The 144179-nt window shown below is 43.1% G+C and overlaps 4 protein-coding genes across 7 annotated transcripts in view; all 4 read left to right on the top strand.

Annotated features, from left to right (window-relative positions):
* The first annotated feature begins 6633 nt into the window (after positions 1 to 6633).
* Positions 6634 to 18743, top strand: gpr146 (G protein-coupled receptor 146). Its single transcript, XM_014204253.3, has 2 exons — positions 6634 to 6909; positions 17436 to 18743. The coding sequence occupies exon 2, from the start codon at positions 17479 to 17481 to the stop codon at positions 18484 to 18486; it is 1008 nt and encodes a 335-aa protein (XP_014059728.1). The 5' UTR covers positions 6634 to 6909; positions 17436 to 17478; the 3' UTR covers positions 18487 to 18743.
* Positions 18744 to 39122: 20379 nt separating this feature from the next.
* LOC106607359 (G-protein coupled estrogen receptor 1) lies at positions 39123 to 50905 on the top strand. Its single transcript, XM_014204254.3, has 2 exons — positions 39123 to 39353; positions 46670 to 50905. Exon 2 carries the CDS (start codon positions 47101 to 47103, stop codon positions 48205 to 48207), a length of 1107 nt encoding a protein of 368 aa, XP_014059729.1. The 5' UTR covers positions 39123 to 39353; positions 46670 to 47100; the 3' UTR covers positions 48208 to 50905.
* A 9562-nt stretch (positions 50906 to 60467) lies between these two features.
* On the top strand, positions 60468 to 121679 carry LOC100380767 (myoferlin). The gene is made up of 54 exons (XM_045720525.2): positions 60468 to 60899; positions 62433 to 62488; positions 62843 to 62934; positions 69870 to 69978; positions 70565 to 70661; positions 75265 to 75431; positions 75977 to 76105; positions 76638 to 76700; positions 82732 to 82782; positions 83164 to 83194; positions 83324 to 83439; positions 85077 to 85203; positions 85611 to 85714; positions 85835 to 85903; positions 86007 to 86050; positions 86247 to 86329; positions 86552 to 86590; positions 87459 to 87583; positions 88398 to 88511; positions 88973 to 89150; positions 90004 to 90128; positions 90234 to 90343; positions 90716 to 90908; positions 91219 to 91374; positions 92770 to 92901; positions 93045 to 93208; positions 94883 to 94997; positions 95872 to 95974; positions 96268 to 96407; positions 96768 to 96932; positions 99567 to 99654; positions 100073 to 100150; positions 100467 to 100648; positions 102541 to 102699; positions 104089 to 104190; positions 104543 to 104704; positions 106032 to 106194; positions 106381 to 106451; positions 106689 to 106703; positions 106838 to 106936; positions 108095 to 108223; positions 108522 to 108677; positions 108925 to 109016; positions 109286 to 109456; positions 111112 to 111260; positions 111564 to 111703; positions 112209 to 112297; positions 116184 to 116279; positions 116941 to 117082; positions 117430 to 117529; positions 118211 to 118404; positions 119320 to 119429; positions 119644 to 119791; positions 120150 to 121679. The coding sequence occupies exons 1-54, from the start codon at positions 60812 to 60814 to the stop codon at positions 120186 to 120188; spliced, it is 6159 nt and encodes a 2052-aa protein (XP_045576481.1). The 5' UTR covers positions 60468 to 60811; the 3' UTR covers positions 120189 to 121679.
* Positions 121680 to 137650: 15971 nt separating this feature from the next.
* The window catches only part of LOC106607360 (putative E3 ubiquitin-protein ligase UNKL), a 14572-nt gene continuing 8043 nt past the window's right edge, over positions 137651 to 144179 (top strand). For 3 of the 4 annotated variants that reach the window (XM_014204261.3, XM_014204259.3, XM_014204256.3), the window contains exons 1-7: positions 137651 to 137785; positions 138593 to 138802; positions 141683 to 141859; positions 142783 to 142949; positions 143628 to 143763; positions 143859 to 143976; positions 144106 to 144179. The exon at positions 144106 to 144179 is cut by the window's right edge and continues 11 nt beyond it. In XM_014204261.3, the coding sequence (XP_014059736.1) occupies positions 137721 to 137785; positions 138593 to 138802; positions 141683 to 141859; positions 142783 to 142949; positions 143628 to 143763; positions 143859 to 143976; positions 144106 to 144179 (947 nt within the window). In that variant the 5' untranslated portion in view covers positions 137651 to 137720. The remainder of the gene's footprint in view (positions 137786 to 138592; positions 138803 to 141682; positions 141860 to 142782; positions 142950 to 143627; positions 143764 to 143858; positions 143977 to 144105) is intronic. The other variant, XM_014204258.3, reaches the window with a different exon arrangement.

Raw genomic sequence — 144179 nt, 5'->3', positions numbered from 1 at the left:
GAGTGGGGCTGATGCTGAGAGTACTGGCGGATTTTCGTTTGTAAACAGTCATTTGGACTGCTCATGAATTTAAAATAATTATTACTCTGCCATTTTTAAAGTCATGCCACTCTCCGTCCTTGACTTTTCCTAAATAAGTCTATATAACACACTGCCGATGTTACAATCTTAATATCACAAATATGGATTTACCCGGTGACCCTAATTTTCCCGACAGTAGGGCCGGAAAATGCTATTGTGTTATTTGAAATGAAATATAAATTAATATTCTAACGTTACCTTAGCACTTTGTAAACACAACCAAATGATTATTTTTGCGATAGCATATATGAAATGTATTAATTACACTGTTAGAATGTTGCAGTCAAAATGACTGCTCATTAGCTTGAAAAGGGTGTCCCTCGAGGCCCGCTGGTTTTAATGTTAAAAGGAAGGTGAATGCAGGCCATGGCCTTACAGTGCTGCTGGAGCTTCCAGGAATAGGACAGATTTTAGAGCCTGATTAAGGATAAACAGTGATTCACTCTTCAGGGCCCATGGTGGTTCAATCCTTTTCCCTCTCTCTCCCTCCCTCACTCACTCTCCCTCCTCAATGCAAAGGACATGCATAGCTATGCTACATATCCTTCTAACAGACACAGACAGAAACGTAAAACACGGAACAAGTCTGCGCCCACTTAAGTTGGATTTCTTCTTCTTATCATAATTGTGTTATACGAACACTACAAAAAGGCTTTCAATCCTCTATAAAAAAACGTTAGTCCTCCAATTCATCACAGCAACTCCTCCAGAGGTCATAATGCACCAGTGTAGTACACAGTGTGAAGTTAAGGAGAGCTAGACAGTCTCTGATTCATCCCTGTCGGTGTTTGGTCATGGTCAAAATCAGGACGGCTTTCAGAACAGAACGTTCAGTGCTGAATGCATCCTCATTCACAGCAGCCTGCGTGCTTACTGTACAGCCCTCATTCCACCAGTGATGATAAGATGTCGTCCCATTAATTCTCAGTATGACTCACATCTTGGATAAAATCGTAATGGCCATATAAGGGGGCAGAATAATGCTGCTTATCTGAAATACATTATGTTTCCTGTCAATGGAATACCTCTGACATGGCCTAGTTTGACTCATGGGACAGGTTCTTTGTGAGGGAACTGAACTGACAGAAAGGAGATTCAACAGGGAGATTGTTGAGTGAACGTTCAAGACTAAAGCATCTGAAGTAGCAAACACTGTAACTCAAAAACAGTTTCAAAAATGTGCTAAACAACCAAATTGACGTTATGTTTATAAAACCAGAACACAGTACAACTTCCCAAAATTCTATCACTGGGCAAATCCCTATATACAGTATCACCATATCATACAGCATGCAGAGTTCTTAATTAGACTTGACAATTGAGTATTGTACAGATGTAGGATCTTGAGCCAGTTTGCTACAGCAGGAAAATAATCCTGCAGCAAGAGGAACATGTAATTATTATATAGATTATAATTAATGGACATTTGTGTAGGGGTTGATGCATTTTTCCTAAGATAAAATCAAGTCTGAAATTTCTAAGTGGAAATTACAAACTTCAGAAGCCTTTTTAAACCTCAAATACACTACAAGTTTTAAATGTCCTGTATTGCAGGAAGGTTCTCCTGCCACAGGATGATCAAATTAGGATCCTACATCTGTATAATGAAAAAATGATAAGTACCTAAGGGATATGGGATCTATCAAATCTCTAACTCCTATTCTGGGACTTTGAAGATCATATGGGGCTGTTCATTTCCAGCTCGTCTCTGCCCTTTTACAGGGTTTGCCTGTCAGGGAGCTCATGTAGTGTTTGTTTCCCCTGCCTTTCATTCATGGATACACCCATTCATTATTTCTCACCTCTGAGTCACAGCTGCTCCTGCTGGAGCTGCCAGCAAAACATGTATTTATGTCAGATTAAACAAACAATAGTACATCTTTAATCCCCCTCTCAATGATAGGTTGTGATAAGATACCTGTAATGCTATTATCATGGTGTTAATGTTACTGAAATATATCTGCATGAGATTGGGAGGGGAAAGTCTATGCTTGTGCAAGGTCAAGATCAGAAGGTGTTTGGGGGAAATGCAACATGGCCTCTATAATCTTGTCAGATGGCATCCTTTTGACTTCCTTCTTCGTTTACCTGGGAGATAATAAAAATGTAAAGAACTAAAATAGGACAGCACTCCGGTGAATCAACTTAAATTGACATATTTTTATTGCCGTGTGAACGTTTCGTGTATGATCCCTTCTTCAGCGTACAAAGGCAATTGCAATCAATGTCACAACAACAAGATCACATTTTCAGTCAGTGTTGGCCCAATCAAGAGATCCCAGTGAATTCAAATGTGCATCTGTGCTGTGATCCTTAACCTGATAGCAGTGGTGCAAAGAACTTAAGTAAAAAATACTTTAAAGTACCACTTAAGTCGTTTTTTGGGGTATCTGTACTTGTCACATCCTGACCATGGTAAGCTGTTATTTTCTATGGTAGAGTAGGTCAGGGCGTGACAGGGGAGTTTTCTAGTTGAGATTTTCTATGTTGTTATGTTCTAGTTTTGTATTTCTATGTTGGGTTGTTCTAGTTTTTGTATTTCTATGTTGGGCTTTGTTAGAGATGATCTCCAATTAGAGGCAGCTGGTCATCGTTGTCTCTAATTCGAGGTCATATTTAAGTTGGTGTTTGTCCCACCTGGGTTTGTGGGAGATTAATTTTGAGTTGTGTATGTGTTCATCGCTGCGTCACGGTTTGTTTTTTCATTCAGTGTATTGCATAGTTTCACAGTATAAATAAAATGTGGAACAACACACATGCTGCACTTTGGTCCGCTCATTCCTACGACAACCGTGACAGTACTTTACTATTTATATTTTTGCCAACTTTCACTTTTACTTCACCTCATTCATAAAGAAAATAATGTACTTTTTACGCCATACATTTTCCCTGAAACCCAAAAGTACTTGTTACATTTTGACACGAAAATGATCCCATTCACACTCTTATCAAAAGAACATCCCTGGTCATCCCTACTGCCTCTGATCTGGCGGACTCACTAAACACAAATGCTTTGTTTGTAAATTATGTGTGTTGGAGTGTGCCCCTGGTTATCCGTCAATAAAAATTGTGCCGTCTGGTTTGCTTAATATAAGGAATTCTAAATGGTTTATACTTTTACTTAAGTACATTTTAGCAAATCCATGTACTTTTTATACTTTTAGACTTTTACTCAAGTAGTATTTTACTCGGTGACTTTCACTTTTAAGGTATCTTTACTTAACAATGACAATTGAGTACTTTTTCCACCACTGCCTGACAGTGAAAGCTAACAGACACACGTGAGGTTTAAATTCCTGCATTACCTATCCAGCACCTCACTCCCCCAGATAAACTGGACAGCTCACAAATCCACTCCAAATTGGAGACAAAAGCCAATCATCTCATGCTCTGGATACAGACGACCTCCCTTTCCTTACTCCTTCCCTGACTTACGGTTATTACTGCAAATGCATAAACCAATCAGCAGAAGAAATAGTCATTCCAAAACAGCGTAATCCTTAGGAGTTGTAAACTTCTCAGAAGACACCTGGGAGAGACTGTGTTCCAGAGTCAGGAACTGGGTCAGACAGCACGAGACACAAGTCTCTGGCAAGGAGCACGCTAGGCCTGGCTGTCCCAGGGACTTTAAGCACAAGTCAACTCAAAACGAGAGGCCATTTAAGTAGCTTTATGATGGACCTGGAGAACTGAAGGAACTGAAAATAACCTATTTTTGGTTAGAGCTCCCTATGTCTTAAACCTGTCCAGCCACAACCATACATTGTACCCTGTAATTACGTGTTAGAACATCTTGGATTTCAGGAAGCTCGACTTTAAAATGTGTTCTTGTGTTTTTGTTACATAAATCCCACAGTGCCAAACACAAAGGTACACTTGAATCTCTATGAATGGCAAACACAGACAAATCCCAATAATTGCCCCCACAGCACAAGCAAGAAAAGACCATTTGTTTTGTTCCTGGAAAGCACACTGTGTTACATTCCATGTCTGAAATGTGCTGTATAAATAAAGATTCAATTGATTTCATTTAAAACTTTGATATGTTCATCCATATTCATTGGGGATATGTATTGTAAATATGAGTCCACGTGACTGAGCCCACATCACTCAAGCACATCAATCAATAGGATGACGTAAACTCTGCTCTATTTCCCTTTTTAAAAGGTGGAGATCAATACCATAACCTTTCCCTGAGGAGAACATTGTGGTCTGGCACACATATCCTTACTACTATGGTATTCATTTACTCCCCTAGTGCCTCTGCATGGTCTTACAGTAACACATTGAATGGTTCAAGCAAAACACTTACACAAGGGAATCGGCTGCCCGGATCCTCTTGGGGAGAACCATTTTGCTATTTACAATAGCTGCAATAGACCTGCTCGAGTGTAGTTCACTGTTTGAGTAGAGGGTGTGAGGGATAGATAGGGTGTATACCAGGAAGTTTCAAATGAAACAACAGCAGCAGCAAGGCCATCACATGCCTCATACCACTGACGACCCAGAGGGTTCGGCCCAGGCTGTTTTATTGCCGTATCTCTTCTGCCCCTCAGGTGCAGAGCAGGAAATGAAAGTATGGCTCTGTGTTCATAGGAGCCCAGCACTAATAAAGACCTTATGTCATCATGTCATCAGAAGCCTCTGGTGAAATCTCTTCAGAGAAATCTCAAGGAGCCGTTGAGAGAGGGAGTTTTAGCAGGACACACAGACGAATGAAATGTAACATGATGGTGATAGTGGATGTCTTCTCTGTGTGATATGGTCTAACAAAGACCAACCAAAAAACAACATTGGCTTCACTATCAAACTGCATATCCAAAATACCAAAATAAAACATATCTGATGTATTATCCACTTACAAACTACTCCACAATGGTGAGAAGGGCAATCAGTGATTTCTCTCTTAACAAGATGAACTATACCCATCTAAAACACAAGCTTGTAGTATATAATAAGTAGGTTTCCAAACAAATGATCATGCTGGCATATCTGGGTCAGAAATCCATCTCTAGACATTACAACACTGTTATAATCATGATTATAAACTGGGTGGTTCGAGCCCTGAATGCTGATTGGCTGAAAGCCTTACCACGGCTATGACAAAACGTTTCTTTGTACTGCTCTAATTACATTGGTAACCAGTTCATAATAGCAATAAGGCACCTCAGGGTTTGTGGTATATTGCCGGGTTGCATCGTGCATAAGAACAGCCCTTAGCCGTGGTATATTGCCCATATACCACACCCCTTGGACCGTATTGCTTAATTAATGAACAGATGAGTGTTTATAGACAATCTGATTTAAGATGGAACATCATGATCAATAGTATGTTTCACCCTGTCATTTGTATATGAGCTTCAACCTTGCTGTTGTCCAATTAGAACACACACAGAGTTCATTACAAACCCTCTCTCTGTGTGGGTCAGCACATAGATAGAGTATGTGGGTCATAAACAGTAGTGAAGTATTTACAGTTGGCCCCTACTTCTGTAATCCTTCATCTTCTGAGCAAACTCCAGTAGTCTCATTCCAACCACAAACAGTGTGCCTTATAGTGTAATAAATGTTGCTATAACTAACAGAACATCCTTCTTATTCATTTGAGTATATGCTTATTAAGAAAATGCTGTTCATCAGTATCTGTTTGTATTATACGATTTCCCCCTCTCAGTTAAAGTAAGCAGAGACTGCTGTTAGACCTCTGCCTGCCCAGTCCACCAGTCCAGACCAGTGATAGACCAGGATAGATTTGTCTGATTCCGGGATTTCTCCAGTTAGGGTTAAATTAGACCTGCCTCTCTGGGACATGACAGGGGCAACACACAAACCTACCCCAAACCCACAACCCTCTCCTGTCAAACACCAATCACTTCATACCAGACAGTTGACAAACAGACCACAGGGCAGTTCATCCCAGCATATTATTAGCATTTCATGCAGATTTGGTAAATCTATTTATGTAAACACTACCAAATGAAAACACAGAGATGAGGTGTGAAAGATTAGAGTATAAAAATAGCCTTCGCTCCAGTTATCTGATACAGGCACTCCATGTCCAGATAAAATCCTGTTACATCATGCATAATAACAATTTCTGCATATTACTAGCTACATTTCTATTTCCAGAATTAGAGCTGTATCCGTTTGGAGTTGTCCGATTTATATTAGAACCAGGTGATTGTGATATACATTGCATACATGCACTTTGAAGACAGCCAATTTTCACAAGTACAGTGAATAGCGGGCTATTATTGATTGAGAAAGACAAAAACACAGAACACTGATAACCGCAAACTCAAAGTAAAACTGATTTTCCAACCAACTCTTTCTGCATTCAACAGCACACATTACTGGCCTAAAACTGCTGTCAGGCTGCCTCCGTATGACTGGGTGTTTTGCGCACGTAAAAGCGGGGTCTGTTGTTGAGTACCTCCAACTCCCCCTCTGATCTGGTTCGTCCAATGAGTTCGTCGAGGGCGAGTCCGGCCTCATCGACGAAACCGAGGAGAAGGTGGGGGAGGGTCACGTGTGTATACACTGTAGGGTTCACTACCACTCACTTCGTAGTAAGTTGTCAACGTCCTCCCCTTTCGAGAACAAACCTCGTCAGACTAGAAACTGTGGCAGTAGCCTAAGTAACTACGCAAAAAGTCATAGATCTAACTACACCGTTTTTGTATATTTTTTTTCTTCTTCCGAGTAGAAAAGGATACGACGTTTGTTACAAGTCAACACCAAATGTAATTACAGAGAAATGTCAGTGGAAGTACAGCAAAACCCGATGCCTCCGTAGACTTGTCGCCGTGCCAAATCTGTACTTTTCTGGTGAGTTTTCCTAAAATGTTTTATCATTTTTCAGCAGACTGCATATTGAGTTCCACGCAAACACATTTCCTATCTATGTTCAGACGAAAGAATTGACGTTACTGTTTAATTTGGCTGTAGAATAAATAGGTAGGCTATGATAAAATATAGCGTATGTTTGAATGTGGTGGTCAACAATAGCCTCGCAGATGTTATGTCATCTATAGTTTTATCAACTATAGATGTCAGTTCTCCTCGCTTACCTGCTAATGGTCCGTAGCACCCATAGCAAATCGGCGCCGAATAGGTTACAAGCAAATGGATGCAATTTATCCGCGAGTCTAGATTCTGTAACCGATATAATGATACACTGCTTTTAGTTTAGCATGGTGTATTTATTGCATTAGACAGTTCAATAAGTTACGCAAAAGTCATCGTTTAACAGCTTTAAGAAACAGAAACACACAGCTGACTTTTAAATACTTTGTCTAAATTAACACTTTCAACCCATACATACATATGTTTATATAACATTTGATTTGATAGCCAACATTCAATTGACTGATTTGCAGTGATCACAGAACTCAGAAGCATATATGTGCTTTAATGTTTCTGGAAACACTTGCACAAATAGGTTTCGTAATCACTAAATACCCTATTACTAGCAATCTAATTCATACATAGGTAGATTATACTGTGACCATCATCAACAACATTGATTTGAAGGATGATCTAACTTACAAACATATGGACATTTTACATGAACTTACCGTTAAAGTCAGACTGGTCTCATAGACTAGACATAGTAAATGTAAATCTTGGGACACTCACATTAGTACGATAAGCTGCGTGACCAAAAGTATGTGAACACCTGCTCATTGAACATCTCATTCCAAAATCATGGGCATTAGTAGGGAGTTGCTCCCCCCTTTGCTGCTAAAACAGCCTCCACTCTTCTGGCAAGGCTTTCCACTAGATGTTGGAACATTGCTACAGGGACTTGCTTCTTCTATTCAGCCACAAAAGCATTAGTGAAGTCGTGCACTGATGTTGGGCGATTAGGCCTGGCTCGCAGTTGGTGTTCCAATTCATCCCAAAGGTGTTCAATGGGGTTGAGGTCAGGGCTCTGTGCAGGCCAGTCAAGTTCTTTCACACCGATCTTGACAAACCATTTCTGTATGGACCTCACTTTGTGCATGGGGGCATTATTACATTTACATTTTAGTGATTTAGCAGACGCTCTTATCCAGAGCAACTTACAGTAGTGAATGCATACATTTCATACATTTTTTTTTCTTCCGTACTGGTCCCCCGTGGGAATCGAACCCACAACCCTGGCGTTGCAAACACCATGCTCTACCAACTGAGCCACAGGAAAGGGCCTTTCCCAATCTGTTGCCACAAAGTGGGAAGTACAGAATTTGCTTAGAATGTCATTGTATGCTGTAGTGTTAAGATTTCCCTTTACTGGAACTAAGGGACCTAGCCTGAACCATGAAAAACAGCCCCAGACCTTTATTCCTCCATCACCAAACTTTACAGTTGGTGCTATACATTGGGGCAGGTAGCGTTCTCCTGGTATCCACCAAACCCAGATTCATCTGTTGGACTGCTAGATGGTGAAGCATGATTCATCACTCCAGAGAACACGTTTACACTGCTTGAGAGTCCAATGGCGGGGTGCTTTGCACCACTCCAGCCGACGCTTGGCATTGTGCATGGTGATATTAGGCTTGTGTGTGGCTGCTCGGCCATGGAAACCCATTTCATGAAGCTCGAACAGTTATTGTGCTGACGTTGCTTCCAGAGGCAGTTTGGAACTCGGTAGTGAGTATTGCAACCGAGGACAGACGATTTTTGCGTGCTGCACTCTTCAGCACTCTGCGATCCTGTTTTGTGAGCTTGTGTCGTTTACCACTTCGTGGCTGAGCCGTTGTTGCTCCTAGATGTTTCCACTTCACAATAACAGCACTTACAGTTGACTGGGGCAGCTCTAGCAGGGCAGAAATGTAACTTCTTGGAAAGGTGACACCCTATGACGGTGCCACGTTAAAAATCACTAAGCTCTTCAGTAAGGCCGTTCTTCTGTCAATGGAGATTGCATGGCTGTGTGCTCAATTTTATACACCTATCGGCAATTGGTGTGGCTGAAATAGCCGAATCCAGTAATTTGATTGGGTGTCCAAATAATTTTGTGTATATAGTCTATGGTTACATAAGATAGAAGATTACTTAAGGCAAAAAATGAAGAGGGTGGTTGGTCGGGGTGGATGGGTAGGTGTATAACGTGAATGTCTAGCAACCCAAAGGTTCCGTGTCCGAATCTCATCATGGAATACTTTAGCATCTGAGCTAATTCGCAAATTTGTAACTACTTACTACTTTTTAGCTACTTTGCAACTACTTAGCATGTTAGCTAACCCTTCCCCTAACGGTTAGGGGACCTTAACCCTTCCCCTAACCCTAACCCTTTTAGTTAACACTTCCCCTAACCCTTTAACCTTAAATATTTTTGCAAACCCTAACCCTTTAACCTAACTCCTAACCTCTAGTGCTAGCTGACGTTAGCATTAGCCACCTAGCCATTGTTAGCCACAACAAATTGGAATTCGTAACATATCATCCGTTTTGTTAGTTTGTAACATGTTGTACATTTTGCAAAATTCGTTACATATTGTATGAATTGCAATTCGTGACATATCATATGAATTGTGATTTGTAATATAGCATACGAAATGGATGATGACATCCACAAATGTATACATACCATTACGAAACGTAACATATCATACCAAATGGAGTGTCTCAGATTTCTGTACAGAATAATACGAAATGCACTGAGACCAGGTTGTTAAAGTCCACCTGTGACTTAGCATGGTAATAAAGTGTAATTATGGATCTATTGCTTCAAGGGAAATTCCACGTAACAGAATTATGTTCAGACTCAGATTTTTCACTTTAAAATGTATGCCAAACAAAAACCACTGATTTCAAAGTTTAACAAACCAACTATATGCACCAGGACTACTTTGAAAAATGAATACAGACAATTGAACAAAACCAAATTTACTGGAACAGTGGTGCAGGTGCAAAGTTTGTTAAACAGTAAAATCTCCCTCAGTTTTTAATGCGACCACGTTTCCCAAAACACTGTTAAATATCAGCTCTGAATGAAGATTCAAATATGCAGAAATAATGGGTTGTCAGCTATAATATGACACCTTGAGTTTGAAAAAACATGTTTTGGTTATTGAACTACAGTAAGTGATGTGAATTTACACCCTGTAACAGAATTACAGTAACGTAATTACATCATGGGTCCCTGATCTGTACTACATGTACTACAAATTTCAACCAATCCTAGATGTATATGTTTCATAAGTTTGGACATCACAGTAGAGCACAGTAGAGTACAGAGGTACCAATGCCTATAACTGTTAGAACCCTGTATTCACCCATATAGGGCTCCAGATTGTGGTGTGTGGGGCCACGATGCGGCCAGTCGCCCCTACAGACATTGGACATTGGTACTCTTACTGTACTGTGCTGTCCAAACTTGTGAAACATAGACGTCTATGATTAGTTCAGATTTGGTACGGTCCAGACCAACCAAATTTGGTCTTGTTTGGGGGCAGAGTACATTAGAATCCAGCGACGGCCAGCGCGGATGCTGGTTACAGTCAATGGAAAGAGAGGGGGCTCATGGGTAGGTGTCAGTAAGAGCCGGGAGAAGTAACATTAACAGGCAAGAGAGAGAAGAGAGAGGCAGAGAGCTGGAGGGGTTTTCCAGACTGTTTTCACACTCTCGCTTTGACTACCAGACAACAGAAAGAGAAAGAATGAGCTGAACATAACAGTATGCCAGTGGAAGGTAGGACATTGACAGGTGACCCAACTCTGATTTGTGACTACTATGATTTTCCATTGTAGCCAGTTCAATTACACTAATTCTGTTATTGATTTTTCACAATTCTGTTATTGATTTGGTGATAGAATTGAAAGTTTTAATAAATAAAAATGTATATCAGTAAAAACATTCATTGGTAGGTCTACCTTTACTTGTTACATGTGCTAACTTTCATTATCCTCCCACCTCATGAGGGCGAGAAATAAAAATATATCTTAAAGATATGTGGGTTTTTGGTAACAGTGAAAAGACACAAGGCAATGTTTCTTAAACTTACAGAAGTCAAATAATTTCTCCAAAACTAAATATAAATATTGATATTAGTTGTCAGAGGTCTTTACTTAAACATTATTGTGTTTTGATGTATTCTTAATTCCTTTTAAGACTTTTTCTGGTAGATGTTTTCTGACCTCTTTTCATTCTGTTGGACCAGAAATCAAAGTAATTTCTTATGCCTATTTTTTAAGATGGAAATGGTTGAAAAATGTATCTATGCATTCATTTCCTGAAAACATAGACTGTTAGCTTTTATTTGTCACCTAATTTGATATGCTCCTATGAACTTCACATGAGCCATTCTACAAGTAAGTCATGGGAAACTATAGGCCATGTTCAAGAAGACTGACAGGCCATGCCCTCACAGATTACTTGGTTTTAGAAATGTACTTGCACTGCAACCAACTACACACTTTCCATGTTTTTTCAGGGCGTATTTACATGAGAAGTCATTTGGGAAGGGAATTTTGGCTGTGCTTTGGCATCCCTTGATATAGTAGCCTACTGATATGTAACTTCCATATTACTCAATATACTGATATCATCATGTTACTCAATTGGTAACTAATGCATTACATTTTGTTTATGATATAGATACACTTGCTACTCGTTAAAAGTCTCAGTGGTGGTTAATTACAGTGTTAAAACATATATTTTGGAAAATATTCACAGATTCCTATGATTATTTTCTCCCTATTCTGCATTAAAACTGCTATTTTAAAGCCCCCATGCAGTCTTTTTAATTGTATTCTTAAATCATTACTGTATGTCTAATAGATCACTGCGTGTTTTATTTAAAAAAAACCACAACATTTATTTTCCTAAGCCTCCTTTTTCCATTGAAATGCTCAGTCTGATCGTGTGGTCGTGTTGATACACATGTAAATATATTTACATACACAGCTCTGATTGGCTGATATGATCTTCTAGACCAGGGGTGTCAAGCTCATTCCACTGAGGGCCGAGTGTCTGCGGGTAATTTTTTTCTTCTCCTTTTAATCAAGCCCTAGACAACCAGCTGAGAGGAGTTCCAGAGTAATCATTAACCTTAATTCATCAATCAAGTACAAGGGAGGAGCGGAAACACCCAGACACTTGGCCCTCCATGGAATGAGTTTGACACGTGTGATCTTGACTCTAGAGCCCTTAAACTCAACTCTGGACCTCGAAGCCAGTTCCACTGCTTTTTTTCTTAATTGTTCCCCTCTAATCAGGCACTGATTTAGACCTGGGACACCAGATGGGTGTAATACATTCTCAGGTAGAACAGAAAACCAGCAGGCTCTGGACCTCGTAGGGTAAGAGTTAAATACCCCTGCAGTAGAGCCTTCCCGCTTACCCCTTCGAAGTAGGAGGATACATATGCAAATAAAATATGACTGGTCATTGGTCAGAATAATCAGATCCAATTGTGATGTCATGCAGTGGGCCAAAAACGCCATCCCACCTGAATAGACTGAACTTGTAATAATACTGTATTATTTTGTCAAGCCATTTATGAAGAAGAACTCTGGAATGCCAATATAGAACAGAAGTTCATTAGTTTACATGAATTCATGCTTCCTTAGTAGCAGCATTCCCCTATATGAGAGCTAGGGGAAGCACTCGGGTGGGTTTTTCCAAGTGTGTAGCTGACATGTTTCCACTGGATTACATAAGAGACATATCACAGTTTCCCATATGTCATCAACGTTGTCTTCCTTCAACCACTTCACCGAGTGCCGTCCGAACAGCTGAAATAGTGTTTACAGGAATTCAAGACGTCAGAGGTCACTCTTTTAGACTGAGGTTGACTACTGTTCTTTATCTCGTCTAGTCTCTTGTCTAGCATGTGTAGTACACAGACCGGCTGGACTATCAATAGAAAGCACGGAGGTGATGGTGCGGAATAAAGTCAGTAGATTAGAGTGTGTCAGACAAAATGAACAGAACAATTTACCGCAGTGTTGTAAATAAGTCCGTTTTTTTTTTTTGTTGCACTGAAGTAGTAAGAGAAGCCACCTGCCACATGACATGCAAAATCACAATGCATAGCCTTGCTCATCATTTTGCTGTGATTGTGTAACAAAGTCACGCTAGGCCATTAATTATAATGAGTGAAAATGCAACCGGTTTTACACTGTGGAGCGTTATGGTATATAACAAACCCTAAGCCTGCGGCACACCAGAACGGGCGCCTTAACACAAATCACATGCCGCTCCACCCAGTTGTTATGCTACTCTGAGGGAAGCGAAAGCAAGCGAGACTATCAAAGGGAGCTATTCATGAGAGCTGAAGGACTTTCACAGGTGGAATTATTCATGAAACAGTAACGTGTTCGCTCATCGCTCTGAAATGTTAATGTGTCTTCCCTCCTAGCCTCCTAGCCTCTCCTCAAACGAAGTGCAACCAGGACAATCGCTGTGAAACCAGACGCGGTGCCAATGTTATCCTGTTTGGGAGAATAGCTCGATTTTTGAGCAGAGGAAATTGCTTGTATGGTATGAAATGAGCTTGTATGGTATGAAATGAGCTTGTATGAAACGTTGGCCTAATCTAATTGTGGTTAGATTCAGAGTTGATTGAATGCTCTGTTGTTAGTCTGAGCAACATCTGAAAGTAAGTCTCCAAATGTGCAGTAGGATCCTTCCAGAAAGCTGCTCTTGCCCTAGCTATCAAACACGATTACAGACATATATGTGCTCTCGTGATGTCATTCAGGCGATTCTGGGAAATAGCTGTACATTCCAGAGGGGATGTGAGGGGTGTGAGCCTATCCCAGCGTGTCACACTATTCACATCAAAAACCCTGAGATATCAAATCCATCTGTATCCCTGAACACCAAGTCTGGAGGGAGGGGACCTGCCGAAGCAGAGTTTCTCCTTTTCTACTTCTGGTCATATTCAACTAACCACATTGAACCTTTGAAGATGAGTGAAATGAGCAGATTGTCTTGGATCAGGTCAGGTGTAATATCTTGGTGTTCCCATACTAAATGTGTTGTAGTTAACTTCTATGGTTACACCATACAATATTGGACCAGGCTAGTGTAATACCACAGTCATGGTAGGGTTTTGTGACATACTGTTGACCGAAGGCTTCTTACAATTCAACCAGGTGTCCTGTGAATGACATTTTCCCATCTCAACCAGGTGCCCTTTATAGTGAAGGAAGTGTCTATGGAATGCCCTGTTGTGTAGACGTTACTGTCAGTGAAGCGTCAGCGGCGTAGCTCAATATCTTCACACCCTTAGGAATGCGTCTACCATCCCAGTCCAAGTTTTGTCATGGTCTCTTGAGAGAAAAAAGGTTCTGGAAAACCGGTGAATGAAAAGAGCTTTACAGAGAAGCACTGCAGTCCATTCCAACACGAAGACTGTACTGGAATACAAAATAAATTAGTTGTGTTTTGAGTTGTGTTTTGATACTACCCACCCCTGCGACCTGTATGCTCTCGTTGGATGGCCCTCGCTTCATATTCGTCGCCAAACCCACTGGCTCCAGGTCATCTATAAGTCTTTGCTAGGTAAAGCCCTGCCTTATCTCAGCTCACTGGTCACCATAGTAGCACCCACCCGTAGCACGCGCTCCAGCAGGTATATTTCACTGGTCACCCCCAAAGCCAATTCCTAGTAGGTGCCAGGCACCGGTTTGAGTGTGTCTACAACTGCAACGCTGCTGGGTTTTTCATGCTCAACAGTTTCCTGTGTGTATCAAGAATGGTCCATCACCCAAAGGACATCCAGCCAACTTGACACAGCTGTGGGAAGCATTGGAGTTGAACTCAGTATTAGGAAGGTGTGCTTAATGTTTTGTACACTCAGTGTATACTGGATTCTTATTCATATACTGTATGTTATGTTAGGAGCTAGTAACACAAGCATTTCGCTGCACCCACTATAGGGACCCACTATAACATCTGCTAAGCTGTGTACATGTCCAATACACTTTGATTTGAGGAGAGACCGACTCTAACTAAGGAGTTGAGAGCTCAAGATACACACCTGTTCTTCCTGTTCAGTACAGCAGGGTGTTATTCCTAAAGGTTACTCACATGCCTTTGTCTTTAGTCTTAGTGAGCCCTCCCCCACCCCTTTAAACTCGAGCAGAAAACGAGTCGCCTGGTGGTTTTAGAGTGGTTTTTACAAGGGGCAGTGGCAGCCCCATTTCACCTGTCTCTGGGAAAGGAAAGCATCTGGGAGTTTTTGAAAGGGTAACCGTACACCGCCCCCCCCCCCTGCTGCACGCCCCTCCATGCGGTGTACTCTCCTTACAGCCAGCTGGAGAGGTGTGGAGGAGCACACAGGAACACTGGTGTGTGTGTGTGTGTGTGTGTGTGTGTGTGTGTGTGTGTGTGTGTGTGTCAAATCTAATTGTATTTTTTTGTATGCGCCGAATACAACAGGTGTAGATTTTACCATGAAATTCTTATTTACAAGCCCTTTCCCAACAACACAGTAAAAAAGTTCGAAAAGATTAGCAAAAAATAATAATAATGGAAATAGTAACACAATAAAATACCAATAACGAGGCTTTATACAAGGAGTACCGGTACCAAGTCAATGTCTGGGGATACGAGGTAATTGAGTTAATATGTACATGTAGGTAGGGGTAAAAGTGTCTAGGTAATCAGGATAGATAATACACAGAGTAGCAGCCGCATATGTGAAAGTGTTTCTGTGTGAGTGTGTGAGTGTGTGAGTGTGTGGCGTCAATATCCGTGTGTTTGTGTGTGTGTGTGTGTGTCCTCAGGCTGAAACTGAGGTTATGTAATTGAAAGAAGGAATGTTCTCTTTACTGGCTGTGGTATCTTCGCAGCCTCTCGCAAACAAAATCATCCGTCTGCTCTGTTTCCAAAACATTGTCTGGAAATGTTATTTTGTAGTAGTCTGACCGGTCACCAGGTAAACGCTACGTAATATGAGCTTGTCAATTTTGCTTCCATACTTTGCAGGAGAGCGGCTTGTGCACCAGTTGATTCATCCAACCTTTTAAAATCATACGTTTTTTTTTTGTCTCGGGCTTTTTCCGAAGCATCAACCCCCACGTCTCTCTTAGGGGAATCTTATTATTGATTCTGTATTTTTCATTTTGAACTGTCCAAGCTTGAATACAATGTTGAGAATTCTCCCCTTGTTCCATTCCCTCCTGACGTGAATCTCTTTTGTTAGCGTATGCTTTCACTTCTTCCTGAGCAGAATTAATATCATCTGAGTTGTCATGTTCCAGTTTAGACTCCGGCAGGCAGAGTTATGTAACTGGTGTTTTAATGAGCAGCCTCTCACTGCGCCCAGCAGCAGGCTTGATCCCGAGTCAGGCCATTGCCCCCTCCATGTGCCCAGGCGTTCTCTCTGACCTTACCCTGAACTCCAACCTCACGCTCAGTCCACTCCACACTGACCCCTCCCTGGGACCGCCCGGCCAGGCGCAGGGGGGCTGCATCACATTTCACCGTCTATAAATCTACCCATCATCCCACAAACTCCTTCGCTCTCTCTCTCATCTCTGTTCCTCTCTTTCGCTCACACACACACAAACACACGCACAGAAATATACACACACACACACACACAAGCCAGTGTAGTAACCTAAACAGAAGGTGCTCATGCTTTGGAAGAGACATGGATTGGAAGAAGTAGAAGCCAAGCGGCCTGCAGAGTCAGGCTATAGTAAAGAGGGAGGTCTTCATCTGGAGGGCAACAAGGGCAACTCTCCAAAGGCAGCCTGGCCCCTGCATGTTATTCTTCCATTAGAACAAGGGATTCACTTGCTCTGGCTGGAGAGGCCCTGGACACTGCAGAAAGAAAGAAAGTTTTTAAGGCTGGAGCTAACCAATGAAACATATTGTGAGGAGTTTTTATTCAGCCAGTGAAATGCAATGAAGTGGAATTAATGGTGTTACCCCAGGCATAATAGCATTGTGTGTGTGTGTGTGTGTGTGTGTGTGTGTGGGGGGGGGGGGGGGGGGGGGGTCTTGCTTGCTTCTCTCCACAGCGTAGCACTTTTAAAGAACCACAAGACTGACTCCAATAACATAGATAGTCCTAGAACATGTCTCAAGGAAACACTTGAAATGAGAAAACCCAATGCCTATTGTTTAGTTTGTGATTTCCCACAGAGAAAAATATATTTCAAACAATCTACTGATCTTCTTCATGAAGGATTATGAGATTTGTTTAAAAGAGAATGGAATCGCATTAACTCTTCATTTTTTATTTATTTTCATTTAAAAAGTAGGAAGGAGAGGGGGAGACAAATGAGGGTGGAGAACATTTTCTCTTCAGTCATCAGTGTTAATACTTGACCACACATCAGCACTTGTTTTATGTAATGAAAAACAAGATCACTTAACTAATGTTGTTCTCCTCTCTCTCTGTCTCCAGCCAAGCCAGTGCACCAGTGCAGCCCTCTCTCAGAGCCCTAGCTATGTGGAGCTGTATGGCTTACAATGAGACGGACTCCAGCTCCGAACACCGGCTCTGCCAGGACTTTGGCCTCATCCTTTCCGTCTTCTCCTTGTTCTACCTCATGGTGTGCTTCCCCATAGGGCTCTGCTACAACTCCCTGCTGGTGGTGGTCAACCTCTCCAACAAGATGTCCATGACCATGCCGGACGTCTACTTCGTCAACATGGCCATCGCTGGCCTGGTCCTCAACCTGGTGGCCCCCGTGGAGCTGCTAGGCCCTAGCTTCACCCGATGGCCTGTGTGGGAGTACAACAATGAGATCTACATCACCCTGCTCATCCTCTTCAACATCTCCTCCCTGGTCATCATGTACTCCACCACGCTGCTCAGCCTGGACTACTACATCGAGCGAGCGCTGCCGCGCACCTACATGTCCAGCGTGTACAACACCAAGCACGTGTGCGGCTTCATCTGGGGCGGCGCCGTGCTCACCAGCTTCTCCTCGCTGCTCTTCTACGTGTGCAACCACGTCTCCACCAAGATCATCGAGTGCTCCAAGATGCAGAACAAGGAGGCTGCGGACGCCATCATGATGTTCATTGGCTACGTGGTTCCGGCCGTGGCCGTGCTGTATGCTTTCGTGCTCATCCTCCGCATTAGGAAGGAGTCCACCCCGCTGGACCAGGACTCATCCCGGCTGGACCCTTCTATCCACCGGCTGCTGCTGGCCTCTGTCTGCATGCAGTTTGTCCTATGGACCCCGTACTACATGACTCTACTGGTACACACTATAGCCGGAGAGCCGGGGAGCTACGGCAGCAACAACAAACAGCGGCTCACAATTTACTTCTTCCTGAGGTGTCTGTCGGAGCTGCTGGCCTTCTCCAGTAGCTTCGCCATGCCTCTCATGTACAGGCAGATGAACAAGAACTTCTCCCACAAGCTGCAGCGGCTGCTAAAGAGGCTAAACTGCAGGGACACACCCTGCCCTCACGAACACTCCTCAGTGCAGCAGGTGGCGACGTGAGACAGGGCCTTACTAACCCCTACCCTCTTACCCAGGCTGCACTTATTATCACAGACCCCACCGAGCCCGCAACACATGGCCTTAGAAAGTCAGCTACAGGTCCACTGCTGCTACTCTGGCTGGAGTCTTGACTTTCAATGAAACTAAGGAATCTTCAGTGACTTTCTAGAACTTGACTTTCTTTGTCCAGTTCTGTGGTGAGAGGACGAACCAATTAGAAACCACTAAGTGCATTAGCAAGCTTGTCACTTGGACACTTGGTTGTTAGATTGGGGGCGCAAAGCCATTGTAATGCGGTGTCTCTTCTCCTAATACACACAGGGTGATTCACCAACACAGGCTGTAGAGAGACTGCGCTGCACACCAAAACTGACAATGAGTTATACTATTGGAGTAACAATTGTTTTTATATCTCATGTGTCAATCAGCATGTTACTACTATGCATGTAGCTGGTAGTAGGTAGGAAGTGGAATGCAACCTGTTTATGACCCTGTCAGACCACCCAGTGCCCCGGAGCCTGAGGCCATGTCTCATTTGAAGAGTTCCTGTCCAGCCTCGGCCACAACACTCTGGAGCGGTCTCAAATGGAACCCTATTCACAACATAGTGCATTACATTTGATCAGAGCCCTATGTGTCCTGTTAAACAGTAGTGCACTATATAGGAAATAGGGTGCCATTACAGACACATCCTCTGTCCTCCACTGTCTTGCACCTAGAGAAAACCTTTGCTTGCTCGTCACCCTCAGCAGTTTACACTACTATACATGTACCTCGTTTAATTTCACAACCCTATGACATTACATAGGATTATGTGAACTACCGAGAGAATTCTCCACATAGCTTCTATTCAGGGTTCAGGCATGGCCAACTTACCTCTTGTGTCCTAGAATGCTATGACTTAACTGGCTGCACACAACACCCAGTCATTGTGTGGGGAACAGTTGCCTTGGCTCAGTTGATGTGATGTCTAAAAGCTGCTTAGAGGCACAGAAGTGACCTGCACAGCTGCTTTGCTATCTTGCTTCCCACTAAAGAGGAAGACTGTTTATATATAAAACATCTCCTATTTATAATTCAGCTAAATGATGAACACGTCAATCACATTTCACTCTTGTCATGTTATGGTGATGTCCGTTATTGCATGTGATTGTGTGATGCTATGAAGTGTTGAAGTCTTTGTTGCTAAATTGAGAAGGTCAGTTTAGTCATCTCCACTTTGAAAGAGACAATACAGTGATGAGCTATAACCCATTGTTTAAACATGTTGCTACTGCTGGGGTATCCAGGCCACCTGATGATAAGTATTGACTTAATTAAAAGATCAGCAAAACCCTTTGAGTTTCATGCTGAGGAACCCTAAAAATGAGTCCACACCCTGTTAATCATTATTTAAGCTCTGGTCAAAGTCTTAATTTATTACAGTTGAAATGCTCTTTCTGAGCAGTAGAGCAACAGAGGGACAGATATATCACATGTTCTGCCCTGCTACTTTCAGAAACAAACAAATTACTTTTGTTTAGACTTATATTGGCTCATTTTCATTCCAGGGTTGTTGAATGATGGTAGAGTTCACTGAAAATGTCATACAATGAAAAGGGTTCTGGCTCTTGCACAGTAAAGTTAGTTATAAGCAGCGTTATGCTACCTTTAGATATGACCAACGACACCAGGAAATAAAGAACGGTTAGGAATAGGAACGGAAATAGGGAACAGTAAATTCTCAGTTAAAGATTCAGAGATCTTAAGCACTTACACATTTCTGACATATCATACGAAATGGATGACATGGTACACAATTGTTTTCTATTTTCAGGGACCAGTTTTGGCTCGAGCACTACTTTCAAAACTACTGGCTGAAATTATACAAAACCTTTGGAGCGTCACTTTAATGTGATTCTTAGTTTTAGAATTACAGATTCCATCGCCCTTTACCTCCCCTTTATGTTGTGTGTCGTTTTATCCCACCAAAATTAGTATATCTTTTTTAAAGAACCAGTACTGTATGTTTATGGGAAACGCTATTCTTTTAAATCCACCTATATAAGCAGAGATAAGAATGTATTTTATTTCATGAGGTTTAGCTACACAGGTCAAGATGAATCCAGTTTCAGATGTGATGCTTTTGTGACTGTGTATATACCAGTATATATGTATAATATGAAATATCTGTATATATTGTATGTTAGAGATTTACTGGAAAAACACTATGTCCTCTCACAAAAACAGTATTTTCTCAAATATATATTTAGATACTGTAGCTTCAGTAATCTTCTCTATCTACAATAAACTAACATGGGAATTAAACACAATGTCTGTTCTTTTAGTTTCTCTTTGTCTTGACGTTCAAAGTGTTCTCTGATATGCTAATGTCAACTGTATCCAGTACCCACAGTACATTGTCATGACGAATCAATGTCAAAATAGTCGCATTGTAGTCCATTTCTGAGGGTATTCTTGTGTCAGTAAACAATGCCTAACTTATTTTTCATTGCTGTTTGAAACCATGGGGATAGTGCCAGCTATAGAGAGCAGAAACCACACTTAGGTGTCATCTTGCAACATACCGTAATGTTTGTTTGCCCATCTGTAGAGCTTGGTAAACCATAGCCATTTATACTGTAAAAAGAGCTTGTTTGCCCGTTCTCCCATTGGCAGCTGGGTCTCTTTTTTTTTTTCCTCAAATAAACACACTAATCACATGGGACAGGCTCAGACAATCCCACCTGGGACCCTGTGACCTGGGGGTGTTTCCCTACTTTGGTCCAAATACAGACCTGTCATGTTTTATATCCATGCGGTTGAAACCCAGCCTCGTCAACAGCAGGATCTACTTAAAACACCCACACATTTTGAGATGAATCAATGCTATTTATATATTCTGATGAATTTAAGCCCCCTTTCGAGAGATGATGTTATTATGGGTTGATATCCCCTCGGACCATTTCCAGGGTTAATGTTGAGCTACCGTTGTGCGCTATGGAGGTAAAAAAATAATCTGTATGACAGCGGGACACATCCATTTCCAACGTTAATCTCTTCATATACTGAGACCTAGAATAGACTTTCTGTCTGCACTGTAAACCCACTAGACTAACTGTGGCTGTGGCACGTCCCTTTAACCACACTGTGTAAAACAGGAACAATCCGGGCATTCTATGAGTTGTTTTGACATCCGTGGGCCTGGCTATACAGCCCAGCGTTGTTGCAATTCTCAACAAGGGCAATATTGTTCTGCTATACGATAAGTGTGGAGCAGCTGATGTGGGAGTCGTGCTGGAGATAAAGGAGTCAGAGAAAGCAGAAGCAGAAAAGAGATTAAATAGCGAGTTGTTTTGTTAGAATGTCCAACTGAGAGGAGTAGAAGGAGTATAAACATGGTTCTAATGTATTCCAGCATGGGGAACAGGTGACAGACATGAGATCTAGCCCTGGAGACTTTGGCAGGGTTTATACTCAACAGACCCCTCACACTAACTCAAACCGTCTCAGTCCACATTTGTAATTACTTTTGAGGGGATGAAATTTGAGCTTTACCAAATGAAAGCGCCATTGCATAAAGGACAACCCTTTAATCTACTTTAAAGGGATTCCCTGCTGGGGGAAAAAAATTACTTAATGATCAGTTGCTACTGCTACAGCTACTGTTGATAGATACTGTAAATGTTCAGGCTTCAGGAAGTCCTGAGTCTGCACAGTCGTGCAACATATACAGTACATTATACACTACTGCTGTGCTTTGAGTCCTCGTAGCTATAGGTCTTGCCAAACAGTGCAGCCATAGTTTAAAAGACAAGGCTTAAAATACTACCGACTGTAATCCTGGAAATGATATGATAATGGAGTGAATTGAAAATGGTTGCTATGGAAGCAGTTCCCTTCTGAGAATAGGAGTTTCTTAAGGTAGACCCACTAGAAAGCAGTATTAAGAAAACAACACACTAACCATCATCGGTTTACGTTTCCCTCGCTGTGATAACATGTTAACCATCTTAGTTTCTGAAATAAATAGACTAGTTTGTGGCTGCATGCCGTCATTTGTAGTTATTTCCATTAATGAACAACGGTCTGTACAATAATATCCATCTGTCAATGTACTATATTCTGTGTGTCAGCTGCAAGTTCCAAATGGGAGAGAGAAGCTGTTTCCAAGAACACAGGAAGTCCTATATAGGTGAAAGGGCATTGAAACATGCTGCCAACTAGCCTGAGGACAGACAGCAGGACATGACCCTGTGCCTGGACACAATCAACTCATTGTCTCCCCTCAGCTCCATTGTCAGAGCTACACCTGTGGAGCAGCCAGCAAACAACAACAACCTGCTATAGCCTGACCAGGAGAGAATGTTGATGTTCTTGATGAAAAGACAGTTGGTGAGGTCACCATGTTTGCCACTGACCCCTTTACCCTCGTATCCTATGGTCTATTTGCTGAGTTACTAAATATACACTGCTCAAAAAAATAAAGGGAACACTTAAACAACACAATGTAACTCCAAGTCAATCACACTTCTGTGAAATCAAACTGTCCACTTAGGAAGCAACACTGATTGATAATACATTTCACATGCTGTTGTGCAAATGGAATAGACAACAGGTGGAAATTATAGGCAATTAGCAAGACACCCCCAATAAAGGAGTGGTTCTGCAGGTGGGGACCACAGACCACTTCTCAGTTCCTATGCTTCCTGGCTGATGTTTTGGTCACTTTTGAATGCTGGCGGTGCTTTCACTCTAGTGGTAGCATGAGACGGAGTCTACAACCCACACAAGTGGCTCAGGTAGTGCAGCTCATCCAGGATGGCACATCAATGCGAGCTGTGGCAAGAAGGTTTGCTGTGTCTGTCAGCGTAGTGTCCAGAGCATGGAGGCGCTACCAGGAGACAGGCCATTACATCAGGAGATGTGGAGGAGGCCGTAAGAGGGCAACAACCCAGCAGCAGGACCGCTACCTCCGCCTTTGTGCAAGGAGGAGCAGGATAAGCACTGCCAGAGCCCTGCAAAATGACCTCCAGCAGGCCACAAATGTGCATGTGTCTGCTCAAACGGTCAGAAACAGACTCCATGAGGGTGGTATGAGGGCCCGACGTCCACAGGTGGGGGTTGTGCTTACAGCCCAACACCGTGCAGGACGTTTGGCATTTGCCAGAGAACACCAAGATTGGCAAATTCGCCACTGGCGCCCTGTGCTCTTCACAGATGAAAGCAGGTTCACACTGAGCACATGACAGATGTGACAGAGTCTGGAGACGCCGTGGAGAATGCTCTGCTGCCTGCAACATCCTCCAGCATGACCGGTTTGGCGGTGGGTCAGTCATGGTGTGGGGTGGCATTTCTTTGGGGGGCCGCACAGCCCTCCATGTGCTCGCCAGAGGTAGCCTGACTGCCATTAGGTACCGAGATGAGATCCTCAGACCCCTTGTGAGACCATATGCTGGTGCGGTTGGCCCTGGGTTCCTCCTAATGCAAGACAATGCTAGACCTCATGTGGCTGGAGTGTGTCAGCAGTTCCTGCAAGAGGAAGGCATTGATGCTATGGACTGGCCCGCCCGTTCCCCAGACCTGAATCCAATTGAGCACATCTGGGACATCATGTCTCGCTCCATCCACCAACGCCACGTTGCACCACAGACTGTCCAGGAGTTGGCGGATGCTTTAGTCCAGGTCTGGGAGGAGATCCCTCAGGAGACCATCCGCCACCTCATCAGGAGCATGCCCAGGCGTTGTAGGGAGGTCATACAGGCACGTGGAGGCCACACACGCTACTGAGCCTCATTTTGACTTGTTTTAAGGACATTACATCAAAGTTGGGTCAGCCTGTAGTGTGGTTTTCCACTTTAATTTTCAGTGTGACTCCAAATCCAGACCTCCATGGGTTGATAAATTGGATTTCCATTGATTATTTTTGTGTGATTTTGTTGTCAGCACATTCAACTATGTAAAGAAAAAGTATTTAATACGATTATTTCTTTCATTCAGATCTAGGATGTGTTGTATCTAGGATGTGGTGTTCCCTTTATTTTTTTGAGCAGTATACATAGCATTTGGCCACAGACTCTCTTAAGTTCATTGGATGAACAACAAGAGAAAAGCATGTATTTAAGCTACATGTTTCAGGCTGCAGAAATGGCACGAATAGCTATTATACCAGCTAACAGAGTTAACATGCTAACATAGTATAATGAGCTGCTATGCTATTAACTGTAACCTGCTGTTAATCAGGTTAAACGGGAGCTTACATGTGCCTTAGAACATGCTAGACCACCTATGTAGCTTGCACATTTGGTTTATCACTTACATCTAGCTGTTTTGGTTGGCTGACACCCAGATCCCTCACAAGATCTTTCAAAACACAGCCAGTCAGGTCAACTCAGGCAATGCCATTGGTTCATGTGATTCCTTCAATAACATGTACCAAAATCAAGTGCAAGACAAGCCTACATTCTGTAACCTCAGGAAAAAGAAAAACAATCAGTGATTAAAAAAATATTATTAGAGAATTTCTGGGTGTTGAGCACACTGAATCAGGCTTGCAGCCTGACATATTTCCAGTCTTGTCAGTTGGCTAGGAATTTGCTTATCTCCTATGACAACAGCACTGTCGGATGGATGAGTGCAATGACCTCATGATCGGAGTGGAGTTGGACTCTGGCTACACTGCTGTCCTGTCCCTGTAACTTCCTCTGACGGCTGATGATAAGCTGTACTACACAACATGGATTTGGGGTGGGGAGGTTAACTTTAGAGACGCTCAGTGAAATCATCCTCTCTGTCCCACCCTATCCTCTCCCCTCCGCTGGGAAGACAACCAGACCAAAGCACATTTTTGAAACACGATCCACCCTCCCTCGCCTGCCAGCCATACTCTATGATCTCTACCCTCTCTCCCTCAGATGGGGACCAGAGAATCAAAAACACAATAACAATGAGAACAGCGTCAGCAGAATATCAAGCAGGGCCCTGGAACCGCTGGAGGATCCTGTCCGTGTACGATGCCCCATCATGAGGCTGTGGTTGTGGGTCTGGAAGACTGTCAGAGCGCCGGCAGCATGCCAGGCAGAAAGGGCCGTTAAGCGAAGGCAGATGAATGTGTTCTTCTTCACACCCTCCTTCTTCTCCCCAGTTTATTGAAGCCCAATAGACCTCCCACCTCCTTTCCCCCAGAACCCACAGACAGAAAACTGGCACAGCACTCCGCTAATAACATTTGAATGCTGTTCACATTGTCTTGTTTGTAACTTGTTGCGGTATGTGTTGTTGTTCTTTCTTTGATGGTGAGCCTTTCTTTTGTGCCGCTGTACCAAGGGGTAGGAGTTGTGGAAGGATAACTCCTTTGACATGTTTTTGCATTAATCACAACAAAACCCTCACCCTCTTTCTTCATCCTATTATCAAACACCCACTCAAACTGAGAATCTGAGCAGTTCATCATAATCCGCCAGGGAATACTATCAGCATACATCAGATCATCTGTCTAATTAGCTTGTTAGACAGCCATTAACAGTGACTCATTTTATCAGTAAACAAGGAACATGCTTACATTATGGCTCAAAGGATGTCCAATGTGACTCACAGATAGTCATTCTTTCAGATAATGTTGGTCTTTCCAAAGCCAACACCAACAACAATGTGGGTGGCACGCATGCACACACACACACACACACACACACACACACACACACACACACACACACACACACACCTCCTCCTACTCCCCCCAACCTACCTTCGCCAGTGTCGGTGGGAGCCAGTGCGGTGTCACCCAAGAAGACTAGTGCACTGTTCAAGGAGGCAGCTGGACCTGCTTTTCAGAGCGCACGTGCACAGTTCACATCAACTGATCCCAGGTCAGTACCCTCTGACCTCTGCCAGGTGGGGATATGAAGTACACTATGATCTCTTCTTAGCCACAGTACACTAGCTTTGCCAGGGAGGCACAGACAAGTCCGTTATACTAGAGACTATAGTCTTAGAAATAATTTTAAAAAAATGTAAAAAAGAAGCTCAGTTGGGGTCTCAACTTACTGTTGAGAGTTAGAATAATAGAATACACTAAGCACAAATTAGAAATGTGGTTGTCATCAGCAGTCACTCAATTAGCCCATGTCAGCTACATTTTCTTTTTCGATTGGTAAGTTAGTCTAGCAGCCAGCTATCTAAACTTGTAGTAAGATGGTCGAATAATCAACCGGGGGGGGGGGATTAAAATCTGCAAACATCCACCCTATTGGCAAAATGAGTAGAATTGCCTGAAAGTAGTTATAACATTTCAAAAATCTTCTCTCCGCCCCATGGCAAAATGTGCAGAATTGCAGAAAAATTGCTTTTAAATGGAAACATTTTCTCTAAGCCCCATGGCAAAATGTGCAGAATAGCTGGAAATTAACTTTACATTTTTTTTCTTCTCTTTGCTGTCAAGATGGTGCCACTAAAATGGTGGGGGTGGTGAGTTCCATTTTGTTGTGGCCCCTCCCCCATCAAAGTTGCCCATCCCTGCCATAGGAGAAACCTTTGAAGAACCCTATTTGCGTCCAGGTAAAACCTGGAACTGAAAAGGGTTCTACCTGGAACCAAAAAGGATGCTCCTATGGGGACAGTCAATGATCCCTTTTGGAACCCTTTTTTCTGAGAGTGTATGGCCACTGTGAATCACATCTGCAGTAAAAAAAAACATTTTGTTGCTATTTTTCATTATATACAAGCTCTCTAGACTCTTGACACAACTATAACCACAAAAAGGATTTCTCGAAACATGCCAAGCCAGTACTGTAGCATTGTTTTTGTTAAGTTCATAAATCATCAATTATTAATACTAGTGTGCCTCCCAGTGGTCATCCATTGATGATGCACCAGTATTTGACTACAGTTTTTCTCAGTTGCTACAAACAATTTTGGGATCTGTGTTGAAACCTACAGAGTGCCAATTAGACTGACATTCAGGGGGTCTCTATTTTTTTTTATTCTACAACAAATCATGAGGTTTTCATCTGATTGTCAAACAAATCACTTTAAAAAGTAGGCTACCTGCAAACGTTCATCCACTCCAAAATAATTCCAACTTCCAAACAGTACACTTTTTGCATATCTTAGACCACCTTCTGCAAAACTTTAAATACAAATGTCATCAGTGAATACAAAATTCACTGCTAAAGACCTAGTCCAGTCTCATTGTGACCTGTTCATCACGTGATTTACTTGGCCTTTCACACATGGCAGGAATTAGTGTGCTGGTTTATAGTATTTGTTTTGTTCACAGAATACTTACGCATTATTTTCCATATTTCCCTCCCTTGGTTACATCATTTTTATCATAAGAGAAAAGTGTGCAACTGACCTTTCACTAAGCTCCTCCCCCCTTGGTTACTGTCGCAACCTCTGACAACATTTTCCCTGGACGCTCAATCCCCTCACAATAATCTCAAACTGTGGTTCTAATCCACAATTACATTTAACACAGACTACCCCTTGCTAATTAGGAAACTCTTGGGTATGATGTGGTGGACTGTCATTACAATTACTTCACGGGGAACCTGGTAAAATGATGTTTTTAGTGTAGCTAGTCACTGAATGGCTCTGAATTCACTGTAAGCATGCAGTCGAAGCTATAACCCCTTGTAGAGCTAAGTAGTGCTCTCAAATCTTATCCTGACGTGGACAGCAGATGGGAGTTGAATTCATGACATTGCTAACTTAGTTAGCTAACATACACTACCTTTCAAAAGTTTGGGGTCACTTAGAAATGTCCTTGTTTTAATAAGAATAGCAATTTTTTGTCAATTAAAATAACATCAAATTGATCAGAAATACAGTGTAGACATTGTTAATGTTGTAAATGACTATAGTAGCTGGAAACGGCAGATTTTTATGGAATATCTACATAGACGTACAGAGGCCCATCATCAGCAACCATCACGCCTGTGTTCCAAGGACACGCTATGTTAGCTAATCCAAGTTCATCATTTTAAAAGGCTAATTGAACATTAGAAAACCCTTTCGCAATTATGTTAGCACAGCTGAAATCTGTTGTTCTGATTAAAGAAGCAACAAAACTGGCCTTCATTAGACTAGTTGCATCAGCATTTGTGGGTTCGATTACAGGCTCAAAATGGCCAGAAACAAATAACTTTCTTCTGAAACTCGTCAGTCTATTCTTGATCTGAGAAATGAAGGCTATTCCATGCGAGAAATTGCCAAGAAACTGAAGATCTCGTACAACGCTGTGTTCTACTCCCTTCACAGAACAGCGCAAACTGTCTCTAACCAGAATAGAAACAGGAGTGAGAGGCCCCGGTGCACAACTGAGCAAGATAATTAGGTACATTAGGGTGTCTAGTTTGAGAAACAAATGCCTCACAAGTCCTCAACTGGTAGCTTCATTAAATACCACCTGCAAAACACCAGTCTCAACGTCAACAGTGAAGAGGCGACTCCGGGATGCGGGCCTTCTAGGCAGAGTTGCAAAGAAAAAAACATATCTCAGACTGACTAATGAAAATAAAAGATTAAGATGGGCAAAAGAACACCGACACTGGACAGAGGAACTCTGCCTAGAAGGCCAGCATCCCAGAGTCGGGATCCCAATTAGCCAACTCCAATGGGGACAGCAAGTCTTACTGGGGTCCGACACATACATTAGAAAAATACATTAGAGACAAAAGACTTTACAATTTACATTCACTTAAAAACATTAACATGTGGTGTGTGTGTGTGTGTGCATCTATCAGTCACACATACTTGTCAGTACATACACACAACAAGTAATTGACATGGTGGAGAGTTGTTGTGCTGTGAGGTGTAGCTTAGTTGTTGGTAAATGAGGCAGAGAGCATAATTTCAGATTCTAAAAAAATACTCTATCAAAAGACTCTGCATTTCAGGAATCACAGTAGCAAGTAGCCTACTCCTGGAGCAGTGTTCAATTATTTAGCCATTTAAGCATGACTTTTTTTTTAAGAAAACTTTGCCATAGCCCTCACTATTTTTCATGCGATTTAAACGTGAGCTTGGAGCTCTGCAATTGGTTAGCCAAAATGCTGGGGCGGGTAAATTGTGGTCATTGCTTCCAGCAATCCGTAAATACTACTGCAGGAAATTCTAAATTACCCCATCAGTGTCACACCACAGTATAGAGAAAGATCCGTCTAATTGTTATGATTCTTTAACAGTACTGCGGACATGCAGAGATGCAGAAAAAGAAGTTGGGTTACTTCTTACTCCTAAATCATCATCTCCAACATTGGAACCTTCCATTATGAGCTTTGCTTTGGTGTGGATTTAGGCCTATCGATTAATATCAGTTGTGTTCCTTGTATTCGCCAAATAGGGCTATCTTCTGTATACAACCCCTACCTTGTCACAACACAACTGATTGGCTGAAATGCATTAAGAAGGAAAGAAATTCCACAAATTAACTTTAAGAAAGGCACAACTTTAAGAAAGGCCTTTCTCAAAGTTAATTTGTGGAATTTCTTTCCTTCTTAATGCATTTCAGCCAATCAGTTGTGTTGTGACAAGGTAGGGGTTGTATACAGAAGATAGCCCTATTTGGGAAAAGACCAAGTCCATATTACGGCAAGAACATTTCCAATAAGCAAAGAGTGGAATAACTACAATGTTGTTGATTTATCCTCAGTTTTCTCCTCACAGCCAATAAACTCTGTAACTGTTTTAAAGTCACCATTGGCCTCATGGTGAAATCCCTGAGCGGTTTCCTTCCTCTCCGGCAACTGAGTTAGGAAGGACACCTGTGTCTTTGTAGTGACTGGGTGTATTGATACACCATCCAAAGTGTAATTAATATTCAATATTCAATGTCTGCTTTTTTATTTTTGCAAATCTACCAATAGGTGACCTTCTTTGTGATGCATTGGAAAACCTCCCTGGTTTTTGTGGTTGAATCTGTGTTTGAAATTCACTGTTTGACTGAGGGACCTTACAGATAATTGTATGTGTAGACAGTGGTGTAAAGTACTTAAGTAAAATTACTTTAAAGTACAAGTTATTTACTTTTTGGGGGTTTCTGTACTTTCCTATTTATATTTTTTACAACTTTTACTTTTGTACTTTTTAGGATGTACTTTTTACTCCATACATTTTCCCAGAGACCCAAAAGTACTTGTTACTTGAAAATGGTCCAATTACTTGAAAATGGTCCAATTCACGCACTTGTCAAGAGAACATCCCTGGTCATACCTACTGCCTCTGATCTGGCAGACTCACTAAACACAAATGCTTTGTTTCTTTTTTTGTAAATTATGTCTGAGTGCTGGAGTGTGCCCCTGGCAATCCGTACATTTTTAAGCTAACCAGACAGCATGATTTTCTTGTTTAATATAAGGAATGTGAAATTAAGTACATCTACTTTTGAAACTTAAGAATATTTAAAACCAAATATACTGCTCAAAAAAATAAAGGGAACACTTAAACAACACAATGTAACTCCAAGTCAATCACACTTCTGTGAAATCAAACTGTCCACATAGGAAGCAACACTGATTGACAATAAATTTCACATGCTGTTGTGCAAATGGAATAGACAACAGGTGGAAATTATAGGCAATTAGCAAGACACCCCCAATAAAGGAGTGGTTCTGCAGGTGGTAATCACAGACCACTTCTCAGTTCCTATGCTTCCTGGCTGATGTTTTGGTCACTTTTGAATGCTGGCGGTGCTTTCATCTAGTGGTAGCATGAGACAGAGTCTACAACCCACACAAGTGGCTCAGGTAGTGCAGCTCATCCAGGATGGCACATCAATGCGAGCTGTGGCAAGAAGGTTTGCTGTGTCTGTCAGCGTAGTGTCCAGAGCATGGAGGCGCTACCAGGAGACAGGGCAGTACATCAGGAGATGTGGAGGAGCAACAACCCAGCAGCAGGACCGCTACCTCCGCCTTTGTGCAAGGAGGAGCAGGAGGAGCACTGCCAGAGCCCTGCAAAATGACCTCCAGCAGGCCACAAATGTGCATGTGTCTGCTCAAACGGTCAGAAACAGACTCCATGAGGGTGGTATGAGGGCCCGACGTCCACAGGTGGGGGTTGTGCTTACAGCCCAACACCGTGCAGGACGTTTGGCATTTGCCAGAGAACACCAAGATTGGCAAATTCGCCACTGGCGCCCTGTGCTCTTCACAGATGAAAGCAGGTTCACACTGAGCACATGTGACAGACGTGACAGAGTCTGGAGACGCCGTGGAGAACGCTCTGCTGCCTGCAACATCCTCCAGCATGACCGGTTTGGCGGTGGGTCAGTCATGGTGTGGGGTGGCATTTCTTTGGGGGGCCGCACAGCCCTCCATGTGCTCGCCAGAGGTAGCCTGACTGCCATTAGGTACCGAGATGAGATCCTCAGACCCCTTGTGAGAGCATATGCTGGTGCGGTTGGCCCTGGGTTCCTCCTAATGCAAGACAATGCTAGACCTCATGTGGCTGGAGTGTGTCAGCAGTTCCTGCAAGAGGAAGGCATTGATGCTATGGACTGGCCCGCCCGTTCCCCAGACCTGAATCCAATTGAGCACATCTGGGACATCATGTCTCGCTCCATCCACCAACGCCACGTTGCACCACAGACTGTCCAGGAGTTGGCGGATGCTTTAGTCCAGGTCTGGGAGGAGATCCCTCAGGAGACCATCCGCCACCTCATCAGGAGCATGCCCAGGCGTTGTAGAGAGGTCATACAGGCACGTGGAGGCCACACACACTACTGAGCCTCATTTTGACTTGTTTTAAGGACATTACATCAAAGTTGGATCAGCCTGTAGTGTGGTTTTCCACTTTAATTTTGAGTGTGACTCCAAATCCAGACCTCCATGGGTTGATACAGTGGATTTCCATTGATTATTTTTGTGTGATTTTGTAGTCAGCACATTCAACTATGTAAAGAAAAAAGGATTTAATAAGATTATTTCTTTCATTCAGATCTAGGATGTGTTGTTTAAGTGTTCCCTTTATTTTTTTGAGCAGTATATTATCATGGACTTGGTTTCCCAAAGCCTTTTGATGGGTTCTGACTTTTAGATATGAAATACTCTTATTCATGTCACTGAGGGAGAGAAGGGAATGTATAACATTTACATTCTGTCAGGATATGTTATTGTTAGCCATCAGGGATCCTATGGGAGAAGAGACATTGTCTGGTACAAGTCAACATGACAGCCGTGAGTTGGGGAAGAGTGAGCAATTTGGGCAGAGGTTAGGTTAGATGAAGTGAGGAAGAACATATATCACTAATCTTCTTGATAGCAACAGAGGTGTATTGGTTGTTCAGATGTGTAACAAGGGGCTCAACATATGAGAAAGGGTTAAATACCAGTGCTTGTGTGAATATGTTCTTTGTCTTATGCAGCTGTATGACCCAGTGGGTGAATAAACTTGGTTTGAACTTTAATAAGCGTGCGTGAGTTTTTTACTCTGTTTAACTAGAACCTAACACTTTAACAGTATTTTATTTCTCTCCATAACCCAGTCACACAGCTGGGAGAGAGCAACACTTATAAAATTGATGATTAATAGTCAATCTTCTGCGGGTGAAAAAAACAACATTTGTAAAATGAAGCACTTTTGATGTACTTTGATGTGTGGTATGAGTCTAGTTTATGTCTAGCCTTCCTGTGTAGTCAATTGTTTTTGAACTCAGAAGTTACTGACCAGCGCCCCCTCCAGTCTGAAGATGGCTGACACTCCTATCCCATCTGACGGAGCCATCTTGCGTCTCCAGCGGCGACGGCGGAATGTGTCAGACGAACGCTCCTTCCTGTGGAACTTCCAGCCAATCAAGGACGAGTATTCCCAGCCTTCGCCGGGATCCCGCCTCTGTAGAGTCAACGGAGAGGAATTCAACTATGTAAAGAAAAAAGTATTTAATAAGATTATTTCATTCATTCAGATCTAGGATGTGTTATTTTAGTGTTCCCTTCATTTTTTTGAGCAGTGTACTTTTGACTTTTACTCAAGTTGTATTTTACTTGGTGACTTTCACTTTTACTTGAGTAATTTTCTATTAAGGTATCTTTACTTTTACTCAAGTATGGTAATTGGGTACTTTTTGCACCAGTGTGTGTGGGTTACAGAGATGATGCAGTCATTCAAAAATCATGTTAAACACTATTATTGCACACAGAGTGAGTCCATGCAACTTAATATGTGACTTGTTAAGCAAATGTTTAGTCCTAAACGTATTTAGGCTTGTCATAACAAAGGTGTTGAATACTCCTCAAATTATATTTCAGAAAATAACATTTCCATTTTGGAGCACTTCACAATTCTCCTTTATGATTGCACTAACAGTCAAAACAACATAAATCAAGCTCATTTTGAAATGTTCATGAAGAAAATTACAGAAAAGGAGTAAGTCCTCTTACAAATGATGCTTTGGTGCAGCACATCAAAAGCAAATAATACATATTTATTTATATAGCTTTTTTCCACAACAATGAGTGCTTCACAACAACCTTGCCTAAACCCCCAAAAAAGCAAGCGGTAGCAATGTGGAAAGGAACATTTTTAAAAAGATGAAAGGAACCTTCTTTAGCTGTACCGGGTTGAAGGTTGGAGTGCATATGACCATCCGGTCCAGATAAGTTGTACATTTAGACAAGAGAGTATTGTAGAGTGTGACAGTTGTTCATTTAGGGAATATTCATGGCATGGATGACCAACAGGGTCATAGTAGATGAGAGTGTGCAAGACCCTCTTGCCAGAGAGTTGTCCACATAGGTTGACAAAGATCTCATATTCTATACTTCAAACCACTTCATCCCTATTGGGACACATGTCCATAATGAGTCTATATCTGGGCATTCTGAGAATGTGGTCAAGCCATCAGAGTCATGCTGTGACATTTTGGCAGCTGGTCTTCTTGTATAGCTTACTGTAGTGTATTTTATTCATCCAGAAGACGCAGCAGATTCTCTTGAGACAACCACTGCTAAATGACTCCACCCTTCTCATGTTCTTGACAACACGGCAACACTCCAAACCATACAACAGAACAGATTTGACAGAGCTCTTCTATTCTAGGTGGATATTTGTTTTGAGGCTGTTCTGCAAAGACATCCAAATGGGACGAGTTGTGTAAATGCACAATGAGAGGATGTTGTTTAGAGATCCTACAGCTGGGAGAAGAGGGTCAATACCTCTGAGTTTGTATGATGTGGTTTTGGTCATGATCCATTCAATGGTAATAAAGTAAAGGATAGTAGAGATGAGTGACCCTGACTTGTCTCACTCCAGACCGCACAGTGAACCACTTAGAGAGGGTACTGCCAAAGAGAATATACATGAAGAGGTCCAGAAACTGCTTCTCCAATAGAAATCCCAATCATGTCTATTGTCGATGTCATAGCGACGTTAGCTAGCTAAGCTCATGCACAGAAACACGTCATTGGGTCTAACGGTGTGCAGAATCCTGCCTGCTCCTGCCTTAGCTTGGTGTCAATGGCTGACTCCATAGATTTTCAGTAAAGCAGAATAAAAAATAATTGATTCCGCATTACTCCTAAACTGGGCTTCAAGTCGCACTCCAGTCTCCTTTTCATTGCATTTATCACCTGATTTACTTCACAAAAGGAACATCTCCAGGTCTTGGCCTTCCCTGTGGCTCAGTTGGTAGAGCATGGTGTGTGCAACACCAGAGTTGTGGGTTCAATTCCCACAGGGGGCCAGTACAAAAAAAATATTTAAAAAAAAAATGCATGAAATGAAATGTATGTATTCACTACTGTAAGTCGCTCTGGATAAGAGCGTCTGCTAAATGACAAAAAAGTACAAATGTAAGGTGGTCCAGATATCCTCATGACATGGCACAGCTGGGGGGTTTGACCTTTCCTCTTTTGTTCTCTATTGCTCCTCTATTGTTCCTTAAGCAAAAGGGAGGCCGATGACGTCAGTGGGAACCATGAGACCAATTCCTTGAATGGCCTACTCCTTGATGTTTGCAGTTATGTAAAAAAAAAAAAAAAAACATATTTCTTTAATTAATAAAATTGTGTATACATTACTGTATACATGGGATATTGTTATTCAACAGGAAAGTAATAAAAATAGCTGGAGTTCATCTTTCAAGTACGAGGTTTCTCAAAAAAATATATAGTTTATAAATCAACAACATAAATAATATGATACGGTGTACGTAGTCAGAAACTGTGATTTCATTGGATTAGTTCCCATGGCTTACCATGGCAGTCCACAATTATATAATGAACTGAACTGTTTTTTATGTTGAGCATGGCATCACATTGTGCATGGCTCCAATCAGGCCTTAATGGTAGAGTGTCCAGACGGAAGCCATTCCTCAGTAAAAGGCACATGACAGCCCGCTTGGAGTTTGCCAAAAAGCACCTAAAGACTCTCAGACCATGAGAAACAAGATTCTCTGGTCTGATGAAACCAAGATTGAACTCTTTGGCCTGAATGCCAAGCGTCACGTATGGAGGAAACCTGGCACTATCCCTACGGTGAAACATGGTGGTGGCAGCATCATGCTGTAGCGGTGGATGTTTTTCAGCGGCAGGGTCTGGGAAACTAGTCAGGATCGAGTCAAAGATGAACGGAGCAAAGTACAGAGAGATCCTTGATGAAACCTGCTCCAGAGCGCTCAAGACCTCAGACTGGGGCGAAGGTTCACCTTCCAACAGGACAACATCCCAAAGCACACAGCCAAGACAACGCAGGAGTGCCTTCGGGACAAGTCTCTGAATGTCCTTGAGTTGCCCAGCCAGAGCCCGGACTTGAACCCGATCGCATATCTCTGGAGAGACCTGAAAATAGCTGTGCAGCAACGCTCCCTATCCAACCTGACAGAGCTTGCGAGGATCCGCAGGGAAGAAAAAAAAGTTATGGGGTCTGAATACTTTCCGAATACACTGTATCCTGGAGACAGGCCTGATCTGGAATAAGTCAATGTCATAATGACCCACTCACTCTACGGGGCATGTTAGCCGCACAGCCATTCAGAGAGGGTTATGAGAGGACATGAAAGCTACAGTATGTTGACTAGAGAGTCTCTATGGTGCATGGATGAGCCGTGCTTCCAGGAAGCTGGCCCTCTTTAGAGTGTGTTACCCTCACCACTGGGCCCCGCGATCCACTGGGCTCTGACAGGCAGTCATGTAGTCTGGCTTCTACAGCACCCTGTATGGAGCACCACTGTAATTCACCAACAGGCATACAGTACACAGAACCAGGTTCTCTCACCCACTGGGTGGGTATTCATACTGTCTGGAACCCATTGAAAGTCATTACATGACTGTGTGATATGAATGCATTATGAATGGGTGTTGGGATGAGTGTTCTCATTATTTGTGAATTATCTCCTAGCTGTTTCGATGTTGTAGCTATATGATTGAAATGTGCTATTCTCCCTGTTAAGGATCCACTCCTTTTTTTCAGTTTGAGCCTAAAAGGACATACTCAAATCTAACTGTCTCTAGCTCAGGACCTGAAGCAAGGATATGCATATTCTTGATACCAATTGAAAGGAAACACTTTGAAGTTTGTGGAAATTTGAAATGAATGTGGGAGAATATAACACATTAGATCTGGTAAAAGATAATACAAAGAAAAAAACTTGCATATCTGTTCAAAATGTGATCAAGACTGCCCAAATGTGCCTAATTGGTTTATGAATACATTTTCAAGTCCATAATTGTGCACTCTCCTCAAACAATAGCATGGTTTTCTTTCACAGTAACAGCTACTGTAAATTAGACAGTGCAGTTAGATTAACAAGAACTTAAGCTTTCTGCCCATGTCAGATATGTCTATGTCCTGGAAATGTTCATGTTACTTACAACCTCATGCTAATCACATTAGCCTACGTTATCTTAACCATCCACAGTAGAGGTGACCGATCCTGTAGAGGTTTTAAGGCTTAAACATCCTTCTTTAACCTGTCTTCTCCCCTTCATCTACACTGATTGAAGTGGAGTTAACAGGTGACATCAATAAGGGATCATAGCTTTCACCTGGATTCACCTGGTCAGTCTATGTCATGGAAAGAGCAGGTGTTCCTAATGTTTTGTACACTCAGTGTATAATTTAGTGTGGAAATAATTTGTTTATGCCAACAGGATCTCTGTGTGTTTGCCTGTGCATCTGTACTGAGATCAGTTACACAATGCATAAAGAAATAAGGCCCCTGTGAAGAAGAGCTTCCTGTTTTGGTGTCAAGGCATCAGTCTGCCTGCCTCAGCTTCATGGTGTGAATGGCGATGTAGAGCAGTTAGTATGGTAGTTACATGAGCAGTTCCGTTCCATCCACCAGATGGCCGTATCTAAACACAGACTGGCTCTGTACACTGTCAGATAGCTCAGCTGTCACAGAGGCACTACACTATCCACCATCAACTGCAATAAGAAGAGGGACACAGTCATAAAATATTTAATAAAGTCTTCAATTGGGTCTACAGTCTGGGACTGGCTGGCTTCAAAGCGATGTTGATGTTATTCTAACCCCTAGAGCCATAGCACCTGCTTACCTTCCCACTTGCTGACACTGAGGACCAACCTCACAGGAAGTGTTCAACTATAAGTCTCATCTAAGCATCATGTGGTGTCCATCCCTCTCTTTCTTTCACTCTCCCCTTTTCTCTCGTCAAAATGTATTCTGCTCGGAGGTTAATTTTCTTCCCTCTTTTTTGCTTTCTCTCTTTACTCCTCCTTTTCTTCTCATCTTGATAACAAAGCTGTGTTGACGAAACCAGAAGCCTCTAAAGGACATCAAATGTAATTATGAGGAGAATGGGGCAAACTCACAACTCACTTTGCTGTTAATACATAGCGGGGTCAACTATTACCTGTAAAATATAAGGAAGCCATGCTTGGCTGTCCTCATTTGGCCTCTTGAAAAAAATATCTGTTTATAGTCATGGGTGTTCACCAATAATTATCTTCTAGTCTACGAGTATTCAATACAAAAACAGTTAGTGACTAAAACGTTTTGTGAGCTCTACATACCCTTTTGGGACTAACAAATCTATTTACAGTGTACCGCCTGGTAAGCTTTCTTATCATCTGTTTTTCCCTTGGAAGCAGGCTGGTAAAAGTGGCATCAGTGGTATTTACTGGAGTTCCACATTTTAAAGCCACTCATGCCAGATTCCCTCCAGTTGGACCCAGTTAGGCTGTCCTATGGCAAATGTTTTTCAGTGCTTTTCGAAACTAGTGAAATATGTTCACTATGCAATGGAAACATTAAACAGATCTGCTGTGAACAGGATGTCAATGCAAACTCCTTTGAGAGGCATAACTACGAGGAATGAGGTATATGTCTATAAAGTATATACAGTATAGTGATGTATGACTATGACCTTATACAAACGATATACTGTATTCTCTGACGGGATGTGTACAGCGCTGTTTTCCTTGCTCAGACTAGATGGACTCTACAGATGAGGCTGTTTTCTCAGGCTACAGTCTATGGACTATGTACATAGAGACCTGGGCCAAGATACATCCGGAGCCTTTAGAAGATCCCATAGCATCCACACACCTCTCTGGGTTAATAATTAGGTCACGGAACCTGAATGCTTTGAGCAATTCAGGGAGGGTTCAGGGAGAGAGGTCTGAGGGAGGAGGGGATAGGAGGAGGAGGGGGTAGATGAGTGAGGGAACAAGCATGGTCACAAACAAAGCAAGTTTCATGAGGGAGGAGGTCTAGTGATCAGCTCCCGCGTTTGCTTGAGCGCTCTCTCCTCCTCTTCTTCTGGCTCCTCTCTCTCTCTCTCCCTCTCTCCCTGGGTTGGGGTGAACAGCAGGTGGCGCAGGCAGTGAGTGCAGCCTCAGCTGGACATGGGGATTAGAAATCGGTGACACTCCACTGACTTCTGCACTGGAGCTTCACACTGGATGGACAACAAGCCCACCACGGAAAAGTAAGTGGTTTTTTCTCTGCTCTCCATCCCTGTGTGATATTGTAGCTGTTTTATAACTACTACAGAGTTGAAGAAAAAATAAATAGTCTTAGATATTAGAAGGAGAAGGTGCAAACTTGAATTGGATGGGAGGTTTCAATAGATCAGGACCAGAGATGAATGGGGTTTTTCCTCTGCTCATTGTCAGATTTAATTTCACTTCAATGGTGTTACAAATTAGACAGTTCAAGTTGTTATTTTCAGATTTAAGATTGTGTAAAAAACGAGGACATTAAAGAGTCCATTCTACAAAAGAAAATGAACATGTGCAGCCTGGTGTGGATAAAATGTCTGTTGCTTTTGGGGTTGATGGACCATTTGTACCTTCGTGCCCAGTGAACAGAAAGTGATTTGTGATGTATAATTTATTTTATCCGCTCTTCATTTTTCCATACTAACCTACATGTCTGAACTGGGAGGTTGACATCCTGTTTCCCTAGAGAGACAGGGAGCTGTCAAGTCTCATGTCTCACTAGCACCATGCATCTCTTCTTCTGTCCACAACAAAAGAACCCCTCCTTAGTATCTAGAGATAGATGCCCCGCTTGATGTCAATAGGGCCATTGGGGGAGCTTTTTGACTGGTGCTTAAGCTTTTTAGCTGGCTTATAAATGGCGTGTTATGACCAAAGCTGTATAATAACGCAAAATGGGGTCACCAGCCTTGCTTATAGACAGTGCAGATGGAGGATAAACAAATTACATATCGAGCCAATTAATACAGATAGAATGCCTCACATCATTCTGCCTCAGGTTATAAGGTTATACTCCTGGTAACAGGAGTTTTCATATATGACTGTACTAAACGACATAAAGGGTCAAATAAAATGTACCAGTATGTTTATCTCTGAATTATACAACTGCCTTTATAAGGGAATTATATTAATCTTAGCTTTCCTAATGTGGGTCCTGTTGATTCCTGATCAGCCATCCATCTTGGTCCATATCAAAATAAAGTCCCCGTGTCTAATCTAATCGGGCTGGCATGTCTTTCTACACTTATCTGCCTCCTAGGACTGCCAGTGCCATTTCATTGGCAATATGTTTCAAAACCATCACAGCAGTTTGAGGCTGCATTGTCAAAAAGTTAGAGGATGTATTGCTCTAAGTGTCAAATCCTTCATTCTGTTTGAACAGACAGTCAAAGTTTGTTTGCCAAAGGATAATGGTAATATACTGCATGGCTGGGTTAGTAAGGCTTCCTGGATGTTTCTCAGATGGCTCAGAGGCTATTCTCCCTGTGAGATGAGATCACTATGTCTCATTTATACAGTTTTTTTTAAAATTTCCTGTGCATACATGCTTCATGGCTGAGATATGGTTGTGAAAGCCGGCACTCAGGGGAGAGGAGGCAGCATTAATATTGCAGAGGTTTTCCTCTGGGTGTAAATGAAAAGTCTGAGGGTCTGAGTGTGAACGCATGCTAAAGGTCAAGGTTCCCTCTGCACTGACGGAAAACAGGCAACGGGAAGTGTCCTGATATTATTTACACTGTAAAGGGGTAGCTGTGAATTTAACAGTAAATTACAGGCAGCAAAGAAGCATGTAAGTTACTGTATTTCATATTGCACACACCACATATCGGTTAAATTGGTACAGCACTCTTACTAATGGGTGGAACAAATATAGCCTCTTAGAAGGCACGCCTCAAAATATTTGAATGAGCCAGAAACAACAATACCATGTTCCTAGTAGTGGTTAAAATGTTTTTGGCCCTCCAAAAAATACGGTACAGGGATGGATGACAGTACCATTCGAAATATAGCAATTCTTTCCCCTCCTACATCACTTTCTCACAATGCACCATCATTTACAATATGCTGCAGTAAAAGGTTTCATGGTATTTTCCCGTTGATAATATCCCAAAATTACCATATAACTTAGTTTTCCTTTACAGTGTAGCTTAGACTACTATTTAGCTAAGAACAACGTGGAGAAATTAAAAATGGGATAATGTGCAAAACAGTCAGGGTTAGATTAACATTGTATTTTTTGTAAATAACAGCTGGTGCACGATATCTAAGGAAGTCTCAAGGTTTTGCTTGCCTGAGGTAGAGTATCTCATGATAAGCTGTAGACCACATTATCTACCTAGAGAGTTTTCATCTGTATTTTTCGTAGCTGTCTACATACCACCACAGACTGAGGCTGGCACTAAGACCGCACTCAATGAGCTGTATTCTGCCATAAGCAAACAGGAAAAAGTGCACCCAGAGGCGGCTCTCCTAGTGGCCGGGGACTTTAATGCAGGGAAACTTAAATCGGTCTTACCAAATTTCTATCAGCATGTTAAATGTGTAACCAGAGGGGAAAAAAACTCGGGACCATCTTTAATCCACACACAGAGACGCATACAAAGCTCTCCCTCGCCCTCCATTTGGCAAATCTGACCATAATTCTATCCTCCTGATTCCTGCTTACAAGAAAGAATTAAAGCAGGAAGCACCAGTGACTCGATCAATAAAAAAGTGATGAAGCAGATGCCAAGCTACAAGACTGTTTTGCTAGCACAGACTGGAGTATGTTCCGGGATTCCTCCGATGGCATTGAGGAGTACACCACAACAGTCATTGGCTTCATCAATAAGTGCATCGATGACGTTGTCCCCACAGTGACCGTACACATACCCCAACCAGAAGCCATGGATTACAGGCAACATTCGCACTGAGCTAAAGGCTAGAGCTGCCACTTTCAAGGAGCGGGACTCTAACCCGGAAGCTTATAAGAAATCCCGCTATGCCCTCTGATGAACCATTAAATAGGCAAAGTCTCAAAACAGAACTAAGATCAAATCGTACAACACTGGCTCTGACGGTCGTCGGATGTGGCAGGGCTTGCAAACCATTAAAGACTACAAAGGGAAGCACAGCCAAGAGCTGCCCATTGACACGAGCCTACCAGAGGAGCTAAACTACTTCTATGCTCACTTCGAGGCAAATAACACTGAAACATGCATGAACGCACCAGCTGTTCCGGCAAACTGTGTGATCACGCTCTCCGCAGCTGGTGTGGGTAAGACCTTGAAACAGGTCAACATTCACAAGGCCGCAGGGCCAGACGGATTACAAGGACGTGTACTCTGAGCATGCACTGACCAACTGGCAAGTGTCTTCCCTGACATTTTCCACCTCTCCCTGTCAGACTCTGTAATACCAACACGTTTTAAGCAGACCACCATAGTCCCTGTGCCCAAGAACACAAGGTAACTTGCCTAAATGACTACCCATAGCACTCACGTCTGTAGCCATGAAATGCTTTGAAAGGCTGGTCATGGCTCACATCAACACCATTATCCCAGAAACCTTAGACCCACTCCAATTTGCATACTGCACCAACAGATCCGCAGATGATGCAATCTCTATTGCACTCCACACTGCCCTTTCCCACCGGGACAAAAGGAACACCTACAGTTGAAGTCGGAAGTTTACATACACTTAGCCAAATACATTTAAACTCAGTTTTTCACAATTCCTGACATTTAATCCTAGTAAAAACTCCCTGTTTTAGATCAGAAAGGATCACCCCTTTATTTTTAAATTGTGAAATGTCAAAATAATAGTAGAGAGAATTATTTATTTCAGCTTTTATTTCTTTCATCACATCCCCAGTGGATCAGAAGTTTACACACACTCAATTAGAATTTGGTAGCATTGCCTTTAAATTGTGTAACTTGGGTCAAACGTTTCGGGTAGCCTTCCACAAGCTTCCTAAAATAAGTTGGGTGAATTTTGACCCATTCATCTTGACAGAGCTGGTGCAACTGAGTCAGGTTTGTAGGCCTCTTTGATCGCACACACTTTTTCAGTTCTGCCCTGAAATTGTCAAATAGGATTGAGGTCAGGGCTTTGTGATGGCCACTCCAATACCTTGACTTTGTTGTCCTTAAGCCATTTTGCCACAACTTCAGAAGTATGCTTAGGGTCATTGTCCATTTGGAAGACCCATTTGCGACCAAGCTTTAACTTCCTGACTGATGTCTTGAGATGTTGCTTCAACACATTCACATAATTTTCTTTCCTCATGATGCCAACTATTTTGTGAAGTGCACCAGTCCCTCCTGCAGCAAAGCACCCACACCAAATGATGCTGCCACCCCCGTGCTTCACGGTTGGGATGATGTTTTTCGGCTTACAAGCCTCCCCCTTTTTCCTCCAAACATAATGGCCAAACAGTTCTATTTTTGTTTCATCAGACCAGTGGACATTTCTCCAAAAAGTACAATCTTTGTCCCCATGTGTAGTTGCAAACCGTAGTCTGGCTTTTTGATGGCGGTTTTGGAGCAGTGGCTTCTTCCTTGCTGAGTGGCCTTTCAGGATATGTCGGTATAGGACTCGTTTTACAGTGGATATAGATACTTTTGTACCTGTTTCCTCCAGCATCTTCACAAGGTCCTTTGCTGTTGTTCCGGGATTGATTTGCACTTTTCGCACCAAAGTACGTTCATCTCTAGGAGAAAGAACGCGTCTCCTTCCTGAGCGGTATGATGGCTGCGTGGTCCCATGGTGTTTATACTTGCGTACTATTGTTTGTACAGATGAACGTGGTACCATCAGGCGTTTGGAAATTGCTCCCAAGGATGAACCAGACTTGTGGAGGTCTACAATCTTTTTTCTGAAAAAAAACCCCAGACTTGTGGAGGCCTACAATCTTCTTTCTTGGCTGATTTCTTTTGATTTTCTCATGATGTCAAGCAAAAAGGAACTGAGTTTGAAGGTAGGCCTGAAAATATATCCACAGGTACACCTCCAATTTACGCAAATTATGTCAATTAGCCTATCAGAAGCTTCTAAAGCAATGACATCATTTTCTGGAATTTTCCAAGCTGTTTAAATGCACAGTCAACTTAGTGTGTGTTAACTTCTGACCCACTGGAATTGTGATACAGTCAATTATAAGTGAAATAATCTGTCTGTAAACAATTGTTGGAAAAAAGACTTGTGTCATGAAACAAAGTAGATGTCCTAACTGACTTGCCAAAACTACAGTTTGTTAACAAGAAATTTGTGGAGTGGTTGAAAAATGAGTTTTAATGACTCCAACCTAAGTGAATGTAAACTTCAATGTTCAATTGTATGTGAGAATGCTATTCATTAACTACAGCTCAGCGTTCAACACCATAGTGCCCTCAAAGCTCATCAATAAGCTAAGGACCCCGGGACTAAACACCTCCCTCTGCAACTGGATCCTGGACTTCCTGACGGGTCGCCCCCAGGCGGTAAGGGTAGGTAACAACACATCCGCAACGCTGATCCTCAACACAGGGGCCCCTCAGTGGTGCGTGCTCAGTCCCCTTCTGTACTCCCTTTTCACTCGTGACTGCACGGCCAGACACGACTCCAACACCATCATTAAGTTTGCCGATGACACAACAGCAGTAGGCCTGATCACCAACAACGACGAGACAACCTATAGGGAGGAGGTCAGAGACCTGGCCATGTGGTGCCAGGAAAATATGGATCAAATGGATCAAGACAAAGGAGATGATTGTGGACTACAGGAAAAAGAGGACCGAGCACGCCCCCATTCTCATCGCCGGGGCTGTAGTGGAGCAGGTTGAGAGCTTCAAGTTCTTTGGTGTCCACATCACCAACGAACTAACATGGTCTAAGCACACCAAGACAGTTGTGAAGAGGGCACGACAAAACCTATTCCCCCTCAGGAGACCGAAAAGATTTGGCATAGGTCCTTATATCCTCAAAAGGTTCTACAGCTGCACCATCGAGAGCATCCTGACTGGTTGCATCACTGCCTGGTATGGCAACTGCTCGTCCTCCGACTGCAAGGCACTACAGAGGGTAATGCGTACGGCCCAGTACATCACTGGGGCAAAGCTTCCTGCCATCCAGGACCTCTATAACAGGCGGTGTCAGAGGAAGGCCCTAAATATTGTCAAAGACTCCAGCTACCCTAGTCATAAACTGTTCTCTCTGCTACTGCACGGCAAGTTGTGCCGGAGCACCAAGTCTAGGTTCAAGACGCTTCTAAACAGCTTCTACCCCCAAGCCATAAGACTCTTGAACATTTAATTAAATGGCTACCCAGACTATTTGCATTTGCCCTCCCTCCCCTCTTTTACACCGCTGCTACTCTCTGTTGTTATTATCTATGCATAGTCACTTTAATAACTCTACCTACATGTACATATTATCTCAATTACCTCGACTAACCGGTGCCCCCGCACATTGACTCTCAAACTCTCAAACACTCAAACTGGACAGTTTTATCTCAATCTCTTCATTCATAAACTCAATCATGGACACTCTTACCTACAGTTGTGGCTGCTTTACGTAATGATTCGTTGTCTCTACCGTCTTGCCTTTTGTGCTGTTGTCTGTGCCCGATAATGTTTGTACCCTGTTTTGTGCTGCTACTGTACCATGTTGTGCTGCTGCCATGTTTTGTTTCTACCATGTTATTGTCATGTTGTGTTGCTACCATGCTGTGTTGTCATGTGTTACTGTCATGCTATGTTGTTGTCTTAGGTCTCTCTTCATGTAGTGTTGTGTTGTCTCTCTTGTCGTGATGTGTGTTTTGTCATATATTTTTATTTAATTTATTTTTATTTTTAATCCCAGCCCCTGTCCCCGCATTAGGCCATTTGCCTTTTGGTAACCCGTCATTGTAAATAAGAATTTGTTCTTAACTGACTTAAATAAAAGGTTAAATGAATAAAACATTGATGGAACATTGATTTATGAAATGTCTTTACTGCGTCACTGTTTAGGAATATAAACATATCATCTCACTGATTAATGATATTTGCTTATCAAGAATATAACAAGGGCTGTCTCTTACGTGATAGAAAGCATGTGCCCCGCTCTAGCCAAAACATCAGATTTAGAATGGTTTTGTTCAATGTTAATTAGCTCGAAATCTATTTTCCCACCATCCCACCAATTAATAAAAATTAAGTCTGGAGCAGGCTGATAGACTGAGCTAGGATTGGCTGAAGATTTCAAAGCAGCAGGTTTTCAATGAATCTGTTTAAGCCTGAGAATGTGCATTTTAATGTCCTTTGGTAACCACCAATGAACTTCGTCTCATCTCGGAATTAGTAGAGACAAACTGTTGAGTTCAACCATCATATATGATTGATTGCTGTGTATACAGTTCGATACCAGTAAATCATTTTACCTGAGATGAAACCTCTGGTCCTTTGGAGTTTGATATGTGCTCAGTCACTAGACAGACAATCAGACATATGTCATTTGACCAAAGGCTGCTGAGCACCTAATCCTTCTTTCATGTAATGACTTTTTTCTTCTGTCTTCTCCACAGCTCAGGTGTCACAGCAATAGCGTCACAGGCTGAGGTTGGGTGAATAAACATGCACATGGACTGGATGAGACAAGCCAGCACTGGAATCAGAACGTGTGAAAAACAAACGGCTCAAAAAAAGAGAAAGAAGCAAAGTCCCTAAGTACATGTTGGTCCTCAGGTGGGACCACATGGATCATGTAAGCCCTAGCAGCCTCTGCCGATAAGAAGGGGTGATATCAAAACATGGAGGTGCTGCTCTGTGTCTGTACCCTCTGTCATCTATTGCTAGGCAAACCTTGATATCAACATGGGGTCAGACAACCCTTAAACTATGTATATATTTATAAGAACTGACTTCTGTCAGCATGCAAATGGAGCATAGATGAGAGAACCTTTTGAGACAGAGAATCGGGCACTGACACGATTGAAGTATGTAGGCTACATGACCTATGATTCAGGACCTTCGAAGCAAAGACACAGGCAGTATGGAAGTGCAGACCACCTCTCTGGTTCAGGTATATGTCAATGGTACGGAGCAACTGAACACCTCATATGACTACAACGTCACGGACGCGTCTGAGAACCCAGACACCTATCAGTTCTACACCATCGGCCTCTTCCTCTCTTGCCTCTACACCATCCTTCTCTTTCCCATCGGATTCATTGGGAATATACTCATCCTGGTGGTCAACCTCAACCACAGGGAGAAGATGACCATCCCGGACCTCTACTTTGTCAACCTGGCGGTCGCAGACCTCATCCTGGTGGCAGACTCCCTCATCGAGGTCTTCAACCTCAATGAGAAGTACTATGAGTACGCTGTTCTGTGTACTTTCATGTCCTTATTCCTGCAGGTCAACATGTACAGCAGCATCTTTTTCCTGACATGGATGAGCTTTGACCGCTACGTGGCTCTGGCCAGTTCCATGAGCAGCAGTCCTCTGAGGACCATGCAGCACGCCAAGCTCAGCTGCAGCCTCATCTGGATGGGCTCCATCCTGGCTACGCTGCTCCCCTTCACCATCGTCCAGACCCAGCACCGTGGCGAGGTGCACTTCTGCTTCGCCAACGTCTTTGAGATCCAGTGGTTAGAGGTGACCATCGGCTTCCTGGTGCCCTTCTCCGTCATCGGCCTGTGCTACTCGCTGATCGTGCGTATCTTGATGCGGGCGCAGAAGCACCGGGGCCTGTGGCCTCGCAGACAGAAGGCCCTGAGGATGATCGGGGTGGTGGTGCTGGTGTTCTTCATCTGCTGGCTGCCTGAGAACATCTTCATCAGCATCCAGCTGCTGCATGGCACGGACGACCCGGCCCAGCGCAGCACCTTCAGCGGCCACCTGTGGCACGACTACCCGCTGACGGGCCACATCGTCAACCTGGCCGCTTTCTCCAACAGCTGCCTCAACCCCATCATCTACAGCTTCCTGGGGGAGACCTTCAGGGACAAGCTAAGACTCTTCATCAAGCAGAAGGCCAGCTGGTCCGTGCTCTACCGCTTCTGCCACCACACCCTAGATTTACACATACCTGTGAGGAGTGAGGTATCGGAGGTGTGATGCTGCAGGATCAGCAACGTTTGTATGAAAGGTTAAGATGTAACAGAAGTCCAGGGGGGAGGAAGAGCTATGTGCTGCTGTGTCTACCCAGCAGGATCCTGGGAATTGTCTTCATGACACCCTCAAGGCTTCCAGAACTCGCTTCTTATAAGTGGTAGAGATACCATGGAGGAAAAACTAGAAACTGACCCTGAGACAGCCATTTTGTCTCCTGTAAGCGCGGGTGGAGAACGCACATGTCATTAGATATAAATAATGAGATCAGGGTATTAAATACACATTTGGAAAATGGAGAAGGCAAATTGATGAAAATACCAGGTTTGGTGTTCTTTCAATGTCTTCTCTTCGCTTATCAAAAGACAAAGTCATTATTCTAATGTAACAAAGCTATACCTGTCATGAAACCGCAACAATCTACTCAGAGAAATGGCGGTGAGGGAACAAATTAAAACAGACACATCAAAGGGACCAGTGACTTGCTTCTCCTTGACCCCAGTGTGGTTATTGTAACACTGTATACTGCTCAGAACTGTTTGGGTAACCCATAAGACTGCTAGACAAACCTGTTGTCGGCTCGTTTTTTTATGTACTGACAATGGCACTGTATTGTAAGTAGATGTCCTTTTCTTTGTTTGCCTGTGCAAGCAATTGTCCACTAACACCACTTTTATTTAAATAAATTAAATAAATGTTTGTTTTTTAGGAAACTGTTGAGAAGCTCTTTGCTGACTTAGTACTGACAACCTTAAGTGTATTACAAAAAGTGGAAGTAGAAGACATGATATGCCTTCCACAAATCAATTCCACAAAATAATTTTTCTACATCTGAAAAAGAATTGTAGGTGGTGACCTGCTGCATGTGTGCAGACGTCAGAAAAAAGCGTATTTACCTTTGATTTTCTCCTATTTTGACAGAATTCATTTGAAATGTTTTAAACAAAAATATTATTCAAATCAAGGTAGATAGCAAAGGAAACATGAATGTTCATTTCCCTCAAGCGTACACAAACAGTTGTGTGCCAGTGCCCTCAGTATTTGGAGAACGCTAAATATATCTAGTCAAGACCGATACTCATTCTAAAGACAGATGTTATCCACAGTATTATGACCCTAGTTGTCAACTCCTGTTTGCCTGAGGCAGAAACAAGGAGGCAGGTGTTGTTCGGAGCAGAGGAGATGGGATTATATGTAAACACATTACTCAGTGAAGACGATGGAGACGCTGCGATCATCTCTTGTGTTTACTCTCAGTCTCCAGCAGTTTCAGTCATTCGAAAACTACAGTGAGCAGGGACAGATTTATTTACCAAATGCTTGTTTATTTACCAAATACTATTTTGGGTAAGGGGTGAGGGTAAGGGTAAACATCCTTTTAAACATCCTTTTCTGTCTTGCTAATCTGTCTGTGAAATAAGGCTGAATAAAGACCAGATCTTCAGTTCTTGTTACAGTGGAGAGCATGTACAGTAGGCTACTGTAAGGAGTCGCACCTGCTCCTGTTTTGCTAGAAGAATCTCCTCAATTACAGGAAGCCGGCAAAAGGACTGCTCCCCTCAACTATTGTTCTCATTCACTATAAACACAGAACTTCTGCGGAAATACACCAATCTCTGTAAATGTATGCCATGATTCTGTTAACCCTTATTCAACTCTAAGACCATTGCCTCAGTCATTACTGTGTATGATATTATTACTGTGCATTACGGTGCATTCTGAGAAAAGTATCCCTTTCCCATGAATGTAAAAGGAACCGATAGAAACACAAACAAATACAATGGATTCCAGTAATTGCAGTTCCCAGCAGTTAGGTTTTTGTGCTATTTGTTTGTGTTTGTGAATTGATCCTAGGTTACTCAAACTGTAATTCATTCTATCTCTAATTTGAATCTGGGGAAATGATGGATTAGTGCATGTGTCAGATATTGTTTGACTAATAGGCCTACTTACTGAAACCACAACAGAAGAGGCACGGTATTATTTTATAGACATCATAAAATATCTTATAAAATCTGCCAACAAGCCCTTTTATGTGCGCCTGAATTCCCACGCGTGAGCCACCCAAAACAAGCAAACTAATTTCAATCAAGATATCAATAATAGCATAGTCTGGGTGTTACTTCCATGGCATTTCCTTTCCACCAACATGTACACATCAATAACCTCGAGATTTGAGATATCAATGTTTGGAACCAGTTCAGCTCATCATTGGAATGTGTGTTTAGTAGTAGAGTAGTGTGAGGGTTCGTAGAGAAATAACTTTGATTCGTAGTTTAGCACTAACAAAACACACGCACAGTGTGTAACTGCCATTGCTAGTCATAGGCAATTTGAGGCTATGTACTTCAGGATTATGCAACAGGCGGGCCACTCAAACAGGATGGCAGTGGCACATTTGGGTGCCACCACTTTGTAACATTTATGGCCTAACCCATGTGCGTTGTTGAAAAATACAATAGCACATTGATTTTATTTTAGAGTGCCTCTCTAAAAAAAAAAGCCAGGGCATCAAAAGCTGGGTTCCTAGTTGGAAGTAGATAGACTATCATGATCAACTTGTTTCTTACCTTGTAATAAATACTAACAATATACACTATCAAATGAGCAATAATGAGTAGTAATTAACAAACTATTCCTAATAATTACAAGGCAACTATATGCTGGCTACTAAGCCACACAAGAGGAGTAGAAAACCCATTGGACAGTGCTATAAGCGTGTTAATTGAGGCTCCAAATCATCTGACATAAATCCAGTTTACAGCCTCTGTGTATATCATTGTCAGCCAGAGCAAGTGCAATAAACAGTTAATGCATCAGGTTGAATCTAACATGGCTAAAAGTGATCTGTCTTTTTATTACTCTCTCATATTACTGTGAATTGCACCCTCTATCCTAAACAGCATGTTGGAATTAATATTCTCAAAGCTATAAACAAAAAGCTACTTCGGTATCATTCCAGAGAGCAAATAGGTTCCCATTGAAAAATGGTTTCAAGGATGATACAGGGCACGCCTGCATCTAGCATGTACTGTAGTCGTATCCTGTGGTTTAATTATTGTTTCTGTGGGTGTTGCTGAGACAACCTCCCTGTGGGTCTGTTACAGTAATGCCAGTGAGAGTTCAGTAAGTTACATTGTGTGTGAATGGGAAAGTGTGCTGCTGGGCTGGATGGTTGTTAGGGCTCCATGGCCAGCCTGTGGCTGTGGTAAGGCTGGGCTGTATTTGTGGACGGAGCTGTGCTGCGGGAGATGGCGGCTTGGCGTAGTCTGGGAAAAGCATGAGCCCAAACCACAAACTGTTTTTCCAGCTGTGATAATCCAGGCAGCCTGGGAAATCAGCTCAGAGCATTGTTTGAATAATTGTTTGTAGGGGGTCTTTTGTGAAAATGTCAAACTTGTTGTGGTACATGATACAAAGATCTGTCCTTTTCACACAAAACACATCATATCCTTTCAGAGTACCTCATCTCTTTTGGGTGAAACAGCATGTTAAATTGCTTGTGCATGAGAACATACAGGAGATACTCTCTGTGTACACTTGTGAACCACATATAGCAGAATGTTCAAAAACACTAGAACGGGGCTGGGTATGTCTGCCTAATCAATGTTTGGATGAGAATTAGAAATAAAATAAAGATCCCTGTGAGAACGACCTGAGGATGCGACTATCAAGGAAGGGGACAGAAGGGACGAAGACAGGAAGATGGGTGAGCGATAACGCAAGGATGACAGACAAGTTCATTAATATACAGAAGCGGCGGCCAGACGGACGGAACCAAAAGCACCCCAGGTCACCCAACCCCTGGGGTGAGGCAGAGCAGGACCCGTCCGGCACACGTGTGGTGTACACAGACACAGACACACAGGGAAATATAGACTGTGAGAAGAGTTTGACAGGGGACTGTGTGCGCAGCTGTCTGTTGAGTAGGGATCAGAGTTGGATGTGACTGACGTCATAGAAAGCAGAAATGGTGTGACTTTTTCCTTTGATTTTATCTACAGCATTTTTTTCTCTTTGAATGAGGTTTGCTTAGACCTTTGAGCATGCTTGGCCAGCATAACTTGACTTTTAAAGATGACCAGAGTAATACACCCTGACATTCTATTGCAAATTGAAGAAAGGGGAAACACATGCACCACAGACAGTGTTGGGAAACTACTCCGAAAATACAGTTTACCAAGCTACTAATTACATCACGCTATAAGAAGTTAAGCTACACTAAAGCAACCTTAAGAAAAATAGATTTTACTTAACTGAAGTTACTTTGAAAACTTAAATTACAAACTGAACTACATAGAGTTCACTACTCCCCAACACTGACCAGTCCAAGGAGTGAGAGAAGGCTGCTGCCATGTCAAAGTAATTAAGACTGGATAGGGCTCATGCATAATTGTATGGCAATGCACGCTGTGGCGCTAGGTAGATGAATAATGGATCTGACTCATAATTGCATTTGTAAATGAAAATGATTCACAGAAAACCGAGAGGTGAAAAAGAAAGATTGCGTTCTGGGTAATAGGAGGGGTCGAAGGAGGATTTTTGCACGTATGCTGAGATACACAAGCGTGCATTCAAGCAAATGATTGGCTGATTTTGAGACAAGTTCAATTTAGACAGCAAGCATACATAAAATGAAGAGGGCACGTGGTGACGAAGTTGATGTACTCGATCTGAAGCTGAGTGAAAGCTTAATGTGTTTTCATCCCTCCTCCCCCTTGCCTAGCAGCACCCCTGCTCTAGTTATTGATTTGACCTGCTACAACAACTGCACACACACCAATACGTGCACACATGCACACACACACACACACACACACACACACACACACACACACACACACACACACACACACACACACACACACACACACACACACACACACACACACACACACACACACACACACACACACACACACACACAGGGGATATAGTAAATATGGTTATGCTATGTCTGAGGTAGATCAGAAGAGTATGTACTGTATGCAGCCACAGATTAGTGAGAAGTGTTGAGCAGGGTGGATATGGGCTTCATCTCCATCCTCAGTTCTATTTGTCTTTATCATGCAAAGTGATGAACCCCTGGATATAGCACAGTCATATTATACTACTCTGCCCTCTAGTGGCATACTAACCAAGCACTATACTCTCTCTCTCTCTCTCTCTCTCTCTCTCTCTTTCTCTCTCTCACTCAAACATGCATGGCATGCACGCACACGCACACGCACACACACACACGCACACACACACACACACACACACACACACACACGCACACCTACAATCGATAGAACATCCTGTGTCACTTTACTTGGACTAAGAAAATACACTTTATGACACCGTCAAGAAGCATTATGACCATCATAATTAAATAATCCAGCAGTGGTGAAAAAAGTACTCAATTGTCGTACGTGAGTAAAATGAAAGATTCCTTAATAAAACATGACTCAAGTAAAAGTCCCCCAGTAAAATACTACTTGAGTAAAAGTAAAAAAATAGTATAGTGGTGGAAAAAGTACAACATTGTCATACTTGAGTAAAAGTACAAAGTAAAAGTAAATGCTATACTTCCCAATCCTCATATTAAGCAAAGCAGACGGCACGATTTTCTATTCTTTTTTTCCCGGACAGACAGGGGCACATTCCAACACTCAGACATAATTTACAATCGCAGTATTTGTGTTTAATGAGTCCGCCAGATCAGAGGCAGAAGGTATGACAAAGCGTTATATTGATATGCGTGAATTGGACCATAACTCTGTCCTGCTAAGCATTCAAAAGGTAATGAGTAGTTTTGGGTGTCAGGGAAAATGTATGGAGTAAAAAGTACATATTGTCTTTAAGAATGTAGTGGAGTAAAAGTAAAAGTTGTCAAAAATATAAATAGTACAGATACCACAAAAAACGACTTACGTAGTACTTTTTTGCCTAAGTACTTTACACCACTGTAAGCCTATCACGGACATGCCCTTATGCCAATCATCAGTCAAAAAGAGGGTGTCTTGTCCTGCTCTTTAAATCTGCTTCTGCATTCATCCCAGTCATCCCATCGAATCCCACCATACCTTCTCCGCTGTGCAATCCGGTTTCCCGAGCTGGTCACGGGTGCACCTCAGCCACGCTCAAGGTATTAAACGATATCATAACCACCATTGATAAAAGACAGTACTGTGCAGCCGTCTTCATCAACCTGGCCAAGGCTTTCGACTCTGTCAATCACCGCATTCTTATCGGCAGACTCAACAGCCTTGGTTTCTCAAATGACTGCCTCGCCTGGTTCACCAACTACTTCTCAGATAGAGTTCAGTGTGTCAAATCGGAGGGCCAGTTGTCCGGACCTCTGGCAGTCTCCATGGGGGTACCACAGGGTTCAATTCTCGGGCCGACTCTTTTCTCTGTATATATCAACGATGTTGCTCTTGCTGCGGGTGATTCCCTGATCCACCTCAACGCAGATGACACCATTCTGTATACATCTGGCCCTTCTTTGAACACTGTGTTAACTAACCTGCAAACGAGCTTCAATGCCATACAACACTCCTTCCGTGACCTCCAACTGCTCTTAAACGCTAGTAAAACTAAATGCATGCTTTTAACCGAGCATCACTACTCTGGACGGTTCTGACTTAGAATATGTGGACAACTACAAATACCTAGGTGTCTGGCTAGATTGTAAACTCTCCTTCCAGACTCATGTTAAACATCTCCAATCCAAAATTAAATCTAGAATCGGCTTCCTATTTCGCAACAAAGCCTCCTTCACTCACGCCGCCAAACATACCCTTGTAAAACTGACTATCCTACCGATCCTCGACTTCGGTGATGTCATTTACAAAATAGCCTCCAACACGACCCACTGGCTCCAGGTCATCTATAAATCTTTGCTAGATAAAGCTCCGCCTTATCTCAGCTCACTGGTCACGATAACAACACCCACCCGTAGCACGCACTCCAGCAGGTATATCTCACTGGTCATCCCCAAAGCCAACACTTCTTTGGCCGCCTTTCCTTCCAGTTTTCTGCAGCCAATGACTGCATCAAATTGCAAAAATCGCTGAAGTTGGATACTTATATCTCCCTCACTAACTTTAAACATCAGCTATCTGAGCAGCTAACCGATCGCTGCAGCTGTACACAGCCCATCTATAAATAGCCCATCCAACCTACCTACCTCATCCCCATATTGTTTTAATTTACTTTTTTCTCTTTTGCACACCAGTAGTTCTACTTGCACATCATAATCTGCACATCTATCACTCCAGTGTTAATTTGCTAAATTGTAATTACTTTGCTACTATGGCCTATTTATTGCCTTACCTCCTCACGCCATTTGCACACACTGTATATAAACCTTTTTTCTGTTGTGTTATTGACTGTACGTTTGTTTATTCCATGTGTAACTCTGTGTTGTTGTTTGTGTCGAACTGCTTTGCTTTCTTGGCCAGGTCGCAGTTGTAAATGATAACTTGTTCTCAACTGGCCTACCTGGTTAAATAAAGGTGAAATAAAATAAAAATCCGAAACAGAGCATTGGGGTAGGTGCATGTCTGACATCAATGTGTGCGCAATTACAAAAAGTATTTAATTGGTTAGGTTTCCCTCTCGAAAATTACAATAGCACGTAGGCCCTACACATACAGTAAGTGGACAAATTGTAGAGCAGATGGTGTTAACAAACTGCAGCATATTCTACGTGTGTTTAGTTTCAATCAAAGCACATAATGCCTAGTTGTGCGTGCTGTTGAGTTGTGGCCGCACGAGAGAAAAACGAGACCATTCGCACAATCATCAGTGGCGTAGCGCAGTTTCGGGGGCCCCCTGCAAGGGAAGAGAGGAACATGTGCAGTTGTATAGGTAATCTCATGATGTTTTACCAGTGGCGATTCTAGCATGTCAATCTTGGTGGGGCAAACTCAACACAACACAACAGTAAACAATACATTAATTGCACTATAACGATCATGATAATTTCATTATAATGACAAACGGTGCCCACAAGCTGTTAAAACCTCCATACATTTGTCTGAACTGCAGAGCTTTATTTTCAGCACCATGGAGTGAATCGTTACCACTGCTACAACTGGCTATCAGCGGAGCCTTGTTTGGCAGCGAAACAGTTCATTCAGCTTCATTTACTGCCTTTAAAAAAACATAGCTGATATGACTGACTTGCTTAAACAAGTGTGGTTTCTACTGAAATCTCATTAGAATTGAAGTGGGTTTTTTTGTCTTACAGTAACGTTTTACTATGCTATTATATTTGGTTCTGATATGTACAATACTATGATTTGTGATCTTGCAGACATTGATTCAGCATTGATCTCACTTTATTAAACACGCACCATTCCCCAGAGTAGCCTGTTCTCTAGGAGTAGAGCAGAGACTGCGTAAAGTAGAAGCTTCGGGGCCTTTAGCTGTCAGGAAGAAGGGTCGAGTAAAAGTCGAATCCGGATTGTGCAGGACAGTCCTGCATTTTGGCCCTTTGTCCCTTTGTCCCGCAACCAAACAATCATGTCCCGCATTTAATCAAAAAATTCTAACACCACTTACTTACAAAAAAAGTTGATTTAATACGTATTCCAGTTAGGCATTCAAATCTGTCTCTTTTGCAGCAGAGAGGAAGAGGCGAAGCAAGATATGTCCAAAAATAAGCCCAACGCGTTTCTTTGTGCTTATTTTGGACCTAAGCTTTTCGCCTGCCTTCCCGCATTTGGGACAACGACTCCCATTGTTAGGACGCATTCATGGGCATCTCGTCATTATATACTGATCTCTGTTTGCAGTCACGTTGCTCTTTAGACAATATATACATAATATAGATGTGGTACTGATGATGTTAAACACTTCTCCAATCCTTGTTGAGATCTGATATTCTGTGCCGCGCTAGGTGATACGGCCAACGTCATATCGTCAAACCAATCACTTTTATAAAATCCTATCGGGTCTAAATTCCAGCTAAACTTGGAGGGGACAGTTAAAAACCTGTTGGGGCTACAGGTTAGCAATGAACCCCGAGTCGGGATTGCTAACAAGGCTGGAAATTCAAAACATCAAAAATCTAATAATTTCAATTTCTCAAACAATCAACTATTTTACACAATTTAAAAGATAAACATCTCCTTAATCTAACCACATTGTTCGATTTTCAAAGAGGCTTTACGGCAAAAGCATAAAGTTAGATTATGTTAGGACAGTACATAGCCACAAAAGTACAAACATCCATTTTCAATTCAAGGTCAGGCGTCACCAAAAGCAGAAACCAGCTAGAATTATGCACTAACCTTTGTCAATCTCCATCAGATGACACTCCTAGGACATTATGTTATACAATACATGCATTTTTTGTTCCATCAAGTTCATATTTATATCCAAAAACAGCATTTTACAGTAGCGTGAAATTCAGATTTTTTTCTTCTCTGAAATGCTTCCGGTGAACATAACAAAATTACTATTCGAAAACATTGGTAAATTATAATATTGTCATTCAAAGAATAATATATTATCATCTCGTAATTGCTACCGAATGGCCAGATCTCAAAATAACTTTACTGGGAAATCACATTTTGCAATAAACGGGGTGCTATGCTAAGAACAATAAGCTATGCTATACAGTTAGCATCATCTAATATCGATAATAACATTGTAAATATCCCCTTACCTTTGATTATCTCCATCAGAAGGCACTGCCAGGAATCCCAGGTCCGGAACAAATGTGGAACAAAAGTTCATAATTTATGTCCAAATAACACCAAGTAGTTAGCGTTCATTATGCTCCCACAAAACGTGGTGGGGGGGGTGTAAATCACGCCGAAAAGCTAAAAAAACCTAGTAAATAATCTATTTACGTTCGTTCAAACATGTCAAACGTTGTTTAGCATTAATCTTTTGGTCCATTTTTAACGTTAAACATCAGTAATATTTTCACACAACCTATCCTATGTCTAGATAAACAATAATGACAAACTCACGCTTCTCAGATTTATGCGCAAGCGCAAAAAAATGAAGTGATGACATGTCAACTTCCTTGCATTCTAATTTGCTCTCTGTTTATCATAGACGCTTCAAACAACTTTATAAAGATCGTTGACATCTGGTGGAAGCCGTAGGTGTTGCGAAATGAATCCTTTCTCACTATGGTATCTGTAAAACAATGACACTAAATAGTACAGTCACAAAATTCACATTTTTTTAAATCTATTTTTCACAGGTTTTTGCCTGCAATATGAGTTTTGTTATACTTACAGACACCATTCAAACTGTTTTAGAAAATTCAGAGTGTTTTCTATCCGAATGTGTTAATAATATGCATATCCTAGCTTCTGAGTTGGTGTAGGCAGTTAAAAATGGGCACATATTTTTTTCAAAATTTCTCAATACTGCCCCCGAGCCCCAACAGGTTAAAAAAGCATGCGTCTGATAAAAAGCTACAAAAGTAAATAAATAGCCGTATTTGAAAATATATATAAGGTTATTAAGCTGAAAATATATCATGTGATTTTGTCACGCTTGTGAGGCTCTTCATGCTCATTAGTTGCTCGTCTAACATTTTGCTGCTACATCACTCAATCCGGTTGTCAACGTCTCCCTTCCTATCTGAGACAAACCACAAATGTTTCCTTGGCCAAGTATTCCCAGATTTTCCCAAAACAGACAAACATTTGCTCTCTCATTTCTGCGTGACCAAATGTTGCGTAACGCAAAGGAGTAGGCTGTAGGAGCGCTTCAGTTAGCTTGTGTGGTGCAGTGGGAGGGTGTTTTTTTGTGTGTGCTTGTGTGTGTGGGATGTGTGTGTGAAGTGAGACGTCCTATCATGAATGCCATTGGCTCCAGCCAGGGTTTCTGGTGGTCCCACCTTTGAAAAAAATCAGTTTTAAAGCTCAGGTCAGGTCACCTGACCTCTGTTTAATTTACAGGTCAAGTGTATTCAGGATTCTCTTAAAGTTGAATATAAACTAAAAACTTGATGACTTGGTTTGAAGTTACTGTGAGATTATTTCGGCATGGAATTTAGAGTATGCTTTTGCATAGGTTTTTGGTTAGAAAAGGTTACTAATAATGGTCTAACCATAGGATGGATTGCAGTCTCTCCTTATCCATAAGGAACCGACATGTAAATATAAGGAGTGTAATAAGTCTTGCCTAGAGGGGTTTGGCCAACCCAGGTCTATGTTTCCCAAATACTGGGGGTTGGAATATGTGACATTTGACATTCTACAAATTATCCCACATTTAAGAAAAATCGAATGAAAATCAATCTTCTGGTGGTTGAGGCTGATTTACAAAACCTTGCCATCATCTTACTCTACATAGGCAAGATATTTTGCAATTATGCCTACCGTTTCTGCCTAGTAGCTTGTGCACACTACTAAAATGAGAAATCAGGATATTTGAGGCAGGGGCATTTCAAAATGGCCTATTCTCATTTTATGACTTAGACTACAGTGAGCTCCAAGAGTATTGGGACTGTGACACTTTCTTGTTGTTGTTTTGTCTCTGTACTCCAGTACACAATGACTATGAAGTTAAAGTGCAGACTGTCAGCTTTAATTTGAGGGTATTTTCATCCATGTCAGATGAACCGTTTAGAAACGACAGCACTTTTTGTACATAGTCCCACATTGATTAAATCAAGCTTGTGACTCTAGGAACTTGTTGGATGTATTTGCTGTTTGTTTTGGTAGTTACAGATTATTTTATTCCCAATAGAAATGTATGGTAAATAATTGATTGTGTCATTTTGGAGTCAAATAAAGGTTAAATAATAAAAAATACAAATCATACCCTCAGGACATGCTAACCTCTCACCGTTATAATATTTGTACATCTGTAACTTTCTCACTCATGATTATTCACGATTCATTCAGGACTATCCGACTATCTGTAAAACGTGTCACTGTCCCAATTCTTTAGGAGCTCACTCACTGTGCATAAATGCTTACAAAAGTGCAAAGCCCTCATTGAAAAAAAAATTGTTTCGTTTTTTTCAAATACACAAGTTGGCATATCAGATTTCAAATTGCCGAATTAAACCAGCAAAATTACTTAGACGTGAAATAATAAAAGTATAGGAATAACAGCAGTATTCTTGCTGTGATAAGGTTGGTCACGGGACTTCGCCGCGGTCACCTTAGGGTACCACACTCAACGTTGTTCAACCCCATCACCTCTGAGTGGCGCTGCCGTGTAGGCTACATTTGAACCACGATAGACTGTAAAAAGCTGTTACAGATGCATGTAAATCACTCAACGTAGGCTATGACGAATTGTAGCCTTTTTGAGTAGCCTATAGTCAAACGATATTTTGACAGCGTCAAGTTTGTTTATAAACTCATAACAATATCACAAGTAGATGTAACAAGTAGGATGGCTAGTAACCGATTCTGACTATAGCCTACACGACGTGATGGAATACTTTTTAGCACACATCCATAATATTTTTTTCCATTCTGACTCATACAGTGGATAGCCAAATAATTCGGGATTTCACTCCTCCTCTAAGGGAGCATTTCCTCTGTTACAATGACCGCTGGTGAAGAGACGCCTTGGTAGGGGAACATGCTGTGATTCATAAGGGAGATATAATACAGACTTCAAAAACTCTGTAATAATGTTGCGCGTCGTAGTGGAATCAGCCAAAGGCATCCCCAAAAAGAAACTCGGAAACCCAGATCCCATAGCAGCGGTAGTGTTCAAAGGTGAGTTATTGTTTTGTTGCCTCTTGCTGTGGCATTTAGCCTACATTTTTCTCTTTGGTTTCAATGCCTTGATTGTTGGCTATTCTTGAGAAGTTCAAAACATCTGGATCAAAGACGTTCTCCAAATGTAGGCTAATATAAATCAAAGATGAAGACATGCAGAGTTGCTTTCAGGTTGTAGCCTACTTTTTAGTTAGGCTACTTTATAGTTCTCTTTATTTTAAAGTCACATTATCCTTTCTGCCCTTTGCTGTCAGTGTTAGGTTAATTGACCAATTTTCTGCATATGATTTATTCTTTGAACCAACAACTGCAAGATTCCACAATAAGATGATCTTCTGATGGATTTTGTAGTCCTCAAACATTTAACATGTTCAATAAACACAAACATGATGATCTTTGTATTCAAAGTGGAGATACTGAGTCATTAACTTGAGCATGTAAGGGCACAAAACTACTATGAATTGCATTGAAGGTACAACAATGGTACTGTGCATTGGTTCTGAGATTCCCAAACCTCATTTTGCCTGCTTTAAGGCAATGAGTCACATTCAATAATGTTGCCTCTATTGTGTTACACAGAGGGAAAACACATTCCCTTATAAGGGGTTGGAATCACCCATTCTCCCCTTCATCAACAGCTCTGCAGCTGGGTCAATGTGCTTCATTTTTGCATGGCTATTTTAGGATAAGAGTCAGTCCAAGATGCACATTCAACTTTTATGGTTCAATATGTTGCCACTGTAAGTTGGCTCACTATGTTACCAGCCCCAGGGATGTTGTAGTTATTACTCATTTTAAAACTACCTGTATATGTTAAACGCCCAGTGCAGTTAAAAATGTGATATACCTGTGTTTTATATATATTTCCATTATGAGGTTGGAAATTGAAATTTAGAAAATTATGATAATGCCCTTTTAGTGTAAGAGCTGTTTGAAAAATGTCAGCCTGTTTTGGTTGGATGGAATGTTGGCGTACCTGGTGACATCACCAGGTTGTAAATTAATTAAGAGACCAATAAGAAACAAACCTCTCTGCCAATAACAGCTAGTTTTCCCCTCCCCACTTAGACCACTCCTAAACAGTCCTAGCAAAATTATTGCTTGAGAACTTTGCATTTTTGCAAAGAAGCTATTTTTGTTTATTTTTGACCATTTAATTAAAAACAATCACAGTAACGTAATTGTTACCCAGAAAGGATTTGATATTGAGATAAAAACGTCTGCATTGGACCCAGAGAAATATATTCTACCCATACATATACTCCCGAGTGGCGCAGCTGTCTAAAGCACTGCATCTCAATGCTTGAGGTGTCACTACAGACACCCTGGTTTGATTCCATGCTGTATAACTACCGGCCGTGATTGTGAGTCCCGTAGGGCGGTGCACAATTGGCCCAGCGTTGTCTGGTGTCGGCCGTCATTGTAAATAACAATTTGTTTTTAACTGACTTGCCTAGTTATATGAAGGGTACATATAAAAACGTAAATTCCATGTTTTAATCATCTTGCCACTTTGTGTAAACGCTACAGGTGAAAAGAAGAAAACTAAAGCAATTGACAGTGAACTCAATCCCGTGTGGAATGAAGTAAGTATAATATTTACATTACAATCCATCCTCTCTCTGGCAGTCTCTGGGAATGTTGAAAAAGGCCTTGAGAGGAATGTATTATGTGGAGGAGGGCCTCGAGAGGAATGTGTTATGTGAAGGAGGGTATGAGAATGAATTAGGGAATGAGGCTAATATTTTGTCTGTTGTGCTTCCTGTTTGTTGATGACTCAACATGGAATAGTTATTATTAGATAGAGGAATGATAACTGTTAACACTTCCCCTTTGATATAAAACATTTGCACCCCCCACCCCCATGTTTCATAGTTTCATAATTTAACTAACATTGGCAAAGTTGCGTTTTTATGAACTAACTCAATTTGTGGTTGCAGGTGCTTGAGTTCAACCTAAAGGGCTCCCCATTGGATGCCTCCTCCTTTTTGGACGTGATTGTGAAAGACTATGAGACTATTGGTAAAGACAAGTACGTACCTGGCATGTATCTACTGTATATGTCTCAAATGTTTTGTGAGAGAACACATCACACACACCTCCTGCTAATCGGACGCTGCTAGTGCTGCTAGGGAGGAGGAGGAACAGTGTTTTACTCAGTTTGATCTCTGTCATTTCTCAGTCAATGTGCCCCTCCATTAGTATGTGAACCTGGTCATTACAATACAGTGTCTGCTAAGCACAGGTTATACAGAGAATGACTTAAAGGGAAAGTTCAAACCCAGAGGCCAGTGCTGAGTTTAAACTGAGTTGTAAAAAACTAGAGTAAGCACTTCTGCGGAGGGAGATCCATAATGTTCATTAAGGTCAAATCTTCAGGTTACTTGCGTAACCCCGGGTTCTCTGATAGTGAGTGAGCTATCTTACATATGGGGCATGCCCTTTGGTGCGAGATCATAAGGAAGCTCCAATCACACAACATCTGTCGTCAACAGACAGGAGGCGTGGCGAATAGTGGGCAACCCCACTTATTATAATGCGCCAAGTCCCGTACTCAAATCAAATCAAATGTTATTTGTCACATACACATGGTTAGCAGATGTTAATGCGAGTGTAGCGAAATGCTGGTAGTGTAGCTCATTATCAGACATATGTTTTCCTCCTTATGCATATTGAGATACCCCAATCATATAATCAGAGAACAGGGGTTACGCAAGTAACCTTAAGATTTGACCTTAAGGAACATTATGGATCTCTGACTGCAGAAGTGCTTACCCTAGTGCTTTTTCAAATGCTTTTTTCGTTATCTCAAGTATGGGTATCTCACATATAGTCAACTCCCATCGTGCTCATGTGCTCTCCGAAGCTAGATAGTCTTGACATAATCATCCCTCAGAGGCCCCAACAGAGCACCGTATATGTCAGCGAGGGCGCAGTGACATCTAGTTCGTAAATCCTCATAAACGTATGAGGGGTAGCCCAACATGCCGCATTGCAGTGTCACCACTTGCTAGTTCGAAAAACAGCGGGCAGTGTGCGTCTTTGCGCATGCGTAGAGATCTATGGATGTTTGTCCATATTTTTCCACCACACTTGAGCCACCACTTCGGGATGGAGTCTCCAGTCCCCATACAGGGGGTTCCCTCTGGACTACAAGTCCGTACCGGACATGAGTCACGTGTAAAGAGTGATGTGCGCTGCTCCACAGAATAATTTTCTGGGCCGGTCTGCACAAACGCAGAGATCAGGTGCCACCTTGGTGGTTGATGTATGCCACTACAGTCATTTGTCCATTCTGACCAGGATGTGACAATTCCGAAGAAAAGGTAGAAAATGCTTTAGTGCAAGCAGCACTGTAAGCAACTCAAGGTCATTTATGTGAGCATGACGTAGTTGTGGGGACTACAATCCATTCAATGCTCTCCCCTCACAGACTGCGCCCCACCCTGTGAGAGATGCGTCTGTTATCGCTACTTTCCTCGCAGACACTACCTCTAGGGAAATACCCTTGGCGAAGATCGAGGGGTCCCGTCAGTGGCGGAGAGACGCTATGCTTGGTGAGGACACCGTTATCCTCCGATGGAGGTGACTAAGGGAACACAGGCGTAAGGCAGACACCCAGTACTGAAGATATTTCATCCTCAACAGTCCCAACAGAACTACTGAGATGGTGGAGGCCATCAACTCCAACATACAGAGACACGTCTTGAGCGTGACCGTATGACCCCATTGGAACATGGAGAGACATGATTCGCCCGAAGCAACATGATTCGCCTGTCTGATAGTGCGGCCTGGAAAGAGATAGAATTCAGAACTATGCCTAGATATTCTATTCTCTATGTGGGCACTAAACAGCTACTTATCTGATTCATCCTGAAATCTACAAGGGCAGCTCTGTCTCTCACTGTCTGCTTCTGTTAATGGGAGCAGAGCAGGTAGTGGTCTATGTACGTGGAGATCCTGTGTCCTCTGCATCACAGGGGAGTTAGGGCCACCTCTACACTCTTGCTGAACGTCCGAGGGGCTAGTGATATCCTGAAGGGAACTGCGAGATACTCAAAACCCTGATAGGCAAACTTGAGAAATCTCCTATGTGCCGGCAGAATGCTTATGTGAAAATCATGCAAATTGACTTTAGTGAACCAATCGCCTCGACAAACAAAGCAAGACAGCACTTTGTGTGTAAGCATAAGGAATGTGAACTTTTTCAGATAGCTGTTGAGGATCTGTCGGTCCAAGATGGGGCGCTGGAGAATGGATGAAAATAAATGTTCCATTTTGCCAGGGAGAGACGTGTCGGTGAGGGAGGCACAGCGTTCAGGGTGGAGGTGGTTTGCGAGAGATTGTTCCACTGCTCCTCCATACCTTGCATGTCCATGGCAGTGAAGTCCCTCGGTGGGACCTTACTGGAATTGGGTTTGTCCCAGTTGTGTTTAGCCTCCACCAAGCATGCTGGGATCAGGGGGACACGCTGTCTCCCAGGGACGGTACGGGATGAGAGTCTCTTCCCATCGAACCAGTCTCTTTCGCCGTTTTCGCACAAATGGATTAGCCTGTACTCCAGGCTGGGAGAGGAGGGCCCTCCACTCAGGGTGCTGGAAGGCCTTGAGGCCTGAGCCTTGGGGTCTTCCGCCCCTTCCTCATCCTCATTGCGGAAGAGTCACACAATACTGTTGTCCTCCTCATCATAAACCCCTATACCTCCTTTCCCTGCTGCTAGCTCGTAGAACAGAGACTGGATATCTGGGGGGAGACCGCCCATAACCTTGGCCCAGCTCGGGGTTGTTGAGTTGCCTCTTCGCTCGAAGGCTGGGAGGAAGAGGAGCCTCGAGGGGGGCTGCTCTGCACACCCTCCATCTGAGGCTGGACTCCGGCAACTCCTTGCAATGTTCGCAGGACTCTGGCTTAGCAAGAGCCGCCTGAACATGCTCCAGTCCCAAGCAGGCAACACAGATAGGATGTGTGTCCTTCACTGACATCATGGACCCACACAGGCATGGGTGAGCCGGTTGGGGAACAGGAGGCCAGCTGGGTACACACTGTGAAGGGGTTTCCCACGGGGGACCAGTACGGGAAAAAAATGTATGAAATGTATGCATTCACTACTGTAAGTCGCTCTGGATAAGAGCGTCTGCTAAATGACTAAAATGTAAAATGTAAATGTAGTAGTATCCATAGCTCCGGATAGTGGAGGATTCAAGGCTATGCGTGTACTGGCCGATGCTTAGCTGTGTAGCAAGTCCTGACATTAGCTAGCTAGCGTTCACCCCGTGGGCTATTAGCCTAGCTTTTGCCAACATGTTGCTAGCTGAAGACAAAGTGTATAGCATACATTTTTTATGAGCTAGCTGATTATCTTTACCTTGCAGCGTGGGCTAACCGAATAGAAAGGGCTAGTTGAATGAGCTATCTCTAAGCGTGTGCTGGCCGGCATTTAGCTGTGAAACTAGTCCTGGTGTTAGCTAGCTAGCATTCACCTTGTGGCCTAATAGCCTAGCTATTGCTAGCACACTGCTAGCTGAAGAAAAAGCGTGTGGTGTAAGTCTTCGGTGAGCTAGCTAGGTTAGCTTTGCCTTACACTGTGGGCTAACCCCTTTTAAAAAAGATTGCCGTTTTGAAACTACAGTAAAAGTGCAGTAACTGCAGTCGACTGTGGTATTTCAGACGCAGTAATTGCAGAATAACTGCAGTGTACTGCAGTTGAACTGCAGTTATACTGCACTGTAACTGCATTTACACTGCAAAATGACTGTAGTAAAAAAAAACAGTGTTATTTTGTACGCAGTATTTGCAACATACTGCAGTTATACTGCACTCCGCATACTGCAGTTATACTGCAGTGTATTGCATTTATACTGTACTCTGACTGCAATCTTTTTTTGTAAGGGACCAAATCTCAAAATTCTCTTTTCTCCCATCCACTGTGGTTGGAATTAGCAGCACGAAGCAGGTACTGCTAAGTGGGCGAGTGGGGCAAAAGTTAGCCATGTGGCGCTAGTTTTGACTGGAGACTGAGAAATACCCAACTTTTCCTTTTGGTAAAAGTACTTAACACTCTATACGAGAAGCAGTATCCTATCCTCAGTGGCGAGTTCACAATTAAGTAGGAAAACAATGAGACAAGTCGTGCTGAGGAAAGTGTAGAGAGAGTTTGTGTTCTCCGTAAGGAAGAAAATGATAATGAGCTAGAGGGCAGGACGTGGTGCCTTATAATAGGTTGTGTGATTGGAGTGTCCTTGTGATCCCGTCCCGAAGGGCTTACCCCATACGTGAGATACAGAAACAAGTATTTGAAAGAGAACTTAGTTGATCTACAATTACATTAAAAAGCTCAAGTTTTTCCATTGCAATGGGCCACATAATGTTTACAGGAACTCCTCTTGCCATGACAACATGTGTTGAGGAAAATTGTGTTACCGCAGAGCTTCAATGATTACCACATTGGTAAGTGAAAAGTGAGGGGTGATTTGAAGTAGCACAATCCCTTACAGCTCCTCTACCACACCCTGTACCTACCTCCGTGTTCAGACTCGCTGTGCTATGTGAGGAGGATTTGTCTCTCTCTATGATGAAACCGTTTTCTCTCTCCAAAAGGCTACTGTTTCACCATAAGCACAAATCACTTCAAACTCAATAGATTCAAAATGGCCTCTCATGTGTCTACTCCATATCAAGAGAAACAGGTATCAAAATGCTTTTTACTTAACATATTAGTACTTTTAGATTGATGAAACGTATCTAAGCTGTATTGATGCTTCATTGTTCTTCCATTTCCATTGTGACTTTTTTAAGTCACGTAATGAGCAGCCTCTATTTAGCAACATGCTTTTCACCACTTCTCAGCAGGAACTCTAATCTAGATGTCTAGAGAGAGGGAGAGAGAGAGAGAGAGCAGGCTATGGTAATGAGAGTCACTCACGTCTTTGATTTTCTATAACGTCTGGGGGGGGCACTGGCAGAGTCCAGCCTCAAACACAAGCAAAGTTACAGAGCGTGCACAGGCTTGTCACTGGCAGATGGGGGATTGATCTTGAGTATGTTTGGGAATCCTTGGCAGATGTGTGTGTATATGGGTGAGGTTGACTCATTCAGTATAAACACACACTCAATAAGGGGGGGAGGGTTGTTTTGGATATAAGGACATCTCCTAGTGACCACTATATACAATCATTTGTCCTGTTGAGGCATTTTGAATCCTCCATATCCAACGTCAGAATTCTAAAAAGCCCCAAATTATATACAAACATGGATACATACAGTATGTTTTTTTCTGCTAGACACTAGACAGTTAACTATAGCCTGCTCTTGCCAACTCCATTACTTATTGTCAATCCAAACATGGCATGACATTGAGTGACAAGGAGTTGACATGATAGCACAAATAGACTGGCAGTTAGCAGCAGGGCCTTTGATATCAGCAAAATAAAGAACTCCATATTATGCTGTATTATTTTACTTTATGGTGTGGAACTGCTTTAGACTCATAAAAGAGGAACTAGCCACTACCCAGTGCATAAATATAGCCAGCTAGTGTGCTGACAGGTAGTGTGTGTTTCATATCATTAGTAACCGTCAACTCATTTCCTCAGGGGGAAAATATTCAACAATGGGTATTTTGCATGTGTCTGCTCGCCTTTGAAAAGTCAAGTGTCAACTAACTGAGTGAAGAAAAAATGTGAAATGTGTAAAATTCCAAGAGGAATAAAAACAAAAGACTCAAAGAGCATTCCTCTCTCAGCTTCAGAGTAGCCTGCTTTCAATGCCAAGGTGAGATCTCTACCGCTGACCCTGTAGTTCAACTTCCTTTCCAGGACGTGTTTATCTCTCTGTGTGTGATGATAAATTACTTCAACACTGAGGTGACATAGCCAAGAGGGGAGAGGCATGACAACATCCCACCTTCCCCCCTCTCTCTCCTCCCCCACCCTCTTCTCTCCTCTCTTCCTCTCTCTCCCCTTCTCCCGTCTCTCTTCTTCTCTTCTCTCCTCTCTTCTTCTCTCTCTATCCCCCCTCTCTCTCCCTCCCTCTCTTTCAATTCACTTAAATTCTCTCTCTCTCTCTCTCTCTCTCTCTCTCTCTCTCTCTCTCTCTTTCTCCTGTCTCTCTCCTCCCCTCAGCCTGACACACAAGGCCAGACTACAGGCATGCCTGTGGTAGATGCTAATTGCTCCCAGCGGTTAGTCTTTCCTCGTCCTCCCTTTCATGATTCTTTGCCCTCGTCTGTGGGATCGAGTGTTGTTCCTCACTACAGAGCACAGATTACATTTTTTCCCAGTGTTCTCCGGGGAAGGCTCTAATGATTGCCAAAATAAGCTAAGCTAGGCTGATGTTTGTCATTGTGACAGCTTATTAAGATCACTCCGTTACAGGAAAGTCGTCTTCTCGCTACCACCCTACCACTTTGTTTTTCTTGAGTCCCTCCTGTCCAGTACAAGCGAAGTGCCTCAATGGTATCAACAATATGTTGACATATACACACTTCTTTAAATTGTGGCTGCATGGCACAGTGGTGGCTATGTATACATAACAGGAATAACTGATATTAAGCAATGCAACGTGATTCTTAATCATGGTTGATTGCGTAATAAAGAACCCTTGGTACCTTCCTAGTTAGTCCTCAGTTGCTCCATAAGGGACTTTCATCAGATCTGTGTGGCAAATATAACTGCTCTATAGGACTTGTTGCTAGGTTTGTCAATTCTGAAAGAAGTACAAATGAGAACTGGATACTGCCTGTGATTAGTCAAAAAAACGAATATATTCATACATATAAAATGACATACATCATTGTACACAAACAACAGAGGAAATCTACACCTCTTTATGCAGTAGACCAGCAAGCATAATACATACATTTGTTTAAGTGATCTGGGTATGATATTACTATGTTACTGTATGCGTTTCCACAAGAAAGGTTCATATCACATAAATACAGTAGGTGCTCATGACTTTTTACCTGTATTCCAGATTTATTGGCTCAGCTAAGATCTCTCTCCTAGACCTGGTTCATGGTCACACCAAGTCCCTCCCAGCAAAGAACCTGTCCCTGGTCAATGAGAAGAAACAGGACACTGGGGTGAGTTTCTCTATGGCTAAGCTTATGGCTTAACGGCTAAGGTGTTGGGTTGACAATCGCTGGACCCGGGTTTGAGTCCTGGTCAGAACAAACACACAAATTCCCTACATTTGTGTAAGAAGTGGGATGGCACCCATAAGGTCATCGGAAAGGCGTGTACACATGAAGGACTTGGAATAAAGAAGCTTGGGGAGATGTTCTCCTGAAGGGAGGGGCTAGTTTAGCGATTATTTCGCTACACTACAAGCATTTCACTACACTCGCATTAACATCTGCTAACCATGTGTATGTGACCAATAACATTTGATTTGATTTGATTGGAGTAGAGACCTCAACCCAACACCTAGGGGCCTCGTCAAGAGGTTCGGGTCTCTTGGCGTAACTGCTAAGGTGTTGGGTTGACAGTTGCTGGACCCAGGCCTGAGTCCCAGTCAGAACTACCCCCTGTATATAATATCTAGGTTAAAACTTCTTGATCATTGGCCATATCATGTCAATGTAAAAAAAATGTAAGTTAAAGTTGTCAATACATTGAGACATTGTCTTGAAGCAGCATGTTGACATTTAATCCCATCTGTTTTTTTAGGCGACCATTAATTTGATGATAGGGTATGAGCCGCCAGCTAACACAACTCCTAACCCTAACAATCAAACTGATGAAGACCAGTCGTATGGGGACACAGGTCAGTTTAGCATAACAAATATGTGGCACGCCATCATTTGTTTTGGTTAAGCAAAATGGTGTCCTTCTCTCATGAGAGCAGTTCCGATGTCTTTGTATTGCTGATAATGTAAGTAAACTCTTATACATGCTGTTTGGGAAAGTATGCAGCCATCTCAGTGGTATGTTTGGGTTTGGTATTGCAGTGGTAGCCTGGTTCCCAGATTTGTTTGTGTGTTAGCCAACTCCTCTGTTGTTCAATGTCATGTAACGAGCAGTTGACTAAAGTACAAACAGATCTGGTAGCCAGAGTTGTGTTCATTAGGGCACACAGGTAGTCCCTACTTGTTTCAGATTTTTTTTTCACCATTTGGTCTCTAATGAATGCAAACCAGGTAACCAGGCTAGTGAGGTGATGTTGTGGTTTTAGGCTTTGGTTGGTAGTATTGGAGTGGTACTGGCTTGTCTGTGTTCATTACACTAGTGAAAGGCTGCTCGCTGTTTATGGAAATGGAGGATGCAAATTGAAAAGACAAACACTCACAGCCTTTTGCAGACTCTGCCACAAGGAAACAGAATCAATAGAACGTATTCTGTAGTACGTTCCATCTGTGGCTCGCTTTTGGAGTCAGGTCTGGGAATGGTTGTTATGTCATAATATCAGGTTACAGATGGACCTGCAAAATGTTCTGTTTGGTGATCTGAAAAACCACGATCAGTCAATGGGAAATATAATTTAACTCCTGGGTAAAGTGTTTATTTTTGGGGCAATATTGGAAGAAATGTTACAAATAGGGAGGTTCAGGACTCATAAGACATCTGTAACGGCTGTCTTCTGTAGAAATGGACCAAGGCGCAGCAGGTATGTGAATACTCATCTTTAATTAAAATAAAGAAGTAAAGCATCCACTTAACAATGCAAACAAAGTGACAACAGCTACAGTTCTGCAGGCTAGGAACGCAGTGCAAAAACAACCACCCACAACCCCAAAGAAAAACACACACACCTATATAGGACTTCCAATCAAAGGCAACTATACACACCTGCCTTCAATTGGAAGTCCCAATCATCCACCCAACATTTAACCAATACAAACATGCCACGTCCTGACCCCAAAACTAAAACACTAGCTCCATCTGCTGGTCAGGACGTGACAGTACCCCCCCCCTCAAGGTGCAGACACCGGAATGCACCTACCAAAAAAAAAAAAAAAACACAAAACCCATAAACAATAACCCTAAAACAATAAGGAAGGGAAGGGAGGGAGGGTGGCTGCCGTCACCGACGGCACTGTGCTACACCCTCCCTCCCCAACCCACCTATCCTGGAGGTGGCTCAGGTGCAGGGCGTGGACCTTGCTCCACCATCGGCGTAGCCCACTTCGGTGGCGCTGCTAACTGCGCCTGGCAGATGGGCCACTTGGGCTGACCCTGGCAGACGGACCACTCGTGCTGGGCCGGAGGACAGGAGGACCCCTCGGGCTGGACCGGGGGACAGGAGGGCCCCTCGGGCTGGGCCGGGGGACAGGAGGGCCACTCGGGCTGGGCCGGGGGACAGGAGGGCCACTCGGGCTGGGCCGGGGGACAGGAGGGCCCCTCGGGCTGGGCCGGAGGGCAGGAGGGCCCCTCGGGCTGGGCCGGAGGGCAGGAGGGCCCCTCGGGCTGGGCCGGAGGGCAGGAGGGCCCCTCGGGCTGGGCCGGAGGGCAGGAGGGCCCCTCGGGCTGGGCCGGAGGGCAGGAGGGCCCCTCGGGCTGGGCCGGAGAGCAGGAGGGCCCCTCGGGCTGGGCCGGAGAGCAGGAGGGCCCCTCGGGCTGGGCCGGAGAGCAGGAGGGCCCCTCGGGCTGGGCCGGAGAGCAGGAGGGCCCCTCGGGCTGGGCCGGAGAGCAGGAGGGCCCCTCGGGCTGGGCCGGAGAGCAGGAGGGCCCCTCGGGCTGGGCCGGAGAGCAGGAGGGCCCCTCGGGCTGGGCCGGAGAGCAGGAGGGCCCCTCGGGCTGGGCCGGAGGGCAGGAGGGCCACTCGGGCTGGGCCGGAGGACAGGAGGGCCACTCGGGCTGGGCCGGAGGACAGGAGGGCCACTCTGGCCGATCCTGACAGGCAGGGCACCCTGGCAGATCCGGGCAGTCGGGCACCTCTGGCAGAACCGGGCAGTCGGGCACCTCTGGCAGAACCGGGCAGTCTGGCCACCCTGGCAGTTCAGGGCAGTCTGGCCATTCTGGCAGTTCAGGGCAGTCTGGCCACCCTGGCAGTTCAGGGCAGTCTGGCCACCCTGGCAGTTCAGGGCAGTCTGGCCACCCTGGCAGTTCAGGGCAGTCTGGCCACCCTGGCAGTTCAGGGCAGTCTGGCCACCCTGGCAGTTCAGGGCAGTCTGGCCACTCTGGCAGTTCAGGGCAGTCTGGCCACTCTGGCAGTTCAGGGCAGTCTGGCCACTCTGGCAGTTCAGGGCAGTCTGGCCACTCTGGCAGTTCAGGGCAGTCTGGCCACCCTGGCAGTTCAGGGCAGTCTGGCCACTCTGGCAGTTCAGGGCAGTCTGGCCACTCCGGCAGTTCAGGGCAGTCTGGCCACTCTGGCAGTTCAGGGCAGTCTGGCCACTCCGGCAGTTCAGGGCAGTCTGGCCACTCCGGCAGTTCAGGGCAGTCTGACCTCTCTGGCGACTGTTGACTGGCGGGCAGCTCTGACGACTGTTGACTGGCGGGCAGCTCTGACGACTGTTGACTGGCGGGCAGCTCTGACGACTGTTGACTGGCGGGCAGCTCTGACGACTGTTGACTGGCGGGCAGCTCTGACGACTGTTGACTGGCGGGCAGCTCTGGTGATGGTTGACTGGCGGGCAGCACTGACGACTGTTGACTGGCGGGCAGCTCTGGTGACTGTTGACTGGCGAGGCTTGGTTGACACACTAGACTCCTGATGCGTGGGGCTGGTATAGGACGTGCCAGCCTGGAGACACGCACCTCCATGCTAGTGTGTCTAGCGGGAAACACCGGACCGAAAGGGCGCACTGGCGGTCTTGAGTGTAGGGTTGGCATCACCCCTTCCGACTCGATGCTCCCCTTGCCCTGGCACCTGCGGGGCGCTGGTACTGGGCGAACTGGGCTGTGCGTCCGTATAGGCGAGATGGTGCGCACCTCAGCGTAACATGACGCCCTCCACCTCGTACGCACCTCCCTGTAGTCACGGGTAGCTGGCTTACGGCTCTTCCCTGGCCTGGCCAAACTACCCGTGTGCCCCCCCCAAAAAAAATCTTGGGGCTGCCTCTCGGGTTTCCTAGCCAACCGTGTTCCAGCGTAACGTTCCCGATGGTTCCTCTGTCCAGCTGCCTCCACTCTCCTGAGTGCCTCCACCTGTTCCCATGGGAGGCGATCCCTTCCGGCCAGTATCTCTTCCCAGGTGTAGGCTCCCTTGCCGTCCAGGACGTCCTCCCATGTCCATTGTTCCCTTTTTCTCTCCTGTGGCTTCCTCCTCTTCTGCTGCTTGGTCCTTTGGTGGGTGGTTCTGTAACGGCTGTCTTCTGTAGAAATGGACCAAGGCGTAGCAGGTATGTGAATACTCATCTTTAATTAAAATAAAGAAGTAAAGCATCCACTTAACAATGCAAACAAAGTGGCAACAGCTACAGTTCTGCAGGCTAGAAACGCAGTGCAAAAACAACCACCCACAACCCCAAAGAAAAACACACACACCTATATAGGACTTCCAATCAAAGGCAACTATACACACCTGCCTTCAATTGGAAGTCCCAATCATCCACCCAACATTTAACCAATACAAACATGCCACGTCCTGACCCCAAAACTAAAACACTAGCTCCATCTGCTGGTCAGGACGTGACAACATCATAGTAAAATGGATGGATGTATTGCAAAAGGAAATAGCAAAATGGCATTATACTGGGAAAGATAGGTGAATCTGAGGGTGGGAGTTCAGATTGAATGCTGGATTGGCGCTGTGGGTAAAAATCCAGCACTTGAAGAAAGAGGAAATTAGGAATATGTCTGTGTGTTTAATTATTTAACTACAGGTACTGTAGATATGAGTTAAAATAGCTGTAAGTAGCAGTAGAAGCAATGTTGTCTGTTAGTTTACTCGAATCAGGGTAGGGATGGTAGAGTATATATTTTTTTAAATATACACACGACACAAGTACTCTCAGCAGACAATATGCTGAACACAGGTCACCTGGACCAGAAGTCCCCACAAGAATAGTAAACTAAAATGTTTTTACCAACTGGGGACATTTTGTTGGTCCCCACAAGGTCAGATTCTACTTCTATGGGGTTTAGGGTTTAGGTTAGAATTAGTGTTGGGGTTAGAATTAGGTTTAGGGTTAGGAGCTAGGGTTAGGGTTAGGGTTAAGGTTAGGTTTTTGGGTTAAGGTTAGGGTACAGGTCAGGTTTAGGTTTAGGGTTAGGGAAAATAGGATTTTGAATGGGACTGGATTGTGTGTCCCCACAAGGTTAGTTGTACAAGACTGTGTGTGTGTGTGTGTGTGTGTGTGTGTGTGTGTGTGTGTGTGTGTGTGTGTGTGTGTGTGTGTGTGTGTGTGTGTGGTGTGTGTGTGTGTGTGTGTGTGTGTGTGTGTGTGTGTGTGTGTGTGTGTGTGTGTGTGTGTGTTCTGGCTTCCCAGGTGGGGGTGAGGAAGGTGAGGATGGGGAGGAGGTATCCCTTGGGGGTCAGGTGGGGACCCCTGGAGTTCCACCCACACCTGGCCAGCCTGGTAACCCCAACCAGAGGCCTGTCCGGACTAGCCGCAAGAGACACCGGGCCCTGGCCAACAAGCCCCAGGACTTCCAGGTAGAGTACATAGCTAGCACATGAAGTGCATGTCAAAAGTTTAAAGTATAATCCCCTCCTCATCTCTCTTCCTTCATTTGCACTGATCTGAAACCACAGGAGAGATGAAAGCAGTATGGTGGATGGTGGCTTTCACCCTCCAGTTCTTTCAGATCAGTGGGAGAGAAGACGAGCCAAGAACTATTGAGATGCAGCCCTGGATGGTAGTATGGGGCCCTGTTTAAATGCGTCCTTCATCCCATTTTATCTTACTTGAGGTAATCACTAATCTGTATAGGTATGAGAGGTGACAGCAATATGATAACTATGCATTCATCAATCCAATCACGAACAGATCAGTGATTGCCTCAAGGAAGGAAGGAAGGAAGGAAGGAAAAACGGAAGGAGATGTGCATTTTGTAGTAGAACAGCACCCGCGGGTCCTCTTTGACCTCTCCTATTATTGACAAATTAAATAAATAAAAGGCATAATTAAGGAATTTTGTGTTTGTTGAAGTCACTCAGTGTTAGTTAAATTATCTTACACTGTTGTCTTCAATGACCAGATTCGTGTTCGAGTTATTGAGGGCCGACAGTTGCCGGGAAACAACATCAAACCAGTTGTCAAAGTGAATGTGTGCGGACAGACCCACAGAACCAGGATCAGACGAGGAAACAACCCCTTCTTTGATGAGGTAATCTCTTCATAACTCTATGGTTTTAAACTGCCCTTACACTCCAAAATCAAAACCACTAGGGCAAAGACACACTTATCTGATTGCACTGAAGGGAATCTTTGTTTCAGTATTTCATCTTTTGATTGACTGTCTTTTTCACCCCTTTAAACGCTTGTCTATTTGACTCCTGCTCCTCTTTTATCTTGTCCTGCTGATCCCTCTCTCAATGCACTCCTCCTTCTCCTGCTTCACTGAGTTCCATGCGGATCTTCTCTCTCTGCAACAGTGATATGTTTGAGTAAATCTAAAGTGGAATCCTCCGTTAGATACTTTATCTATCACCCTTGACCTCTCACATGCATTTTCTCAACCTTTCCTAGTCAATTACTATACAATTGCGACAGTATGTCTGTACGAATTTCCTTCAAAATGAAGAGTATAGAAAGCTATGGGAAATGGTCATGGTTATGCCTAACTCTCTACCATGTACATAAAAAAAACTATGAAAATACTGTATATATATCAACATATTTATAAACCCTCTCCACAGATGTTCTTCTTCAATGTCAACATGCTGCCTTCAGAGCTTTTAGATGACTACATCAGTATTCGGGTAAGTACAGCACTCCCTCTCAGACTATAGTCTATATACAGTGTGTTCACGAGTTTGGCATCTCTCCATCTGACGAACATGTCGGAAGGGGTAGTAGTTGGAGTATGGTAAGGGGTTTTTGGCGTGGATGGTGGACGGGGAGGCTAGACTCTGGATGGGGATCGGGGTTGGTAGCTGCCCTCCCAGCAGGATCAGCCCCCAGTCATGGACTGAGGTTGTGCTGAGCCTGCTGGCAGTGCCAACCCACAGCTGTAAGCCAAGGTTGTGTGAGCATGGATCTGATGGACATGCAGGAAGGGGTTGAGCTGGCCCACCATTGTGTAGGAAGCCCGGAGGCTATGGGGAGGCCAGACCCTGGTCGGTGATCGGGGTTGGTAGCTGGCCCCCCCAGCAAGATCAGCCCCAAGTCATAAGCCAAGGTTGTGCTGGCCCCCCTGCCCTTATACAAGAGTGAGAAAGACTTTCTGACAACGAGGTCGCTACTGGTACAAGTCTGAGTCACCACTGGTCAGAGTGGAGTCGGTGCGTGAAGACACTGCATGGGAGAAAAGATGGTTACCCGTGGGTTGCTCAGACCCATCCTGGGGTGTGCGAAGCACATCTGAGGAAGACCATGTGATGGCTGCCTGGCGGAGCGGGAGAATCTGTTCCGTCTCGGTGTGGGCAAGAACCATGTGGGGAAGGACATGTGATGGAGTACAGTGGAAGCGGGAGGCTCTGTTGCGTCTCGGCGTGACACGTGTGGGGAAGTCCATGTGATAGATGTACGGTGGAAGCGGGAGGCTCTTTCCGTCTCGCCGTGGCAAGGCGCTGTGGGGAAGGCCATGTGATGACCTTACAGTGACTGCAAGAGGCTCTGTTCCGTCGGTCTGAGTAGTAGGCTGCGAGAAGGGAACCTGGTGGTGGGGAGTGCAGGGAGGAAGTTCAGGAGGTCCAGAGTTTAGCCCAGGCAGGTGAGGTGCCAGAGCTCCAGGAGGGTGCCAAGTTGAACTGACCAAGTTGCACTTCGGTGAATAAGCTTTGTCACCTACTCGACCTGGTTGAAGTACTTGCTGTAGACGTGCTCTAGAGTGGAGCACATTGAGTGTCAGATGGTGAATTTAGCACAGAGGAAGCGACATGAGCCAAAGGGAATGGAAGGGGTGAGAAGGTAGTGTAAGGAAGGCCCAGCCCCTGGTCCTGTACCAAGGTTGTGGTGAACCCCCTTCTTGGTAGGGCCAACCCTCAGTTGTTGACTAGGTTTGACTGCACTTCCCAGTGCAGGGAAAGGCCCAGGTCATGGACCAAAGTGTGATCTGGACTGCCCAGCATAGGGAAAGATAGAAGTGGAGAGAGAGAGATGGTAGTTGTTCTCTTATGGCAGTTCTTCCAGGAGCCGGTGAATATCCTCCAAGTCTTTAGCCAGGTAGTTCTTTGGAGCTAGGTTTGTAGCTTTAGCATCATCTTGCTCTGAAGTTACCTTCGTGACTGTGGGCTTATTTTCCATGTCTTGGTGCATCTTTCAATGGATTACCATGAGTGTTTTGAAACTTGCACGAAGGGTTAAAGTTGGTTGCCCCCAAAAGGAATGCTGTCCTTGATGAGAATACCACTCTAGGGAGTGAGAAGGCTAGCAAGCCCAGGAGTCATTGAGTGGCGGCCACCATGACTGGCCAAGAGTGCATGCAGCAAGCTAGTCCCGGCTAGTAGGGGTCGGGTGGGGTAGGGATTTTGGCACAGAGCAGTTGTGGGAAGTCGCACGAAGGGCTGAAGTTGGTTGCCCCCAAAAGGAGTGCTGCCCTTGATGGGAATAACACTCTGGGGTGTGAGAAGGCTAGCAAACCAAGGAGTCGTGGAGTGGCTGCCACCATGACTGGCTAAGAGTGCATGCAACAAGCTAGTCCCGGCTAGTAGGGGTCGGGTGGGGTAGGGATTTGGGAACAGAGCAGTTTTAGGAAGTCACGGGGGAAGCAAACCTGAGCAGGTCAAGAGGAAGCAACGTCAACCTGAGCAGGTCAAGAGGGAGCCACGTCAACCTGAGCAGATCAAGAGGGAGCCACGTCAACCTGAGCAGATCAAGAGGGAGCCACGTCAACCTGAGCAGGTCAAGAGGGAGCCACGTCAACATGAGCATGTCAAGAGGGAACCACGTAAACCTGAGCAGGTCAAGAGGGAGCCACGTCAACCTGAGCAGGTCAAGAGGGAGCCACGTCAACCTGAGCAGGTCAAGAGGGAGCCACGTCAACCTGAGCAGGTGAAGAGGGAGCCACGTCAACCTGAGCAGATCAAGAGGGAGCCACGTCAACCTGAGCAGATCAAGAGGGAGCCACATCAACCTGAGCAGGTCAAGAGGGAGCCACGTCAACCTGAGCAGGTCAAGAGGGAGCCACGTCAACCTGAGCAGATCAAGAGGGAGCCACGTCAACCTGAGCAGGTCAAGAGGGAGCCACGTCAACCTGAGCAGGTCAAGAGGGAGCCACGTCAACCTGAGCAGGTCAAGAGGGAGCCACGTCAACCTGAGCAGGTCAAGAGGGAGCCACGTCAACCTGAGCAGATCAAGAGGGAGCCACGTCAACCTGAGCAGGTCAAGAGGGAGCCACGTCAACCTGAGCAGGTCAAGAGGGAACCACGTCGTCATCACTCTGAGAACTGGAGGTGGGTTGAAGGTTGGAAAGGCAACTAGGACGAGGGTAGACCACCCCCAGTCTGGTGAAAAGAACTCCATGGTTCAGGCGGACGAGGGATACAGGTCGCAGATGCCGGAATGGTGCATCTGGAGAAGCTGGGAATGCCGGGAAGGCAAGATAGGCCGCAAGATGACGGGAAGGGCGTGGTGGAGGTGTGAGGCGCACTGTGGAGGCAACAGTTCCAGATGTGGATTAGATGTGTTGTCTGAAGCTTAAAGCTCTCCTCCTGAAACGATGTTATCAACTGCGATTAATATAAAACATGTCCTGAATGCCTACATACATTCACATGCACATACATAGAGACAGACAGATAAACAGACAGACTGACAGAACGAGAGAGACGCACACGTATGTACACACCAGAGGAGGCTGGTGGAAGGAGCTATTGGAGTATGGGCTTATTGTAATGGCTGGAATGAAATAAATGGAATGTAGTCAAACATGTGGTTTCCATATGGTTGATGTGTTTGATACTGTTCCATTAATTCCATTCCAGTCTTTAGAATGAGCCCGTCCTCCTATAGCTCCTCCCATCAGCCTCCTCTGGCACACACACACAAGCACGCACACATTCACACACGCACACACGTCATCTGCTCCAAGATCCTCCACTTGATCTATATGGTGTGTATCCGACCGTTGGGAGGTCATCCAGAGTATGGTTTAAATAGAATGACATACACTGAGTGTACAAAACATTAAGAACACCTTCATAATATTGAGTTGCACACTCTTTTGCCCTCCGAACAGCCTGTTGGGGCATGGACTCTAGGTGTCGAAAGCGTTCCACAGGGATGCTGGCCCATGTTGACTCCAAAGCTTCCCACAGTTGTGTTAAGATGGCTGGATGTCCTTTGGGTGGTGGACTATTCTTGATACACTTGGGCAACTGTTGAGCATGAAAAACTGTGTTACAGTTGTTGATACAAACCGGTGCGCCTGGCACCCACTATTAAACCCCGTTCAAAGGCACTTTTGTGTTTCCCATTCACCCTCAATCCATGTCTCAATTGTCTGAAGGCTATAAAACTCCTTCTTTACTGTCTCCTCCCCTTCATCTACACTGATTGAAGTGGATTTAACAAGTGACATCAAAAATGGATCATAACTTTAACCTGGATTCACCCGGTCAGTCTGTTAGTCTATGTCACTTCTGTGTTGTCGCCATACTGCTGTACTTTTTGTTGCTACTTGGCTACCTGCCAAACTTTTCAACTATTTAATCAAACTCTGTATTTAACAAATTTACCAGTGTCTTAGTTTTGTCCTCACACAACTTTTTAATTGAACTTTTTCACCCCGGATGCTTTATTTGGACATAGATCTGCATTACCTCCTCTGGCCGAAAAAGACAGGAGAACCATTGCCTTTTGGTGAGGATAGCCAAGTTGCAAGCTCGGCTTCAGACGCAATCGTTAGGCAAGGGCAATTTAAGTATAGGAAATCACTGATCATAACCTTGATGTGATTGGCCTGACTGAAACAGGGCTCAAGACTGATGAATGTAATTGTGTTAAATGAGGCCACTCCTCCTGGTTACACTAGTGACCATATCCCCTGGAAAGGCGGAGGTGTTGCTAACATTTACAACAGAAAATTTCAATTTACAAAAAGAAATGACTGCACTTTCTTCTTTTGAGCTTCTAGCCATGAAATCTATGCAGCCCACTCAGTCCCGTTGTATAGCTACTGTTTACAGGCCCCCTGTGGCATATAAACTTCGGTTAGTGCTAAATACGGCTGCTAGAATCTTGACTAGATCCCCAAAATTTGATCATATTAGTCCAGTGCTAGCCTCTCTACACTGGCTTCCTATTAAGGCTACGGCTGATTTCAAGGTTTTACTGCTAACCTACAAAGCATTACATGGGCTTGCTCCTACCTATCTTTCCGATTTGGTCCTGCCGTGCATTCCTACACATACACTATGGTCACAAGACGCAGGCCTCCTTATTGTCCCTAGAATTTCTAAACAAACAGCTGGAGGCAGGGCTTTCTCCTATAGACCTCAATTATTATGGAAAGGTCTGCCTATCCATGTGAGAGACACAGACTTGGTCTCGATATTTAAGTCCTTACTAAAGACTCATCGCTTTAGTAGGTCCTATGAATGTAGTAACAAACCGCCCTTGCTGTCTCTGCCTGGCTGGCTCCTCTCTCTCCACTGTCTCTGACCCTATTACGTGGGCTGAGTCACTGGCTTACTAATGCTCTTCCATGCCGTCCCTAGGACGGGTGCATCATGTTGTGCCAGGCTTATTCTCCTATACTTGACTTGAGTGGGTTGAGTCACTGAAGTGATCTTCCTCTTGCTGGTCTTGCGCCACCTCGGGCTCGTGCAGTGGAGGAGATCTCCGTGGGCTATAATCAGCCTTGTCTCAGGGTACTAAGTTGGTGGTGTGTTGATATCCCTCTAGTGGTGTGGGGGCTGTGCATTGTGGGGGTTATATCCTGCCTGGTTGGCCCTGTCTGGGGGTATTGCCGGACAGGGCCACAGTGTCCCCCCCCCGTCTCAGCCTCCAGTATCTATGCTGCAACAGGGTGTGCCGGGTGGCTAGGGTCAGTCTGTCCTATCTGGTGAAATTGTCCTGTCTTATCTGGTGTCCTGTGTGAACTTAAGTATGCCCCCCCCCACTACCTGTTGTTTTCGACCCGCTTTCTCTCTCCCTCCCTCTCACTCTCTCTCCCTCCCTCTCTCTTTCGCTCTCTCTACCGCTTCTGCTGTCTTGACCTTTGAATGCTCGGCTATGAAATGCCAACTGACATTTACTCCTGAGGTGCTGACCTGTTGCACCCTCTACAGCCACTGTGGTTATTATTTGACCCTGCTGGTCATCTATGAACGTTTGAACATCTTGAAGAACAATCTGACCTTAATGGCCATGTACTATTATAATCTCCATCCGACATAGCCAGAAGAGGGCTGGTCACCCCTCAGAGCCTGGTTCCTCTCTAGGTTTCTTCCTAGGTTCCTGCCTTTTCTAGGGAGTTATTCCTAGCCACCGTGCTTCTACATCTGCATTGCTTGCTGTTTGGGCTTTTAGGCTGGGTTTCTGTATAAGCACTTTGTGACATCTGCTGATATAAAAAGGACTTTATAAATACATTTGATTTGATTTTGATTTGATGTAATGGAAAGAGCAGGTGTTCTTAATGTTTTGAACACTCAGTGTAAATCAATCATTTTAAAACTCCTTCATTGTGGTAAACTATGAAGCAGTTTAGAACTAAGGGCTGGGTTTGTTTCAACATCACTAATCCTCTCTCTCTCTCTCTCTCTCTCTCTCTCTCTCTCTCTCTCTCTCTCTCTCTCTCTCTCTCTCTCTCTCTCTCTCTCTCTCTCTCTCTCTCTCTCTCTCTAGGTCTATGATTCATTCTCCCTCAGAGCAGACAGTCTAATGGGGGAGTTCAAGGTGACATAGACATTTAAATATCCTTACATCCTAATTTACAAAAAGTGCATTTCATTTAGTTATTTACAGAGCAATACATCAATTACATCCAATCTATTACGTTTGCCTTCCATAACAATGACAGAAAACATTGGATAAATCACAGGAATCCTTTGTTCAAATATGGTATGGCTACAATGCACACTACCACACTGTATTTATACAGTATTGAATATATTACAGTAATCATCCTTCCAGGCAATAACCTCAATATCCGTATTTGGTTGATATTTAATTGAGTTGTCAACAAATATGCATTTTTATTGAAATAAAAGTAAAATGGTTGAAATCTAGTTAAAATCAGTTGTGTAGTGTAACCAGACTTTATTTTTATTTTAACAGTTGGATGTTGGGTACATATATGACGAACCTGGTAAGTTCATCTTTACAGAAGAGTGACACAGGAAACAAAGTATTATCTTGATCTTTAATTATCTTCAAAGACATCCTTTGTGTGTGTCTGTGTCTGTGTCTGGAATGTGTATGTTCTTATGGTCAACAGCCCACGCCATAATGAGGAAGTGGCTTCTCCTGAGTGACCCTGATGACTCTAGCTCGGGGGCCAAAGGTTACCTGAAGGTCAGCCTGGTCATCGTGGGAACAGGAGACGAGCCACCGGTACGACTGCTGTGTCACTATGCTATGTCACCACACCACACACCTCACCTGTCTTTCTTTACATTATCTACCTTTGTACTTAATGTAATATTGATTATATAGTTTATAAACTCCGCAAAAAAAGAAACGTCCTCTCACTGTTAACTGCGTTTATTTTCAGCAAACTTAACATGTCTAAATATTTGTATGAACATAACAAGATTCAACAACTGAGATATAAACTGAACAAGTTCCACAGACATGTGACTAACAGTCAGTATCTGGTGTGGCCACCAGCTGCATTAAGTACTGCAGTGCATCTCCTCCTCATGGACTGCATCAGATTTGCCAGTTCTTGCTGTGAGATGTTACCCCACTCTTCCACCAAGGCGCCTGCAAGTTCCCGGACATTTCTGGGGGGAATGGCCCTAGCCCTCACCCTCTGATCCAACAGGTCCCAGACGTGCTCAATGGGATTGAGATCCGGGCTCTTCGCTGGCCATGGCAGAACACTGACATTCCTGTCTTGCAGGAATTCACGCACAGAACGAGCAGTATAGCTGGTGGCATTGTCATGCTGGAGGGTCATGTCAGGATGAGCCTGCAGGAAGGGTACCACATGAGGGAGGAGGATGTCTTCCCTGTAACACACAGTGCTGAGATTGCCTGCAATGACAACAAGCTCAGTCCGATGATGCTGTGACACACCGCCCCAGACCATGATGGACCCTCCACCTTCAAATCAATCCCGCTCCAGAGCACAGGCCTCGGTGTAACGCTCATTCCTTCGATGATAAACGTGAATCTGACCATCACCCCTGGTGAGACAAAACCGCGACTCATCAGTGAAGAGCACTTTTTGCCAGTCCTGTCTGGTCTAGCGATGGTGGGTTTGTGCCCGTAGGAGATGTTGTTGCTGGTGATGTCTGGTGAGGACCTGCCTTACAACAGGCCTACAAGCCCTCAGTCCAGCCTCTCTCGGCCTATTGCAGACAGTCTGAGCACTGATGGAGGGATTGTGCGTTCCTGGTGTAACTCGGGAAGTTGTTGTTGCCATCCTGATACCTGTCCCGCAAGTGTGCTGTTCGGATGTACCAATCCTGTGCAGGTGTTGTTACACGTGGTCTGCCACTGCGAGGACGATCAGCTGGCCATCCTGTCTCCCTGTAGCACTGTCTTAGGCGTCTCACAGTACGGACATTGCAATTTATTGCGCTGGCCACATCTGCAGTCCTCATGCTTCCTTGCAGCATGCCTAAGGCACGTTCACGCAGATGAGCAGGGACCCTGGGCATCTTTCTTTTGGTGTTTTTCAGAGTCAGTAGAAAGGCCTCTTTAGTGTCCTATGTTTTCATAACTGTGACCTTAATTGCCTACCGTCTGTAAGCTGTTAGTATCTTAACGACCATTCCGCAGGTGCATGATCATGAATTGTTTATGGTTCATTGAACAAGCATGGGAAACAGTGTTTAAACCCTTTACAATGAAGATCTGTGAAGTTATTTGGATTTTTGAAAGACAGGGTCCTGAAAAAGGGAGGTTAATTTTTTTGCTAAGTTTAGTAGAATGTGTATACAATATCAGAATGTTATACAACTACATACAACATACCATATTTCATCAAGGCTCTCCCCTCCCCTCCCCTCCTGTGTGTTCAGACTGAGAAGAGAGAGCGGAACGAGGAGCAAGATGACATAGAGAGTAATCTGTTGGTGCCGGCTGGGGTAACACTCAGATTGGTCACTCTCAACCTGAAGGTGTACCGTGCAGAGGACATGCCTCAGAGTACGTGTATATTCCTTCTTTCTCCATCCTCCACCCTTCTTCCTCCATCAGCAGCAAAGTATCCTTTAGTTCAGTCCAAAAACAACCCCTTGCCCCTTTCTTTATCCCTAAACCTCTTGTTTCTTCCACCTATCACTTGCCCCTTACCCCCTACCCCATTGGGTGTGCATATTTCTAGGTAAAGGAAACGTGTAAGCAATATGGCAGAAGTTAGTATGAACAGCCAAAACCATATTGATTGCACGTATCTGCAAACACCAAGTGTTTAAGTGTTCTTTTTGAATCTGGGAATTAATTTCAAGTAATCCAACATTGTTGTCAGTGGGCCTGTTCTTTCAAAACGTTGACTGAACGCCTGTTGTTTTTTCTGTGGGTGTATGTTAATATCCTTTCACTCCGTCTTACAGTGGATGATGCGTTTGTACAGACTGTGAAACAAGTATTTGGAGGGGAAGGCGAGAAGAAAAACTTAGTTGATCCATTTCTGGAGGTCAGCTTCGCTGGCAAGAAGGTAAAGCTAAGACTCAGAACTCCTAGAATGCAAGAGAAAGACAAAACGCAAGTCGTTAGGCAAATATTTGTCAGGTCTTTGGTTAGATGTTGCTTAATGATGACATTGCTTTGGTTTCAGCTGTGCACCAAAATTATCGAGAAAAATGCCAATCCTGAGTGGAACCAGCTGATCAACCTTCAGGTCAAGGTATGACCTAGCTCTCTCGTATTACATGTAGTACACCACAACACAATTGGATGATATGAATGGAAGCCAGACAAACACAACATGCTCTCATTTCCCTCTTTAGTTCCCATCCATGTGTGAAAGCATCAAGTTGACTGTATTTGACTGGTAAGACTTTGGTTATCCTCCCTGGAAGACAGATACAGTGCATGTTTGGACGTTCAAACAATTGTAATAACGGTTTACTGTGGATTACACTATCCACATTCATGTATACCTTCACTTTTAAATGCTGCTACTTTGAGTTTGAAGACATGGATCTCGTAGGAACGTTTATTAACAGCGTATTGATCTTTTCACACAGGGATCGTCTGACCAGGAATGATGTGATAGGAACCACATTTCTAAATCTGACCAAAATAGCCTCATCTGGTGGTGAGATTGAAGGTATGGTATCGCTCTTTCTCACTCTCTCTCACTGTGTGTGTGTGTGTGTGTGTGTGTGTGTGTGTGTGTGTGTGTGTGTGTGTGTGTGTGTGTGTGTGTGTGTGTGTGTGTGTGTGTGTGTGTGTGTGTGTGTGTGTGTGTGTGTGTGTGTGTGTGTGTGTGTGTGTGTGTGTGTGTGTGGGTTCCTTGTCTCATCCACATTGCATCTGTCCCTTCAAACAGATACACCTGCAGAAAATTGCACCAATCTGTCATCTGAAGGTAAAGAACCATCATCTTTTTGTATGAGGCCTCCCTATAGGGTGGCAGGTAGCCTAGCAGTTAGAGTCTTGGGCCAGTAACCGAAAGGTCCCTTGTTGAATACCTGAGCTGACAAGGTCAAAACATCTATCTATGTGCCTTTGAGCAAGGCACGTAATCCTAATTTGCTCCAGGGGTGCCTTACTGCTATGGCTGACCCTATTAAACAACACATTTCACTGCACCTATCTGGTGTGTGACAATAAAAATGTTAGATTTTTATTGCATTTGTCAACCAGGGACAGCATTTGTCAATACTAAAGTTTGACTACAGATGTAGGATAGGCACCAGACCACGTTGTATTACCATGTAAAAAAAAAAAAACGGGGGGAAATAACGGAAAAACAGCTTCTATCTCCAGGCCATCAGATTGTTAAATAGTCACCCCTAGCCGGGCTCAGTAGCCTGCCCTGAACTTAGTCATTGTTACTAGCCGGCTACCACCCTGTACTCTAGCTTGCACCTTAGAGACTGCTGGCCTACTGTATGTACATAGTCATTGAACACTGGTCATTTGAACAGTGTTTTACCCACTTCATATGTATATACTGTATTCTAGTCAAGGCTCATCCTATATAACTACTGCTGTCCACACATTTTCTATTCATATACTGTCCATACTGTCTATACACACCATTATATACATACTTCTGCAAAATATGTGTACGTGACCAATAACTTTTGATTTGATTTGTTAACACTGTCGCTCAGAGTCTGGTCGCCAGGCTAATTACAGTGTACTTGGCAATGGACTGGAGTAAATATTACATTAATTCAAAATATCTGTAGCAAACCATTTCACAAAGAGAACCTGCCTTTTTATTACAGTGAGCAGTGGAGAGGCGGGGGTGGGTTTCCTCCCAGCGTTTGGGCCTTGCTACCTAAACCTGTACGGCAGTCCCAGAGAGTTCACTGGCCTCCCAGACCCGTACGAGGAACTCAACTTTGGCAAGGTAAGACCATCACTGGGGTTGAGGACAAGTGCTTCAGCTCTGGCTGGATGTTTTGTTATTCCTTTTTCTTATTGTAAATATTTGCATATCTAACATGCACTTCTCTCTCACAGAAACATGTCATTATTAAGATTCAGAATTTCAATTGTTGTAGAAAATCAGCTCTTGTAGTCGAGAAAACTATGAAGCATTCGCCCAGGGTTTATTCAGTAGTGACCTGTGCAGGGGAAACCTTTTCTGGACGCAGCCAGCATTGGACTCTCTTAGACAAAAATACATTTGAGCAAATATAGGCAAGGAACATCTGGTTTAGATCAGTATTCTCTTTTCTGCTGAGTTTCTTGGCAAGCGTATCTAATCTATAAAACATACAGGTATCCAATTTATATATATACACCCCCCTCCAATGTATAACACATGTGAGATTTCCACATTTCATACTTCCCTTCCTCAAATCCAGATAGTCCGGTTCCAGTTCAACTTTGATAATAGCTTTAAAGCAGACAGGTCAGCTGTCTAACACAATTGTCATTAAGCTTAATTTTTCCTTCAAGTAATTTCCTGTGTTGACAGGAACATCTTGTGTAGCAACACGATTACAGTATCACTGTGTTGTTTCATGTCTGTCTGTCTGTCTGTCTGTCTGTCTGTCTGTCTGTCTGTCTGTCTGTCTGTCTGTCTGTCTGTCTGTCTGTCTGTCTGTCTGTCTGTCTGTCTGTCTGTCTGTCTGTCTGTCTGTCTGTCTGTCTGTCTGTCTGTCTGTCTGTCTGTCTGTCTGTCTGTCTGTCTGTCTGTCTGTCGGTCTGTCTACCAGGGTGAAGGGGTGGCCTACAGGGGCAGAGTCCTCATCGAGCTCTCCACTCAGCTGGAGGGCAAAGCTGACAGGAAGCTGGACAACATCTCCAGTGATGACATCCTGGTGGCCCAGGTACACAGAGAGGGTGGGACCCTGCCATAGCTGGGATATTGTTGCTTCATGTATTAATAAAGGTCTGAAACAGGGTTGGTGTCAATTCCAATTGAAGGCAGTCAATTTAAAAAGTAATTTGAAATTCCAGTTCAATCATTTAAAAAAGGGCATCTATTTTACATGACTTCTCAATAAACTGTAAGGTAGAAGCTATTTACTTCAAAAGTAATTCAAATTACTTCCGGAATTGACTTCGAATTGACCCCAACAACCCTGGTACGAAACTTGCAAAACTTAGAGAAGAACTGATGAGAAATGGATACAGAGAAAGCTTGAAGGGAAAAGTTTACCCTCCATCCAGATTTCTTGTGTGTAGACCAGTGTTTCCAAATCCAATTTTGATTTAGTCAGGCAATAATGCACCTTTAATGAATGTACACTGGAATTAAGCACCCCTGACCTCTTGTTTGTGCTTTCAGAAGTACCAGCGGAGGAGGAAGTTCTCGCTGTGTGCTGTGTTCCACAGCTCCTGCATGCTCCAGGAGCCCGGTGAGCCAATCCAGTTCGAGGTCAGCATCGGTAACTACGGCAACAAGCTGGACTCCACCTGCATGCCGCTGGCATCCACAACCCAATACAGCTGTGCTGTGTTTGATGGTGAGAAAACCTAGACTATACACCAGTGTTCTTCATTCTGATGGGTACCCTCCTGGTGTGCTAGCTATTGTTCCAGCCCAGTGCCAACACATTAGACCTTGATTAGACCTGAAATTTGAATGTTTACAAAATAAAGATTTTTTTAGCACCCATGCTTTGAGAGCATGTGTTTGTTTATCTATCAATTCTAAAGGCACAAGGCAGACCAACTATACACAGTCATGCATATCAAAACAGGAAAACATACAGTGCCTTCGGAAGGTATTGAAACCCTTTGACTTCTTCCACATTTTGTTACTTTACAACCTTATTCTAAAATGGATGAAATAAAGCAAATTCCTCAGCAATCTACACACAGTACCCCATAATGACAAAGCAAAAACAGGTTTTTAGGAATGTTTGCTCCTTTATAAAAAATAAAAAAACGGAAATAGATCCTCTCGGACAGATCCTCTCAAACTCTGTCAGGTTGGATGGGGAGTGTTGCTACACAGCTATTTTCATATCTCTTCAGAGATGTTCGATCGGGTTCAAGTCCGGGCTCTGGCTGGGGCACTCAAGGACATTCAGAAACCTGTTTTTGCTTTGTCATTATGGGGTATTGTGTGTAGATCGATGAGGGGAAAAAACTATTTAATCAATGTTAGAATAAGGCTGTAACCTAACAGAATGTGGAAAAAGTAAAGGGGTCTGAATACTTTCCGAGGGCACCATTCATGCCTATCAAAACTGCATTGCTGTTCCCAATGCAGTAGAGACATCCCCATACAGCAGGACTAAATTGTCAAGTTCTACAGGTATATACCACTCTGCAGCTTGAACTGAATATGACTTAGTTCTGTTTCTCCTGTAGGCAACCACTACTATTACCTGCCCTGGGCTGACACCAAACCTGTTGTCATCCTCACATCCTTCTGGGAAGACATTAGTCACCGATTAGATTCAGTCAACATCATCCTCTCCATCGCAGATAGACTGGTGAGAAACACTTTCAACAAATCGACCAATCAAATAATCAATCAACCAATCATGGGATAATTCTCAGTTGTTGCAACTTTATTATTTTGTCGTCATTTCTTCCAGGAATCCAACCTCACTTCTTTGAGAACAGCCATCCTTGCCAAAGCCTCAGAGGCGCGCTTGGCTGAGATCTGGCTCAAACTCATCGACCACATGATTGAGGATCTGAGCAAGTAAGACATTCATCGATCGTATCTCAGCTTATAATTGTTTCTTGCTAGGTTCTGTTAGCTTCCTTCTAACTTATCCTAGCTTCACGCTAGATTCAGATCACTTCATGATGTGTTCTGATAACTTAATGCTTGGTTGTGATCATTTCATGCTAGGTTCTGGTAACTTTGTGCTTGGTTATGATAGCTTCACCCTAGCTTCACATTCGTTAGTTAATGTGAGGTTGTGATAGTTTCATGATACGTTTTGATAGATGAACACTAGCTTCTGATTGCTTAGTGCTAGGTTCTTATAGCGTCATATAGGTTCTTAAAGCTTTAAAGCTTCTGATAGCTTCAGTACAGTTTCTGTAGCCTCATTATAGCTTCTGATAGCTTTCAGGTACCAGAGCTTGAGGGCAGGCCCAACCTGACGGCGCTGGACGTCCAGATTAAGAAGCTGCGTGATTCGGCGGTGGCTAGCATCAGAGAGATGGCCAAACACTTGAAGGAGGAGGCCACCGACGTTATAGCCACTCTGACAGACATCGAGGGCTGGCTGGAGAGACTGAAACAGCTTGCAGAGGAGGTCAGGAGCACCAAGACATTGACATTCTCACGACATTCAGGGTTCAATAGCACATTGAATATTGGAATGTCCTTAAAGTAAGGGCGTGCCCTTATTTTGAGGGTGCCATGACTTGTTATAGGAGTGCCAAGCCCACTCAATTTGAACCAGCTTGTGAATTGAATTGTCTCTCTCTCTCTCTCTCTCTCTCTCTCTCTCTCTCTCTCTCTCTCTCTCTCTCTCTCTCTCTCTCTACTGTCAATGGAAAACTCTCTCTCTCCCCATCCCTTAATAATCTCTCTTTCATACCTGTCTTTCACTCTTCCCTCAGCCCCAGAACAGTATGCCTGACGTGGTGATCTGGATGCTGCGTGGAGAGAGGAGGGTGGCGTACGCCCGTCTCCCAGCCAATCAGATCCTCTACTCCACCTACAGTGAGCAGGCCTGTGGGAAATACTGTGGCAGGACCCAGACCATCTTCATGCAGGTACTAGGATGGAGAACAGACTGATACTAGTGATAATAGTAGTAGTAGTTGTAGTAGTAGTAATAAGTGTAGCAGTATGATAATGGTAGAGAAATTCTATGGCAGGACCCATACTATCTTAATGCAGGTATTATGATGGAGAACAGAGACTACTGATCATGCTACTACTATTATCACCAGTATTAGTAATATTAGTGCTAATAGTAGTAGTACTTGTTTAAGTAGTAGTAGTAGTAGTAGTAGTAATAGTGGTATAATTAAGCAATAAGGCCCAAGGGGGTGGGGTATATGGCCAATATACCACGGCTAAGGGTTGTATCCAGGCACTTCGAGTTGTGTTGTGCATAAGAACAGCCCTTAGCTGTAGTATATTGGCTATATATCACACCCTCTCAGGTCTTATTGTTTAAGTATAGTACAGGGGTCGGCAACAGGTGTCACGCTAAAACCAGCCCGAAAGTGATTTCTTTTACCCCCCACTCAACGTTTTTTATTTAAAAAAAAAAAAAATATATATATAAATAGGATTTTTTTATTATTATTATTATTTTTGCAGTAAAAAAAGTATTACTTTAGGTATTCTGTACCCAAGTATTCACACAAATAAAAAAAGTGACGTGATCATGTCTCAATGTAATCAAGGTATGAAAGTATTCTTTTCAAATACAATCTCTTTTTGGAATTAGTTGTGGTCAATTTGCAGTGTTCAAATTATTCTAATTATGTTCCGGCTCCCAACCATCCGATCCGACAGAATTCAGCCCGCTGCTGAATCTAATTGGCTACCCCTGGTATAGTGGTATGATAATAGTACAGGAATACTGCAGCAGGACCAAGACAGTCTTCATGCAGTAACTAAGGTGTGCAGAGAGTTAAAACTGATGCCACAGACATTGTTAGTGGATATTGAAGCGAAACTGGTTGAAGTGACGTCATTATAATCGGAAACTGATGTCTTTTCAAATAGTTTTTCTCAGTTTTGCCTGCTGGGAAGTGGCTCATAATCAATCAGTTTTGTGTCAATGTCCAATGACAATGTCTGTCAGAGTGCGAAAAGAGGAAGAGTCCAGGGGGCAGATCTGTTTAAACGCAGGTGCATTGGTTTAAACCTCAGATATGGCATAAACATTCGGAGATAACATGCAGTTAGCTACTTGGCGTTTTCATAGGTGATGTACAGTATGGTTAGATTATACACTGGTATTCGGTATTTACGGTATATTTCGAAATAACCCAGGTAGGATTTTCAATACCGTCAATATAATTTAAACATTAGCTGGTTAGCTAAGGGTAGCTAAGGGTAGCAAACGCCGATTAGTGCTAGATATGAAAATCTGTATACCGCTCAACCCCGATGTATAGTATTTAGTTTTGTTGTTTGTTTGTTTTGGCCAGTACCCCATGGACAAAAACAAAGGTGTGAAGATCCCTGTCCAGCTCCGTGTCAACATGTGGCTGGGGCTCTCTGCCCACGAGAAGAAGTTCAACAGCTTCTCAGAGGGAACCTTCAGTGTGTTTGCAGAAATGGTATTATTATTGTTATTCACATGGGTTTTGTGGCAATGCTTTGTTTTACAGTCCTAAAGTTGGTATTTTACCTGGTCTTTACTATGCTGACAAAATCTATTTTCCCTCACATCCTCTTTCTCACTCTCCCTCTTCACCCTCAGTATGAGAACCAGGCCCAGGTGTTTGGGAAGTGGGGCACCACAGGGTTGGTGTGCCGGCATAAGTTCTCTGACGTGACGGGGAAGGTGAAGCTGAAACAGGAGCGCTTTATGCCCCCCAGGGCGTGGGAGTGGGAAGGCGAGTGGTTCGTCGACCCCGAGAGAGGGTGAGAGTGACCTGTTGGCATGCTTAAACACACCCACGAACACATACACACTCATACTCACTCACACACTCATACTTATACTCATATCCACACACACTCACACAAACTAACTCAGACACACACACACACACACACACACACACACACACACACACACACACACACACACACACACACACACACACACACACACACACACACACACACACACACACACACACACACACACAGAAGGTTGTGGACCCTGATAGATGGTGAGCTGGAGATCTCTAGCTCTATAAATAATTGAATTTAAGTAGAAACTTCCTGTTTTCATTGTTTGTTTTCAGTAGTTTACATTTCAGTTGGACTACCCCACCCACACGAATCTAGCTTGGTCTGGCATTGTCTGTGGTTGTGGTTAGGGAATCATCCTCTTTCCGTCTCTATAGATGTGCAAGGAGTCATAGTACTCAGTGAGTACTCAGTACACAATAGTCCCACTTCCACCTCATCCACTCCACCTAAGTCCTCATTGTTTGCCTCTGAGTCAGGAGTGCGCAAGACCAGCCCCCTCATAGTACTCCTATAGAAACACTTCCCCAGACAGTTATCTCATTGATTTGGTTGATTTGACCTTTCCCCAGACACAGTTACCTCATTGATTTGGTTGATTTGACCTTTTTCAAGACATTCCTTCAGTGGTTCTGTAATCCCACCTTCTTTCCACTAGAGGTGAGCATTCCTGGTCTATGCTCCAGCTGCCAGTACTCGGTAGGTTAGTGGGATCAAGCCCGCTATTTGTGATGTGTATGTCTGTGTTTGGTTTTACTACCCTTGTGGGGACCAGAAGTTGTGGTGGTTAATTTCTTTACTATCAAATGAGGAGAGACAAACTTATCACACAAGTCAGTGTTATAACTTCAACTAAATCTTTAATAGTGAGAGCTTTGCAGTAGTGATGGCCGGTCGACGAATCACCATTTCTAATGATCCGTTGAGAGCGGCGAGACAAAAGTACAAAGGTCTTTTATAGCCAAGATACACCCCTTTTAACCTACATGACGAACAATAGATATATAGAATGGGTCACAAGGTTAAGATTTGTATGAAAGATACCTATAATACATAGCAGACAGTATCTGCTGTGTCAACAGTTTTCATTGTATAGATCAGTGTCTGGCCCTCCAACTCCAAACTGGAACCATCTCTCTCTACTACCATATAGAACAGAAACATTAACTCATGCTCTGGAATGCTCTTTAGGTTTTATCACCCAAAAGACATCGTAAATCTCCTCTGTCAGTGTTATCTTCCAGAGGCCCATCCTCAGTAGAACACACACACAATAGTTATACTCTATTCTGTCGAATAAAACAACCATTTGATGCAATAAAAGTATTATAACATAATCTTGCAGTTTTTCTCTCACAAAGTCCTCACGGGGATGGTAAAACCAGGAACATTTTGACAAGTGGGGACATTTCGCCGGTCCCCGCAAGGAAAAAGGCTATTTTAGGCTTATAGGCTAGGTTTAGAGTTATGGTTACAATTAGAGTTAGGTTTAGGAGTTAGGGTTAGGGTTTGGGTTAGGGGTTAGGGTTAGGGGTTAAGGAAAATAGGATTTTGAATGGGAATCAATTGTTTGGTCCCCACAAGGATAGTCAAACAAACGTATGTGTCTATGTGATTCAGCCTGCTAACAGAAGCAGACGCGGGGCACACAGAGTTCACAGACGAGGTCTTCCAGAACGAGACACGTTTCATTGGTGGGGAGTGGAAGCCTGCTGCCGACCCCTTCACAGACGTGGTGAGACAGAGCAAGACACACACACTATTGCTAGAGACAACCCTGTCGCCTGTACTCAGACCCCTCTATCTACAAGAGAGGATAGATGTGTAACACTGAGAAGTTAAGCTGAGACCCCTCAGTGTCACATCAATTCTCCTTTTAGGATGAAATTGTATGTTGTCTTTTTCTTACGAAAAGAGGCCAACGAAACTGAAACCATTTCGTCTGTTACCCTTGCAATTTGATCTCCTAGACTACGTAGCGACAGGTGCTCTTCCCTGGATTCATTTTATGCACATATCACTCACTGTCATGTTTTAAGTCATGTTTCCCTTGTCAACAGAGCTGCATATAGCCTGGGTACCATTCCACTTTTTGTCTCTCCTTGTCATCCCAAGAATTGTATCTAAAAAATAAAATAAAAGTTGTTTCTTAATAACAGTATTTATAGTTGTTCTTAAAATTCTGCATGTTGAACGTTGAAATTGCCAAATGTCCAGACTGTTTGACATATGACACCGAGTACAAGGAATGAAAACAGGTCTGGATTTCAGGCTAAGCTGCATAGCCTTGATGTTTTCAAACTGTGATGCTTATTGTTTTGACGTCGGGGAGATTAGACAGCCAGCAACCTTTTACCACAATGGTGCTTGTTTCAATGAACCCCATAAATATAGAGGCTTAGTTAAATACTTGATAGGAGACTAGAAACCAATGTGAATCAATCCCTCCCCACACAGAATACCCAGAGGGGAAAATAGAGTGCTACTTCACTACTTTTATAAACAGTGTCTCTGTATTGTTTTGATGTTGTATGTGGTGTCATTGTCACATGTTGATATACAGCCATTGTGTAATGGTGGAAGTGACTGACTGTGACTGTTCCTTGTAGAATGGGCAGAAGAGCCAGAGTCCAGGGGAGATAGAGTGTCCTGCTGGCTGGAAGTGGGAGGATGACTGGAGTTTCGACAGCAACAGGGCTGTGGATGAGAAAGGTAAAGAAGCACTGGAATTATTCTCCTTCATATCCATAACCCAGATGCTAACACTGGGATTGATTTGATGGTGTACTGCTGAATACTTGTTTCAATCAAACAATCAATATTGTTTAAGGATTGCATTATCATATGTAGAACAGTATGGCACTGTATTGTATACAATTTAATTGATACACCTCTTCTGTACTGTATTTTGACTTGACCTATTATAACCAATATGATACTACAGTATAAAGCTGAATGTCCTCTGACTCTGTATACCGTTTGTCACTGTGTGTGTTGTGTACCAGGTTGGGAGTATGGCGTCACCATTCCCCCCGATGACAAGCCCAAGTCCTGGGGAGCAGCAGAGAAGATGTACCACATCCACCGCAGGAAGAGACTCTTACGACCACGCAGGAAAATAGCAGACGCTAAAGCAGCACCTGAGGTGAGCGGAGGAGGAAGAAGAGAAGTGGAGGGAGGGAGGGAGGGAGGGAGGGAGGGAGGGAGGGAGGGAGGGAGGGAGGGAGGGAGGGAGGGAGGGGAGGAGGAGAAGGAAGAGGAGGAGTTGGAGGAGAAGGAAGATGAGGAGGTAATTGAGGAAGAGCAGGAAGAGGAGGGTAGGTGAAGGAAGAGGAGGAGAAGGGGAAGGAGGATGGAGGAGAAGGAAGTGGTTACAGAAGAAGAGAGGAGGAAAATGTTTAGTGTGCAGGGTAGAGTGGAAGCATGTGTGTGTCTGTATGTCAATTTCAAGTGCTAAACTTCTACTTCTTACACACTGTCCAATTCCTCTCCGTTGACTCTACAGAGGCGGGATCCCGGCGAAGGCTGGGAATACTCGTCCTTGATTGGCTGGAAGTTCCACAGGAAGGAGCGTTCGTCTGACACATTCCGCCGTCGCCGCTGGAGACGCAAGATGGCTCCGTCAGATGGGATAGGAGCGTCAGCCATCTTCAGACTGGAGGGGGCGCTGGTCAGTAACTTCTTCTGAGTTCAAAAACAGTTGACTACACAGGAAGGCTAGACTCATAAACTAGACTCATACCACACATCAAAGTACATCAAAAGTGCTTCATTTTACAAATGTTGTTTTTTTCACCCGCAGAAGATTGACTATCAATCAAAAATTTTATAAGTGTTGCTCTCTCCCAGCTGTGTGACTGGGTTATGGAGAGAAATAAAATACTGTTAAAGTGTTAGGTTCTAGTTAAACAGAGTAAAAAACTCACGCACGCTTATTAAAGTTCAAACCAAGTTTATTCACCCACTGGGTCATACAGCTGCATAAGACAAAGAACATATTCACACAAGCACTGGTATTTAACCCTTTCTCATATGTTGAGCCCCTTGTTACACATCTGAACAACCAATACACCTCTGTTGCTATCAAGAAGATTAGTGATATATGTTCTTCCTCACTTCATCTAACCTAACCTCTGCCCAAATTGCTCACTCTTCCCCAACTCACGGCTGTCATGTTGACTTGTACCAGACAATGTCTCTTCTCCCATAGGATCCCTGATGACTAACAATAACATATCCTGACAGAATGTAAACGTTATACATTCCCTTCTCTCCCTCAGTGACATGAATAAGAGTATTTCATATCTAAAAGTCAGAACCCATCAAAAGGCTTTGGGAAACCAAGTCCATGATAATATACTGCTCAAAAAAATAAAGGGAACACTTAAACAACACATCCTAGATCTGAATGAAAGAAATAATCTTATTAAATACTTTTTTCTTTACATAGTTGAATGTGCTGACAACAAAATCACACAAAAATAATCAATGGAAATCCAATGTATCAACCCATGGAGGTCTGGATTTGGAGTCACACTCAAAATTAAAGTGGAAAACCAGGCTGATCCGACTTTGATGTAATGTCCTTAAAACAAGTCAAAATGAGGCTCAGTAGTGTGTGTGGCCTCCACGTGCCTGTATGACCTCCCTACAACGCCTGAGCATGCTCCTGATGGTGTTCTCTGGCAAATGCCAAACATCCTGCACGGTGTTGGGCTGTAAGCACAACCCCCACCTGTGGACATCGGGCCCTCATACCACCCTCATGGAGTCTGTTTCTGACCGTTTGAGCAGACACATGCACATTTGTGGCCTGCTGGAGGTCATTTTGCAGGGCTCTGGCAGTGCTTCTCCTGCTCCTCCTTGCACAAAGGCGGAGGTAGCGGTCCTGCTGCTGGGTTGTTGCCCTCCTACGGCCTCCTCCACGTCCCCTGATGTACTGGCCTGTCTCCTGGTAGCGCCTCCATGCTCTGGACACTACGCTGACAGACACAGCAAACCTTCTTGCCACAGCTCGCATTGATGTGCCATCCTGGATGAGCTGCACTACCTGAGCCACTTGTGTGGGTTGTAGACTCCGTCTCATGCTACCACTAGAGTGAAAGCACTGCCAGCATTCAAAAGTGACCAAAACATCAGCCAGGAAGCATAGGAACTGAGAAGTGGTCTGTGGTCCCCACCTGCAGAACCACTCCTTTATTGGGGGTGTCTTGCTAATTGCCTATAATTTCCACCTGTTGTCTATTCCATTTGCACAACAGCATGTGAAATTTATTGTCAATCAGTGTTGCTTCCTAAGTGGACAGTTTGATTTCACAGAAGTGTGATTGACTTGGAGTTACATTGTGTTGTTTAAGTGTTCCCTTTATTTTTTTGAGCAGTGTACAATGGAATTTGGCCAAGTGCCATTTAGTGTGTTATCTTGATTATAATATCCTCTCATTATTCTCCTCCATCTGCCCCTTCCTGCCCAGTGATCCTGGTTGGCAAAGCACTCCAAAGGCACAGATTAGACCAGAGTTGACTCATGCCCTATTTATTTCAAATCAAATCAAATTTAATTCACAGTGTTGTGCTATTTGTGCTGCTGTACCATCATGGGCCCAATCCAGAAACAAACCCAAACCCCTAGTCCCTGGACACTTATGGAGATTCAAGAGGATTGGATAGATTTAAGCAATATCATTATAGCTCCAGCAGGGTCCAATAATCTAAAATCTTGTGTCTGGGGGTAGGGACTAGGGTTAATTTTTTGGGGACTGGGACATGGTTGTGTTGGTTGTGTGATTATGTCCTGTTGTCATGTCATGATGAGCTTGTAATCAATGCAAATATTTTCCTGATGGATGATCATAATAAAGTAATAACTATAAAATAAAGACAAATGTATTCGGTCGGCAGGTAGCCTAGTGGTTAGAGTGTTGGACTAGTAACCGAAGGGTTGCGAGATTAAATCCCCGAGCTGACAAGGTAAAAATCTGTTGTTCTGCCCCTGAACCCACTGTTCCTAGGCTGTCATTGAAAATAAGAATTTGTTCTTAACCGACTTGCCTAGTTAAATAAAGGTAAAATAAAATAAAAATTCAACTTTCACCACTCTGGAATTACCTGTCTCTCTAATGAAGGCATTGCTAGTCCTGTTCTGAACTGGTCTCTCTGGCTGCGTTTACACAGGCAGCCCAATTCTGATCTTTTTCCCACTTATTGGCAAAAGAGCTGATCTGATTGGCCAAAAGACCAATTAGTGGGAAAAGATCAGACTGGGGGTGTCTTTGTAAACGCAGCCTCTGTGTTTTGTCTACAGGGGGTAGATGTTGATGAGAAGGCCAGTAAGAAGGACGCAGCCAGACTGTTTGGTGCCAACACACCCACCGTTTCCTGTAACTTTGACCGTGAGTAACACTGACCCATGCCAGCTGATTACAGACACTGATTACGTGATTAAGGCTGTGACCACACAGAGATAGATGAAAGAGTATGAAAAACACATATGCATTGGTCCTGCATTGGTTTGTCCACCAAAAAAGGAAACTAATTTACACATTTTACATACGAGTTGCATACTTAACAAGATGGACAACATCAGCATTTTTGTTGACAGGTAGACATTCATCATCTCCTTTGTTCGTGAAGGTATGACTCCACTAGAAAAAACACTGGGCCAAATGTTGCGGTCCAGACAATCTCTGTCTGGACCGCAGCCTAAATGTTTATTTCTCCTCAGATTCCTCCACTCCACTGCCCTTCCTCTCAGGAAGTCTGGGCCCACACTTTTCAGATTACATTAAATCACCATCACTCTCTCTTCAGGGTCATATATGTACCATCTGAGGGTGTATGTCTATCAGGCCAGGAATCTCATCGCCATGGACAGGGACAGCTTCTCAGGTGAGGAACATCATAAAATGTAGATAAATGGATAGCTCACTTTTTTTTTTTTACTTACCAAGCGGGTTGTTACATCCAAATCATTTGTTTGTAAGCTAGTTATTGAGCACCGTCCACAATCTCCTGGCTAGCACTTTTGAAACATCTAAGCAATACTAGTGGGAACAGACTGGGTTGTTTCTACTAGCCTTGCATGGGGAAAGAGAGAGGTGGAGGTGGAAGCGTAACCCAATCCTCACAGCAGTTGTAATTGAACCACTAGCTGATTAAATCCCTTTTATCAGTACAATGACTGTGCTCTGGTCTCCTGCTTCAGATCCCTACGCCCATGTGTCCTTCCTCCATGTGAGTAAGACCACGGAGGTCATCAGGTCCACTCTGAACCCCACCTGGGACCAGACCCTCATCTTTAATGACATCGAGATCTATGGAGACCCCCAGACCATTGCACAAAACCCCCCCAACGTGGTGCTGGAACTCTACGACAGTGACCAGGTGGTATGTACCCTATCCTACCCTCACTTACCCTACCAGTTGTAGTGTGTTAGCGACACTTAGTGCTGCAATACCAGCCGAGCACTATTCATACGTGATACACTTATGTACATGTTAGTGGTCAATGTGTGCGACCACCACTAAGTACATTTCAATGAATCCTGTGAGTCCGAGTCAAGTCAATACATTACACCAGTCAATTTCCATCCACTGCCTGTTCACCTGGACTTATTCACCTGTGCCCTGTTAAAACTTCTTAAGGATCGGTGTCCCATCAACAGGACAGTAGTAAATCATGCAGCGCGTTATGTCAAGATCGCAGATTTTAGAGAAACAACAAATGCCGGTACATATAAGTGTCTTATATCGGCTGAAAGCTTAAATTCTTGTTAATATAACTATGCTGTCCAATTTATGGTAGCTATTACTGCACAAAAATGCCATGCTATTGTTTGAGGAGAGCTCCTAACAACAAAACACTTTTTTTTACCTCGATAGGTTTGATAAATTCACCTCTGAAGGTGACGTGTACTTATATTCTGAAATCTTGCTCTGATTTATCATCCAAAGGGTCCCAGAGATAACATGAAGTGTCGTTTTGTTAGATAAAATCCTTTTTCATATCCTAAAAAGGTCCCTATAGCATGCACGATCGATTTTTGTATTTCCACTCGTTCAATTTGCAAAGAAAGGAATCTGTCTCATCCTAAACGTTGTTTCAACCAGCCAAATCACGTTTGTATGTATTCCTCAGAGATCCTAGAAGGTAACAAGACTTCACTATATCATTAGGGGTGTAGTGTATCTTATAGGACACCATATTTGGTCAGAGAGCGATGCCTTCATGGCACGCCGATGACGCGGGCGGTCATCACTTGAACGACTGTATCTTTGTCAAATAAGCACCGATCGGTGTCAAACAAAGCTAGCTAGATAGCCAATGAGCTGGGATTTATGGGAATATCTGGAAACCATGTATATGTTGTAAAATGTAGCTACTAACTTTGTACGACAGCATGCCTTTTCATTTTGGACAAAAATTGCATGGTTATACTAATACTTGGAAAGCTAAATCAAAGTCCAAGTATACATATTGGACGATATTCTCGCATAAAAATGTAATATGAATGCGAATTTGTCCTTCACGATTAGCCCAAATGTACCTGGGTTCTGTAGTTCACTGATACTTCAAGTTATCCATCTGAAACTTTGCACATATACTGCTGCCATCTTGTGGACACTATCGGAATTACAACCAGAGTGATGGCTAGAACTGTGACCTTTCTCTTGCATTTCAAAGATGGGAATTTGTATTTTCTTTTACCAGATCCACTGTGTTATATTCTCCTACATTCAATTCACATTTCCACAAACGTCAAAGTGTTTCCTTTCAAATGGTACCAAGAATATGCATATCCTTGCTTCAGGTCCTGAGCTACAGGCAGTTAGATTTGGGTTTGTCATTTCAGTGAAAATTTTTAAAAAGGGGGCTATCCCTATCCAGCCCTGTCTATTTCAACAGTGTCATATTGTAAGTTCAAGAATATTTCGGTACCATTGTTTTTGACTAGTGCAAGCAGTTGATACTTATCTAGCTATCTGTTATTCTTTTTCTTTTAAGCGTGTATGTTGGAAGCATCTTGGATGAGTGCACTGTCCTTGTAGACAAAAAGGAAAAAAGTAACTGTTGTGTTTGTCTTTTTCTTTACTCTTACTCTTGTACTATTAGCTAGATAATTTTGAAGGTTTTACTTGAAATTATCTGGATATGTGGTTGTTTTGCCTACTTTAGTTGAATGCACTGATTGCAAGTCGCTCTGAAAAAGAGTGTCTGCTAAATGTACTAAAATATAAATGTGGATGCTACATATCCCTGTGCTGTGTCCGACTCTCAGGGTAAAGACGAGGCCATGGGTCGCTGTACGTGCCCCCCTGTGGTGAAGCTGAATCTCGGCACAGTGGTCTCCCCCAAACTGCTGTGGTTCCCCGTCACCAAGAAAGGCCGCAACGCAGGAGAGATGCTGGTGGCTGCCGAGCTATTGCTGAAAGACAAGGTAAAGTACTACCCAGCTAGCACATAATGTTCTGAGAACCGTATGTTTCTTAGAGCTTGGTGAAAGCTTCTTGGTCCTATGGTTATTTTGCATACAACCTTCCCGCAACTTTCTGGGAATGGTGCTAGATTGTTCCAAGGCCAAGCAACTATCTCAGCACATTTAAGGAACCTGACAAAAAACGTTATTTTCTTGGAATTTCATTACTTTAACAGAACGTTTCCAAAAGTTCAAAGATGGTTACATTCAATTTAAAATGCTGGTAATGTTCTAGGAACGTTCTCCAATTTGTTTGACATTGGAATGTTCTGCAATATTTCCGAGAATGTTAAGAAACAACATTCTTCTGTGGGAATTTCAGTACTTCAGAATAACTTTTCTTACAGGTTTCCTCGTGGTTCTATTTAAAGTAATGTTGTCAAATTTTTCGGAGAACATGAAGAAAACTTTTGTTTGTAACGCTCAGAGAAAGTTTTTAGAATGTATTTTAAAAACATATACATTCCATTCTTCTCAGCATCAACAAAACTCTCTCTATCCTCTGTCTTATTAAGTGTGTTCAGGTGTGTTGGCCGTGCCCACTAATTGGCCACAACTGATCTTAATGTGTACTTGTTTCCTTTGAAATGGGGTCTGTTTGTAGACTAAAATTAACACCTTTGTATGAGTTTAAAAAAAATATGGCATGCTAGCTCCAACCTGGTGGTACAGTGGGATCATTCCATGGATAGAGAACAGAAGCTAGAAGATAGAGAACAGAAGCTCATAGAAGCTCATCTCACTGACGCTGTGCCACAATAAAAAAATAAATGTGTTTGCATGATTAATGCCTACGCAAATTCATTTTCATGTGTCCTATCTGTGCTTGGAGTTCAAAAAATTTAACCCAAACTAAGCTAGCAGTTTTTTAATTGTCTTCAAATAACCTAGAATTTCCATTCTCTGAAAGTTTAGAAAACAGCCAGGGAAACTTTTAGAGAACCATAATAAAACATTCTCAGAACCTCCCTGCAACTTAAAAATGTGTGTTCCCAGAACAGGTGAAATGTTCACTTACGTTCTAAGAACGTGGCGTCTCTTATGGCTTCTCTACCAGAACAAATGTGAAACCAAAAAAATACATTCCCACAACTTCCAATGAAGCAAATATGCTAGCTGGGTAGTGCCCAGTGTTGTTAAGGTGAAAGTTGCGCCTAACCACAGATCTAGGATCAGATTTCTCTACCCCTAACCTCACGCCAGGCGGGTGAAAAATATCTGACTGTGTGTCAGTGGTTGATGCAACTTCCACCAACTCCAGTCCAGGTCGAGTTACTGTAGAGCCCTTTTTTTGTGAAAATCACAATATACAATACATTTAATTGATTGATTGATGTGTATTACTTTTAGGCCAATGAGAGTGACTTGCCCCTGGTGCCCCCCAGACGAGGAGCAACACTCTACATGGTTCCCCAGGGAATCAGGCCTGTCGTACAGCTTACCGCCATCGAGGTGAGGCCTCAGGCAGCCCGCAACACCATCACACACACTCACATGCACGCTTGCGCATGCATGAACTCAAACACACAACACAGACATGAACACACACACGCAAGTACACATTCGCGCACATGAAGACACACACATTCTCCTCTGTGTGCCTGCGTGTGTGTGTGTGTGTGTGTGTGTGTGTGTGTGTGTGTGTGTGTGTGTGTGTGTGTGTGTGTGTGTGTGTGTGTGTGTGTGTGTGTGTGTGTGTGTGTGTGTGTGTGTGTGTGTGTGTGTACATGCACACTCGTGCTTATGTGTGTGCGGTGTGTGTGTGTGTGTGTGTGTGTGTGTGTGTGTGTGTGTTGTGTCCTAGATCTTAGCCTGGGGTCTGAGGAACATGAAGACCTACCAGTTGGCCACAGTCACCTCTCCCAGTCTCATGGTGGAGTGTGGGGGGGAGGTCGTCCAGACGGCCGTCATCAAGAACATCAAGAAGAACCCCAACTTCCCCGGATCTGTCCTCTTCTTTAAAGTGGTACTGCAACTTCCCTTCAAACTCAGTGTACTGTATAACAGTTCTCTCTATGAGATATACTATTAATATCAGGGACTGGAATGAAAAGACAAATGCTCTCGATGTCAACAAAGTGACTGAATGAACGTGACATAAATGTACTATATTTGAGTTGTATTTACTGGTATTTTAACTGTACACCATACGTACTGTAGATTTGTAGGTGATACTTAACTAGTTTTGTCTCAGATATGTTTGTGTTTGACATTGACAATGACCATGGGAGCTGGCAAGACAACACAAACAGATCTAGGACCAGGCTAATCGTTAGAGCTGAAATCCACGAAAGGTGTCACTGGTCGCCTCCCAGGTTGACGTTTATTGTCCTGGAGGCAGAACTGAGCAATTTCCCCTTAGATAGGAAAGGGAAATACCTAGTCAGTTGTACAACTGAATGCATTCAACTGAAATGTGTCTTCTGCATTTATTCCAACCCCTCTGAATCAGAGAGGTGCGGAGGGCTGCCTTAATTGACATCCACGTCTTCCGCGCGTGGGGAACAGTGGATTAAGTGCCTTGCTCAGGGGCAGAATGACAGATTTTTACCTTGTCAGCTCGGGGATTTGATCCAGAAACCTTTCGGCAAGCTACAATGTCAAAGTTGGCTCTATTGTAAAAATTCATGGAAACTAAAATGAGCTTTTTCGTCTTAATTTAAGGTTAGGGTTAGGCATTAGGGTTAGAAGTGTGGTTAATGTTAAGGTTAGGTTTAAAATCAGATTTTATGACTTTGTGGCTGTGGGCAGCTAGTGACCACGCTGCAGAGCTGCCTCCAGAAAATGATTCATGACAAAAACGCTAATCTGCTGTCGCCCCAGGCACATTTGTTAATGTTTTTGTAACTGAGGAGATGAGCATCCATCATCATGATAAAAAAAAAAATCCTAGTACATACTCTGATGTTCTATCATTCCTGCAATGATGTCAGAACCAAGTAAACAGCGTTCGTTGTTTGAAATAACGTCTTTGTTGTTGTAATATCTCAAACGGACGTGGAAGTATCACCACTACAGACTCCAGCTTTAAGGACCCCAATTATTAATGCATTTTCCATCCCAATAAATAGACCAGTTTAAATGTCTCTAAATTTAAGCTGATTGATATTATGCTTTCTGTTTAATTGATTGATTGTCATCGATTTGATCCTATAGTTCATGCACTAACTCTAAGTCGCTAAGACCGTCTGTCTGCTCAATGTCTAATATGGATATGTAAAATGTTGTTTCTGTATCACTGGTAACACTGTGAGTTGTCTGAGCCAGGTTAACCCTAACCCCCCTCCCCCCAGCTCCTACCCAAAGAGGAGATGTACACCCCTCCCATCGTTCTGAAGGTGATCGACCACCGGCCTTTCGGCAGGAAGCCCATTGTGGGCCAGTGTACCCTCTCCCTGGAGGAGTTCCGCTGTGACCCTTACGTCACCAATGCTGAGGTGGCCATGTCTTCCAAAGGTACACACATACAAACAGAACCACGTATGCACGCACACAAATACGCATGAACGTATGCACGAATGTGCACACAGATACACACACACACACACACACATCCACACACAACATTGCTAAAGTAGCGTACTGTATGTGTCACATCTATTTACTACCCCCTTTCTTTTCTGTTGTGTATTGTTGTATTAGTGGCCATGATGGCAGCAACTCAAGGAGACATCATCATTAACATGGAGGATAGGCCCATCCTTAATACTGAGGTAGCTACTGTAAAACTCAAGAAAGACTTTACAGTATTAGCTTGTGTTGTGTTGTTTTATCAGAAATGTACCAGCACTGTAGCCCGGGTGCCATGCTGTTTCTGCTGTCTTGTAGCTTGGCATGACAATGAGTGAAAAAGAGTTGACAAGATGGTACAAACAGATCTGGGATCAGGCTAGCAAAAATGTGTTGTGTGGTTGCACATTCTGATGATTTTATTCTGTTTTTCTTCTTAGCTCCACAAAGAGAAGGTGAGATTTTTCCTTTCTTGTATGAACACATATTATCAAGGATGGAAAGAATCAAGGATTTGACAGCTTGTACACTTCTGACAGAGTCAAAATGGGCTGTTATTGAGGCTTATTTGAGTCTGTCTGTTTTGCAGGAGGAGGAGGCAGTTGACTGGTGGAGTAAGTTCTATGCCTCTGTGGGAGAGCACGAGAAGTGTGGGCCGTACCTCAAAAAAGGATATGACACCCTAAAGGTACAGTAAGAACATTCTACCACTTCTGTCTCCATGACTGAAAGGTTTGAGTTTACCTGTTTTTTGGGGGGAAATCTCTTTTGTCTTACAATGGTCACAAGGACTGTTCATAGGACTTTTTCCATCAATATTTAACACCCACCTGGGTTTTACACGACAACCAGTATAATGGTGATGCTGTGAGAAATGTGTGTTTTCTTATATGTATGATGGTGTGAGTTGTGTGTGTCGTCTCAGGTGTATCAGGGTTGTACATACAGTCAGGTCCCAAATTATTGTCACCCTTGATAAAGATGAGCAGTAAAGACTGTATAAAATTAATAATACAAATACTGAGCTATATTGTATTTTATACTAATACAATTGATCAGAGAAAGAGATTTTTTTTAACAATAGACCTTAGACCATTCCTCCATACAGAATATTTCCAGATCCTTTTAATCCTTCGCTTATGGACTGCCCTCTTCAATTCAAACAACTGGTGTACATGGCCAAAGAGCTCTATTTTCATGTCATCTGACCATAGCACCGCCTGGAGTTTGCTAAATGGTATTGGCACTTGGATTGGAACCGGTGCTATGGTCAGATGACATGAAAATAGAGCTCTTTGGCCACAAAATCATCATCTTGTTACGGCCATCTCAGTCTCCGGTCTTGAACCCCATTGAAAACCTGTGGTTTGACTTGAAGAGGGCAGTCCATAAGCATAGAGGAAGGATATCAAGTATCTGGAAAGATTCTGTATGGAGGAATGGTCTAAGATCCCTCCCAATGTGTTCTCCAATGTTATAAAACATTTTAGAAAAAGGCTTAGTGTTGTTGTCCTAGTAAGAGGAGGGTGCTGGAGTATTGAAAACGGGTGCCAATAATTTTGACACCTATCATTTTTAGATTTTTTTTATTACTTGTTTAACAAAGTCTCTTTCCCTGAGCAATTGTATTAGAATAAATAACAATATAGCTCAGTGTTTGTATTATTTATTTTATACTGTCTTTTTTTGTTATCTTTATCGAGGGAGCCAATCATTTTGATTTGTGTGTCTGTCTGTATCTGTGTGTGTCTTAAGGTGTTTCAGGTTGTGTGATGTGTGTTTGTCCTCAACATATTAAGGTATGTGTCCTCATGTGTATAACAGTGTGATGTGTGTGTTTTCCCAGGTGTATGAAGGGGAGCTGGAGGAGGTCCCAGATTTCCGAGGGCTGACAGATTTCTGTAAAACATTCCGACTGCAGCGGGGGAAGACTGAGGATGAGGACGACGACCCCTCAGTGGTCGGAGAGTTCAAGGTGATCGCAGACCTCTTTTTCTTTTAGGAATGTATGATCCTTCATGCATACACGTCATCCTGTTAAGATATATTTTCAAGGGAATTCTGTCCAGAGCCTTTTTTCAATAACAAGGAGACATGGACTGGGGTCCTTTTAAAGCCCTGCACATACAGCAGCTCAGGGGGGAAAACAACGTTACATAGAACCAATGATGAAACGTCCTTATTTTCTCCACTTTATATGTGAACCCAGCCTAAGTATTGACACCTAGCCTGACTTTTGACCCCTGACCCTGCTGGTGTCTCCTGTGCTGTAGGGCTCATTCCGGGTGTACCCCCTATCTGATGACCCAGGGGTGCCAGCCCCACCACGCCAGTTCAGAGAGCTGCCTGAGAGCGGGTTGCAGGAGTGCCTGGTCAGGATCTACGTGGTGCGATGCATGGACCTGCAGCCTAAAGACAACAACGGCATGGTGAGTGGACGCCAGTCTAAGAGACTCTACACACTGAGAACACTTCCAACGCGATCCTGGATCAGGCGTATGTCAAAAGCTGAATTAATTTCAACTTCCAGCTGAGCGTTTTTGCAGCGCATATACATAAGTTTGCCCCTCCCCCTCACCAACCAACAGTTCTCATTAAAATACATGACTTACATAGCCTTTTCCCACACAAACACCATACCATATTTCAACATTTGTGTTTCTTTTTGGTTTTTAGTGTGACCCTTACATCAAGATCTCTTTGGGGAAGAAAACAAAAGATGACAGGGATGACTATAAACCAAACACCCTCAATCCAGAGTTTGGCAGGTAAACATTTTTATTTAACCTTATTTAACTAAGCAAGTCAGTTAAGAACAAATTCTTATTTTACAATGACTGCCTACAGGAGTAGTTTTAACTAAAACCTTCACTTACAGAAAACTGTCAAAATGCCACTGAAACTGTTGAATGAATGATGGATGGATGGATGAATGAGTTATTTTGAAATGTATAAAGTTGTTTCAGCCAAGTGAAATCAATAATGCACACAGAAGTGCACCTGACCAAGTTAACCTCATCTCTTCCTCCTGTGTCAGGATGTTTGAGCTGTCCTGTTTCCTCCCTCAAGACAAAGACCTGAAGATAGCCGTGTACGACTATGACTTGCTCAGCCGAGATGAGAAAGTGGGAGAGACGGTCATTGACCTGGAGAACAGACTCCTCTCTCGCTTCGGCGCCTACTGCGGCCTGCCACAGTCCTACTGCATGTGAGTGTGCATGTGTGCGTGTGTCTGTCTGTCTGTACGACTGTCAGTTATAAAGGTCTCTCCTTCCAACTTTCCCACTGTGTCTCTGATCTGTTGAATTTATGATTCATGACTTTTAATTGCCTGTAGTTGTCCAACTTTTATTCTGGCCTAATCCAGCCCCCACTAGAGAATGCTATTGTATTACACTACCGTTCAAAAGTTTGGCGTCACTTCGAAATGTCCTTGTTTCTGAAAGAAAAGCACATTTTCTGTCCATTAAAATAACATCAAATTGATCAGAAATACAGTGAAGACATTGTTAATGTTGTAAGTGACTATTGTAGCTGGAAACGGCAGATTTTTTTATGGAATATCTACATAGACGTACAGAGGCCCATTATCAGCAACCATCACTCCTGTGTTCCAATGGCATGTTGTGCTAGCTAATTCAAGTTTATCATTTTAAAAGGCTAATTGATCATTAGAAAACCCTTTTTGCAATTATGTTAGCACAGCTGAAAACTGTTGTCCTGATTAAAGAAGCAATAAAACTGGCCTTCTTTAGACAAGTTGAGTATCTGGAGCATCAGCATTTGTGGGTTCGATTACAGGCTCAAAATGGCCAGAAACAAAGAACCTTCTTCTGAAACTTGTCAGTCTATTCTTGTTCTGAGAAATGAAGGCTATTCCATGCGAGAAATTGCCAAGAAACTGAAGATCTCGTACAACGCTGTGTACTACTCCTTTCACAGAACAGCACAAACTGTCTCTAACCAGAATAGAAAGAGGAGTGGGAGGCCCCGGTGCACAACTGAGCAAGAAGACAAGTACATTAGAGTGTCTAGTTTGAGAAACAGATGCCTCACAAGTCCTCAACTGGCAGCTTCGTTAAATAGTACCCTCAAAACACCAGTCTCAACGTCAACAGTGAAGAGGCGACTCCAGGATGCTGGCCTAGGCAGAGTTCCTCTGTCCAGTGTCTATGTTATTTTACCCATCTTAATCTTTTCTTTTTATTGGCCAGTCTGAGATATGTCTTTTTCTTTGCAACTCTGCGTAGAAGGCCAGCATCCCGGAGTCGCCTCTTCGTTGTTGATGTTGAGACTGGTGTTTGGCGAGTACTTTAATGAAGCTGCCAGTTGAGGACTTGTGAGGCGTCTGTTTCTCAAACTAGACACTCTAATGTCCTCTTGCTCAGTTGTGGACTGGGGCCTCCCACTCCTCTTTCTATTCTGGTTAGAGCCAGTTTGTGCTATTCAGTGAAGGGAGTAGTACACAGCGTTGTACGAGATCTTCAGTTACTTGGAATAGACTTAATTTCTCAGAACAAGAATAGACTGAGGCGTTTCAGAAGAAAGTTATTTGTTTCTGGCCATTTTGAGCCTGTAATCGAACCCACAAATGCTGATGCTCCAGATACTCAACTAGTCTAAAGAGGGCAAGTTTTATTGTGCTAACATAATTGCAAAAGGGTTTTCTAATGATCAATTAGCCTTTTAAAATGATAAACTTGGATTAGCTAACACAACGTGCCATCGGAACACAGGAGTGATGATTGCTGATAATGGGCCCCTGTACGCCTATGTAGATATTCCATAAAGAATCTGCCATTTCCAGCAAACTTTTGAACGGTAGTGTATACGATATAACAATTATATAACATTACAAAACAGCTCAGGGACCAACCAGTGGAGGGATCAGCTGAAGCCCTCCCAGATCCTGGAGAACCTGGCCAGACTGAGAGGGATCCCTTCACCCCGCACCTCTGCTGATGGCAGCACGCTCTCCTTCGGGGGGAGAGACTACAGCCTGCTGGACTTTGGTACAGAAAACCACTAAGTAGCAAACCACACGTTGTTAACTTGAGGGATCACTTTAGACCTCCATGTAAACCATCCATTTCAATGGGAGATTTGCCCAATAAGTTACTATTCAACCATCTGAGGTACATTCATTTCTATTAGGGGAGATCCACAGATAAAGCAGAAAGAATATTACTTCTTTTTTTTTTAAATACATGTGGCATTTGGCATTTTACTTCAACCGCAACATAGTGAATGTGTTAGTCATCTGAACGTCAACCCAAACTTCTGTCTCCTGACTGAGTTGTGTGTCCTGTCGCTAGAGGCCAACAAAGTCATCCACCAGCACCTGGGTCCAGCCAGGGAGAGGATGGCCCTGCATGTCCTCAATAAACAGGGTCTGGTACCAGAGCATGTGGAAACCAGGACTCTCTACAGTACTTACCAACCTACACTGTCCCAGGTTTGTACCTTATTCCCTTTTTCCTGATAACACTTTCTAATAGCCTTCATTGTAAGCCATTGTAAATGTTTATAAGTGCTTCATAAAGTTTATAAGCATGTAAAAAAATGCATTTAGAAATAATGAATTGCTTATAGTTTATTATAGTTATTATAAAGTGTTTCCTTATTGCCCTCATGAAATGTCCAAACATTGTATTGCATTATCAGGCCACATTATCCAAGAAAAAAGAAGAAATGTCTACATGTGGTGTTTGTTTGACAACATGACATTGTCTAGAGCAGTGCTTCTCAAACCTCTCCTCGGGGACCCCCGGGCGTTTCACCATTTTGTTGTAGCTCTGAACTAGCACACCTGATTCAAGTAGTAAGGGCTTGATGTTGATGTTGAATTGACAAGTTGAATCAGATTTGCTAGCTCTGGGACTCCCCAAGGAGAGATTTGAGAAAGCCTGGTCTAGAGAATACTTACCAATTGTATTGGCTCTCACTCTCCCCATTGTTAGGGAAAGATTCAGATGTGGGTGGACATCTTCCCCAAGAGCCTGGGTTTACTGGGACCTCCCTGCCACATTACTCCACGCCAAGCCAAGAAGTGAGGGCCTTTATTACATTCATAAAAAAATAAAGACCCTGCACAGTCAAAATCATTTGATGATATTTGTATGAAACCAGATCAAAGTAGGATGACCAAAGTATGAGAAATGACTAGTGCTGATACATTGATGAAATTTGATCATACACTTACTGGCTTCCTCCTCTGTGTTAAAAATTTGAACTCAGGAGGCGGGGTTAATTGAGGCTTTATGTGACATCACATACATTTTCATTCACCTCCTTTTAATACACCAATGGTAACGTTTTATTCTCTTACCTAATTTAAATAAGTACCACCTTGCAACCATCATCGTGGAGGGGAGCAGTTTACATAGCTAGCTAGCTAGTCTATTGGTGCCAAAATTTGACTGTGTGTCAGCAAATATAATGACTGTTTTCCCCTATTCATCTATAGCAAAGTTACTTATAGGTTTCCTCTTTCATTTGTGTCTGGTGTTAGCTAGTTAATGGCTAGCTAGGTCATCAGCCAGCATGGGGAAAAAAAGGGGAAGGGTCATTCAAAACTCCTACGCAGATGTCATGTCAACACATCTGTCAATGCTGCTGCGAACTGCAACAGAATAGGCATGCCAAATAGGAGAAAGGACCAATGGGACCAAGTCATTGTTTTACAAGTCACAAGTAAGTCTCAAGTCTTAGCACTCAAGTTCCAAGTCAAGACAGGCAAGTCCGAGTCAAGTCTCAAGGCAAGACCGACAAGTCTCAAGTCAAGTCTCAAGTCCTAAACTTTGAGTTTCGAGTCCTAAACAAGTCATAATGTGCTCTTCACCAAATGTAATACCATTTCATATTTTTAACAAGAGTAATAGTTAGTATATTACATTTACGCAAATCATGAATGCTTTTAAAAAATATATGAATTTATTACTTTCCAAATAAACTTTATATTTCCATGGAAATACATGGGTAGCCATGAGAAAGACCCCCCCCCCCCCCCCCCAAAGAGATTGACTATCGAGGATCACTATGGGGTGCAATCGGGTGATGTAGGCTTGTACACAATTGCCCAACCTTAACCACACACACACACACACACACACACACACACACCCTCTCTGTGTGTAGTTACAGTAGGCTTACGTATGTCAATGGTGTTAGGAACAGCAGTAACATCAGGCAGGATTTAGGCTACCAACTGCCTAGCCAGTTGTAGCTCAATCTTGGGTGCAATGATCACGTTCCCGCACTGACTGACTGTATGGAGGCTCATTGATTTAATGTTACGTTAGCCTACATGCTACACTAGCAAAGTTATAAATTATATAGCTGTTGGCTATATTAGCCATGATTTACCGTTCTTTGTGGGGCTTCAAATGTCGAACAAAGTTGTAAGTTGTTGCGCCTCCGTCTGTAATTTTCTTCCTGCATGTTTTGGAGGTTGCAATCCGTTTTTTGTTGATACAGCATAGTCTTTATATCTGAAAATAATAATTTTGCGTATCATCTTTCCAAGGGCTTCATCTGAATTTACCAGCCGATGTTCCTCTGCACTGCCACGCACAACTTTTTCTCAGCTGGCACAATTTGATTGGCTGCTGTCCAATTCAAACTGTAATCCGTTAAATGAAGAGTTGATGCGCTGCACACATTTTTTTTATAGCATCATTTTTAATATTTGGGCTTGGAGAGGGTATCAAGTCAGTTCGAGTCAAAAGGCTCAAGTCCAAGTTAAGTCACGATTCATTGGTGTTAAAGTCAAAGTCCAGTTGCAAATCATCATATTTGCAAAGTCGAGTCCAAGTCATGTGACTCGAGTCCACACCTCTGGGAGATAATTGATAGTCATGGTTTATGAACATGGTTTTTTGGGCAAATGTATAAAAAAAAAAAAAAAAAAACAGAAATACCTTATTTACATAAGTATTCTGACCATTTGCTATGAGACTTGATATTGAGCTCAGGTGCTGTTTCCATTGATCATCCTTGAAATGTTTCTACAACTTGATTGGAGTCCACCTGTGGTAAATTCAAATGATTGGACATGATTTGGAAAGGCACACATATAAAGGTCCTACAGTTGACAGTGCATGTCAGAGCAAAAACCAAGCGATGAGGTCCAAGGAATTGTCCATAGAGCTTCGAGACAGAACTGAGTCGAGGCACAGATCTGGGGAAGGGTACCAACACATTTCTGCAGCATTGAAGGTCCCTAAGAACACAGTGGTCTCCATCATTCTTAAATGGAAGAAGTTTGGAACCACAAAGACTCTTCCTAGAGCTGGCCTCCTGGCCAAACTGAGCAATCGGGGGAGAAGGGCCTTGGTCAGGGAGGTGGTCACTCTGACAGAGCTCTAGAGTACTTCTGTGGAGATTGGAGAACCTTCCAGAAGGACAACCATCTCTGCAGCACTCCACCAATCAGGCCTTTATGGTAGAGTGACCAGACAGAAGCCACTCCTCAGTAAAAGGCACATGACAGCCCGTTTGGGAGTTTGCCAAAAGGCACCTAAAGACTCTCAGACCATGAGAAACAAGATTCTCTGTTCTGATGAAACCAAGTTTGAACTCTTTCTCCTGAATGCCAAGTGTCACGTCTGGAGGAAACCTGGAACCATCCCTACGGTGAAGCATGGAGGTGGCAGCATCATGCTGTGGGAACGTTTTTCTGCGGCAGGGACTGAGAGACTAGTCAGGATTGAGGCAAAGATGAACGGAGTAAAGTACAGAGAGATCCTTGATGAAAACCTGCTCCAGAGCGCTCAGGACCTCAGACTGGGGCGACGGTTCACCTTCCAACAGGACAACGAGCCTAAGCACACAGCCAAGACAATGCAGGATTGGCTTCGGGACAAGTCTCTGAATGTCTTTGAGTGGCCCAGCCAGAGCCCGGAGTTGATCCCGATCTAACTTCTCTGGAGAGACCTGAAAATAGCTGTGCACCAACGCTCCCCATCCAAACTGACAGAGCTTGAGAGGATCTGCAGAGAAGAATGGGAGAAACTCCCCAAATACAGGTGTGCCAAGCTTGTAGCTTCATACCCAAGAAGACACAAGGCTGTAATTGCTGCCAAAGGTGCTTCAACAAAGTACTGAATAAAGGGTCTGAATACTTATGTAAATGTGATATTTCTGTTTTTTATTTGTAATAAATTAGCAAAAACTTCAACAACAACAAAAAAGTAGTTGTCATTATGGGGTATTGGGGGGTATTATACATTTTAGAATAAGGCTGTAACCTAACAAAAAGTGAAGGGGTTTGAATACTTTCCGAAGGTACTGTATATGTATATATTCTATGAGGCGTACCCATTCCTCACTCCGTCCAGTTTCAAATGAAATATGAACTAGATACCTAGCTTGATAAATCAGTGCTGACAATTCCATCTTGGTTAGCGAACTCAATTATACAGGCATCATTATGTATACATATTGATGCTTTTACAATAACAAAACAGTTGGAAAAACAAATAATTTGTGAAACCATCATGTGATGTATGACAGGATTGGATGTTGCATACAACTTCAATGCTGTTTGAGTTGCTTGGATGATCTCACTGCTCACTGTGTCCAAGTTTCATGACATAGGTGTTTCAAAGAACTGTCAGTCAAGGTGAGCTCCCTATCCACTTCAGCTATTAGCGCTCCACCCACTCAGCCTGTCTTTTCACCATTACTGATAGTTAGATACGAGAGAACATATATTTTGGTCACTCATAAGGCTATTTTAAATGGGAATCAGGATGACTGTGTGTGAATGGTGTCAATCTCATAGACTGTCATTTCTTTCATTCTCAGCTCTGCTTATGAATTTGCGTAGTTACATCCCCACTTCATACCTTTACATTTACCAAACAAAGTGGCAGTGTTAGGCTGTTTATTGAAATGGCAGATTGAGCCTTTAAGTGTATGATATTTTTCAACAGGTACTTCATGCGGGCTATCGTCTGGAACACCACTGATGTCATACTAGATGAGACCAGCATCACCGGAGAGAACATGAGTGACATTTACGTCAAAGGGTACGGCAGAGCATGATTGGCTACTCAATGGTACAGTATTGAGTGATTGGCTACTCATACGGATCATACTGTATTGCTGATCAAGCAAGGGTAGTGAACCCTACATTTTAAGTGTACAAAAAAGAAGTGAAAACCGTGCACAGCTGTCCATCTACTTTAGATCTAGGCGCTGGTTCTAGCAGGAAAACCTAGGTGTCCAAAACAAATGTAAAACAATACACACAAGTAGACACAACCAACTTTGACTTCATAATTATGTTGAAATGTTTTCATTGCAGAGAGCATGAGAGTGTACCCCATTGCCGAATCGATTGGTGGCATACAGTAAACAGGGAATTGATAGAGAAATAATGATGTATGGTTGATCGAGTTAATAGGCGCTAGAGCAATCAGTGGTGTCAAACTCATTTTGCCCTGGAGGCCACATACGAGGTCTGAAGGGACGCACTGAATATTTGTTATAATTCCTTGCCGTCAAAATTAGCAAAGAATAGTGCTCTATCCATTGTTTGGGAAATGTTGATGCTCCCTACTCTAGCTTTCATTTTGGTGATTATTAGTGAGTTGGAAACAGTCAACAAACTGTATGAATGTAGGTCCATGATCATTACTACACTGTTTCCATTTGGTTTTAGTCATTTGAAAGTATATTTATTTACAGATGGATGCCTGGTATGGAGGAGGACAAGCAGAAGACAGACGTCCATTACAGATCCCTGGATGGTGACGGCAACTTCAACTGGCGATTCGTCTTTGGCTTTGACTACCTGCCCGCAGAGCAACTGTGCCTCGTTTCCAGGAAAGTGCGTTTGAAGAGATTTATTGTATTATTTATTGCCTTTATTTGACTCTAACAACGATATACACCATTTAGCAGATGCTTTTATCCAAAGCGATTTAGTCATGTTTGTTGTGCATACATTTTATGTATGGGTGGTACCAGGAATCAAACCCACTATTCTGGTGTTGCAAGCGCCATGCCCTACCAACTGCGCTAACACATTCTCTTTTACAGTTACGACCTAAAGTGAAGCATTTTGACAAATTAAGTAAAAGTTTGACCGTAAATAATAGTTTCAGAAACGTATATGTTGGGCCGATGGTGAGCTCCAGACTTACATCCAAATGTGTTTGTTTGGTTTGTTGTCAGGAGCATTTTTGGAATCTGGACCAAACCGAGTTTCGGACCCCCCCAAAATTTATTGTTCAGATTTGGGACAATGACAAATTCTCACTGGATGACTACCTGGGTAAGATACATTTATTTCCTCTGATCTAAACTAACTGATACAAAGTGTTTCTCTTTTTCTCATCACCGGATGTCTCCAAAAATCTGACTGACTGACTGACTGACTGGTTAACTCATTGAATTAAGTTATGTTTATTGTCCATCAAAACAATAACAAGAAACATCCATCAGCATGTCACGACTTCCGCCGAAGTCGGATCCTCTCCTTGTTCGGGCGGCGTTCGGCGATCGACGTCACCGGCTTTCTAGCCATCGCCGCTCCATTTTTCATATTCCATTTGTCTTGTCTTGTTCCATACACACCTTGTTTTCATTTCCCCAATCAATCTACTTGTATTTAACCCTCTGTTTCCCATCATGTATTTTGTGTGTAATTGTTTCGTGTTATTGTGGTGTTTTATTACGCGCCTTACTTTTGTTATGTTCCGTGTTTTGAGCGCATTTGATTTATGTAGTGCTCTCGTTTTTGGGAACAAAAATAACAGTGCGCCTGTTAAATATTACTATGCTCTCCTGCACCTAACTTCGCCTCTAGTACACCCAATGACACAGCATCTGAAAACCAATCTTATTTCAACCCAGGTCTGCAGTGCATAACATATAATGGTGAATAGGAAATGTGGGAAGGAAACAGTGATATAAAGGGATTGCTAATACAGTTTGTGTTGTATTTGGGACACAGGCACAGTTGAGCTGGACCTGCTTCATCTGATCCCCCCTGCCAAGACCCCTGAGAAATGCAGTCTGAAAATGTTACCAGGGGTTACAGGCTCCACACCTTCCAAACAACCACCGCCCAACTCTCTGTTCTCCCAGAAGTCTGTGCGGGGCTGGTGGCCCTGTATGATCGAGCAGGACGGGAAGCACATCCTGGGTGTAAGTCCTGTTGTAGTGAAACTGAGAGAAAAAATTGCAAATTCTAAGTTAATTTTCCCATTTTGCCATGAATACAGAAAATATTTCAATTCTACACATTCTGCCATGGGGCAGAGAGAATATTTTGCCGTTTTCAAGCTAATTTACTGCAATTCTACAAATTTTCCCATTACTTTATGCCATGTTCATACGATACCTGGATGAGAGCGACTAACAAAATTGTCATTTAGCAGACGTTTTTTAACCAGAGCGACTTACAGGAGCTCAGCTCAAGGGCACGTCAGATTTTTCGCCTAGTCAGCTCTTGTATTTGAAACAGCGACCTTTCAGAAACTGGCCCCTCTCTTAACCGCTAGACTACCTTTGTGCCCCCAAAATCAATGGAGGAACAGTACCAAATTGAAAAATTGCACCTTGTGTTTTCTACTATTTTAATTCTCAATGTAAGTTGAGACCCTAACATCCACCTAGTGTCCGCTTATGTTGATTACCGGTCGGGCCGGCCCTGTGGACAACACACACACATGGACAGAACACACGCACACACACCAACCTTTTCCTTTGGGAATTTACTGTAACTGTGGTATGTGGTTGTCATACCTAGCTACCTTAAGATGAATGAAAGCCTCTTTGGATAAGACTAAGATGTAAATGTAAAATAAGTTAATACATATTTCCTCAAAATAAATTCTTATAGTGGATCATGTGTCATTGTGGATGAATTTATAACCAGAAATGCCTGCTCAAGGTGACAGTATTTCGTCACTTTGATCCTTTGCACAGTATTGATAAACATAATGACGTGAAATAGATGTCTGAAGTCACAAGCTTTAGGGCTAAATGTGTTTATAGATCACAGAGAAGATGGATGAGAAAGTCTGTGGAGGGTTAATGACTGTCTCTGTGTTCCCATAGGGGAAAGTGGAGATGACCCTGGAAATAGTGGAAGAGAGGGAGGTAGAAGAGAGGCCTGCTGGGAAGGGCCGGGACGAACCCAACATGAACCCCAAACTAGACTTTCCCAAGTAAGACAACATCCACAAGTCACCTTTCAACCACCTATGACAATATCATTGTAGCTTGTACATTGTCAGTAGAATGTTTTAACATACGAACTACATAGCGCTATAACATTCAGAAACGTCACGGCACCCAGTAAGAATCTACATTTCAAACTGGGCTTGCCTAGGCTTACCCCCTAAAAAAATGTGTTTTGTTGGTATTTCTCTCCCCATACAGTCGCCCCGACACTTCCTTCTTCTGGTTCACCAGTCCATGCAAGACCATGAGGTTCATCATATGGCGCAGATTCAAATGGATCTTCATTGGTTTGATAGTCCTCCTGCTTGTGCTCTTGTTCCTTGGGATCCTGCTGTACTCCCTACCAGTAAGATATATGTCCTTGTAATCTATAATATGAATATGTCTATGCCACTTAGAAGACACTTTCATCCATAGCAACTATAGTGAGTACATAGTGCATACATTTGTTGTGTTTGTATGTGATTCACTCATATAGTGTAAACAGGCAATGTGCATCATTCCTTTGATATGTTGAATTGTAACATAATATGGTAAAATTAAGCATAACTGCATTTATTTGATCTGATAATAGAGTGCAATATTGCAATAATTCCACTCCACAAATGCATCCTGCTTATGAATATAACAGAGGATTTAACCTTACTGTAACTAAAAGTCAAAGATGTGTTTTATTAATTAAATATTTTCTCTTGCCTCTCCAGAACTACATCTCAATGAAAATTGTGAAGCCTTTCTCTTAGGAGTTACTCTACGGGGCAGCTGGGTACTATACCCGTCTTCGTCCAAGGGATAAGGCGACAGAAGTCTTGACACTCATGCCCTCACAAACTCTATGCAATGTATTCCTATCAGCGTTGTCTTCAGAGTTGCATGCATTATTTACATTTTTACACTTTATCAATCAAGGCTACATTTTTTTTGCACTCATCACTTGCGTTAAATACTGTAGCTACACAGCCCTTTTAATTTTACTGTACTTGTACTGTTCTTACCTGTCTGTCTTTCCCTGAAATACCAAAAGCAAAAGGAAAGGGAAAGGGGGTACCTAGTTAGTCGCACAACTGAATTCATTCAACCGATAATGTGTCTTCTGCATTTAATCAAATGCTATTTTGTATGCATGCTTTACTAAACCTAATATAGAGATTTTGTCATCACTGATAGAACGAACTACTAACAACAAACACTGTTGTTGTGGCTTCAAACAATGTCTCAACATTCTAATAAGCCACTTCCTTAGACACCATACAAAGAAGGTCCCAACGCATTTCCAAGAAAGGGCATGAGATAATTTCCTGGTTGCAACAAAAATCCCATTTCATTTACTCACATACTGTCTAGGTATGTCATACATAATAAATTAAGCATGGTTTCCATGTAAGCATAGACAGTTTTACTATAAATATTAATTGGGATCTAACTCAAAAAGGTACACAAAATGATTAAGGTAAAATAGATGATTGTTTTGAAATGAAAAGGTAAATTCAAAGGTATTAATCCACAAATGAAACAGTATTAATCACACTAGTTTTTGGAAGGCATTTTTCTAGAGGGCTTCTATCCCGTTCTAATTCGGTTCCACCATAGAGGTATAAAGAAGGCTAATCATTGTATCTGTGATATAATTGCTTCTGAGACAGGATGGGCAGTGCAATTGAGGGGTATCTCCATTTTAAAGTAACTGTCCAGTGATAATCTCACTTTTAAAATGTAATGTTCTGATAACTCATACCCAAATAATGTTGTTGGCTCATCCTATACTCTTTTGTGGCCAAAGCAGAAATTGGAGAAAAAACACTTGTCTGAACAATGTGTTGTCTGAACAGGTATAAAGCCAAGGTTGGTGATTTACTGCCACCTGCAGTTCTGGAATGTTTCCTCGGGAGTATAATTCATTGGCTGATACCTGGATGGAATTATGTGATCCTTCCTTAACCCATAGGAAGTCCCAAACAGTTTACTACTTTAAAATGGTGAAAGCCCTCAATGGCAATGTTCATGCTGAAACAGGTTCTATCCATCCAGAGTCCTCTTTCTACCTCTATGGGTTCCACTGACACATCTTCGCTTTAACCCATTATATTTCCATATAAACAGTTTCCATACTATGAATAATAACTTTAACATATTTTCTTTTCACATACAAAATGTCTCTAACAACTGTTGTGTAATAGTTCATTCATATCAATAGGCTTTTCTGTGTTTTAATAAAGAACAATGATTATGTACAACAGTGGCGGTTGTGGATTTACTGTAAATGTTTCTCTCCACACTGATCCTGAAGGCAGCGTTTTAGATCACTTACTGACACCTGGCTGGTGTAGCGGTAGTTCCGTAGCCCTGCGGCACACATGGCTAAAAGTGTCCATATAGGTTTGAATCTGGCCTACTGCCCTTTGTCACAACCATAGATTGTGTTCGTATACTGTGTCAGTACTCAATCAATCAATAGACAATTCCACCAATTTATCGATTGGCTGAATGATCTATTGGCTGACTTTCAGCAAACTCAAGTCAGGCAAAGCACATTAAGTTGTGTAATTTGTATTAGTGATTCTACAGAACTGGTTCAAATTGCTGTCCCCTATCAAAGTACTATTAAAAAAAACAGATACGTCTTCAAACATTTATTTATTTACTTTGAAATATATTTATATCATAATATATTCTAATTAATTCCAAGGCAATTACAAACATTGTGAAATTAATATAGTACAAAGTCATTGTTTAAATACCCATTCCTATTTAGAGGTGGCTGTCCCACACCCTGACTCCTAAAATTCATGTTTGAAAATAAAGCAATTAAAGATTTTTGTAACACTTTTATCAAATCTTGAGTTAGTTAGTATTATTACATTGAAAGATACTGATCTAATTAGTACACTTAGAAAAATGGGTTCCAAAGGGGTTATTTGCGGAGGGACAGGGTTGTACCAAGAACCATTTACATCTGAAGAACCCTTTTTGGAAGAACCTAGAACCTTTTTCATCCTAAGAACCGCTTTTCGAAAGAAAGTGTTCTTTAATGATTTTTTTGGTAGGAAAGAAGGATTCTTTGGAAGGCAAGAGGGTTTTACTGGACATAGAACCCTTCTGAACTGAATAAGCTTTTAAATAGTGCCTAAGCATTAGTGTTTACCTCAGTGTTTAAACTTTAACATCAGGAGTTTGAGTTATCTGACAGGGGTGGGAATGTTTTAAACTGTACCTACAGCATACTCCCAGTTGGTATTAGATAGAATGTTGCGGCCCCACCCGCTATGGGGGAAAATGACCCGTGGTTACCCCATTGTCTCACCTCAAAAACATCACCTTTTTGCTACTGACCAGAACATTAAGCTAGCCAAGACCAACTAACAAACAAACTGACTATATGAAACGAGTTAAATGCTTTACCTGTAATTAAATGTTTTCCACACACATAGCTATGTCTAGACTACTTGGACACCGAGTTCTCACATTTTCCCACTATCCCACACTGAATAGCCTGAAGCCACAGCGCTCTTCTCACAGGATCTATTTCCCTACATGGGAGCATTGCGAACTGTTGGTCATGATTTTTGACATAGTTACATGTACAACAACACAGCATCTTTTGTTATTTCAATTTTCTGTATAACAGAAAATTGATGATGAAGTTGGCTCTTTTACAATGGGGGTCAATGGGAAAGAATGTTTGTTTCCCCCAATTTGTGGGTGTGGCCGAGGGGAATTACTTCTTATGGCGTGAATATCGACCATCGAGTATATGGGAATATTTATACATGTATCTGGTATTCCTGATGTGTCTGGTATTCCTTTCTGTCAGGTAGTTTTTAAACCAATTACACGCAGCCTGATCCAGGCCTATGATCTGGTCTAAAGCCATATTGATGAACATTTACACTACATTTCTTAGATAAGAAAGTTCTTAGTTGAGAGTTAGGCAGGTAACTCCAAGAGTTACCTGTCTAACAGAACACAGAGGGTGTTCTTTAATAGTATCCTCTCCAACAATATCCAGGTAGAATCAGGCATTCCCCAGGGCAGCTGTCTAGGCCCCTTAAGCTTTACTAATGACCTGCCACTGGCTGAGTAAAGCCTGTGTCTTTATGTATGCGGATGACTCAACACTATGCACGTCAGCAAGTTAAATCACTGCAACACTGAAAGAGCTGCAGTCAGTTTCAGAATGGGTGGAAAGTAATAAGCTAGTCCTAAATATTTCAAAACTAAAAGCATTGTATTTGGGACAAATCATTCACTAAACCCTAAACCTGAACTAAATCTTGCAATGAGTAATGTGGAAATTGAGCAAGTTGAGGAGACTAAATTGCTTGGAGTAACCCTGGATTGTAAAGTTATGGTCAAACATATTGATGCAACAGTAGCTAAGATGGCGAAAGGTCTGTCCATAATAAAGCGCTGCTCTGCCTTCTTAACAACAATATCAACAAGGCAGGTCCTACAGGCCCTAGTTTTGTCGCACCTGGACTACTGCCCAGTCGTGTGATCAGGTGCCACAAAGAGGGACTTGGGATAATTACAACTGGCCCAGAACAGGGCAGCACGGCTGGTACTTAAATGTACACGTAGATCTAACATTAATAATATGCATGTCAATCTCTCATGGCTCAAATTAGAGGAGAGATTGACTTCATCACTACTTGTTTTTTTTTACTCAAGCAGTAAAATCAGATTAAAAAAACAGTGAGGACTGAAGAGTCACACACAGGTACAAATACACATACAAACACACATAACATACAAACTATACACACACGTACACCTGGATTGTGTGTTGTGGAGAGTAGTGGCCATAAGGCACACAATGTATTGTGAAATCTTTTGTAAAATGTATTTTAATGTTTAGAAATTCTATTATAATGTATATTACTGCCATAATAAATGCAAATACAAATGATTCTAATACTTTTGCTAGGTAAGAAAGTTTAGAAATAGGGCAATCATTATTTAGGGCACAAGGGTCACCACCTTTGTGGAAAGGGAGCACGTGAGCCGCCTTCTAAACCCTTGTGATAGTACCAGATATGATCGTCAAATAAAAATTATGGGTTACTGATTCAGCAATCAATGGGTCGGAGAGCTGCAATAAAAACAGGTCAAGCATATCAACCCCCCATGGATGTTTTAACCTCAGTCTTAAGCAAGGCCTTCAGCACATCACAGGTACAGTAGTAACTTGTTGAAATTAAAACACAGATTCACTAGTAGTTGACAGGTTATCATTCAGGTCAGCAAGAGGATGGGAGCAGGAAGAGCAGAGAACTGACTGACAATGTTTATTTAGACCACCATTTCTCTCAAATAAAAATGTGCTAATGTAATGCTCATAATGTCCAGGAGGGGGAATTCTGTTAAATGTGCAATCCAATATGCATTCCATACACATTGTATTGCATTTGGGGCTATGGAGGGGCTGGCATAAAAAGCCAGCAGCAGGCCGTGCGACACAGTCTCCCTCAAAAAGTAACCATATTTGGTTAGTAGAGACCCTACTAAGTATTTTTCACCCCACTTTATTTGAGACAGGTAGTAAAGTTGTTTCTCTACAACCAAATACTGTATGAATACCATATAGTATTGCATTTGGAGATATGGGGCCAGAGTAAAAAACCAGCAACAACTCGTGCGACACAGTCCCCCTCAAAAAGTAAACATTTGGTTAGTAGAGGCCCTACTGAGTATTTTCTACCCCAGTATTGCATATACGGTGTATTGCATTTGGGGCTATGGAGGGGGGGAGTGAAAGGCCAGCAGCAGGCCGTGCAACTCAGTCGCCCTCAAAAACTAAGGGAATGCAGGCGACAAGTTTAGATCTACATATTATGCCCATTGAAACGCATTGGGATTATTCAGGACAGATTTTGGCGACAGTGAGCCCTCTCGCCTCGCCCTCTCTGCTGAAACTAGTGAGCGAAACAGTGCTGTTCTGTCTTACTATATGTATCTGATGCTGTCTGCCCAGAAACAGTATGACATGCCATACTCCTTCTGTCCAGACAGCATCAGATACATGGTTTACACATACGGAGACAGAGGGGGCTGTTTTGCTCGCTCGGATGCTTTATCTGAGATAATAAATCCGGCCCTAGCTATTCGGTGGCACAAGTGGGGACACTTCAGGCTGAGGAGTAAGTTTCACACATCCCCATGTGCAACGTTCATCCCTGAAATTTACCCAACAGCGACTGTTTGAATGTTAAATGACGAGACAGAGGCGTTGATGCGAGTAACCAGTCTTGTTCAGTACATTACAATACATCCGGGTATGTCAAGCACACTGGTAAAAACACTGGAGTTGCAGTAATTAACATTTACCAACAGATGGCATCACTGTGCCATCTTACACCCATAACAGCGACCCCCAGGCAATAGTAGAAAGAAGTCACTAAGCACCACTGTCCAGTTATGGGTAGCTGCAGCCATATGACGACCGGAGTATTGGCGAGTGGGTGTGTCAGAAGGAGTGGGTTTATGGAAAGCAAATCAGATAATTGTGCAGATTTGTTGCCACTCAAGAACGTTTTGCTTCGAGTCGATAAGCCGGCGAGCAACCAGTGCACCGGTGTTGATACACGCTTGAGTCGCCGGCGGTAGCTAATGTGCCCATTTTTTTCTCTCACATGATTTTATTTCAAGTAAGATAGCAGCCTACACAAGAAATAACTAATATTGATAACCATCTAGGTGTCACCTTGATACCTAACCTACATGCAGTCTACTACTCAACGGGGAGGGTATAAACGGCAACACCAGGACACACTGCTCTTTGCTCTCTCTTGACAAGCACTACTGTCTGGCAACGGCGTGGGCAATGCCGTGGGATATCATGGTGACAGTCACAGAAGCACATGCATGCAGTAACAATACAATCATCATACCAGTCACACACCCCCCTCAGAGCATTATGTATTATTCTGTACGTAAATCTCAGACACTCCATTTAGTATGATATGATACATTTGCAATGGTTACATAAGACAGATGGTTACTTAAGGCAAAAACGAAAGTAGGGTGGATGGTCGGATTTACATACAGAATAAAACTAAATGCTCTGAGACCAGGTTGTGGAGAGCTCTCTCATGTAGGTTTTCACTGCAACCCAGAGATGTAGTGTTGCAGCAGTGCTGCCATAGCGTGATGGTGCTCCCTCACTTTTTTTATTTGAGAATACGCAGAGCTGCATGGTAAAATAATTTCTGGAAAATATATTCTGATAAATTATAAATAAATTATATTTAGGCGTAACTACCACCAAAATTCCATGAAAACGCTAGAATGACAAACCAAATAAATATGTAGGCAATAGCAGCCTATGAGTATGTAGCCTAAATGGTGGTTTCTTCCCTGAATGCTTTCTTTATGGCGGTGGCACGAATGATGAACTGTAGGCATGTGTGCAGAGACCAGTCGGTCGGAGGCTTGACCACTTTCAGTGGGCCAAATCCGACGTAACAAGAACAGCCACAGACAGAAAACTGCTAAAACAGACTTGTACAACACACATGAACTCGCCCTACTGTCCAAGTGCTTAGCTTACAGAAACGTACCACCTCTATTGCATATGCTGACAAACAGCCTTGTCTCAGAGCATTTTGATTATTCTGTGCGGAAATCTGTGACATTCCATTTAGTATGGCATAATACGTTTGGTATGGTTACATAAGACAGATGATTGTTTAAGGCTAAAGTAGGGTGTTGGTCGGAGTAGATGGGTGGGTGTATAGCGTGAACGTCAAGCAACCCAAAGATTGCGAGTTCGAATCTCATCGCGGTCAAGTTTAACATTTTAGCAACTTTTCAACTATTTACAACTTTTTAGCTCACTTTGCAACTACTTAGCATGTTAGCTAACCCTAACCCCAACCATTTAATCTAACTCCTAAACTTAACCCTCACCCTAAATCCTATCCTAGCTAAAGTGAGTCACCAAGCTAGAATTCGTAACAGATCATAAGTTTTGAAAATTGATAATATGTTATACGTTTTGCAAATTTGTAACAATACGAATGTAAATTCATAACATATCATACAAAATGGGGGATTTACATCCACAATTCAATGCATACTATACTAAACATATGTACTTCTTTAACGAGTCGGACACGAAGGATTTACTTCAGACACCCGACAAGGCCCAAATTCCTGTCATTCGCATGAAGAAGAGACGGAGATATCGGGGACTTAGGTCGGGGAGCCTTGTAAGGATCCGACAGCGAGTGAGTAATCCGCCTTTACCATCAGTCCTATTAGCCAACGCTCAATCATTGGATAATAAAAATGGATGAGCTCCGATCAAGACTATCCTACCATAAAACATAAAAAACTGTAATATCATATGTTTCACTGAGTTGTGGCTGAACGACGACATGGATAACATACAGCTGGCTGGGTTTTCGGTCCATCGGCAAGATAGAACAGCTGCCTCCACTAAGACAAGTAGTGGTGGTCTGTGTCTATTTGTAAATAACAGCTGGTGCACGAAATCTAATATTAAGGAAGTCTCAAGGTTTTGGTCGCCTGAGGTAGAGTGTCTCATGATAAGCTGTAGACCACACTATTTACGTAGCTGTCTATTTACCACCACAAACCAATGCTGGCACTAAGACGGCATTGAACGAGCTGTACAAGGACATAAGCAAACAAGAAAAGGCTCATCCAGAGAGAGCGCTCCTAGTGGCCGGGGACTTTAATGCAGGGAAACTTAAATCAGGTTTTACATCATTTCTACCAGCATGTTACATGTGCAACCAGAGGAAAGAATCTCTAGACCACCTTTAGAGACTAGTACAAAACTCTCCCTTGCCCTCCATTTGGCAAATCTGACCATAACTCTATCCTCCTGATTCCTGCTTACAAACACAAACTAAAGCAGGAAGTACCAGTGACTCGCTCAATAAGGAAGTGGTCAGATGATGCAGATGCTAAGCTACAGGACTGTTTTGCTAGCACAGACTGGAATATGTTCCGGGAATCTTCCGATAGCATTACAGCATATCAGTCGCTGGCTACATCAATAAGTTTATTGATGAAGTCGTACAAACAGTGACCGTACGTACATACCCCAACCAGAAGCCATGGATCACAGGCAACATCTGCACTGAGCTAAAGGGTAAAGCTGCCGCGTTCAAGGAGCGGGACTCTAACCCGGACGCTTATAAGAAATACAGCTATGCCCTTTGACGAACCATCAAACAGGCAAAGCATCAATACAGGACTAAGACTGAACTCTGCTACACTGGCTCCGACGCTCTTCGGATGTGGCAGGGCTTGCAAACTATTACAGACTACAAAGGGAAGCAAAGCCGCGAGCTGCCCTGTGACATGAGCCTACCAGACGAGCTAAATAACTTCTATGCTTGCTTCGAAGCAAGCAACACTGAAGCACGCATGAGACCATCAGCTGTTCAGGACAACTGTGTGATCACGCTCTCCGTAGACGATGTGAGTAAGACCTTTAAACAGGTCAACAGACCTTTAAACCAGGACGTGTACTCCGACCAACTGACAAGTGTCTTCACTGACATTTTCACCCTGTCCCTGACCGAGTCTATAATACCAACATGTTTCAAGCAGACCACCATAGTCCCTGTGCCCAAGAACACCAAGGTAACCTGCCTAAATGACTACCGACCCGTAGCACTCACGTCTGTAGCCATGAAGTGCTTTGAAAGGCTGGTCATGGCTCACATCAACACCATTATCCCAGAAACCCTAGACCCACTCCAATTTGCATACCGCCCCAATAGATTCACAGATGATGCAATCTCTATTGAACTCCACACTTCCCTTTCCCACCTGCACAAAAGGAACACCTACGTGAGAATGCTATTCATTGACTAAAGCTCAGCGTTCAACACCATAGTGCCCTCAAAGCTCATCACTAAGCAAAGGACCCTCGGAGTAAACACCTCCCTCTGCAACTGGATCCTGGACTTCCTGACGGTCCGCCCCCAGGTGGTAAGGGTAGGTAACAACACATCTGCCACGCTGATCCTCAACGCGGGGGCCCATCAGGGGTGCATGCTCAGTCCCCTCCTGTACTCCCTGTTCACCTATGACTGCATGGCCAAGCAAGACTCCAACACCATCATTAAGTTTGCAGACGACACAACAGTGGTAGGCCTGATCACCGACAATGATGAGACAGCCTATAGGGAGGAGGTCAGAGACCTGGCAGTGTGGTGCCAGGATAACAACCTCTCCCTCAACGTGATCAAGACAAAGGAAATGATTGTGGACTACTGGAAAAGGAGGACTGAGCACGTCCCCATTCTCATCAATGGACTGTAGTGGAGCAGGTTGAGAGCTTCAAGATCCTTGGTGTCCACATCACCAACAAACTATCATGGTCCAAACACACTAAGACAGTCGTGAAGAGGGAAAGACAACGTCTATTCCACCTCAGGAGACTGAAAAGAGCATCCTGACTGGCTGCATCACTGCCTGGTATTGCAACTGCTCGGCCTCCGACCACAAGGCACCACAGAGGGTAATGCGTATGGCCCAGTACATCACTGGGGCCAAGCTTCCTGCCATCCAGGACCTCTATACCAGGCGGTGTCATTGGCAACAACTCCAGCCACCCTGGTCATAGACTGTTCTCTCTGCTACCACACGGCAAGCAGTACTGGAGCGCCAAGTCTTGGTCCAAAATGCTTCTTAACAGCTTCTATGGCCAAGCCATAAGACTCCTGAACAGCTAATCAAAGGGCTACCCAGACTATTTGCATTGCCCCCCTCTTTTACGCTGCTGCTACTCTCTGTTTATTATCTATGCATAGTCACTTTAACTCTACCTACATGTACATATTACCTCAATTACCTAGACTAACCAGTGCCTCCGCACATTGACTCTGTACCGGTACCCCTGTATATAGCCTCGCTATTGTTATTTTACTGCTGCTGTTGAATTATTTGTTACTTTTATTTTTTTAAATGTACTTATCTATTTTTTACTTAACACTTATTTTTCTTAAAACTGCATTGTTGGTTAAGGGATTGGACGTAATCATTTCACTGTAATGTCTACACCTGTTGTAATTCAGCGCATTTGACAAATACAATTTGATATGATCACTCGGTTCTCAGCTGCGCAACATGCAGTAAGTCTTTGTTTTGCAGGCCAGTATTGTCCGTATAGCATCTCCCCGCTAACTATTTGTTTAATTTGAACAACATTGCTCCATAATGTTACAGTATTAGCTAAACCAGTTCAGTTTACTAGTAGTATGCAAATGTTTGGTGGCACCGAAAGACAGGAAAATGTTGTGAGTCTGGTAAAATAATCTGTAGTATTGTGTAGGCTGTAGCAATGTTTTATAAGTTAGCTATGATTTGAAGTAATTTTATCTAGCTGTCTTATTTTGTATTTGTTCAATGCCTCAATTGATTTCAGAAGTTATATTGGATATAACATATGTCTGTACAGATTCCTGGTTCGAATCAACCTGTCACAACGTCTACAGAAGGTGGCGCCTCTCCCTGTTCGGGCGGCGCTCGGCGGTCGTCGTCACCGGCCTACTAGTTGCCACCAATCTCCTTTTCATTTTCATTTGGTGATGTCTGTTTTATGTTAGTACCTGTTTTGAGTTAATTATTAGTGGGGGTATTTAGTCTGTCTGTTTTGGTTTGGGAGTGTGCAGGATTATTTGTGTCATTGTATTGTAGGTTGGGTATTTGAGTTTTTACTCTGCCGTTCGGTTTGAGGCTCACGGGTTTGCTGGGCTGCGTCCCGACTCCGTTTAGGGTTCTTGCCTGTTGCTTGATTTTTACCCTGCCTTGTATTTACGGTTCTCTTGGACTGTGTTTATTAAAACGTGTTTTTTCCCTTAGTCTCCTGCGCCTGACTTCACCCCTCCTGCATGTTAGAGTCGCATGACAGAATCCCGCACCAGAATCATGAAGTCAGCAGGAGCGGAAGCGCCAATCCCGTCCATGGAGGAACGGGTTACCCAGCACGACAACATCCTCCATCGCCTGGGTACGGCCATGGACCAGGTGTTGGCTCGTCTGGAGAGCTGGGAAAGAAGCGCCTCCCCACCCACGCCTGCTGCTGTTCGATACCCTGCGCCCCTGCCAGCGCCGACGGAGTCCAGCCACAGTGGGATTAAACTCGCGCTCCCGAGCGAGTACGATGGGACGGGAGCTGGGTGTAAGGGGTTCCTACTCCAGCTGGAGCTTTACCTAGCGACCGTTCGCCCCACTCCCTCGGGAGAGGAGAGTGTTAGTGTCCTCGTCTCTTGTCTCACGGGTAGAGGCCTAGAATGGGCTGTATTCGATCATCCACCGGAGGGCAAAGCAGCGGGTGAGCGACTGTTCCATCTGAGACAGGAGACGAGGAGTGCCCAAGACTTCGCGTTGGAGTAGCCCTAGTCGCTGGAGTGGGGTGGAGCGGGGTGGAATGAAAGGGCCCTGATTGATCACTACCGCTGTAGCCTGAGAGAGGACGGCCACCGGGAGCTGGCATGTCAGGACACCACCATCACCCTGGACCAGCTCATCGATCTGTCCATCAGACTGGACAACCTGCTGGCTTCCCGCGGGGCGTTCCAATCGGGCCCTTCTCATTCCACCTCCCAGTCCTCCCGCTCCAACGCCCATGGAGATAGGGGGGGCTGCAGCTAGGAAGACCGGAGGGGGAGTCTTCTCCTGTGCCCACTGTGGTCGCGGAGGGCACACTGCCGACCGGTGCTGGAGAGGCTCGCCTGGGAGTTCAGAGGGCAGGCAGAGCACCACTTCGACACCTCAGGTGAGTCAGCACCAGCCTCACCCAGAGCCCCCTATCGGCCACATGCATGCCTTAGTTTCTTTTCCTGGGTTTTCCCCTCACTCACAGCATAAGGCGCTAGTCGATTCAGGCGCGGCTGGGAGTTTTATGGACCGTGGGGTCGCCAATAAGTTAGGGATTCCCCTGGTTCAGTTGGACCAACCCTTCCCCGTGCACGCCCTAGACAGTCGACCACTTGGGTCAGGCCTGGTTAGGGAAGTCACTGTGCCACTGGTTATGGTGATGCGGGGGGTTCATGAGGAGCGTATCAGCCTCTTCCTCATTGATTCCCCAGCGTTTCCGGTGGTACTGGGAATTCCCTGGCTGGCCACTCACAATCCTAAAATTTTGTGGAGACAGAGGGCTCTTAAGGGGTGGTCGGGGGAGTGCTCGGGCAGGTGTATAGGGGTTTCCATCGGTGCGACTACGGTGGAGAGTCCAGACCAAGTCTCTACCATGCACATTCCCTCAGAATATGCCGATTTGGCTATCGCCTTCAGTAAAACGAAGGCGACTCAATTACCACCTCATCGACGAGGAGATTGCGCGGTAAACCTCCAGGCTAACGCTGCACTTCCCAGGAGTCACGTGTATCCTCTGTCTCAGGAGGAGACAGTGGCTATGGAGCCATACGTCACTGAGTCCTTGAGGCAGGGATACATTCGGCCATCCAACTCACCCGTCTCCTCAAGCTTCTTTTTTGTGAAGAAGAAGGAGGGAAGTTTGCATCCGTGCATTGACTATAGAGGTCTAATTTCCATCACGGTGGGTTTCAGTTATCCGCTACCTCTCATTGCAACGGCGGTGGAGTCATTTCACCGGGCATGCTTCTTCACAAAACTGGATCTCAGGAGCGCGTACAATTTGGTGCGTATCCGAGATGGAGACGAGTGGAAAACCGCATTTAGTATCACATCTGGCCTTTATGAGTATCTTGTCATGCCGTATGGGTTGAAGAATGCTCCAACTTTCTTCCAATCCTTTGTGGACGAGATTCTCAGGGACCTGCTCGGTCAGGGTGTGATGGTTTGTGGAGGCTCTGATGCCAGGGCACCAGGACCGGCTGGTAACCCAACACCACCTGAAAGGGTGACAGGTTAGTAGAGGAGTGGCGGAGAGAGTTCTGCGCCATCTCGGCCCATGGCACGAACCTCGCCCACTCTCCCAGCCGTTATTACCGTATTAACCCATCGTTTCATGTGTCTCTCCTCAGGCCAGTGGTAGCTGGTCCTCTGCAGGACGCTGAGGTGCGGGAGGTCCCTCCGCCCCCCCCCTGGACATTGGGGAGGCCCCGGCATACACAGTCCGGTCCATCTTGGACTCCAGGCGTCGCGTAGGGGGCCTGCAGTACCTCGTGGACTGGGAGGGGTACGGTCCGGAGGAGAGATGCTGGGTACCGGTGGAGGACATCTTGGATCCATCACTGTTGCGGGAGTTCCACAGCCTCCATCCGGATCGCCCTGCGCCTCGCCCTCTGGGTCGTCCTCGAGGCCGGCGTCGGCACACTGCGGGAGCCGCAGTGTGCTGTCACAACGTCTACAGAAGGTGGCGCCTCTCCCCGTTCGGGCGGTGCTCAGCGGTCGTCATCGCCGGCCTACTAGCTGCCACCGATCTCCTTTTCATTTTCATTTGGTGATGTCTGTTTTATGTTAGTACCTGTTTTGAGTTAGTTATTAGTGGGGGTATTTAGTCTGTCTGTTTTGGTTTGGGAGTGTGCGGGATTATTTGTGTCATTGTATTGTAGGTTGGGTATTTGAGTTTTTACTCTGCCGTTCGGTTTGAGGCTCACGGGTTTGCTGGGCTGCATCCCAACTCCGTTTAGGATTCTTGCCTGTTGCTTGATTTTTACCCTGCCTTGTATTTACGGCTCTCTTGCACTGTGTTTATTAAAACGTGTTTTTTCCCATGTACCTCAGTCTCCTGCGCCTGACTTCACCCCTCCTGCATGTTAGAGTCGCATGACACAACCCAAGATGATGAACCCTAAAGATGGGACAAAGTGCATGACAAGGTGGCCCAGAGGAATCCAGCTGTTCTGAATGAAGACCTCCAGTGAGGTAAGTACACATACACACACATACACATACCAGCTTGATATGTCCCTTGTCACCTGTGTTTATACCCACAGAGTAACAGCTCTGGTGCTCTCTGTCTCATTCTACTTTTTCTTGCTCTATGCTTGACCTAGGGTTTGAGAAGAGCTGACAAATCAGAACTGAGTAGGATTGTTAGGGAGCCCCATGAGGAGCACCTGATACTGCGCTGACTTCTCTGTCCTGGATGCTCTCTTGCCCAAACTATCCCATTGTGTTTCACCGCCTCTGAACCCCCTTACCCCAAATAGAGTTGCCCTTGATCCTAGATCTATGATCAACCTCAATTTTAACTCCCTCTCTTTGTCGCTCTCTCCACATTAAATTAGTGTTGTAATGAGGTTCTTATTTGGTTAACTGTTATATATTGTCAATTTTGTTGTTTAATTTGTTTTTAATGTTGTTACCACTTTTCATAAATGTATTTTATCTACAAATGTTTTGTTTTTCTTACATTTCGATTTCAGAGAGAATTTCAGTGTACATTTACAGCAGTATCCTGGCACCAGAATTGCAAGCTTATTACTGTAATTATGCTTTGCAGCAGAGATGATGCAAAATATTTCACAGTTCTATTTTCCTTACTGTAAAACATTACAGCATCCCTCTAAATTTACAGCAGGGATGCTGTAATATGTTTTATAATAAGGAAAATAGTACTGTAAAATATATTACAGCATCTCTGCTGTAAACAAAATTACAGTATTAAGCTTGCAACTCTGGTGGCAGTATAATGCTGTAGATTTACAGGGAAAAGTTTTACGGTGTAACTCACAAATAAACCATGACCTGTAAATATGTACAAATATTTCACAAATATTGACCATAAGTCACTTAAGCAATAAGGCACGAAGGGTTGGGGTATATGGCCAAAATACCCCAAACCCCTGAGGTGCCTTATTGCTATTAAAAACTGGTTACCAACGTAATTACAGCAGTAAAAATGAATGTTTTGTCATACCCGTGGTATACGCTCTGATATACCACGTCTGTCAGCCAATCAGCATTCAGGGCTCAAATCACCCAGTTTATAATAATAAATATATGATCTGTAAATATATTCAACATAGCTCACACATAAAACTACAATTTGAACAAATGTAGAACGATTTGTGAGCAAATGTTCAGAAATCCCTGACATTTAAAACTGTGGAATGTGCATTTGCACATTCAAAAAGTGCTTGTGGATCTGTATTCTGTGTTTACAGAATTTTGAGATTTTTCACCCCACGTCCATGTATTGCAATCCACAAACGTAGCTTCAGATGAGAGTCGGCTATCTCCATTCATTGGGATAATCTTTATGTCACGTGACAAAATAACATCACGACTGTGTACTTCTTGTCCTTAGCTAGAAGAAAGAACAGCTTCATGAAATGTGAGTATAACGTTTATTTATTCAACAAATGATGTTAAAATGTTCAACAAATGACTTTCGTATGAATATTAAATTTGACCATTGGTGCATGCAATACCGAGTGTGTGTACCGATAGCTAGCAGGCGATCTCGTCACCTGTTTAGACAAACCACCTAAATTAAACTTACTAGCAGTGGTTGAAAAAGTACCCAATTGTCATAGTGAATCAAGTAAAAGTCATTCAGTTAAATACTACTTGAGTAAAAGTCTAAAGTATTTGGTTTTAAATCTACTTAAGTATCAAAAGTAAATGTAATTGCTAAAATATACTTATGTATCAAAAGTAAAAGAAGAAATCATTTCAAATTCCTTCTATCAATAAACGGCACCCTTTTATTTTATTTATTGTATAAACCAGAGGTATACACCAACACTCAGGCATAATTTACAAATGAAGCATTTGTGTTTAGTGAGTCAATCAGATCAGAGGCTGTAGAGATGACCAGGGATGTTCTCTTGATAAGTGTGTGAATTGGACCATTGTTCTGTGCTGCTAAGCATTCAAAATGTAACGAGTACTTTTGGGTGTCAGGGAAAATGTATGGAGTAAAAAGTACATTATTTTCTTTAGGAATGTAGTGAAGTAAAACTTGTCAAGTACAGATACCCCAAAACACTACTTAAGTAGTACTTTAAAATATTTTTACTTAAGTAGTATACAACACTGCTTAATAGTTAATTGTTAATTCAGGAACGTGTCAATTATGAAGAACTACTCAGTAAAAAAAATCTGAGTTGTGATCTGGCTAGCAAGCTAAATTGAAATGTTGCAAATCATCTTTTTCAATCTGTTGTCTTTCAGGGACTTACATTTACATTTAAGTCATTTGGCAGACGCTCTTATCCAGAGCGACTTACTAATTGATGTCCAACAATGAAAATTCTAATAATAAAAAATAGCAGGGCAGGGCAACTCTTTCCCGACTGGTGTGGAGGTATTAAGAAATTGTAACCTTATCTGATTAGAAATGTTAGAAATTCAGCTACTGTTTTCTGCTCCGTCCGTCTAGGCTTGCTAGCTAGCCAAGTCATTTGTTGTGCATCCTTAGATAAATGTATTAATATGTTGTTTCCTAGTCAATACATGCATTCTGTGTATGAGTACTGTCAGTTCAATACATCTCTGTATTGTGTTGCATCATTGAGTTAAGGGACTGGGCAATGTTGCCAGTTCAATAAAAGGCAAAGTTGTACAAATTATTAACCTAACAATAACGCTTGACCAGCTGCCTTTGGACCGTACTGCAACTCCCCACTAGTCAATCTCCCATTTATTTCAGGCCCTTCCTTAGTTGTTTGATCTGACATCTGACTCGCCCAAGGACCCACCGCAGCGTTTCCCAGAAAACGGTCCTGGGGACCCAAAGGGGTGGACTTTTGGGGATTTTGTCCTAGCACGAATACACAGCTGTCTGTCTGTACAGGAACTGGCATCATTGTCCTTGGTCATCATAACATGGTGATGCTGACGTTGCTGATGATTTTGGTCAGCATATTTTTGATGTGATTCGAGGATGTGCACAGTGTGCTTTGCTTGTTATGTAACTTTGTACTATTGCTATTATTACAGATCCACAAGCACTTTTTGAATGCGCAAATACACTTTCCAAAGTTGTAAATGTTAGGGATTTCTCAATATTTGCATGAAAATCTTTCTACATTTGTTCAAATTGTAGTTTTATTTGTGAGCTATATTGAATATATTTACAGATAATATTTTTTATTTGATTTATGGTGAATATCTGTGAAATATTTATAGATATTCACGGATTATGGTTTAATTTGTGAAATATTTGTTTTACATATATCCGGACTATAGCTTTCCTTTTAATATATTCACACATCAAAGTTTTATTTGTGAGTTATGTTGAATATACGCACGGATCGTGGTAAACACATGTACAGAATAAAGAAACAAATCTCACTTCACACGCAAATGGAACGAAACAGGACAGTTCGCGCAGGCGCGTTTCATTGTTTTGACTGAAAATGCCGTCGGTTTCGAAAACGGCGGCGAACGCTTCTCCTCAAACCGAGAAACCAACCCACTATACGTAAGTAAAGCAAACGTTAAATGGACAAAGACGTATTTGTTAAAATACCGTGCTTCTTTTATGTACAGAATATTGTTTTATAGTTGGACTGCTTGATATTTCTTCACTCGTAGTGCAGTAAAACATGGTGCTTTTCCTTTTGTAAATTCTTCCCAATGCACGCAGCTAGCCTAGCGCTAACCTGCTAGCTACATATTCAAAATGATACAGTAACTGAATTTTAACAAATACATTTGGATAATTGTATTTTGTGACCGTGAAAATGTTCCACATAAAAAAGAGGCGTAACATTACAAAGCGGAATTCGCAGAAACTTGGTTGGTGGTTAGCTAGACAGTCAGCGTGCTATCGTGGACTGGGTAACGTTAGCGAAGTTGAATGGTTTGCCAGCCAGCAGTGTTATCCTTTTCCTCTTTCCACCTCGGCCTTATTTGCTGTCTGTCTACGCATGTGTTTTGACGTACGTTCTGGTTGTTTGATAGAGTGCAACGCCGAACATCTTGCGTGGATTGTATGTGAATGGTGAAAGTAGATAGCTACTCGCTATCACTACCAAGTAGTTTTATCAGTTCGAGTGATTGTAAAATTCAGCTACATAGCTAGCTAGTGTCAATGAAATATTAGTTGTAGATGGTGTAAACGTTTCTCTCCTTACCTTTAGCATAGATAGTGTTTACTTTAAATTTCAGATAGAAATGTTACAGCTTCGCTATCAAAGTTAATGTGATATTTCCCCAGAGCTTTGGACTCAATACTTTTTTACACGGTGTCTGTCATTAACACCTCCTTTGTCTTTCCATTTTGCAGATATTTGAAGGAGTTTAGGACCGAACAGTGCCCTCTCTTCTTGCAGCACAAGTGCACACAACATAGACCCTTTACATGTTTTCATTGGCATTTCCTCAACCAGAGGCGAAGACGACCGATTAGAAGAAGAGATGGAACTTTTAACTACAGCCCTGACGTTTATTGCACAAAATATGACGAGACTACGGGCATTTGCCCAGATGGAGAGGAGTAAGTGTGAAGCTTCATTTTTTTCCCACCCTGTGAATTATGTTCAGGTTAGATTGTTGCTACTGTATCATGCTTATTAATATTGTGTTGTGGCTGTTGTTCATTCCGGTTGAGAATTCACTCAATTTATGCAGGTTGCCAGTTTAGTGAGCACACTTATAACGGTGTTGCTGATATTTTATGGATGCTGCATTGTTTCAGTAGGAAGTCAGATTCATGCGAATTCCTGAAGTGAATGATCCTCGTTGCACAGAATTCAGCTCGCACCACGAGCTTGGTGATGACCTAGCTTGCACATGGTGTTGTTGACTTGTCTATTGTTCGAGCTAATGTCGATCCGCATGGCCTCCTATGGCCCCTGTGTGGGACGACAGCCGTTCTCAATAATGCGGAACTAACTGAATGATTTAACCACATTCATTGTCATTTCATGGGTGTTTTTTTGTTGTAATTCCTGCTGCACACGTCTGTTTTGAGCTGCAGAGTGGGGTTGAGCTTCTTCCTCCAGCTTGCAAGGAAACGATGAACACACCCCCTGTTTTCTTGCTCGTGATTGAACCGCCTTTGCACATAGCCTTCTCCCATTGGTCGAGCAAGCGATGTTTATTGTTCCTGAGTCGTTGAAAATGAGGTCGCTTTGAACGAGTTCCTGCTTTGTATTTGTATCCTTAATGTTGTCACAAGTAGTTATACATGGACGTGTCTGGTTTTTACCACTTGCACTGTATCATTATGTTCATTGAAACCTAAGTAGCATGAATTGATTCGTTTCCGTGTGAATTCATGCAAGTACAATACAAGAGGGATCGCCTAATTCAATTATCAACTCAGCCTAAGCATAACTACTCTTTTATGATAATTAATAGAGATGTACCGAGGGGTACAGATGGAGTATGTAAGTCTTTATACTATTCTTGCTCTATTATTTAATGGCTACTGCAGCATTTTTAGGCCCAACCCTCAAAGCATCAGCTATTTTCACTTAATTTTTGTAAGAAAATCAGAGGAACATATTTTGAATGTTTGGGGTATGCCACTTCAGCTCATTCTTAGAACTGTAGTTTTCACTACTGGTGTGACATCAATCTACTGAAAATGAACTTAACAAAGAATAGGCCTAAATGAGCCTACACATTTGTAAAGACACAATCATGGTAATGATAGCATGTACAAATGGTAATAGATGTAGCCTAAAATATGATATAGCAAGTCAAGTTGTGCGGATACAGTTTGTCACTTGAGATTACATATGCGAAGGCTTCTGGTGGTGCGGATAGACACCAAAGGAAGGATGAATAAATTCATAAATTAGCAGTTCATCTGCATCTACCTAAAATAAAAGCTACAGTATTCAGTTCCCAGGTGTGACAAAGTCACAGGGTTGTTGTAAAAACAACAGAGTGCTACCCTGCAGTGAAGGGGGAACTTACATAGCAGGATATTATTTTTGACGATATATCATATTCACAATATCATAATATTATTTCTGCTATAGTTGACGATACCTGCACCAAAACTCCAGCTTGTTTTCTATGAAGGAAAAAAATACTATCTTATTTTTCAATAGGGAGCCAATCGCAATACATATCATATCGGCACCTAAGTATCGTAATAGTATCGTGAAGTCCCAGGCATTTTCCAGGACTACTAACCTGTCCTGAGTAATATTACAAAATACCCATACTTGGCCTACTGGAACAGATGTACTTGTAAGTATACTTACTGGCAGCGCTATCAGTTTAAAGTAAAAATATGGAAATGTTAATATTGTATGTGTTGGTTGGGGATTTCAAAAAGAATTTAAGGTTCACTGAAAGGAAGCAGGCTATACAGCTAATAACCTAGCCTATTTAATAAGACAGGATAGAAGTTCTAGATTATATCTTGTGAAAGATGCTGTTCAACACTAAGAAGAACAGCTCTGAAACATACTATTCAAGCCACTCCTATAAATTGGGCCTATTTGTGTCAGAGCACCATAAAGAAATTGAGTAACTTGAAACGTCTCACTCACTAGTTCAATGGCACAGGTCTGGTTAAAGTGCTTTGGTCAGATCCACAGTTTAGTGATGTGTAGAGACTAGATGCGATGTTAAAAGTATTTGTGTTAAATATGTAGCATACTGAATACTTTTTTATAGAGTGGTTGGTTAATCATTGAGAGGTTGAGTTCCAGTTTCCTATATCAGTGTATTTGGAATTTCTCTGCAGTAAGTAAACAATGTTCCTCAATTCAACCAGCTGTCATATTGAAAGTTCTATACAATTTTTGAACTCTGCCTGAGAGCGAGCACTTGCACTCTATTCCTCATTCTACCAGTGGCTGCTGTCTTCTCGTGACATCACATCCGTTGCCATGGTTACTGTTGCTGAGTCAGAAGCTTTTGCTGTATTTGAGAAAATGATTGGTTATCTAGCATTTTCAATGTGAATTTGAGAACGTTAATAGCGATGTTGCTATTATTTCAGTTAAATTCCTCACCATACATCAAAGCCTGTGAGAGCGCTGTATCTATAAAAGGCGTTGCATTCCTCTGACTCCCACTGTGGGCATTGGCTACATTTTTGTTTGTCTGATGTGCATATTAAGCACCAACAAGAACAGTTGCCACTAATACAGGGAGGAAGACAGATGTAACTCATTCCTTTAGCCTCGGTCTGTTTCCTTTCAATTAAAATCTGTGGAATGACTTCTTAGGATAAGCACAGCATAGAATTCTAGAAACATGGGGTAAAGACCGATTTAAAAAAAAAAAAAAAAATATATATATATATATATAATAATGTTTTTATGCAGATTGTATCTCTGTCACATCAAATCCTGATCATTTTAATGAGGGAGTCTGCATTTGTCTAATCATCGTTTCCTTTCCTGTCCAGCTGTCCTTACTTGCACCGGACCACTGGTGACACAGAGCGGAAGTACCATCTTCGCTATTACAAGACTGGTACCTGTATCCATGAAACTGATGCCCGCGGGCACTGCGTGAAGAACGGCCTACACTGCGCCTTTGCCCATGGCCCACATGATCTCCGCCCCCCTGTCTACGATATCAGGTGATCTATCATGCCTTTAGTAACCACTCTGTTCTCAAGGTGTCATAACTTCAACGAACATGTGAATAGGCTTGTTAAGCCAGTTAGCTGAGTACACAAGGATAAATCATGTAAGGTCTGACCATGCACTGACAAAATGTACTAACTGATTCCATTCGTGCATCATAGTTTTAATGAAATTCTTAAATTTACCTGTAGACTATATTTTTGAAGCTGGCTGTCAACCCCTTCTCTACCATTGTTAGTGTTACTTTGATTTGACATGGTATGTCTAGCTGTCTCCGCTGAAGTGATAAGTCTGTATCCACTCCAGTACATGCCCATACATGGCAGTGGGAGAATGAAGCGTGTTAATCTATTTTCTTAGCTCAATTAGCCTCCCTGATGCCTCTCGAATTGGCCGGGGGTAAGAGCAGATGAAAGCACAATTTTTCTCTTCATAGACATCAGTCATAGTGTACTTATTGCCAGGGTTGGTTTTGTTGAGTACCAATACTGTACAAACAATGAAAGTGTTAAATTATGGTGATTTCTTTAATGGGATGAAAGATTCAGTGGTATATTTAAAGTAATAACCCCACATATCTCAGAGATGGATACAAAAAGTAGGCCCATATCTGTAATGCAAGCAATGGACTTAAGCTTAACAATAACATACATTTGCCCTTTTACTATGAACCTTGTGTTCACATTTTAAATTCCTGTCACTAGAAAATAGCAATACCCTGTCCAACGTTCCATGAATGACGTCACATTAAGGAATGGGAGCTTGAAATAATTCAACAAAAACAACATTAAATGTGGTATCAGAGGAACGCTCAAGTGTTGCCTAGCAACTGTTGAGCAGAACAAGTCTGTAAGAGCAAGGCATTGCCTGAATATTCTATATTTTGTCTCTTCCTCTTTTTGTTTGTTTTGTGTAGTAGCTCTCTCACTGATCTTCTTCATGTGCACAGAGAGATCCAGGCACAGGAAGCCCTCCAGAATGGCCAGTTGGGATCTGGAGAGGGTATCCCTGATCTACAGCCTGGAGTACTGGCCAGCCAAGCCATGATAGAGAAGACTCTTACAGAGGACCCCCGGTGGCAGGGTGAGCAGCAGACACATTGATTCTGGTGGCGGTGTCACCAGTGCCACATCATTTTTCTGTTGATTGGATTTCCTTGACCTGTTGCGTTAGGTCAAGAACAGAATGTCTTACAATGAGTATGTTTATATGCCCATTAATAAATCAATATTAAACTGATTATGGCAGAGTATGGCATTAGCCATGTAAACACCTTACTCTGCTTATCTTAATTGGTTTAAGATCATAATGTTAGTAAGCATACGCCGATTAAAACACCTGGTTTTCGGCGCAATCTTTCGCATTATTAGGACATGTAAATGCTTTAACAAGAGTTCAGCAGTGTGCGTGAGCTTCTTCCTTTTGTGCGAGTGAAGTGAGTTCGGAAAAACTGAAAGTATACATATTAGATAGTTTGTATGTGAAAACTAAGAATCTAAATGTTTTCGCCAAAACAACAGGGTTGCTGTGGTAGAACGTTTATTTTCATTAGCTTATTATTATACATTTGTATTTTTTTTCTGCATTCATCAAAGTCCCGTCAGGTAGCCTGATTTCAGATGTCCATGTAAACAGGATTATTAGGAGACTCGTTCTTGAAAAGCATGTAAACGTTTTAAATCAAACGATTATATTAATCTGACTATCTACAATAATCGTTTTGTGTGCACGCAACAAACTCATTGTGTGCGTTCCTTCCAGACACCAATTTTGTTTTAGCAAACTACAAAACAGAGCAGTGCACCAAGCCTCCACGACTATGCAGACAGGGCTATGCCTGCCCTCACTACCACAATAGTAGAGACAGAAGACGAAATCCACGGAAGTTCAAATACAGGTAGGTGATTAGGACTGTCAAACAACAGAGTATGCCTTTTGACAACTGTGTAATAATTCTGTAATATGTAGTTAACCCCTTGAATGATGTGTCAGGTCAACTCCATGTCCCAATGTGAAACATGGGGATGAGTGGGGAGAGCCATCGAAGTGTGACAGCGGAGACAGCTGTCAATACTGTCACTCACGCACTGAACAGCAGTTCCACCCAGAGGTAAGTGGGACATTGGAGACTTTATAAACGCTTAGCACATTTCGTCTCTTGCAATGGGGAATCTGTCAAACCTTGATTTGGGAAAATGCCACCCAGTTATGAGCAGAGAACCTTTCTTTCTCACTACAGATCTACAAATCCACCAAATGCAATGACATGAGGCAAACTGGTTATTGTCCTAGAGGGCCGTTCTGTGCATTTGC

The sequence above is a fragment of the Salmo salar genome, chromosome 06, assembly GCF_965601325.2.
Source record: "Salmo salar chromosome 06, fSalSal1, whole genome shotgun sequence".
NCBI lineage: Eukaryota > Metazoa > Chordata > Actinopteri > Salmoniformes > Salmonidae > Salmo > Salmo salar.
This window is presented reverse-complemented; position numbering and strand designations above follow the sequence as displayed.

Bases quoted from the DNA above. Each gene is read 5' to 3' on its own strand.
- gpr146 (XM_014204253.3), top strand. From the start codon at position 17,479: ATGTGGAGCTGTATGGCTTACAATGAGACGGACTCCAGCTCCGAACAC.
- LOC106607359 (XM_014204254.3), top strand. From the start codon at position 47,101: ATGATTCAGGACCTTCGAAGCAAAGACACAGGCAGTATGGAAGTGCAG.
- LOC100380767 (XM_045720525.2), top strand. From the start codon at position 60,812: ATGTTGCGCGTCGTAGTGGAATCAGCCAAAGGCATCCCCAAAAAGAAA. The intron at 86,051-86,246 runs GTAAGACTTTGG...CTTTTCACACAG, and splicing joins AAGTTGACTGTATTTGACTG to GGATCGTCTGACCAGGAATG. The intron at 104,191-104,542 runs GTGAGGCCTCAG...GTTGTGTCCTAG, and splicing joins TACAGCTTACCGCCATCGAG to ATCTTAGCCTGGGGTCTGAG.